Here is a 129,868-nt window from a genome sequence, read left to right as displayed (position 1 = left end):
GCGCGGAAGGGCCGGAAACGCCGCGGGGGCGCTCGCCGCCTTCCCCGCGCCCGCCCGGCTTTGTCGCTTTTGTCTCCCTCTCGGGATGTTCAGTGGAAACCGCCGTCGTGCCCAGAGGCGGCTTCGCACTCGAGGGCGGCGCGCCGCGGTGTCCGTGACTGGGCCGCTGTGCTGCTTTTTTGTTTTCCCTCAGAGTCCGCAGATGCGGCTGCTGACGCCTGTGCTTGAAGGGCTCCGCGGGCCATTGTTGAAACCGCATCTCATCCAGCATCCCCTCCGCTTCGGGAAGCTTTTAGGTGTGTAATGCTGAGAGAGGTGGCAGAGGCTGTGGCATTTGTGAAAAAGTTAGGGTCCCGTTGCTGCCTTGACAACGGCCTGAGAAACGAAGTCGGTTCAAGGACCTCGGTTAATCTCGTTGGGGTTCCTTGGTTGCCCTGAAATGAAGTTCACCTAACACGTGATTGTTCAAGGCCTGAGTAGGTCATTTATGTTTATTTTGAGACATCATTTTTTGGAAGCTTGTGGTGCAGAGTAATAACCAGGCTGCTTGAAAACGTGTCTTGTCTCGGTATTACCCGGCCGATGCCGGGAGTGCTCAGCGAGGGCCACACAGCGGCTCTCCGTGTCTTACATCCCACGGGCAGCTCCAAACCTCCTGTACATAATTCTCTGGGACACGGGCCTGCACTGTCTCGTGAGACCCTGAGCCGTCCTCCCACCTCTCTTGACCTCGCGTCAGAGGCCCTTGGCATGGCCACCAGGCATTTTGCTCTCGCTTCGCCCAGTGGGGACAGGAAGAGGTAGACCCTCCCACTCCTCATGGACTTGAAGCAGTTGGGCGGCCATATGTGATCCATGCCACACGCGGTCAGGAGGCCTGTAACGCCCAGGGGCACCCCTGCCATCTGTGTTCCCCTAGAGCCCACCGCACCCAAGCCACACACACCACAGGCCCATCAAGGTGGCTCCTGCCCCCGCACGTACAAGTGTGTGCAGGACGGGGACACGCTGGCTCTGAGCAGTGGTGCCATGCCCTGTGGGCCAGAGACGGCGCTGCCAGGCCCCGCTGATACAGAGCCCTCGGCTTCACGGAGCCTGCAGAGCACAGGGTTGTTCTCCAGCAGACTTGTGATCTTTCCCAGTTTGCACGCGTTCCCTCACATTCACCCCGTCACAGCGGCCAACGTGCGTGGAAGCAGTTCATGGCTCCACCATCAGCAAGTGCTGCCCTGGGGTGGGCAGCTCGGACCCCGAGTGCTGGGCAGGGCTCTCTGGGCAATTTCTGTCTTGGTCTGGTCGTGCAGGAGGTGCACCTGTCCTGACTGGCCCTGCAGTTGCCGAACCGAGTGCTCAGCACTGCCTGGCCCTTGCAGGTGCCACCTACTATTTCAAGACCTCAAGGATGCAGCAGAAGACAAAGGACGGCGACAAACCCAAGGGGAGGGCGCCTGAGGACGACGAAGGTGCGGCCGGGGTCCCTGGTGACGCTGCCCGCACGGCCTGCCGCATCCCTGTCCCAGCCGGTGTCTCGGGAGTGGGGTGTGCCTGGCAGCAGGCTTCTCCCAACTCTCACCCGCGCTGCTGTGGCGGGAGCCCTGCCCGCCACCCTTCAGAGGCCCCAGTCCTGTCCAAAGGCAGGAAGGAGGCGGGGCTGCCTGGCTCAGCCCCTCTACCAGCCGACTCCCTGCCCCACCGCTCTCTTGGCTGCCCTGGGCGGCTGAGGCGCCCCGGAGGTCAGCTCTCTTGCCTGCTCTGGAGATTGGGGTAATGGGGTGAAGGTGTGGGAAATAGGGTGTTTGCGGGCCTGCCACTCTGTGGTGCCGGCTGCCCGAGGCAGGGTGTGTCTGCTGGGGGAGGGCCGATCTCTGCCCTGGCAGCGCCTGCCCTGCCCAGTGGGCGGTCCCTGGTGGAGCCCGGGTGCTGACTGAGGTGCGAGGGCGCGGGAGCCCAGGTGGAGACCTGGGGAGGGTATTTTTGGGGGCCAGGCTCAGAAGGGCTGTGCCTCTCCAACCCAGATGTCACCCTGGGTCGATGGAGGCCCCTTTTTGGTGCAGCCCCTCAGCAGACAGCTCCCAGTCCCATCTTGGGGGGCCCAGATGGCTTCCTGGCCAGCTGCTCGCTGACTTTGGGCCCTCGCTCCTGTGCCGGGCATCTGCAGCTGGTCTGCGGGCCACACCTTCACCCCACACGTCCCACCAAGGCAGCCACTGAGCCCTGGGCCCGACTGCAGGCGCAGCGCCACCCCCGTCACACTCGGCACGGACTCGGGCAGTGCTCTGGCTCCGGAGTGCTGCGGTGGTGGCCGCGACGTCCCCCGTTGACAGGTCCCTGGTGTTAGGTGGGGGCTGTGCTGTTCTGGGGCTCCGTTCCCGTGGGTTCCGCCTGGGCGTGTGCGGCGTCTGGGCCAGGTGTCGCCTCGGGCGGTGCCGGAGCAGGTGCGTGCATCGCCGGAAAGTGTGCAGGATCTTGGGCGGCCCTGGGAGGCTGGGGTGGCCAACGACAGATCCATCCAGGTCGCCCTGGCACAGGGGAGGCGGCCTGACGCTCGTGTCAGACAGACACAGTGCGGAAGCACTAGGAGGAGGCTGGAAATGTCCCCGTCCTGACACGCGAACGGTCTCTGGGCGAAGACTAGGCCAGAAAGGACTCCCCGGGGCCCGGCCTGCGCAGCCTGGGGAGTTCATGGGGAGGCGGCTGCTCCCCGTTCTTTCTCTGAGCCTCTCTCCCGCCTGCTCCCAGCCCCCAGGGCAGACTTTCCCTGCAGGCTCTCTGGCACCTGCGAGGCCTTTCCCAGATGAGTGGCCCAGGCTGAGGGGGCGAGGGCGGGCGCTCCTGCCGTGGGCTGCCCGGGTGTGCACGCTGGCCGGGGGTGGGGGGGCACCTCTGGCCAAAGCAGCGGCTGCTGGGCCCCTGTCGTGAGGTGCCCCAGCTGTGGCAGCGCTTCCTGCTGGCCGTGCTGGGCCAGCGGTCAGAAGGTCTGTGTGGCCGTCTCCTGACGAGTGGCCAGCACTCTCCGTGCCTTGGGTGGACAGCCTGACCGCTATGCCTCCTCGCCTGCCCCCTCAGGGCTGCCGTGGGCCCAGCGCCCACATCTGGCTCTCCCAGAGGGTCTGGGGTGAAGCCCTGAGGCGCTCCTGGGGGCGTGGAGCCTGGGCAGGGGGCCTGGGAGACGGGGTTGGGACCGCTGGGGCAGGTTGCCCGGAGGCGGACCTGTGGGAATGGGACACCCTCAGGGCGGCTGCTGGGGCGTGGGCCCCCGTGGCGGCCCCATCTGACTGACCCCTGCACCTGCAGAGGGGAGGCGGCGCAAGGAGCGGGAGGACCAGATGTACCGCGAGCGGCTGCGCACCCTGCTGGTGGTCGCCGTGGTCATGAGCCTGCTCAATGCGCTCAGCTCCGGCGGCGGCAGCATCTCCTGGAACGACTTCGTGCACGAGATGCTGGCCAAGGGCGAGGTGCAGCGGGTGCAGGTGGTGCCCGAGAGCGACGTGGTGGAGGTCTACCTGCACCCCGGAGCCGTGGTGTTCGGGCGGCCCGTGAGTGGGCGTGGCGGGGGCCGGGGGCTCAGACTGCGTGTGTGGAGGGGAGGGGAGTGTTCGGCTCCCCACAGGGGATCCAGGGGGCCCAGGCTGTGTCTCCAGGAAGCCTGGAGGGAGCCCCCAGGAAACCTGGCGCTGACTCCTGCCTGGCCGTGTTGGCGTCTGGAGCTCAGGGCCAGGCTGTGGGGGAGGTGCCTCGGCTGCCATGCCTGCTTGGGGCGGCCCTCATGCCCCTCTCCTGGGGACGGCAGCGGGACGCCCAGACTCTGACCTGTTGGTCTCCCTTCCGGGCGGCCAGACCCCACCAGTGCTGTTCTCCGCGGGGGAGGATAGTCAAACACGCACCCCCGCCCCATGCCCTGCAGCGCACCTCCCGGTGGGACGCCTGTGCAGGGGGGGGGCACCTGTCCAGGCCCGTCCGCCCGCCCCCGACTTACAGTGCTCTCTGCCGCAGCGACTGGCTCTGATGTACCGGATGCAGGTCGCGAACATCGACAAATTTGAAGAAAAGCTGCGCGCAGCCGAGGACGAGCTGAACATCGAGGGCAGGGACCGGATCCCCGTGTCCTACAAGCGCACGGGCTTCTTTGGAAAGTACGTTGGCGCCTCCCGGGCGTGATGTGGGCTGCCCGCGGCCCGAGACAGGCGCAGCCGCTGGCCTGCAGCGGCAGGCGTGGGGATGAGGGCCGGGTGGGAGGCCGCGCTGGGCAGGCGGCACCAGTCCCTCGGCCACTCTGCTGTTGTCTGGCACGGCCGGGCCAGCCGCGGCGGAGGCGGCCACGGGCCTGGGTCCCAGCAGCCCCTTCCTGTCCTGGGGTGGTGAGCGCTGCTAGGCCTGTGGGAGCCCGCGGGGGGCAGGGTGCAGGTTCCAATGCGGTTCGAAGCGGCTCCTGGGTCTGGGCAGGGCCAGACCTCGGGGACTGTGGCCTCCCGTTTGCACACGCGGGTGGGGACAGGGAAGCCCATCTGGGGCGTGCTCATCACCACGGCTCCAGACATCTCCGGGCTCACCGGGCGCCTCCATGCTCTTGGCCTGGCACTGCAGCCCGCACAGGCGCACAGTGGGCACCCTTCTCGCTGCTGTGAGTGCCTGGGCAGCGCCTTCAGGCCCTGATTCTGCTCCTCTCCCGCCAGTGCTCTCTACGCCTTGGGGATGACGGCCGTGGGCCTGGCCGTGCTGTGGTATGTCTTCCGTCTGACAGGGATGACGGGACGGGAAGGAGCGTTTGGCGCTTTCGTAAGTTGTCCCGTCCCTGTCTTGCAGAACTGGGGATTAGGGCCTGTCTGGGGCTTCCCCTCACTGGCCCGGGGGGTGGTGACTGGCCTGGGGTTGACTCTGCCGCCGCAGCCCCTCTCTGCTGGCTGGCGTCAGCTTCCCCTGCTAGCTGAGACGCTGAGAAGTGTCAAAGGCCATCTTTAAAGAGCCACCTCCGTGCCCCTTGCAAACCCGCAGCCGCATGGTGGGAGCCATCCCCGCTGGTCGTGTGTGCCTGGGCCTCCGAGGCCCCCAGGACCGTGACCCCTTCAAACTGGGGCTGGAGACCCTCCTCGTGGGGCGGCCTGTCTCCACGCCACCTTGGCTGTTGGGGTCCTGCACCCCACTCCCACTGCGGGGTGCATGGCCTGCATCGAGGGCAGCCTGGCCCTGTGCCGGCACCACCTCGTCTCCCGGGCTGCCTGTGACTGTCCTGCCCCGACAGTCTGGAGCTGAGCGCCAGGCCTTGCTCGTTGCAATCGGGAAAGAAACTGGTGGGAGATGTCACGTAGGAAAAGGAGGCTGTTTGGGAGACTTAAACGGCCTCACTGGTTGAGGGAGCTTTTTGATTTTGTAAGGGAGGTTCCTAGACGCCAGGCAGCTTTCCAGCCGTAAGGTCTGGACTCAGCCTCCCCAGCGCGTCTGCATCCGCGCTGGGAGGGGGACCCTGCTCTACTCCGCCCTCTGACCCCTGCCCTTTCTGTTTTCTGCCCAGAACCAGCTTAAAATGGCTCGCTTCACAATTGTGGACGGCAGGACGGGGAAAGGAGTCAGCTTCAAGGATGTGGCGGGGATGCACGAGGCCAAACTCGAGGTCAAGGAGTTTGTGGATTACCTGAAGGTGAGCGCCGTCGGGCGGGTGGGGGCAGCCGCAGCACAGCCCTTAGCCTGGGAGGCCAGAGTCCCTGTCGGCCGCGCCTGGACCCACACGGGACCTACTCCCGGCCCAGCACCTCCTGTCCCCCACCCGCAGGGGCGGCTCCGCAGGCAGGAAGCAGCCTCACGGGAGCCCCTCCTTCCAGAGCCCAGAGCGCTTCCTCCAGCTGGGCGCCAAGGTCCCGAAGGGCGCGCTGCTGCTCGGCCCTCCTGGCTGCGGGAAGACGCTGCTGGCCAAGGCGGTGGCCACAGAGGCCCAGGTGCCCTTCCTGGCGATGGCCGGCCCGGAGTTCGTGGAGGTCATTGGAGGTGGGCGTCGCGGGCCTGTCACCGCCACGGGACAGAGGATGGGGCATCCAGAGCGGGGAAGTGGGGTGTTCAGTAGGGCCGGGGCGTCCTCTCAGGGCCTTCCAGGCGTGTCCCCAGGGCCCTCTGCCGGCGGCTGCAGCCACTGACCGACTGGCCGTCCTCCCGGTGCCCACAGGCCTCGGCGCCGCCCGTGTGCGGAGCCTCTTCAAGGAAGCCCGGGCGCGGGCTCCCTGCATCGTGTACATCGACGAGATCGACGCGGTGGGCAAGAAGCGCTCCACCACCATGTCTGGCTTCTCCAACACCGAGGAGGAGCAGACCCTGAACCAGCTGCTGGTGGAGATGGACGGTCAGTGCCCGGCGGCCTCCGTGGGGCGGGCTGGCAGGGCACAGCCACGGTCTCCTCCACCAGCAAGGGCTGTGCACACGGGGACCGCCCGGCCGCCCTGCCGGACGATCAGTTCCGGAGCGCTGCCCTCCCGCCCCCGAAGGACACGGCTTAGGTGTAAAGAGATTCAAGGCGAAAGTGAAGGGAGAGCCAGGACACGAGCAGCCAGGGAGGCCGTGGTGCTGGCCCCCAGCCCCGACCCGAAGCCTTGGGCTGGCCGTGGGGCCCCTGCCGCGAGGTGGGGCAGGACGCTGGGCTGTTGTCACATGGCCTCGTCTGCTGCCCTGGCCGGGGCTTCTGGCCGGCTCTTTGTAGCACTGGCGTCGCAGGCGGCGATGGGGGGGGCCCGGTGGTGGGCCCTGCTGAGCTCTGTGTCGTCTGGAGCCTCTGCCCACGGAAGCTCTGGCTTAGCAGAGGCTCCCAGCTGTCCCTGGGAGACGGCCGCCTGCGGGCGCTGGGCAGATGGGGAGCGCCGCCTGTGGGAGATTGCAGAGCTGGCAGCCCCACCTGTCGGACGCGGGGCCTCAGCTCCTGGAGAGGCCGGGGGTGGGGGGGCCGCGCCAGCCCTTTCTCTCCGCTGTGGCTCTGGTGCGTGCGCCGAGGCTGCTGTGGACGGGGGCCACGGAGGGCCCCCCGGAGCTGGCCCCAGTGTGAGCACGTCTTTTTGCTGGCCCTGCTCTCGCCCCGCAAGACAGCAGCTTCTGGAGGGGCCCTGGGGCACAGCGGTCAGCTAGCACTTTCCTGAGCCAGGGCTCCACGCAGCGGCACTTCCGCCCGGGACCCGGGACTCAGGTCTGCTTGTGGCGCTGGGCCCGCTGCAGACAAGGCCCTTTGTGCGAGGCCCGGCTGAGCTGTGCGCCCGCAGCTGCCTCTGAGGGCCTTTGTTCCCTGGGCGGGTGGAGCTGGCCGGCGTGGGAAAGCTTCTCCGGGAAGAGGAGCCCCGCCTCCCGGCCGCGGCGTCCTGCTGGCTGCCTGCACCCGGCACCCACTTGTGCCGGCTCAGCCCCATCCACCCGTGCAGGCGTCTCCGACCGGCTCGGGCGGCGAGGAGGTCATGGGCCGCCCCCGTCCGGGTTCTAGAAGGTCCTGAAGTGGGGTTCCGTGGCCCCTGCACTTCATTCTGCCACGCGGTTGGGATTAGTTTCTTGATGAGGTGTTGGCTTTTCCTGTTCATGCTCCTTGTGGGGTGCTGCGCCGTGAGGGAGGAGCTGGCGGGGCTTGGGGCTGGCCCCGCGCCCCGTGCGGCTCCCCCCTGGGCCGGGACTTGTCCTGGGGCAGGTGGGCACGGCCCAGCCTCGCTCTCCGGCCATGGTCGTCGCAGCTGTTCTGCTTCTTTGGTGTTTCCCATGACTCCGAATCAGGTGGTCCGGATGCGCCAGAGCTGCTGCTGCTCTGGGAGCGCACACTTGTGTGGGGCGCCCGGGCCGCCTCATCCTCCCAGGTATGGCCTGGGCAGCTGCTGTCAGGACAGTCGGGCAGTTCCTGAAAGACTAGACACACTCCGTGGCTTTGTGTCGCCCCTGGATGCGGCCCCAGAGCTCACGCCGCCTGCTGGGAAGGGCCGTCCATCTGAGGCTGGGTGCTGGCCCCGGGTGGCCATCCTGGACCGTCCTGTCGGCACGTCGCACTCCCTGCCTCCAGCGGCCGCTGCCTGGGCCCCAGGGAGCCCCGTGGGGAGAGGCTGGGCTCCGTGCTGGAGCATGGTGGGCGGCGGCGCCAGGAGAGGGAAGCCAGGACTTGGGCTGCTCTGAGACATCGTTCGGTGCCCTCTGCGCGCCGCGCCCGGGACTCGGCAGGGTGGCCTTCCCGCCGCCTCTTCCCAGTGCAGGGCAAGGACGAGGTGCCTGTCCCTGCTGCCCCTCTGGGGTCTGGGGCCGTTTCTGGGGACCGGGGGTCGTTTGGGCCGTTGCGGTGGCATCTGCCCCATGGCTCAGGAGGTCGGTCAGTCCCGGGGGACTGGGGGCAGCCCTTGGGGGTGGACAGTCCTGGCAAGTCCGGGGCGTGTCCTTCAGGAACACAGCCTGTGGATGCAGCGGGAGGCCGTCCCACCTGCTCCTCCCGCTGCGGGGACACCTCGCTGGGCCCCTGCCCGCAGCCCCCACCCGACCCCTGCTGTCCCGCAGGAATGGGCACCACCGACCACGTCATTGTCCTGGCGTCCACCAACCGCGCCGACATTTTGGACAACGCTCTGCTGAGGCCCGGCCGACTGGACCGGCACGTCTTCATCGACCTCCCGACGCTGCAGGTCAGTGTGCCTGGTCCGCCCTGTCCCCGCGGGCCCGGCCTCTGCGGGCTCCCCCGCCCCCCGCGCCTGCTCCGGCTCCTGTTGTTTTCCTCTCTGTCCGGAGCAGCGGGCTGCAGGGGCGGGTCTGGCCGAGTTTCGTAGCCAATTCTTTGACATCCAAGCCAGGGGACACCAGGCGTCCCTCTCTGCACCGGGCTCTGCTGGGGCCAGGCGCCCTCGTGTGAGCCGCGCCTCTGGTACCGCGGTGAGCCGGGGGACCCAGCGCGGGCAGGGGTCAGCGCGGGCCTGACGGCGCCCCGGTGTTCCTGGGTCAGCAGCGGGGCTGGGGTGCGCCGCCCTCCCCTGCAGGGCACGGGGCCGGGAGGGTCAGTCTCCACAGAAGACCCACCACGCACGTTGCCCCCTTTGCCTGCCTGAAAAGCTCCTCACGGGCCAGCGTGACCAACAAGCCGGTGACGCGCGGGGCTTTCCGGCGCGTCCGTCTGGTCACGCGCACGTGTCTGGCAGGAGCGGCGGGAAATCTTCGAGCAGCACCTGAAGAGCCTGAAGCTGACGCGGCCCAGCAGCTTCTACTCACAGCGCCTGGCGGAGCTGACCCCCGGCTTCAGCGGTACCAAGGCTGCAGCCCTCGCGCTGGTGGGCGGGGGCTGGCACAGCGGGCAGGGGCAGTGTGTCCATCCCTGCCCTGCGCAGTGCTGGGCGCCCGTCCTGGAACGGCCGGCTCGGCTCTTGACCCAGTCAGGGGACACTCTGGGCTGCCGCCCCGATGGCTCTTACTCTATTTATGTCTTCACTTTAAGGATTTTATTTATTAATTTCTGTAATAAGAGCTGGGGTGCAGGCCAGAGGTACGGGGGTGAAAGGCCCCCCCGGAGACAGAGTGGGGAGCAAAATAGGCAGATCCGCTGCAACACTGCCGAGGGGAGCAGCGGGGAGTCAGGAGAGGTCTGCTGTGCCCTGTGGGTCGCTCCCTGGCCGGGCTCGCACACAGGCCGCAGTGGCTGGTGATAGCGCTGAGACTCAACCCCTGAGCCCCCGGGGAGGGCCCCATGGCTCTTACTTTAAAGGGTGTAAACACGGCCCCTTCCCCCACCACGTTCCTTCCTTGCTGTTTTTTTGTAAACGTCCTGAAGAACCCACTGTCAGCTGTCAGAGAACCCCTAGTCCCTGCCTCCCGCTGTGCTTGCAAAGGGCCGCTTTGGCACACGAAGCCACACAGGCGGGTGGACAGAGGAGGCCGGTGCCTGGGCTGGCCAGGGGCGGTGGTGCCGCCCACACAGTCCCGGGCTCCTGGGTCTCCCTCAGCCTGAGGACGCGGAGCCCATGCCCTGTGCCCACAGGCGCCGACATTGCCAACATCTGCAACGAGGCAGCCTTGCACGCAGCCCGCGAGGGACACACGTCCGTGCACACATCCAGCTTCGAGCACGCGGTGGAGCGCGTCATCGCTGGTGTGTTGGGCTCGGCGGGGCGGGGGCAGAGCTGTGTGCAGCGTGGCTGGCTTCCCTTCGCCTAAAATATGGCGGCTTCGCCTAGAAGCAGCGTAGGCCAGAGTGTGCCAGGGCCTGTGGCCTGGGGTGAGCGTGCGGGCCCAGGAAGGGAGCTGCACCACCTCAGGGCCTCTGCTGTTCTCAGGCACTGCCAAGAAGAGCAAGATCCTCTCGAAGGAAGAGCAGAGGGTGGTGGCCTTCCATGAGTCGGGCCACGCCCTGGTGGGCTGGCTGCTGGAGCACACGGAGGCCGTGATGAAGGTGCGTCTGGGCCAGGCCTGCGCCCGCGTAGCCATGCTCCAGGTGCGCGGGAAGGGGGTGAGGCTTGACCGTAGCAGCTCAGAGGATCAGCGTGAATCACAGTGTGTACCTCTCACAATTTGGGGGTTCTCCTCCTTAGGATTTTCACGTTTCAAGGTCAATCCATTAAAGAAAGCAGGAGGCAAAGCCCCTCCCTTGGAGTCTGCTGCTCGCTGAGGCCTGGGGTGCCCGGGGCTCGTGCTGGGGGTGTCTCAGGCCTGCACCTGCAGTGAGCTCTGGGCTCCCCGGCCCCTCTGCTGCCCCCGCCTCAGGCTCCTGCGTGGGCCACTCCCAGCGCTGCTGTGGGCCCCACCTCCATCCTGAGCCCATCTATGGCTGTGGCCGTGGGCACAGGGTGCATGGCTGGCCTTGGGGGTGGTGGCTAGCACTCCAGGACGGCTCCCCTGGGCATCCTGCCCCTGTCGCGGGAGTGCAGGGCCCCCCGTGCACCCCCTTGGCCTGAGCCCTGTCCTGCTGACGGCTCTGCCCGCCTGCAGGTCTCCATCGCGCCGCGCACCAACGCCGCACTGGGCTTCGCGCAGATACTGCCGAGAGACCAGCGCCTCCTCAGCAGGGAACAGCTCTTCCAGCGCATGTGCATGGCCCTGGGTGGCCGTGCCGCTGAGGCCATCTCCTTCAATGAGGTCACCTCTGGTGAGCCTGGCCTGCGGGGCTCCTTAGCACAGGAGTGGATCGATCCCCAGGGCACCATGGCCAGCGGGCTCTCAGACGGGGGCCAGGCAACCCTGAACGTCCAGACACATGGTGGGCACGCCACATCCACGGCTGTCAGGCCCACGTGTGCCTGGGGGCCGAGAGGGTGTGAGCAGGCTCCGGCAGCACTGAAACCCTCCCTCTTGTGCCACATGCAGGGGCACAGGACGACCTGAGGAAGGTCACCCGCATCGCCTACTCCATGGTGAAGCAGCACGGCATGGCACCCCGCATCGGGCCTGTCTCCTTCCCTGATGCCCAGGAGGGCCTCCCAGGCATCGGACGGCGCCCCTTCAGCCAGGGCCTGCAGCAGATGATGGACCACGTGAGGGCCTCGGGCGTGCGTGGGGGGCTCTGAGCAGGCATCACGGGCAGCTGGGCCCTGCCTGTGGCCCAAGGCCCACAGCAGGTTCCCGGGCGGCTGTGCCAGGTGTAAGCGTGGCCTGTCCCGTCCGCACAGGAGGCGCGGCTGCTGGTGGCGAAGGCGTACAGGCACACGGAACAGGTGCTGCGGGACAACCTGGACAAGCTCCAGGCGGTGAGTGAGTCTCCTGGGCCTGCGGCCACCGGCCCATCCTAGCACTAGGACACACACAGCCGTGCACGGGGCCTCTGCCCCCCTCCCCCCACCCCCATCCACTTCTCTTAGCTCTGTTTCGGACACGTCAAGCCAGTTGCTTCCATCGGAGGAGCCTCCTGGCCTACCTTCAGCAAAATTACTGACGTTTTCTCTATTTGGTTTAATCCTTTCCCAACCTGGGTTTTTCTAAAAAATTTTTTCTTTTTCTGGAGTTTCAAGAATAAGGTTTAAGGTTTGCGACAGTTTTACATTTACAGAGAAGTGGCAGATCTCTGATGTGGGACACACTGGCCACTTCCTCCTATTCCACAGCGTGGGGCCGCTGCCCTGCCAGGAGGGAGGTGTGTGTGCCGGCCTGACCACCCCGACAGCCTCGGGGACTTTGCACAGGCAGCTTTGGTGCTCACATCCCACCGACGCTGCTGTGGGGACGGTGGCTCCCTGTACTGGCTGGGCTACGTATGCCTCCAGCTGACATGTGGCTGCTCCCAGCTGAGGGTCCAGGCAGGGCAGCCGTCAGGTGGGGTGTCACACGCAGACATGCTGGAGCAGCAGCCCTCATGGCCAGCACCCCCACAGTGACCACAGGTGCGGTGGCTCCCAGGACCCTCAGCTGTCCACAACCACTCTGAGGCCACTCCCTCCCCCACTACACGCAGGGCTAGTTTGTAGAAGAAGTTGAAATTGGCGAAACGAGCATTCTGGAGAGGGAGGCAGGAGATGCCAGCTGGTGGCTACGGTGGCACCGCCAGCTCAAGACGGGCTGTTTCTTTGCTGGTCCTCAGCCTGCGAGCTGGGCCTTCACCTGGGGGGTTGCTCTCCAGAGGCTGGTATGTGTCTCTGTGGGGTCACACTACCTGTCTGGCCCCCAGCTGGCACACGCCCTGCTGGAGAAAGAAGTGATAAACTACGAGGACATTGAGGCCCTCATTGGACCTCCACCGCACGGGCCCAAGAAGATGATCACGCCACAGAGGTGGAGTGATGCAGAGCCAGACGCTGGGGAGGAGGAGCCGGCGCCTCCGCAGCCACGCCTCAGAGAGGAGCCATCCTGACCGAGCAGCTGATCTCCTGGACTGCACCATGGGGACATGGTACCATCTGGCCCGGGGGCTGTTCTGGCGTCTTCATCGGAGATGGACGCCTCTGCGCAGTCCTCACCAGTCCTGCTGCAAGGCTTCCGGGAGCCTGTCCTCACTCCTGCCTCGGGACTCACAGTCTTTGGGAGTTGGGCTCCCAAAAGGTGCCCCACAGGAAGCTGCCAGGCTCGTCCCAGGTTCTCTGCTCCTGGTGTATGGGTGCCGGGGGGGCTTGTGCTGCAGCCTGAGTGGCCTGATAGCTTCAGGATGACGGGGCCCTTGGGCCACCAGCCCTGGCCTGCTGTTCACGAGGGGACAGCCCAGGGCTGGGGACCAGACCCAGCTGCCACTGGCCTGCTGAGCTGTTTGCACGCCTGGTTTTTTTTTTCCCTGCCAGAGATCTGTTTGCACTTTGTAATAAATGCTGTGACTGGAACATCTCCCTTTGTGCTGTGTGAACCCCTCCTCCCAGAGCAGGTTGACCCGAGGTGCCCCACCCTGGCATGACTCCACACGGGTGATACTCCCTGCCTTGTTACTTGCTGCTGCCCTCCCTCTGCAGTGGCATTTGGTTGACTGGGTTTGTCTCTTCCACACTCAGCCCGGAGGAACCGCCAGCACCCCTCACACCTGCAACAGGGTGGCTTTGAGAGGAGTGGGGGTTGGTGAGGACAGCTCCTCCTGCTTCATGGAAGTGAGACAGGGCAAGCTAGGGTTATTAGGCAGTTTTAGGGACAGTGCAGGAGGGGACCTCTGAAAAATTTAGGGAGGCTTCAGAGATAAGGACGAGCAAGGGAAAGTAACCCATTCCGTTAGGAAAAACAAACATGCCAGGACCAAGGACAGCATTGTTAACGCTGGTCCCGGTTTCCTTCGGGTGGGAAAGGGAGGCGGAGATTGGAGACATGGAGCGTGGTTTCATTTATGGTCCCATTAGAAGGGCAGCTGTTTAGCTTCAATGCAGGGAGGCCCATCCAGAGGACTGGGCCATAAATTTAAAGATGCAACAAATGGGGAAAGAGAAAGCTGTTAGATAAGGAACGTGAAGATCCCCACTCAGTAGCAAATTAAGTGAGACAGCCGAGAACTGGCCACTCACAGAGAGACGGGGGCAGCTTTAGAATAATGAGGGGAAAAGGTCCATGTTCCCTGAGACACGACTCCACTTTGGCTTCCTTGCCCCTCCCAGGCCTGGTTCCCTGGCCTGGGAGTCCCACTTTATTTCTGTTCTTTTTCTCTTCATTAAACTTTTTCTTTCTCTAAACAAACCTGCCTCTTCTCGCTTGCTGGCCTGAGCGTCTGCGAAGTTCCTGCTGCGGCTTCGTGAGACACCCGCCCGTGGGGGTCTAGCGGCTGGGGCTCAGCGCTGCCCTGCAGCCTGGAATCCGATCCCGGCTGGGAGACTAGGCCTGACCATTCCGGTATCAGAAGGAACAGTTCCAGCAACCTGCCCGGTCCCAAAGTGAGCTCGCGCCAAGGCCATGGCCGTTTCCTTAGCGACCTGTTGGGTGACCGACCTTTGTCTAAGTGGTGGGGATTCAAGCCTCACAGGTAGAGCGCTAGCAGGTTTGGGGAAGGGGCTTGGTCGGCCAGCAGCTGCGCAGCGACGGGGGCCTGGCCGCTACGTGAGCACAGGCCTGTTCAGAGCCGGGTGGGGCCTCCCCAGGCTCAGGGCGCTTCCCGAGGCCGTTCTCCGCCTTCTTCCAGGCTGCCTGCATGGTCGTGCCCTTGGGATTCCTCCGAGCCCCCCGGTTTCCTAAAGCTGCGTGTCTCGGCCCAGCGCTGTCACCGGCCGGGCGCTCGGCGCGGGACACGGGCCTCCCCAGTCTCGCTTTGTGGCGTGACGTCCTGCAGCGCGGGCGTCCCTGCAGGAAGCCGGGGCGGGGGGCGGGGGGCGCGAGCGGCCGCCGGGGACTGTCCCCGGGCCGGCGTCCCCGCGCGGAAGGCGGCTGGTGGCTGCGCGGCCCGGCTCACGGCCGCCACCGAGGCCGGGCGCGCACGTCCCCGCGGGGGAACAAAGCCCGCGAAGGGGGCGACGCCCCGGCGGCCCTGCCCGGACGCGCGCCCCCGCTGGGAACGGCACGGGCGCCGCCATGGGCGCCGCCATGTCTGCGCCGGGCCGCGAGGGCGGCCGGGAGTGTGCGCGTCACTTCCGCCCGGTCCGGCTGTGATTGGCCGGGACGCCCTGACGCTTGGGATTGGTCGGGCTCGCCACGACCCCAGCGTGCCTTGCGGCGCCAGTTCCTTTGCGCCGGCCGTTCTCCCCCGGAGAGGTGAGCCTGCTCGCGCCGGGCGCCATGGGCTCCATCCGCCGCCATCCGCCGCTTCGGCGCCGGCCCGCGCCCCCTGCGCGGCGCGGAGGCGTCCCGGGCCCGCGGCGCGGCCTCCTCTCGGCCGCGAGCGGCGCGCCCCGCCGGGCCCGGCCCTGACTGTCCGCCCCTCGCCCGCAGGCCCGTAGGCCGCAGCCATGGCGCCCAGCCGGAACGGCATGATCCTGAAGCCCCACTTCCACAAGGACTGGCAGCGCCGCGTGGCCACGTGGTTCAACCAGCCGGCGCGCAAGATCCGCAGGTGAGCGGCGGGCGCGGGCGGGCGCGGGCGGGCGGGCGGCGCGGCCCGCGGAGCTGACCCCCCTCCCCGCAGGCGCAAGGCCCGGCAGGCCAAGGCGCGCCGCATCGCCCCGCGCCCCGCGTCCGGCCCGATCCGGCCCATCGTGCGCTGCCCCACCGTGCGCTACCACACCAAGGTGCGCGCCGGCCGCGGCTTCAGCCTGGAGGAGCTGCGGGTGAGTGTCCCCCCCCGCCGCGCGCCCGCCCCCCCGCCGCGGCCGCGTGATGACCGTCTCCGGAATCGCTGCCCGCCGTGATGACAGCCTCGAACCCTCGGCTGACGGCCGCGCGCGCGCCCCGGGGCGCGGGCGCGGGCGCGCGCGCCGCCTGACCCGGCCCGTCCGCAGGTGGCCGGCATCCACAAGAAGGTGGCGCGGACCATCGGCATCTCCGTGGACCCCCGCCGGCGGAACAAGTCCACCGAGTCCCTGCAGGCCAACGTGCAGCGGCTCAAGGAGTACCGCTCCAAGCTGATCCTCTTCCCCCGGAAGCCCGCGGCGCCCAAGAAGGGGGACAGCTCTGTGCGTGCCGCGGCCGCCCGGGGGCGGGGTGACGGGGTTTCCTAGGGGGCGGCGGCTCTGCACACACCCGGTGGGCACGCAGGGCCGCCTGGGGCTTCGGGGTGAGCGGAGCCCCCTGACCCCTTCTCTTGGACACGCAGGCCGAAGAGCTGAAGTTGGCCACGCAGCTGACAGGACCCGTCATGCGCATCCGCAATGTAAGCCTGGGGGGAAGGGGTCTGCTGGGCCCCCTCCCCCCAAGGGACCTGTCTGTCCACCCCGCCGGCCCCCGTGCTGGGGCAGCTGGTCCTTGGCCTGGGGGCGGACAGGCATTGACCCCCGTGCCCCCCCCCCCCGCAGGTGTACAAGAAGGAGAAGGCCAGGCCCATCACAGACGAGGAGAAGAGCTTCAAGGCCTTCGCCAGCCTTCGCATGGCCCGCGCCAACGCGCGGCTCTTCGGCATCCGGGCGAAGAGGGCCAAGGAGGCTGCGGAGCAGGATGTAGAAAAGAAAAAATAAATTATAAAGTGTTGTCGGTTAACTGGAGCCGAGTGTGTCTGGAGCAGGGCTGTGGATGAGCACGTTGCTGGGGCGGGACTCGGTGCACTGGGGTGGGGGCTGCCGCTCTTCCATCACTGGCGGGCTGAGCCCCAGTCTTGGCCGTACCCCAACCAGGTCACTCAGGTCGTGTCCACCTCAGCTGACGGGAGGAAGGCGGTGTCCAGGCCAGGGGGGCGGGTGAGGAGTGGCTGGCCCGGCCCTGGCGTCACGCCGAGCTGCTGGGGGTGGTCAGAGTGCATGGCTGGTCTGGGTCCGGCCCCCACACGGCTCAGACCCAGGGTTTATTAGGGAACCTCAAATATTAGGAGTGGGGGAGGGAGTACAAGGTGGGCATGGCTGTGCCCCGGGCTTGGCCATGGGGCAGGAGGCTGCCGAGGGCAAGTCCTCGCCATGCCCCGCTGGCTCCAAGCACAGGTGTCTTCCCCGGCCTTGGGCAGCGCGGCCAGGCTGGTCCGGGGCTGTCAGCTGCTGAGCCTGGGTCCCGAGCGGGGCTGTGCAGGCCTGCCGGCAGGCGGCTCAACCCCTTGGGTGTGGATGCCCTCCCTGCTCTCAGGCCACCTGGGCCAGGCGGGTGGTGTCCGCCAGGCGGCAGCAGCGCCCCAGCCTCGTGGGTGGGGCCCTTGGGTTTCCTGTTCTTTATCCTTCCCAAGAGGTGGCGATGCTCAGCCAGGAGCTGGAAACAAACTTTCTCAATTGTTAACTTTGTTTAATTTTCTCAGGGTGTAGTTTTCCTGTTTTGATTGCTTTGGAATTACCAGTATTTTTCACTTGGGAGGGAAGATGGTCCTCGCGACTCTCGTGTCTCCACAAGTCTGACTGGAGTCGCTGTAACAGGAGTTAAAAGTCCTATTAAAGGTTTAGTTACGCACACAAGAGCTGGGGTGTAGGCCAGGTGTGGGAGGGCAGAGGATTCACTGGCGACCGTCGGGGACAGAGCAGGCGGATCTCCTGAAACTGCCGAGAGGACCGGTGGGGCGCCGTGTGGGTTGCTCCCTGGCCGGGGATCGAACTCGGTGCTGCGGAGGCTGCCGACAGCTTCGTGGGTTGCCTTAAGCCCTTGCGCCGCCAGGGAGGCCCTGCGCTTGTCCTTAGGTACAGAAGGAATGAAACCTTCCCGGAGAGGAGAGAAATGGAGGCCTTTGCCCGCCTCCTGCAGCTCTTTCACTTCAACCGGCTCCCGCTGGGCCCCTTCCGCAGGGGCGTCGCCCTGGTCACTTTTTAAGTCACTTTACTTTGGGGTTTGGGTTGGGGGGGTTGGCTTGATGTTGAGGAAGACCCCAAGCTTGGGCCTGCCGACTCGCGTCAGCCTCCACTGCTAGACTCGGGGTCATGGGTCAGTGGGCACCAGCTCCAAGCTCAGCCCCCCGCCCCCAGGTGCTGGGGGCTCCCTGCAGCCAGCGAGGAGGTGGGGCTGGCCCCATGGCCCAGGAGGCTTGTTTCTGTGAGGACCAGCACCAGCGTCTGGACACGTTTGTGCCAGGCACCCCGGCCCCCGGGAGGTGACCCCAGCAGCAGCCACAGCAGCTCCGCTTCGCAGCTGAGGCCTGTCCCCGAGGGGGTCTCCCTGCCTTCCAGGACCCTGCCCTGCCCGGCCCACAGCAGCCCTGCTCCCTGAGGGCTGGAGCAGGCCTCCGGGCGAGAGGGGGGAGCCCCCCCGTGGGGCCAGCCCAGCCTGCAGAAGGCCTTTCAGCGGGAAGAGTGCCCCGGCCGCCCCCAGGGGCTCAGCTCAGCCTCCGCTGCCCCTGCTTCCTCTGGAGGCCGAGGTCTGGGGCAGGAGGGGCGGCGGGAAGGTGTGAGGCCAGGCTCCCCGCACTGCAGTCCCAGGCCTCCCCGGGAAGCCTCTGCCCACACCTGGGGTGAACCCCAGAGGGGCTTCCGCGGGCGCCTGGGTCACCAGTGGGCGCCGATCCCTGCGGCGGTTCCCCGAGCCCCTTGGGTCCAGTTTCTCCGAGGCCCCCAGCCCGGCGCGGCACGTCACCCCCACTGGGGAGTTGGCCGACCAGCGCGCAGCATCCTCCGTGTCCGCGCGCCCAGAGCCGGCTGCCCCGCGCGTCCCCAGGCCCGGGGAGGGGGCCCCCCAAGGCCTGAGCCACGAGGGCCGTGCCCTGCGCCGAGGTGGGGGGCGAGGAGCGCCGTCCTCTGCTGGTGGGGCGGGGTGGCCGAGGGCCAGCAGCGGGGCCCTCCGAGCCCCGCGTTGTGCGGTGAAGGCCTCTCTGCGGGGGGCCGCGGGCCCGGGGCGGGCGGCGCCCCGTCACGAAGAGCAGCTCTGAGGGGGACGCTGTGTCCTGCCTCTGAATAGAACCAGCCAGCGAGGCCCGCCCCCCGAAACCCCACGCCCGCGCCTCTTCCCGAGCGGCCCCTCGAGCTGCCCTGAGGGGCCCAGCGCGGACACAGGCCCCTGGCACCCCAGCGGGGACTGAAGGGGTGTGGGCACCGGGAGGCGCTCGGCCGGGCAGGTGCTGGGCGGGGGCCGGGCCAGGGCGCGGGCTGCTGGGACCCCGCCCGGCCCGGCCTCAGCTGGGCTTCCGAGGTGCTCTGGCTGCTGGTGCCACCGCCGCCGTCCCGGGGCCGCCGGTGCAGGTGGGTGGGGGGCGAGGGGCGCCCGGGGTCTGGGCGGGCTCCGCAGGGGCAGGCGGCAGGGCGCGGGCCAAGGGCGGGGTCGGGGGCTGGACGGCCGCAGCGGCGGAGAGAGCGGGGGCCCCAGAGGCCGTGCGCCCCGCTGGGCTGGGGAGCCAGAGTGAAGCGCCTGAGCAGGTGGCCGGCGGGAGCGGGTGCTGCACCGCTGGGGCCTGGCCGGCCCCTCCGCCAGGGCCTCCTTCCCCGGGCAGAGGCGGGGTTGGGCATCGGGGTCTGGGCAGGGCTTAGAGGGAGGGCCGGGCTGGAGCACCCAGAGCCCAGGCGGGGCCTAGGTTTCCAGGAGCCCCCAGCGGAGGGGGCGCCGCTCCTTGGAGACCTTGGCGTGGGCTCTGAGCCCTGGCACCGGCCAATGCCCTGCTGCGGCTGGCTTGGCCCCGCTGCGCCCGGCGGTGCTCCCTGAAGACTGGCTCTGGCCAAGGGTCCGCTGCTCTGCCCCCGTCCTCACCCTGTGGCCATCACCCGGTCACGCCGCTCTTCCCCGCGGCCTCTGGGCGACAGGACAGCTGGTGCCCGGCACGACCGGCTGCACGTCGGGAGACAAAGGGCGGCCAGGTGGAGGCTGAAGCCGAGGTGGGCTTGGGGGTCCGTGGGAGCCTGTGCCCGCCTGCGCCCCACCCCCACCCGCGCCGCCCCTCCATGCCCTCCAGCCGGCCCCAGCCCTGCAGCCAGTGGGGCCCGGCGTGGGTGCCGTGAGATGTGGGGTTTCTGGGGCAGCTGCCAGTGACCTGGGTGGGGGTGCCTGCGCTGTGGGGCAGGGACAAGGCAGAGCCCCTGCCCCAGAGCCAGCTGCTGTCACCTGAGACCAGCTTCCTGGGGCTGAGAACCCAGCGGGGTCCATCTCAGGGTGAACAGCAGATTCGAGCACCGTTGTGGGGGGGCTGGGGGGACCCTGCTCCGAGCCCCATGAGGTCCAGAACGCATCCTGGGGCGATGTGGGAGTTAGCGCTCCCTCTGGGCGTGCTGGCGTCCCTGCCCCCCTTAACCACTGGCCGCTGGTAAGGACATGGGGGGCCTCCGCTCTGACCCCTCAGGCCGGCTCCCCGTGCCTCCACTGCCGCGAAGCCTGGGGGTGGGGAGGGGGCGCGGGCAGGTGGGCACAGGGCCTTGGAGCCGACCCTCCCTGACGCCTCCAGATCGTGGCCCAGAAGAAGACGACCCGCCCGCTGCTGCTCAAGCCCGGCCGGACAGCCGGCAAGTCCGCCATCGCGGTGAGGCCCGGCTCGCCCTTCCGGGGGCCGTCCTGGGGGCGAGGGGGGCGAGGGGGGCCGCGCGGAGCTGGGAGCCGCTTCCCTGCCAGGTGACAGCCGAGGATCTCTCTGGGAACGCCGGCTCCGTGGCGCTCTCCTTCCGGCCCGGCAGCTGGACGACAAGGTGGGGGTGCCGGGCCGGGGCTCCTGGGCCCCGGAGGAGGAGGGGGAGGAGCTGCTGGCTGGGCCGGCAGAGGCTCTGGGGTCCCCGCCCGCCTGGCCCAGCGCCCCTGCCCCCCCAGGACCTCTTCAGCAAGTCGGACCCTTTCCTGGAGCTGTTCCGGGTCAACCCCGACGGCAGCGAGCAGCCGGTGTCCAGGACGGAGGTGCGTCCGCGGGAGACCCCCGCCCGGGCCCAGGAGGAGCGGACCCCAGCATCGGAGCGGGCGGGGCTGCCGGGCCGCAGCCCCGGCCACCACCTCACTTTCCACCAGGGCGCGAGCAGGCCCGGCTGCAGTGGGATTCCGGCTTCCAGGGCCCAGGGCCCTCCGCCCTCAGGCCCCCACCTTCTCAGGGCCCCCTCTCGGCCCCTCCCTGGGGCCCCCCACGCTGTCCCTAGAATTCCAAGCTGTGGTTTCGGCTGCAGCAGCAGGGAGCTAACTTTTGGGGCAACTTGGCGTGAATGAGAAAGGATGGATCTAAGGGAACAGCCGTCCAGGCGCCCCACGGGCGGTGAAGAACAACCTCAACCTGGCGAGGGAGCCCTTCAGGGTGTCCCTGAGCAACCTGAGCATCTGCGAGGAGAGGCGCCTCCTGAAGGCGTGGCCCCCAGCAGGCCAGCGGGGGTGGGGGGGTCCCCTGGGCCCCAGGGGCAGGGCTCGGGGTTGTGCACCCCCAGGGCCTGGTCTGGGACCACGACTCCCGCGGGAAGCACGACCTCATCGGGGAGTTCTCCGCCACCCTCCAGGAGAGGCAGGAGGCCTCCGGGCCGCACCAGGTGAGCCCGGGCTGGCCGCCCGGCCCCGGGCAGTGTCCGCGGAGGGGGTGGAGCGGGGCGCGCCTCCAGGCCAGTGGCTGGGGGTCACACGCGGGGGCATCGGGCCGTCTCTCCTGGGGGCAGGGGGACGAGGCGTCTCTGCCCGTCCGCCCCTCGGGCCCTGTGGGACTGCGCCAGCGCCAGGTACGAGCAGAAGCAGCGCAATTACAAGAACTCCGGGGTGGTCACCCTGGCTGAGCTAAAGGTGAGACACGGGCACCCCAGCCCCCCCCGACCCCCCAATTACCCACCACACCCGCTCCTGCCCCATGATACCCCCAGACCAGAGCACCCCCCACGGGCGTGGATGGCCTCCCCGGGGGCCCCGCTGTTGTAGGGGCTGCCCAAGGGGAGGGGGAGGCAGAAGGGAGGGGTTCCTGGGGCCCTGCCTCAGTTTCCTGGGCGGGTCGTGCTGATGCCGCTGCCCGGAAGCGCCACAGCGTCTCCTCCTTCCTGGACGACATCATGGGCGGCCGCAGATCCACTGCACGGTGAGTGAGCCCTGCCCCCCACATCCACTGCAGGGTGAGCCCCCAGGGGGCCGAGGCAGGTGTGGGGCTCTGCAGGGCCTGGGGCTCCTGGGGCGGCGAGGCTGGTGGGTGCCTTGTGGGGGTGCTGCCCCCCAGGCCCAGGAGCTGCTGGTCACCCGGGCCGCGTGCGCCGGGTCAGTCCTCGGCAGACACGGTGACAGGAAAACCGTCCGGGCAGAGGCCAGTGGTGACCTTTGTGGAGACCCGCGGGGGCCGCAGGTCTGCAGCCATGGGGCCGGGCCGGGCCGCCTGCCGGCTTCCGCGGAGCTGCCACCTGCGCCGGGGTCACTGGGGGGCCAGAGCCGCTCTTCACCCACATCCGAGCAGAGGCAGGCCCCGGGGGCCTCACCAGGCTCCCTGCTCAGCGGCTCCCAGCCTCGGTTTCCCTCCCCTGTCCAGCGGGGCAGGCGCCCGGCAGCCCGGCGGAAGAGGGGCGGCTCGCGTGTGGCCTGCAGGTGGCCATCGACTTCACGGCTTCCAGCGGGGACCCCGGAACAGCTGCTCGCTGCACTCCAGCAACCCCTTCCGGCCCAACGAGCACCTGCGGGCGCTGGTGGCCGAGGGCGAGATCTGCCGGACTACGGGGTTGTGCACCCCAGGTCCTGCCCCAGGCGGCGGTGCCCTCAGGCCGTCTCCCAGGCACCCCCGTGGGTGGCAGGGCTGGGGCTTGGGGGCAAAGGTCAAGCTGGCCAGGGGTCCTCCCTCGGGCGGAGGGGGTGTGGAGCCTGGTGGTGACCCCAGGGGCGGGTCCCGGGAGCCCGCGCGTGATGGAGCGTCTCTTCCAGCGACAAGAGGTTCTCTGCCTTGGGGTTTGGAGCTCAAATTCCTCCCAAGTATGAGGTAGGAGGGCCTGGGGGCTGGACGCTGGGGCCAGGCCAGGCCCCCTGGCTGCCGCCTCTCCCTGGTGGGCACCCCGGGACGGATCTGTGACCCATTGGGGCCTGCTGAGCGCTGCAAGGACTGGAGGCCAGCTTCGGGGTGCTGCTGTTCCCTGCTCCACAGGAAAGGGGGTGTAGGAGGGGAGACGCATCAGCCCAGGAGGCCCAGCCCAGCGGTGGGCCCCTGACTTGGTGCCCCCCACTCCCTAAAGGTGAAGGGGCTGGGGGAGCCCCACGGACAGGTCCCTGTGCCCCCAGGTGTCCCACGACTTCGCCATCAATTTCAACCCTGAGGACGATGAGTGTGAGGGTGGGGACAGGCGCGGGCTGGGGCAGGGGCGCCCGGGCCGGGCTCACCCGCTGCCCCCACAGGGATCCGGGGAGCGGTGGAGGCCCACCAGGCCCGCCTGCCCCCGTCCAGCTCTACGGCCCCAGCAGCGTGGCCCCGTCATCTCCAAGGTGGCCTGCACGGCAGGGCTGAGGAGCACCGGGGAGGCCTCTGTAGGTGCCTGGGGCAGGGCTGCCGGGAGGTAGGGGTGCGGGTGGGGCCTGGGGGAAGGAGGGGCGCTGCCCGGCTCCCCCCGTGGCCGGTTCCGTCCTGACGCCTGTGCCCCCAGGGCCGCACCTGCTTCGTGTTCCCGCCTCGCTCTGAGAGGCGCTGGCAGAGGACTCCACCTGGGAACAGCGGCGCCCACCCCACGCCGGGGCCGGGCGGCTCCCCACCCGCGCCCCAGCCTCTCCCGGCCGGCTCTGGGTGGGGCTGGGCCGCCGCGCTGTGCAGCCGGGTGTGGGGCTGGGTCTGCCCGCCCGGGACCCGCGTGGGCCCGGGTGTGCCGAGGCTGCTGCTGCGGGCCGCTGCCGGCTGGGGGTCGGACAGGCAGGGGGGGCGGCTGGCATGGCCCCCGGGGCGCCGCCTCGGCCCGCGCCTGGGGGCAGGGAGCCCCGCGGGGCGCGCTGGTGCCTGGAGGGGCGCGGCCGGGTGTCCTGCTCCCCGGACGAGGGTCCTTCCCGCCGCCGGCCGCGGGGTTAGAGCAGGCGAGGCTGCGCGGCGCCCGCGGGGCCGGGGTGGACGCCTGGGCCGGGACCTGCCCGCCGCGCCGCCCCCGGCCGGCCGTCCTGCCACTGTCCGAGCCGGGGGCGCGGGGGCGCGGGGGCGCGGGGGCGCGGGGGCGCTCTCGGGCGGGGCGAGCGGGCGCTCCGGGACGGGCCGTCTCTCGCCGCAGCCGCGGGCGCCAGCGCGGCCCCCGCCGCGGCTCCCCGGCCCGCCGACCCCCGGCGCCCCGCGTGCCCCTCCGCGGGCCCCGAGGCCAGACCGCCGCGCGGGGCGGCGCGGGGCGGCGCGGGGCGGGGCGGCGCGGGGCGGCGCGGGGCGGCGCGGGGCGGGGCGGCGCGGGGCGGGGCGGGGGTCCGAGGCCGGGTCTCCGCAGCGGCGCCGCGCCCGGCTGGTCCTCCGGGCCGCGTGGCCGCCGCCATGGCCGGCGCGCGGGGGCCGTCGTGGCGCGCCCCGCCTGCCCTTGCCCGTCACCATCGTGGGGGCGGGCGGCGCCGGCTTCACCGACGTGCAGGTCCTGGACGGCGACGCCGGGGTCCTGCGCGCCCCCCGGGGCGCTGCGCGACATCGTGGGGTTCGAGCCCTTGCGCGAGCTCCAGCAGGTGCGCGGCCGGCGGGGCGGGGCGGGGCCGGCGGGGCGGGGCCGGCGGGAGGGCGGGGCCGGCGGGGCGGGGCGTCCCTCGGCGGGGGCGGGGCTGGCAGGAGGGGCGGGGCCGGGTGGGGGGGCGGAGCGTCCCTCGGCCGGGGCGGGGCTGGCGGGGCGGGGCGTCCCTCGGAGGGGCGGGGCCGGTGGAAGGGGAGGGGCGGGGCTAGCGGGGCGTCCCTCGGCGGGGGCGGGGCCGGCGGGAGGGGCGGGGCCGACGGGAGGGGCGGGGCGTCCCTCGGCGGGGGCGGACCTGGCGGGGCGGGGCGGGGCGTCCCTTGGCGGGGGCGGGGCCGGAGGCAGGGGCGGGGTGGGCGGGGGCGGAGCGTCCCTCGGCGGGGGCGGGGCTAGCGGGCGGGGCGGGGCGGGGCTCGGGGCCTGGGCCTCCCCTGGGCCCCGTCCGCCCCTTGGCGGTGGCCTCTGCGCCGCTGAGCCGGGCGGGGCCGCGGGGGGGCGGGTTGTGCTGGGGCGGCGGCAGGAGTGACCCCCGGTGCCCGCAGGCGTCCCCGCCGCGCTGGCCGAGGGGTGCTGGCCGCGGTGCCCGCAGTGGTGGGGTTCTGCAGCCGCCAGGGGTGCCCCCGCCGAGCTGGGCGCCCCGGCCCGGAGGCCCGCCCAGCCTCCGCCCGAGAGCCGGCGGGCCGGGCCAGCCTTCCGTCCCGCTCCGCGCCTGGGCGGCCCCCAAGCCCCGGCCCAGGCGCGCTCGCCCCCACCCGGCTGCTGGAGCCAGCGCCGAGGGCTGGACGGGAGCTGACCGCGGGGTGCCCGGCCCCTGCCAGGCTGTGCGGAGAAGGGTCCCGAGTCAGCAGGCGGCCGCAGCTCAGCTGAGTGGACCCCGCCTAGGTGGAGGGGTGCCTCTGTCCTTCGTGGGAGGGGTCCCAGCTGCTGCCAGCACCCCGGCGCCCAGATCCCCACCCCTGCAGCCTGACCCCTCCGTGTGCTCGCTGGCCACGCGCGTCCTCCCGCTGCAGGCCACGTGTGCTCGTGCTGGGGCGTGTGGGTAATAAAGCTTCTTGCCGCCCGTCTGTGCCTTCACTGCGCTTCCAGCCCGGGCGCGGGACTGCACCCACCTCCGGTCTGCAGGGGACAGGGCGTCCTCCAGACAGATGCTCCCAGGGCCCCCCACGCTGAAGAGCCACCTGCGCGGGGAGTGCCTGTCCCTGGGCACCACCAGGCTGCGACGGCCCCCTGCCTGCCATGCCTCCCCCCCCTCCTGCCGTCCCAAACAGAATCTGCACCATCAGCTCCAGGGGGAGGGGCAGCCAGGTGGGGCGGGTGTCACCTTTGTGAGGGTCTGCAGGAGCTGCCCGTGAGGCAGGGCGCCAGCGTCCCCCAGGCTGAGGCTGTGCTTCCTACTGAGACTCCTCCTGAGCTGTCTTGTCCGGGATGAACAAAGCCTCTCACCGTTGTCCAGCCCATTCACCCCTGGCCTGTCTCCATCCATCACCCACCACCGTCCACCATCCTTCCATGCACCACCCACCCTCCACGCACCGTCCATCCATCCACCACCGTCCATCCATCCACCACCGTCCATCCATCCACCACCATCCATCCATCCATCCGTCCACATGTGTGCTTTTGTGAAGCACCATCCATCCATCCATCCGCTCTGGGGCCTATTTTTAGCTCGATTCATCTCCTGTTAGGCAGGGATGACAGGCATTTGCCATGGTAACCTGGCTACAGCTGAATCCTGGAAGGGCCAGTGCTGTCTTATTGGAGAAGGACAGTATCAGAGACGCAGTCCTGTGCACACCTGAGAGGTGGCAGGGTCACAGATGGGGGGTTGTCCCAAGGCGGGAGGACAGGACTGTGGCCTTGGAGTCAGTAGCCTGGGTCTGAGAAGCCAAGCTGTTGGTCAGCAGAGCCCCACGGGGCCACCCAGCAGAATGCCAGGAGGGCCTGTGTGCCGGGTGCAGGCGTGGCCCGTGAAGGTGTCCCTCCCCTTCCTGGAGCTGTTGTGTCCATGTGTGTGGCTGCGCGTGCACACATGTGTCCCTGCACACCCATGTCTGTGTGCCTCTGTACGTGTGAATGTGTGCATCTCGGTGTTGGCGCACATGTGCCTGTGTGTGGGGTTTGGGGTGCCTTCAGCAGCAGGAGACGCTGGCCCCCATCTTGGGGGGGGGCGGTTCCTCCGGTCAACTGCCCGTTTCTGACATAGCAACTGGCTGATGCCAGGAGCTTTAGTCCCTGGAGCCACCAGTTTCTGCTCGAGTCCAGTTTGATTTTCTTTTTTTTTAAATTTATTTATTTTTATACAAGAGCTGGGGTACAGGTCAGAGGCACGGGAGGGTGAGAGGATTCACCAGAGACAGAGTGGGGAGCAGAACAGGCAGACTGACGAAACACACTGCTGAGGGGAGCAGCAGGCGAGACAGGAGAGGTCTGCCACGCCTTGTGGGAATCTCCCTGGCCGGCCGGGAATCAAACCCACACTGCAGAGGCTGCAGACAGCTCCACAGCGCTGTGCTCAACTCACTGTGCCACCAGGGAGGCCCCAGTTTGATTTTCTTTCTCGGCCGAGTCCCGGCGCCCACCCTGTGTCAGGAGGACACGGACTCTCCCCAGCGCAGCCCAGGGGCACCCGAGAGAGGGACAAGCGCACCCGTGTCCACTCCACCCTGTCTTCCTCTGGCCCCATCCTTCGTGACCCAGAGGCACGGGGCTCCGTCCCGAGCCAGGTGGACGCAGGACACGGTCGTCAATCAGAGGCCTCGCCGGGCCCTGGCTGCTGCGGTTGGCTCAGGCCCGGAGCAGGGGGACCGCAGGACCGCCCAGGCGGAGCCCGCCCCGTGGTCCGGGAGCTGATGGCCCCAACCGCCTCTCTACCAGGCGTCTTCCCTCAAGGACGTTGGCTCTGGGGTCCCGACAGGCTCCGGGGCCACCCTGGCGGGTGCGGTGCTGGGCCCCAGGCCGAGGAGCGAAGACAGCCCAGGACCCGGCGCGATGCCGGCCGCCTCCCTGCTCACACCGCCCAGCGGGGAGCTGCCCAGCCCGCTGGCCTGCAGCGCCCCGAGCAGGGCCCGGCAGTGGGGGAGCGGGTCTGCGGGCAGCGCTGTGGAGCGCCGGCGCCCCCCACTGCAGTTCAGTCGCTGCAGCCCCGACGAGGCCTCTGCCCGCCCCAGCCTTCCCGGCGGTGGGCGCTCCCGCTCCTGGGCCCGCGGGGCCCGCCTGGTGCCTCCAAAGCTGGTTCATGAAATGGCTGCACGGCTGCTGGCTCCGGGGCCGCCGCCTGGGGCCCACCGGTCGCTGCAGCCTGGTGGTGGGGACCCCAGCCCCTGCGCGGACGCGCGCCCGGGCAGAGCGATGGGCTCGGGTGACCGAGGCCAGGTGGGCGAGGGGGCGCAGCTCTGCCAGCCCGCCTGGCTTTGCGCTCCCGCGCCTGTTGCGAACGCGCGACCGTCCGGTGCCCATGGCCGCCCCAGCGCCAGGCAGGGCTCAGAAGCCGGGGCCACGGCCGGCCCTGGGCGCACAGCGTGGCCAGGCCTCCCCTCGCCTGCAGGGGTGGGCGGCGGTGACTGAGTGCGGCTGATTGGTGCAGAGGCTGTGGCGGGGCTGCCAGCGGTGGGGGGGGGGGTGTGGGGGTGGGGGCGGCTGCAGGCCCTGCCCGTGCAGTGGCCGTCCCATCCTGCGCGGAGGGCGTTCACGGCCTGCGCCCAGCGTGGCCCCCACAGCCCTGGACCCAGTAGTGAGGGCGCCCCCAGGGGGGGTCCTGCTGAGAAGGACAGGCAGGGCAGGAGGCACCCCAAGGGGCTGGGAGGGCGCCCCCCGCCCCCGGCCGTGCACATGCGTGTGCCTGCGGCGCCCGACCCCATGGGAGCAGCCGGCGCGTGCACCCTCTGCTGCGCTCCGTGCTCCGTTCTCCCCGGCGCGGGCGCACGGTCTCCCCTGGGGTGAGCCACAGGTAGGACCCAGCGCCTGGGTGAGCCAGGGCGTCACTCCCCTTGCAGGGGTGGAGTGGGCACCTCTGGGCGGGTGCGGGGGAGCCCTCCCGGCTGTCTCCTAGCAGGCCCCCCTCTCCTGGAGGACCGGGCGGGCCCGGGAGGGGAGGGGAGGCCGGCAGCGCTGGGGGCTGGGGCGGCCAGGTGGGTATGTCCTGGCCTGACCCGTGGCGGTGAGCGCCTGCCCCAGAGGCCTGAGGCTGCTCTCCAGGGCAGGGGCTCGCTTGGGGACCCCCAAGCAGGTCAGGCGTGCCCTGGGGCCAGATGCAGAGGCAGCTCCTCCCAACCTGGTCTGGACAGGAGCTCACCTGTCTGGCCACCGGGGCTACGGCAGGTTCCCCACGAGGGTCCCTTCTCAGGGGCGAGGAGACCAGGCAGGAGCTGCTGCCGGCCAGACGGGCTCGGGCTCTGGGGGCGGGGCAGGGTCCTGCTGAGATGCAGGTGGGTGTCTGCTGAAGGGCCAACACCGTCCCGTGACCCCCTGCTGGACCCAGGTGTCCAGGGCAGGTGGGCCAGGGGCGGTGGCACAGCCCCAGGCATGGAGGGGGCTTTCCTGTCCTCTCCTGGCTCCTGTCCCAGCCGACCAGCAGTGGCCATGTGGCCGCGGGAGGCCGTGCCACCGTGTCCCGGGCTCACCCTGCGTGCTGGCATTTCCGACGGCACTTTCCAGCTTCCTTCCCGCAGGCTCCCAGCGGCGTCCGTCGCAGCTGTGGGTGTGTCTGGGCCGGGCTCCTCAAGGAGTAGCCCCAGGCCCGTCTCCACTGGCAGCACAGGGAGACCTGGGGGCCGGGGTGCCCGCCTAGGGTTCCCCAGCGAGGGGGCCAGGCCCAGCAGATGCCCCCGACACTCAGGGGATTAAGGGAGGACACTGCACTGGAGAACGTGGGAAGCAAGGAAGACTTCCTGGAGGTGGTGGCATGTACTTGGGGCTGGAGGATGACGCGTTACCCTGACGGGCAGGGAGGCCTCCCCTTGGCTGGATTGGGGTGCTCGTGGGGACTGCCTGGGTCACTGTGGCAGGCTCCCTCCTAGTGAAGGCGTCAGCCTCCTGCAGGCCCCGTGGGCAGCATCCAGGCCCCCCAGCCTGGACTCCCGCACCCTCAGAGCGGGCTGCCCTGCCTTAGGACATCTCTGGCCAGCCTGCCCGACCTTGGCACTGCCGGAGGCCGCAGGAAGCTCCTGTCGCCCCCGTGCCTGCAGACAGAAGCCTGAGTCCGGGGCCTGTCCCCGTCTCCCCGCGTCCTTCCTGGGCCTGGGCCACGCTCAGCCGAAGCTGATGTCCTACGGCGCTCTCGCCTTCACCCGCTGTCTGCCAGCAGCTGCTTCCTGCTTTTGTCAATCCCCACTTCCTGCTGGGCGCATGCCCCCCCGGCCCTCACCCTCCCTAAACACCAGCCCTGCAGCCTGGCAGAGCTCCCTCTGCGCGTCCCCTCCTGGCCACAGCGATGGCCGCCATCTGCCTGGCAGCTCCCGGGCCCTTCTCAGGGGGTCTCGGCAGCTGGGGGGACACACCGTCTGCTCCTGGACTGGCCCTGCACCGGCGTTGCCCCAGGTGCCCTTAGAGGCCGGCCCTCTGCGGGGTCCTGCGGGGCGGGGTGGAGGGCAGCAGGGAAGGGGCCGCAACCCCGCACAGGGTGTTGGGGCAACAGGAAGAGCTTTTGGAGAGAAAAGACCGACCCTGGAGTCTGACCGCCCTGTCCTGGGACTGGGGAACACGATACCAGAGCAGAGGGGGTGCACCTGGCCCGGCTCCGGGGAGATGCTGGGCCCCGCTCTGGGCTCCTGGAAAGGCGCCCTCGCCCCTAAGACTAGATGACTTGGACGTCAACACCTGCTTTAGAACGAAAAGAATTTTCTTCCAGATGGCTGTGCCCTTGCTTTAGTCGATCGATACTCTGGGCCCTGGCTGCTCGGGCTCAGACTTTGGAGTAAATAAGGCGCTGCCTCCTCTGGGAGTGCTGCCTGCTCCCCTGACGAATCCTGCCCGAGCAAACTGACACTGGACTTCCCGGCCGGGATGGTTGCACAACACCCAGCCTGTACCCCACCCAGCCCCGCCCCAGTACAGGCCAGAGGCGCGGGGGTGAGAGGACTCCCCAGAGACCGAGCGGGGAGCAGAACAGGCGGATCCACTGGGATCCACTGCTGAGGGGAGCAGTGGGGAGACAGGAGGGGTCTGCTGCCCCGTGTGGGCAGCTCCCTGGCCGGGGATGGAACTCGTCTTAACCGCTCGCGCCACCAGGGAGGCCCTGAGGGAGGGATCTTAAGAAAAAAATTGTATGTGCTTGGATGACTCACTACAGACCGTGAAAGGACAAGCCGTCCTCGCAGCTCATCTCAGGAGCTCCAGAGGTCGGGCAGGGCCTGAAGGCCTCCACGGCAGGGAGGAGAGGGTCAGACTGAGGGAAAAGCGGGGAAGGACCAGAGAAGGGCCCCGTGCAGCCGTTGCTGGCACCGGCCCGAGGCCTGTGCTCCCAGGCAGGCGGGACCTCGCCCCGTTCTTGGGCTGCCGGCAGCCAGGACACCCCACCAGGGGCCTCTGAAGCAGCCACCCCAGGGCCACGCCCTCGGTGCCAGCGCAGGGCACTGGAAGAGGCACGTCCCACTCCCCGAGAGAGGGTCAGCCCCAGCCACAGGCCAGGGCGGGAGGACAGCTTGGCCGTCGTCAGGGCCTGGGGCTGTGAAGAACCCAGCGCAGGAGACATTTTCTGAAGATGCCAGAGCGAGACAGCCCCGGCGGCCCTCGGAGTGGCCGGCAAAAAATCACCTTCTTGGGCCTCCCCTGGGGGCGCAGCGGTTGAGCGCTGCGGCGCCGGTTCACTCCCCGGCCACCGGCGAGGGTCCCCCAGGGCGCCAGCCCTCTCCTGCGGGGACAGCTGATGAGCGCCCTCAAGGGCACAGCGCCCAGATCACGCACTCCCTGCCCACCGTGGCCCTCGCTTTAGTCAGGAACGCGCTGCGACCTGGCTGCGGGCTCAGGCTTCGAGCGAGCCCTCCTGGGGCCACCAGGGTAAATAAAGAGCTTCCCTCCGCTTCTGAGTGCTGCCGGCTTCCCGGGCGGATCCCGCTGTGACAAGTTCTCACAGACGAAAATAGAATTTGGAGCCTTCGTTGGGTTTGTTTTTTTTTTTTTTTAAAGATTTTTATTTTTATTTATTTATACAAGCCCTGGGCACAGTCAGAAGCACGGGAGGGTGAGAGAATTCACCAGAGCCAGAGCGGGGAGCAGAGCAGGCAGAAGGACCGAAGGACACTGCTGAGGGGAGCAGCGGGCGGCAGGAGAGGTCTGCGCGCCATGTGGGACCCTCCTCGGGTGGCCGGGGAGCAGCCGGGGATCGAACCGGCGCTGCAGAGGCCGCGGGCAGCTTCACAACCCAGCGCTCCACCGCTGCGCCCCCGGGGAGGCCCCCTTCGTTGGGTTTTTCAGGCCCTTAATGCGGAGACAGGGACGGTGCAGATGCCCCCAGAGAGCCTGAGAGGCAGGAGGGCCCGGCCAGGGGGCCCCCACGTTGTCGCGCCCCCGCGGCCCCTGCTGTCTGCTGTGTGTCAGAAAGGGGGAAACTGACATCTCCAGGTTAAGGCTGTTGTTGTTCGGAAGGCAAGGAGTAGCCCGAAGAACTCATTTTCCTGACACTGGGCCACACCCGGCTTCCAGATGCTCCAGCGAGGGGCCCTCCCCCGGGCGGGGGCACTGGGTTGTGGCACCATATAGGATTCCTGGAAACACAGTCACGCCTCTTCATACCCACCACCAAAATGCACACCCCCCAGCACAGCCGGCAGCGCCCCACCCTCTCGCCTGGCTCTGCATCTGCTTTCTAGGGTTTGTTCCAGTTTGGTTTCGTCACTTCCTCCGTTTCCCTACATTCCACACCGAGTGGGGTCGTCCGGCGTTTCTTTCTCCTCCTGACTTGCTGCCTGGCGTCCACCCCCCAAGCCCACCCAAGCCGTCAGCAGCGCCTCGTCCCTTTTGACAGGTGAGTAATATTCCAGCGTGCGTGGACCCCACGCCTTCGCCCTGGTCTGGACACCAGCTGCTCCCCGGGGGCACAGTCAGCGCGGCCAGAGGGCTCCGCTTGCCTCCCGGCAGGGCTTGGGGCTCCTGGAGAGGCCCGGGGGCCACACACCGCGGCCCTCTGGCGGGCGCAGGAGCTGTTCGCGTCACTCTGGTCGGAGACATGTAATCAAAACCTGAGTAGTGCCCCCTGCCCCTGCTCTGGAGCACCCAGAAACGCCCAGGGCTGGGGGCGGAGCTGGGACCCGCTGCGGGGAGTGGCCTGGAGCTCCTCAGACTGTTAAAAAGCCAGGCTGGTGCTGGGCAGACTCGTGGGTGGGAACACCCCATCACAGCGCTGCCCTCCGCGCCCCGAGTCCCAGCAGTGTGGGCGTCCATGCTCCCCCACACCGGCGACTCTCGGGCCTGCAGGCGGCACCAGGCCCCCAGACTCCATCTGAGGCCGCTGCAGCCCGGCACGCACTCCTGACCAACCCTCTCAGGGCACAGACGGGCCGGGACAGCCCAGAAGCTGGTTTTCTTGCTAACCCCGAGGCTACCGCGCCGACAGGGACGGGGGGGGGGGGGGGGTGCATGCTGACAGCAGAAGAGGGACATGAGGTCCCCAACCAAGGGGCTCTGTCCCCTCGGAGCTTGGGGTCCTGCAGGGTGGCGGTAGGAGTGCTCTGGCCCAACCGTCTCAGAAGATCCTCCTTTGGGGATTTCAGGGGGTTTCACTGCTGACCTCACGGGTTATCTCATGAGGCATTGAGCCCCAACTCTCCCCTCCCCCTCCTGGGCTTCAGGGCGACTTCCGTAGGCCCCTGGCGCAGGGAGGCCTGGATCTGGGAGCCGCCCCAGGATGGTGGCCGAGGACCCATATATGGGGGCGCACTCTGCTCCTCTCGGGGACAGTGTACACATGTCTCGTCAACCACAGCGCGTGATTAGTCATCTATGGCGAATCCACAGTCAGGGGACAGATTTCAAGGACAACCAGGCAAAATGGGCCTGTGTGTCCCCGGGGGGGAGGGGCCTGGCAGAGAGGGGAGGCGGAAGGGGCTCCTATGGTGGGGACCGTGGGCTCCTGTAGGGGTGCAGGGGAGTCTCCAGGCTCCTCTGCGTTCTCCAAGGCTGGCAGATCGGCAGGAAGCAGCGCACAGCTTGGTGGAGAACAGGCCCTGCCTCCTGCCTGTGGGCAGCCGGCGCGGGCTCCCTGGAGGTGGTGTCTGGGGGCTGGGGTCTCTGGCGTCGGGCTGGGGCCCTGGACGGTGCTGCAGGGACGGCTCTTCGGCTGCCTGGCCAGGCGCGGGGGCTGAGCTCCCTCTCCCGGGCAGATGCTTGGAATTGGCCCACCCAGTGGCATGTGGTGAGCTGGTGCTGCCCTGAGAGGTGATGTGGAGCGCCCCCCCACCCCCACCCCTCCTACACCCCCATCTGGGGGAAGGTGCTGGGAGCACATTGGGGTGGCCCTGCCTCAGGGCGGAGGGCCCCATGAGGGTGCTGAGCCCATGCGGGGCTCCACCTCCTGACCCCATCACCCCCAGACACCATTGCCCCGGAGGGCCTCAGCCGGGCTGTAGGAAAACACTCCTCCGTGGGGGCCCCTCACGCAGCCCAGCAGCGGGTCCCAGGTCCCCCAGTCCTCGGAAGGTGGGCCCAGTGTGGGGTGCAGGTGGGGTGAGGTCTGCGTGGGGGGCCTGACGCCCTCAGGCTGTGTGTGCCTGGAGAGGAGACTGGCGGCAGGCGTCCCCCCTCGTGGCGGAGCTGACCCGCTCACAGGAGGCCCCCGCGGCCCCTCTGGCGCCCCACTGAGACCTGGTCCCCGGGCCCTCAGCACGCGAGGGAGCGCCCGGGCAGCGCCCCAGCCCGCGGTCCCCCAGGGGCCAGGGGCTGCTGGACGGGCGCCAGGCCGCAGACTCACAAGCAGCGGACCACCCGCAGAGCCTCCCCCACAGCAGGCTGCGGCGCGGGGGTGCGGGGGGCTGGCCACCCCGCTCCGCCTGGGCCGCCTGCGCCCCGGTGCCATCGCCGCGGTGTTGTGGGCTCGCGGGGGACCCGAGCGCGGGGGCACAGGCCAGGCGGGGGCCCCTCACGTCTCGCAGCTGGCCCAGCCCGCCAGGAGCGCCGCCGGGAAAGTGTCCGCCGGGAGGGAGCCGCGGGCAGGATGCGGAGGGGCGCCCCCGCCCCACCCCGCCCCTCCTTGAGGACGCCCGGAAACGGGGCATTATCACCTTCCTGGGGAAGGCCCGGCGGGAGGCAGGTGGCGGGTGGGGCCAGCGCGTCCTGAGGGCCGAGGGGGCTGCCAGGTAGAGCCGCCGCCGACCAGCCTGCGCCTCGCTGGGTAAGTAGGGAGCCCCAGGGCCGCGGTGGGGTGCTGTCCCCAGGGGAGGGGCCCCCTGGCGCAGCGCGGAGCCTGGACGTGCTGCCGCCCGGCGTGGGCTGCCTCAGCGACGGCCGCTCTGGCTCGGCCGGATCGCGCCTTGTCCTTCCAGACGGGCCCTGCCCCAGCCCAGGGTCGGGGCTCTACCCCGGTCCGCCCGGGCAGCGGTGGTTGTGGGCGCCCGAGGGCCACCTCCAGCGCCCAGGGCCGGGCTGCTGGGGTCTGTGTCCCTGAGCACGCGGTGCCACGGCCCTCACGGGCAGAGCCAGGTACCCCTGCCCGGCGCGTCTGTGTGCCGCAAGTGATACCGGAATGGTCAGGCCTAGTCTCCCAGCCGGGACCGGATCCCAGGCTGCAGGGCAGCGCTGAGCCCCAGCCGCTAGACCCCCAGGGTTGGTGTCTCAGAAGCCGCAGCAGGAACTTCGCAGACGCTCAGGCCAGCAAGCGAGAAGAGGCAGTTTGTTTAGAGAAAGAAAAAGTTTATTGAAGAGAAAAAGAGCAGAAATAAAGTGGGACTCCCGGGCCAGGGAACCAGGGAACCAGGCCTGGGAGGGGCAAGGAAGCCAAAGTGGAGTCGTGTCTCAGGGAACATGGACCTTTTCCCCTCATTATTCTAAAGCTGCCCCGTCTCTCTGTGAGTGGCCAGTTCTCGGCTGTCTCACTGAATTTGCTGCTGAGCGGGATCTTCACGTTCCTCATCTAACAGGTCTGTCTCTCCCCATTTGTTATATTTTTATTTTTATGGTCCAGCCCTCCCAGTGAGCATTTTCACACTTTATTTTATCATCCGAAGAAAACCAGGACCATCCTTAACAAGATTATCTGTGGTGCTGGGATGTTTGTTTTCCCAGTGGAATTGGTTTCATTTTCTTGCTTGTCCTTATCTCTGAAGCCTTCCTGAATTCTTCAGAGGTCCCCTCCTGCACTGTCCTAAAACTGCCTAATAACCCTAGCTTGCCCTGTCTCACAAGCACCCGCCCTCAACCGCGCCCTCACCTCACTGTTGCGGGGACCGGAGTGGGGTGTCCGGGCCGGGGGGTGCCCGGCCCCCCACGTGCCAGTGCCCTCCTGGCTGGACTCCAGGCCTCAGCCTCCTGCCTGTGAAAGGGCAGATTTACTGTCCAGTCCTATCAAAGCCCAGGGCCGAGGACGGAGGGACATCTGTCCAGTGTGACGTGGGCACTTCTGCTGTGGCGCTGCCTGGCTGGTGGGGCGCAAGGGGGGGGACAGGGTGGGGGGAGGTCTGGGGGGGCTCCGCTCCCACTGCCCCGGGAGATTCAGACTGGGCAGTAAGAGTGGCCGGAGGACACCTCTGAGCCGCCGGCACCACGTCCTGGCTCAGCCCGGTCTGCTGCTCACTGGGCGCCCTGAGTCCGTTCGCAGAGCCAGGAAGGGGTGGGGGGGCAGCCCTCAAACCGCAGGCGTTCTCTGGCCGCTGGGGGCAGCAGCAGGGCGCAGCCTGCAGTGGGGGAGGCTCTGCGGGTGGTCCGCCGGGCTGTGAGTCTGCGGCCTGGCGTCCAGGAGGGGCTGACCGGCTCCCCGTCCAGCAGCCCCTGGCCCATCTCAAAGGACAGCGAGGCCCACAGGGCGTGTCCACCCATGCCCTTCCCGGGAGTGTCTGTTGCCGGGCGCCACGCTCCACACCTGCTGGTAAAAGTGGTTTCGAGGGTCATGACCGCGGGTTCCCTGTCCCGCCCTGGACAGGGCTGTAAAGGGCAGCGCCCCGGGCGGCAGCCCCGATCTGGAGCGGGATCGCTGACCGAGCAGGTGGCGATGTCCCCAGAGATAAAGGCGGCCCCGCCCTGCGTCCTTGCCCGGGCCGCCTGCTTCTGGCTGGGCTCAAAGTCGCCCAGGAGCCCACTAGGGGGTGGCCGGTGGCTTGGAGAACACGTGGACATGCTGACCTGCTCCTGCAGCTGGGAGAACCCCGCCAACCCCACGGGGGCCTCTGGGGAGCAAAACACAAAGCACGGAGAGCCCCAGCTACGGAGGGCTGTGTGCTGGTGGGGAGACCTGTGCCTCCCCGGCAAGTGCAAAGGGGTTGGATGGGGCCAGCATGCTGGATGGGGCTGGGCAGGAGAGGGGGCAGGGTCCTGGTGTTACCGAACGCCGGCCTCAGTTTCCCTCAGCCAATAAAAGGAAACTAAGTTTGAGGAAAAGGAAAGCGGTTTTATTTGTCGACAAATGAGGAAGGAGGCAGACTCATGTCCGAAAAACCACCGTCCTGCTCTTTGGCAGTGGGCAGGGGTATTTATACAGGGGGAGATGGGTAGGCATCCGCGAAGGGGAGGGGGAAGGGGTCCGCACAGAGACAAGTGGGCGCCAGCTCAACAGGGAGATGGATGGGTGTCAGCTCATTCATCTTAAGGGAAGGGGAAGGTGTCAAGGCACAGAGACGGTGATCGCCAACTTGTTTTCCTTAGGGCGAGGGGGAAGGGTCTACAGGGAAACTGGTGGGCGCAGTTTTTTTTTTCCCAAGGGAGGGGAAGCTGCAACAAATGGGAAAGACAAGTCATCAATCCTGTTAATGCTAGATAAGGGGAATTGCAAAAAAATGGGGGAAAGACAAACTTGTTAACTGTATCACTGGGGCTCTGAGCTGAGCAGCTGCCCTTGTGGAAGGTGGTAGGGGCTGGTGGCAGCAGGAGGAGGAGGGGCTGCCTGGAGGAGCGCTAAACGACTAGTGTTGGGGTCTCCTGGGAAACAGAACCCCCGACTGACCATGTGCGAGGCTGGCGGCAGAGCTGCACAGGCAGACACAGTGGCCGCTCCCTGGGGTCAGCTCCAGCGCTGGAGGCGCGGCCGCAGGGGAGGCCTCTGCAGGGGACTGGCCCCCCCACCCCCACTCAGGGGCGCCTGTGTGGCGAGGGGGAGGGTGACAGGTGGGTGGAGGAGCAGGCTGGGGACGATTTTCGATCTTGGGGTTTGGATGTGTTATAGGGCAGGGAGAGGGGCAGCCCAAACCCCGCAAACCTGCCTATTCTACATGGGTTCTGCCATCCGCCGCATCCACACAAAACATAGGAGACTTTAATGAAAAGGAACTTTAATAAAACTAGGAAACAATACAGGGAAGGCCAAGAGTCTAGTTTCTAAATGAAGCTTCATTTAAAGTGACCCGTCCCCTCGTGGGTAAAAGTCCATCCAAATGGGATTGGCCCAGAGCAAGGCCCCAAAGCCTGCCCCAAGTCTAAAGCATCTTCCAGTGGGGACCCACAGCAAAGGGTCACAAACAACCGGACAAGCCCGGAAGGAAAAGAGCAAAATCAACATCAAGATAAAAGCTGCCATGGTCACCTCCCCACGGGTCTCCCCCACATCTGTGTCACCCCGTCCACGACCAAAAGACAAGCGCAGTTTCTTCACGTGTCTCTAGGCTCCATGCGCCTCCTCCAGGTCTCCTGGCTCCATCCTGTTCCTTCCTCAGTCTCTTCTGCAGCTTCTCCTCTTCCTGCTCAGCTCCACCCTCCCTTGGGTGGGGCAGGGAACCTCCCCCTTTCCTGGGGACCCCCCTGTTACAGATGGAGTTCAAATGCTCGCCAGCCCAGTGGGCAGCAGGCTACGGGGGACCCTAGGAAGGCCCTGGGTGTGGGATGGACCCGCCGAGGGTCAGCGTGGACTCAGCAGGACTGGGCAGGAGAGGTAGGGCCGGCTGGCTGGAGACGTGACCATCTCACCAGGCACCCAGCCCGGCCTTTCTCCATGGAGGCCTTCCGAGGGGTGGCTGTGTGAGTGGTGCTCCCGCACCGCCTGCACCCCCGGTCTCCCCAGGAATCATGACCTGAGTTGGCCGCAGGTCAGGCCCGGGCAGGGTGTGGGGGCGGCCCGGGGGCGGCGGCGTCCTGCGGGGTGGCTCCAGGTCTGTGTTTAGCTCTGTGCTCCTGTTAGGTGGACGCTGGCCTTGCAGGCGCTGCTGCTGCTCCCTTCTGCAAGCTCAAAGCGGCACCGCTGTTTTCAAGGCAAAGGATTACGCGAGCCCTGAGAGCAGAGCCGGATGCAAGGATCTGGGCCGTGACTGCAGGGCCTGGGGGGCAGGGAGGCCTGGGACAGGCGTCCCCAGCGCGGTCCCCGTGTCCTCCTCGGGCCTCGGCTGCGGTGGAGGGTGGCTTGGCGGGTGTGGCCGGCAGTGCTGTCGTCCGCAGGAGGCTGGGGGCGGGCAGCCGCTCTCATTGCACAGCGAAGAACAGCAAAGCCGCCCGGTGGCCATCGTCCCCTCTCCGTGTGTGGACGGATGGCCCCGGCCTGGCACATACTCCCGGCAGGCTGGGGTTCAGGCCCCGGGGGCCTGCCCGTCTCTGCCTCGGGGATCCCGGGACCCTGGAGGGCAGCAGCCACGCTGGGCCCTTGGGGAGGGCAGCGCAGGGGCCCGCAGCCATCACAGCAGCCAGAAGAGCGCCGCTTGCCTGACACACCTGCTTGGTGCCAGAGACGCCCCCGAGCAGTGCGCGCCTGGGCCCCCAGCCCTGCTCCCGAGGGGGAGCCTCAACGAGGTGCCGGGAGACAGAGGGCTCTTTGGACACGGAGCCGGGAGCCAGATCAGACTGGACGGGACGCGCGGGGCCGGCGGGTGCAGGGGCGGGTGTGGCCTGGGGTGGCCGCTGTGTGCCCAGGCCCGGGGTCGCCGGGTCAGCCCTCGTGCCTGGCCTGGCCCCACTGCTGGTCCGCTGGCAGGGAGCCTCCCACGCGGGGCTGGGCCAGGCCCTGGAAACCATATGGCTAAGGCCTGGGCGCTGGGCAGGTCCCTGGGCAGGGGTGAGGGCCCAGGGAAGGAGAAGCAGGAGGCCCAGGGACCCCCACGCGCACCCCGGGGTAGGGAGACCGCCGTCCTCTGGGTGTGGAGGGAAGAGAAGGCGGGAGGCCCTGGCCTGCCTGGACACACAGCCACTGACCAAGGGGGCCGGGAAGGAGGTGGCATCGCCCCGGGGTGGTGGGCGTGAGGGCTTTTCCCCCAGACCCAGCAGGCCTTTGGAGCCCAGGCTGGGCTGGGGTCCTCCAGAGGCCCCCGGGTCTCCCCACCTCGCCCACAGCCCTACTCTCTGTCACCAGCCTCTGGGCTGCCCTCGGGCACCTCTGGTCTCAGCAATGCCTGTCAGGCTGGGAAGGGCCCCCGGGGCAGAGGCTCGGGCTCCTGCCAGCCCCAGCCCTGGCCCACCTGCCTGGCCTGAGGCTGCAGCCGAGGGCGGCTTAAGGGCTGGGTGTCACCCCAGGGGGCTCGCCCTCTGCCACTGTGGCTGGCAAGAGACCGGATGCATTGGGAGGACGCGGCCTGAGGGCGTGGGTGGGCAGCTGTGAGGCTGGGGCGGCCTCTAGGGGCCCCTTGTCCTCTCCCTGCCATGTCCCCGCCCTGGGGGTGAGGTCTCTGAGGCGTTGCGGGGGGGGGGGGGGGGGGGCTGGTTACTGATTGAACAGGGAGTGGCCAGGAGCCCGCTGGGGTCACCCGTTCTCAGGCCTCTCCCTGCGCAGAGTGCCCGTCCCCACCGAGCCCAGCCGAGTGCAGACGCCTCGCGGACCCGCCATGTGGAGCGGCTGGTGGCTCTGGCCCCTGGTGGCCGTCTGCGCCGCGGACCAGTTTCTGGAGCAGGCCCGGAGCATCATGCGGCACACGCCGGCCGTGGATGGGTAAGCCGGGCGCGACGCAGGCAGGGCAGGCGAGAGCGGGACTCGGTTTCTCCAGTGGAACCTCGGCCCCTCCCCGGAGCCGGCCAGGCTTCCGCAGGCGAGATCCTCGGGGAGTGGAGCGGGGAGAGGGCTGGGAGGCCCCGTCTCACCCTGCTGTGGGGGCCGGGAGGGCTGGGTCCTGCCGCGGGCAGCAGCGGATGGCCTGAGGGACCTGTCCTTCCATGGGACCCCAGGTCCCACCAGGCTGCCTCTGGGCTCCCTCCGGCCTCCCTGGGGAGTGACCCCGTCAGGTGCGCCCTGGACACTCCAGCTGTGAGCCTAGGTGTCCTGTCACCCTCCTGCTCCCTCAGTTTCCTGTGCACCAAGGGTGCTAGACCCCGCCCTATGGGTCATGCAGTGCTACTTCCCCCACCGGCCCAGCCTGGCCCTGCCACAGAGGGCCAGGCTCTCCCGAGTCCCCGAGCATGCTCTTCTGGCCCCCCGGAGCGGGGAGTCCAGCCTGTGTCCTCCCAGCGCCCGAGGCCAGCAGAGGCCACAGGGTTCTGCAGGGCCTCGGGGACTGCGGCCAGACAGAGGGCCCTAGATGGTGTGTCCCCCACCCCAGCATCCCCCCAGAGTCCTCCCGGGCCCCACAGGGCTGACCGCGCACCTGCCGAGTGCAGGAGTGGACGGGTCTGCTGCATGGGCTCCTGCCGGGAGGCCCTGCTGTCTGGCAGGGACATCTGCACCCAGGGGTAGGGTGGTCTGGGCCGCAGGACACAAAAAACACCCTGTGGGTGGGCCTCCCCGGTGGCGCAGCGGTTGAGCGCTGGGTTGCGAAGCTGCGCGCGGCCTCTGCGGTGCCGGTTCGATCCCCGGCTGCTCCCCGGCCACCAGAGGAGGGTCCCACATGGCGCGCAGACCTCTCCTGCCGCCCGCTGCTCCCCTCAGCAGTGTCCTTCGGTCCTTCTGCCTGCTCTGCTCCCCGCTCTGGCTCTGGTGAATTCTCTCGCCCTCCCGCGCTTCTGACTGTACCCAGTGCATGTATAAACAAAAACAAACAAACAAACCAGCAAACAAATAAATAAAGCATGCCTCTATAAAAAAAAAAAAAAAAAAACACCCTGTGGGAGCCAGGGGCTGTCCCTCCATCCTGGGGGGTTCAGCTGGGGGTTTCCAGGGACTCCCCCATGTGATGGGTGAGGGGGCTCGCAGGGATGGGCCTGGGAGCTGGGATTACCTAGTGGGCAAGAAATCAACTGTCAGGCCTGTCCGGCAGCACGGAAGACACTGGGGAGCGCTAGCTCCAGGGGCACAGTGCCCCAACTCAGGGTGCCTGGTCCCTGTGGCCCGCGGTGTAAAGTGGCTGCGCCGGCTCTGAGCATGACACCCCAGCTGCAGAGGAGGGGCAGGTGTCCAGGATGAGGGCGGGCCGGGAAGCGGCCAGGGCAGGGCCAGCTGTCATGCCCAGTCATGGGGGGAGGCCGATTGCTGCAGCCCTGAGCATGGCTGTCTCCCTGCACTTGCCAGCTCCGCCCTTCGCGGCAGGTCCTGGTTGTGCGGATCAGCCCCTGGGGTGACTCTGCCTCGCCCCGACCTGTCCGGGGTTTGCTCTGGGGAAGGGGAGAGCAGGCAGGGCTGGGGCCTCCCTCCAGGCTGGAGAGCAGGAGGGCGGGGCCGGTTCCCTGCACTGTGGGCGTATCCTCAGGAGGGAGTAAAGTCCCCACCAGGGCCCTTGCCAGCCTGCCCTGGCTTGTACCTGTCTCCTGGGAGTTGTCTCCAGCCTGCAGGCTGCAAGCCCAGGACAGGGCGCCTCTGGAGGGGGCCATGGCCCTAGGGACGACCAGGCGATGCTCCCCACCCCGCGGCCAGCGGGGCTTGTCCAGCTCCTCCCACCTGTGCCCACACAGCACATACCTGACAGATCACCACAGCACACACACCAGCCGCCTGCGCACGCTCATCCCCAGAGACCGGCCCTGGGAGGTTGTCCATTCAGACTGCCAGGTCCCTTACCTGGCTTACCTGTCCAGGGTGGACAAAGCAAGGGCTCACCTGTGCTCTGAGCAGCCTGTTTCCTCCCTGCCTGCCCCTGACCCCCTCTGGCCACTCCTTGACCGACGTCTGGCTGCCTGCTGACCCCCTCTGGTTGCCCACTGACCCCCTCTGGCTGCCCCACTGACACCCTCTGGCCGCCCAGGCACAACGACCTTCCGTGGCAGCTGCTGAAGAGGTTCAACAACCAGTTGCAGGTCCCAGGCGCCAACCTCAACAGCCTGGTGGACACCCACACCAATATCCCCAAGCTGAGGGCCGGCTTGGTGGGTGGCCAGGTACAGCCAGGCCCGGCCAGGCGTGCGCCCCCCTTGGGGCCTCCCAGGTCCTGCTGGGGTGCTGTGCCCCTGGGTGGGGGTCAGAGAAGGGAGGAGGGGCAGGGCCTGGGGTCCCATGTGCCAGCTGCTCTCCCCTCCCCTGTGGCCCCCAGTTCTGGTCTGCATATACCCCCTGCGACACCCAGAACAAGGACAGCGTGAAGAGGACGCTGGAGCAGATCGATGTCATCCACCGCATGTGCCAGATGTACCCTGACACCTTCGCCTGTGCCACCAGCAGCATAGGTGGGCCTCCCCGCCCTGCCCGCCCCCCACTTGCCCTTCGGCCCTGGCCGCTCACCACGCGGCTCTCTTCCCAGGCCTCCGGCATGCCATGCTAAGCGGCAAGGTGGCCAGCCTGGTGGGCGTGGAGGGTGGCCACTCCATCGACAGCAGCCTGGGCGTCCTGCGGGCCCTCTACCACCTGGGCATGCGGTACCTGACGCTCACCCACAGCTGCAACACCCCCTGGTGAGTGGCGGCGACCGGGCACCCACCTCCTGCCGGCCTGGACGGGCAGGTGGGGTATCGGTGCCCTCTGCCTTTCCAGGGCCGACAACTGGCTGGTGGACACCGGAGAGGACCAGGCTCGGAGCCAGGGCCTGTCGCCCTTCGGGAAGGTGAGCGGGCAGCGGGGCCTCCCGCGGCTGGAGTTCTGGGGTGGGGTGTGGCCGGCCGCGGTCCTGAGAGCAGCGCCCACACCGCCGTCCCGGGCTCGGGGTGCCCGTCTCCCGCAGCGGGTGCTGAAGGAGCTGAACCGGCTGGGGGTCATGGTGGACCTGGCGCACGTGTCCCGGGCCACCATGCTGGCCGTGCTGCAGCTGTCCAGCGCGCCCGTCATCTTCAGCCACTCCTCGGCCTTCGCGCTCTGCCCGCACAGGCGCAACGTGCCCGACGACGTGCTGCAGCTGGTGGTGGGTCCGGCCGGCCCCGCCCGCCCGCCCGCCCCGCGGCCCCATCGCCCCGGGGGGCGCGGACCCCGCCTGGCCTCCCCGCACGGCCCCGCCCCCGCCCCGCCCCGCCCGCCCTGACCCCTGTCCCCGCACAGAAGCAGAAGCGCGGGCTGGTGATGGTCAATTTCTACAACGACTACGTCTCCTGCGGGAAGGAGGCCAACCTGTCCCGCGTGGCAGGTGGGCGGGGCGGGGCGGGAGGCGGGGCCTGCGCCAGGGGCGGGGCGGGAGGCGGGCCAGGGGCGGGGCCTGTGCCAGGGGCGGGGCGGGGGCGGGGCGGGAGGCGGGGCCGGCGCCAGGGGCGGGGGCGGGGCCGGCACCAGGGGCGGGGCGGGGCGGGGCGGGGCGGGGCCGGCACCAGGGGCGGGGCGGGGCGTCCGAGACCCACGGGCCGCTCCCCGCAGACCACCTGGACCACATTAAGAAGGTGGCGGGCGCCGGAGCCGTGGGCTTCGGGGGGGACTTCGACGGCGTTTCAAGGTAAGGGTCTGGGCGGGGGCTGCGAGCCCGGGCGTCCTGGGCGTGAGGGCTGGGCCCGCCCCTGGACGCGGAGCCGCCTCTGCCCGGCGCAGGCTCCCCGCGGGGCTGGAGGACGTGTCCAAGTACCCGGCCCTGGTCGCCGAGCTGCTCCGGAGACAGTGGACCGAGGAGGAGGTCAAGGGCGCCCTGGCCGGCAACCTGCTCAGGGTCTTCGAGGAGGTGGAGAAGGTGAGGGGCGGCGCGACGACCCTCCCCTCCCCCTCGGGCCCTCCCCCGCGGCAGCGCCTGAGGTGGCCCTGGCGTCCCTGCCCGTGTCCAGGCGAGCAACCACACGCAGGCGCCGGAGGAGGAGCCCATTGCCCTGGACCAGCTGGAGGCCTCGTGCAGGACCCTCTACGGCTACTCGGGGGCCTCGGGGGCGCCCCCCTCCGCGGCTGGCCCTGGGCCCTGCTGGCCGCCGGCGCCCCCCTCCTGCTCGGCCTGCGTCTTCTCTGACAGCCAGGGAGGCCCGGCCCCCCAGAGCAGAGCGGCGCGCAATAATGGGGACCCTGCTGCGACCTGACACTGGCGCCCAAGCCTGCAGGCTCCCGAGCCTCCAAGCAGCCCGTGTCTGGCCACAGGCCGGGGCAGCGCTGGGCCTGGACGCTGCTCCCCGTCCATCCCCACGTTCTCACACAAGCCCGAGCGCTCTCGCAGGCCCCTGCACTCGTCTGCACCCCCCACGCCCCCCACCCATCCACGCCGTCCCCCAGCCGCCAAGCCTGTCGCACAGCCGCCCCCAGCCAGCGGCCTGGGGAGAAGCATGGGCCCTGCCCCAAACTCCCACTGGGTCTGAGGGCTCGAGGCCCTCGGGCACAGCGGGGCCCGTGGGGCGGGGGCTCGGTCTGCGCCCCCTCCCAGGACAGGTCACAGGGCTGCCTGGGGCCTGCGGCCCACCTAAGCTCAACGCCGTGTTGATCCTACTGCCTTCCACAGGCGGCTGCCGGCCCCGCAGGCTGGGCCTCAGGGCGCCGTTTTCTGGTGACCCCCATTAAAGCCGCCCTTGTTCACCCAAGAGCCCTGGCTCCGGAACTCACTCATCCGCACCCGGCCTGGGAGGCAGCGGCAGGCCCGCGGGCAGGCGTGCCCTGGGAGCTGGCAGCGGTCAGTCCCCCACCGTGGCACCAGGGGCACGCACTCGGGAGCCCTGCACACGGACCTCCACTCGGGGAGGGTCGCAGGCAGGGCAGGACACCCACAAAGCGCCCTGTTCCAGGGGGACCCTGGTGGGCGTGGCAACCAGTCCTTCCCGGAAGTGGTTGGGGAAGGGGCACACTGAACCGGCCATGGCTGCATGGGTGGGGTTCCCGGCCTGGCCGAGGGCGGGCACGCGGCAGCACGGGGCCCACTCCCAGGGACAGGGTCTGGGGGCAGCAGGTCCAGGCCGGGCTCTGGCTGGGGCCTGCTGGGACAGTGCGGGGTGATGCTGCACACCTGGGGGCCCGAGGGCCTTGCTGCCTTGGGGTGCTCGGCACCCCCATGACCTCGCATCTCCACAGCGGCTTGTGGGGACTGAGCGAGAGGCTGTGCCAGGCTGCACCCGGCAAGTGGCGGTGCTGGGTCTGGCTCAGGTGGCTGCTGGCAGGGACTGAGCTGCCCACGCAGGAGTGCAGGACATGTGACTTCGCATGTAGCTGCTTTATGAGTTTTAATCATTCAGGGTGGACACTAGAGAGACGTGCACTGGGCACTGGCTCCGTGGGGTGGAGGCCCATTTCTTGGGTGCCCCAGCAGGGGCTGCAGAACTGCCCGCGGGCCACGCCTCAGCAGAGCAGGGCAGAGCCCTGGGCATCAGCCTGTTCACACTCAACAGTACTTCAGGGCAGACGGGTAGGCGAGGCCGCACCACTGGCAGAAGACCCAGCCGCACCCAGGCTGTGGGCTCAAGTGTGAGGCCCCAGGCCTCTGGCCACCTGGCAGCTGTGCTGGGAAGGGCTCGGCCCGGTACCACCGCTGGCCGCCAGCTTTGCCCATCTTGGCAATAACAAAACAAACAGAAATCTCTGAAGCTTCAAGAAAAGAAGTGGGTGCCGGGAACTAGGGAGAAGCGCCTGCCCCTCTGGGGGACCGGCTTGGGGACCGGCCGGGCGAGGCAAATGGGTGTCCCCTCTGGCTGGAGGCAGGAGAGGCAGGTCCAGAGTGGGTGGCGGCTGCAGCGCCCGACCAACATGATGGCCTGGCAGGCGGGCGGGTCCCACCGGCCGGGACTCAGTGCTTCCCCACCCCGGGGCAGCTGCAGGCGGGAGGCATAGTGGGTGGCCGCAGAGACATCTGGCGCCGCACTGCTGTGCGTGTCCACCCTCCAGGCATGGCCTGAACACAGGTGGCTTCGAGCCTGGAGCCGCGCCCCTCAGCATTCTGCAGCCCAGGGACCATGGGCACCCCAGCTCCTCAGCAGGTGGAGGGGAGGGCGCCTGCCCACTCCCCAGCTGGCCAGCCCCCATCAGAAATCACCCACCAAAGTCAGAAGTTTGTGCAAAGTCACCGGCCCTCCCTTGAGCCCAGCAGGGCACCCGGCTGCGGGGCGGTGCTACGCTCAGGAAAGGGCCAGCGGCGGGCATCAGGCATGGGCAGGTGTCAGTATCCTCCTAGCTTCTGTGCCTGGGCCACAGGCGGAGCCCAGCTAGTTCCTCAGTGCGGCCAGCCTGCAAGGCAACAGTGCAGCTGTGGGTGGGCAGGGCCAGACCAAGCCCACCCCGCGCTACCCGCAAGCCAGTGCCCTCACACCCAGTAGCCAGCGGTTGGGGTACCAGGCCCACGTGGGCTGCGGGACTGGTGGGGTAGGGCCGTGGGGGGGTGCCAGGCCACATGGGCTGGGAGACGGGCAGGGCCACGGGCGGGGCTGGGAGCCCACCTCCGGGAGAGCTGGTCCTCCTGGCTGCGTACAGAACTCTCGCCCACAGCAGAGGCGCCCTCAGGCAGCTGGCTGAGCTGGTCCAGCACCTCCAGGCCATTCTCCTCGGCGATCTGCACAATGAGGCTGTCCACCTGCTCCTGAGGTGTGGTCAGCGTGGTGGCCGAGCTCATGGAGTCCTCCATCACCTGGGGGTCAGGCCCAGTTCTGCTCATTTGGTGCCCAAGTCCCCGCTGGCTCCCTGGCCTGCCCACCCCATTGCTGGCTCGCACCCGCCTGCCTGCCCGGCCTCCGGCCACCTTGAATGTTCACAGGTGTGGGGGCCCCACGAGGGACACTGGAGCCGGGACCAGGCCACCGGCCACGTACCGACGTGTGCACGTCCAGGTTCTGCACCTGCTGCTCAAACCGGTCCATCACCGCGGAGACCTTCTGCAGATCCATGGCGCTGAGCGCCCTGTCCAGCGCCTTGGTCACCTGGGCCATGTTCTTGGTCACCTATTGCAGGCGCAAAGGGCTCAGGACAGAGCAGAGCAAAGCCCCCACCAGCTGACCCGCAGTCCTCGATGTGAGGAAGGCCGGGGCAGGCCAAGGCCAGCGTAGCCCTCCCTCGGCCCCTGCCAGCACTGCGGCGAACACTCACCCCCTTCATGGTGACAGCCGTCTGCACTTTGGAGGCCACCGCGTCCACGCGGGAGGCCATGCGCAGCCAGTTCACGCCTTCATTCTTCTTGCGGATGGCATTCTCGGCATACACGCGGGCACACTCCACATTCTTCTGCTGGAGGGCCTGCGGAAGGGGACACCAGCTAGAGATCATACACTCCCTGCCTGCCCGGGCAACGCCTGCCAGCGGGCAGTCCCCACCTGGCGCGAGCTGCCCCTCCAGAAGTGCCTGAGCCTCCTGATTTGGGCACCTCAGTCCCAACCTGCTCAGGAGCCTGCACCACAGTGGACTCGCCGACGCCTGCGGAGCGCACTCAGGATGGAGGAGCAGGACGCACCTCCGAGTGCCACCCAAGGGAGCTGCTCACCCACCGGACAGTGGTCAGCGCTACGGGGGCTGTCCCACATCCTCCAAGAGCAGCTGGGGCCACTCAGCCGGCCCTCCTAGAGCCCAGCAACCTCCCGCCCTATCTGTCCCAGGCCTCTGAGGCAGAGACGAGGGGGCCCATGAGATGGGGCTGGCTGCAGACAGCCAGTGCCACCCCATGGGGAAGGCGGGTGCAGAACATGGCCGCCCCACCCTCTCCCGTAGCCTATCAGGATGGGGACCTTGTGACCTTGACCCCACCCTGAGGAAAAAGCCGCACCCAGGAGAGCAGCTCACCTTCTTCACTTTGGCCTGCTCCGCCTTGGAGTCCTTCTCCGCCTTCTTGGCCAGCTTCTCCAGCTGCTTGGCCGTGAACTGGGCAGAGACAGCACCAGGTCGGACGCGCGCAGAGCCCTAGCCCCGTCTGGGGACAAGGCGGCCCCCGCCCTGAGGCTCCGGGAAGGGAGATGGTGCAGGGTCTTCGAGCACAGCTGTCCTCCCCCAGGACAGAACCCAAACCCACCTAGGCGCAAAGCTAAGGCTGCGGCGCCCAAGGCCCTAAGCGCACACGTGGGTTTCCAAGGTGCAGAAACCCGGACAGCATCTGTGCAGGCTGAGTACCCACGCAGGTGACAGCTCCTCCAGGCGCCACCCCAGGACGTGGTGCTCTGAGGGGCGACACCAGCAGAGATGTCTGGGCCCGGTGGCAGCCCTGCTGGCTGCTGCCCCTCCGGGAGGGCCCCGTCCCCACCCAACACAGGACGCCAGCAGGGAGTACGCGGACCTGCAGCCCCACCGCCTAGGGGTCCCACTGGGGACTCTCTTGTGATCCATAAGGGGGAAGGTCTGGAGCCTGATCTGGAGCCTGGCCCTGCTGCCCACACACTGGACACCTCCCAAGGTGTGCTAGGGCCCCCTGGCCCTCTGCTGGCTGAAAGCTACCCCAGAACAAGCAGCTGCCCAAGAGCGTTCAGGGGAGAGGACACGGGCCTGGCCTCGGGGGAAGCCCAGCGGCCTGAGCGCTCTCCACAGCGGGGTTGGCAAGGGCTTGAGGCTGCTCTTCGGCGCCGGTGACCATGCAGGTGGCTGGATGCGCGCTCCCACAGACAGCGCCTCGCTCTTCCTGGACGAGCCCACCCGCTGCCTGGTGCCCCTCTGCCACCAGCCTGACAGCAGCGGGCAGCAGCCATGAGTGGGACGTGCTCACCATCAGGGTGGGCGGAGGGGGTGGGTGGCACCCCGCACATACCTTCAGCTGGAACAGGGTGTCTGCAAGAGAAGAAGGGTTCGGTGTTGAGGGGGGCGTGACAAGGCCTAGCAGACCCTCCTAGGCCGGGGCAGCGCAGAGCACGGGCGTGGTGCCGGCCCAGGCTGGCCAGCGGGAGCTGGACACGCAGCCTGGGCTCGGCCCGCAGGGCCCCTGCACTCCCGACGCCCCAGGCAGCAGCAGGGCGAGACTGAGCTCCGGGGCGAAGCCGTGGGCAGTGAACTCGGGAGGGTGTCTGGGGCCGGCGGTCCCTGGGGCGGCCCCGGGCCCTTCCCCACAGTGACAGGCCGGGGTGTCCGCACTCCGAGGAGGAGGCCGTCTCGCGGGAGGGGCTGTCCTGGCGTCCCAGGGCCGGCTGGAGGCCACTGTCCAGAGCCGCGCGCTCAGCGCCGGCCCCAGCGGACACCGGGGACGTGCCCGCGGCAGCGCCCGACCCGCCGGCGGGGCTCTCCGAAGGCGCTGGCCCGGGGCGCGCGGGGGTACGCCAGCAGCCGGTGCCCGGGGTGCCCGGGGCGCGGGGCCCGAGCGCGCCGGCCTGGCAGGTGCCCGCGCCCCGCGCCCCCGCCCCCGCCGAGGAGCAGGCGCTCGCCACGGAGCCGGCTGGACGGGAGCGGCGCCCCCCCCCCCCCCCGGGCCGAGCTGGCCGCGGCGCCCTTCCGGGGCGGGGGCACCCCCCGCGGGCCGGCGGCGGCCGGGGGCCTCGGGGCGCCCCTCGCAGGCGCGGGCGGGGCCGGGGGGCGGGGCGGGCGGACACCGGGGCGCGCGGGCCTCTCACCGTCCATGGCGCGGGCGGCGGCGGCGGGACGGAGGGCGGGGCCGGGCGGCGGCTGCGCAGAGCGGCACTTCCGGGCCGCCGCGCCCCCGGCGGCCGCTCTCGCGAGAGCCGCGTCGCCATGGAGACGCTTGTGAGGCGGCGGCGGCGGCGGCGCGCATGGGGCTGTCCAAGAGCAAAGCCAGCCCCGGCCGAGGCGGGCGAGGTAGGCGGCGGCGGCGGCCGGCGAGGGCGGCGGGCGGCGGCGGGTCTGACCGCGGCGTCTGTTGCAGGGGCCGAGCGCAAGCGGGGCCGGCGCTTCTCGGGGCCGCCGCCGCACGCGCCTCCGGACCGGCCAGCCCAGGGCTCCGAGGCGGCCGCGCCGGGCGCCGCGCCCCGCAGGGAAGGTAGGAGCGGGCGGCGGCCGGGCGGGCGGGCGGCGGGAGCTGGAGGGCGGGACGCCGGCCCCGGGCGCTCGCGGGGCCTCTGCCGGGCTCGCCCGCCGGGGCCGCCGAGACGGCCGCCCTGACGCGGGCCTTGTCCCTCGCCGGGGGGCGCCTCCCCGGCCTCCGGGCCTGCGCCCCCAGCGGGGCCTCCCGCCGCCGCCCACTCCTGCTGCCAAGGCCCAGGGCCCTGTCCCACCCCTCTCAGGAGGGGAGCGGCGGGGGTGTCCAGGCGACAGTGTCCAGCTGCTCGGGGGCCCCAGGGCCAGGAGCCCGGCGGAGGCCCGTCTGTGTGATGTGTCCACAAGGGGCCAGGTGGCCCGGGCTGCAGAGCCGCAGGACGCCCATCTCCCCGAGTGGGCACAGAGTGCTTTTAGGGAAAGTTCCCAGAACGGGGTTACCGGCTGCCAACTCCGAAACTGTTGGACTATGTGCTTTAAACGACACCACAATAAAGCCGTTAAAAAACGGAGGAAAACAGGGCCTCCCCGGTGGTGCAGCGGTTGAGCGCTGGGCTGCGAAGCTGCCCGCAGCCTCTGCAGCACCGGTTCGATCCCCGGCCACCGGCGAGGGTCCCACATGGCGCGCAGACCTCTCCTGCCGCACCCGCTGCTCCCCTCAGCAGTGTCCTTCGGTCCTTCTGCCTGCTCTGCTCCCCGCTCTGGCTCTGGTGAATTCTCTCGCCCTCCCGCGCTGCTGACTGTACCCAGTGCTTGTGTAAATAAATAAATAAACCTTTTTAAAAAAAAAAAAGGAGGCAAAGAGTGTCTGGTTCTTTGAAGAGATGGAGAGCCTGGGGAGGACCGAGGCCGGTGACAGCCCTGGTGGCTCTGCAGTGGTGTGGAGACTGACCAGTGAGACACGGAAGGGCGCCGGCCAGGGGGACCGTCCAGTGTGGGCCCGGGCGTCCTCTCTGCTTTCCCTGATAGATTTAGAGAAGTCACACTTCACCCTGACCGGGAAAACCTTAGCAAAGTGGAGCCTGCTGGCAGGTCAGAGCAGACATGTGCTGTGGGGCAGCTGGCAGGGACAGGCCCCAGGGGACTAGGCGGGTGCGGAGTCCCATCTGTGGTCAGCCAGGCATAAAAACGGCGTTTTGTCGTGGGTGCGTTACCTTCAGAGACGGGAAACAGGAGCTGCCTCTTAGACCTGCATCCACAACACTTGACACGGATGAGTGGGGCAGCCCATGTGGGGTTGCAGCAGTGAGGGGCACCGCTGGCCTCCTCCCAGCTCCCCGCCTGTGACCTGACTTGACCTCCCGCCAGGCAGTGTCCCCTCCCTTTCCTGTTCAGGATTGGCCTCCTCCCTTGAGGGTGTTGGCTGTGTCCTGAGGCTGTGCAATCCCCAGCCGCCCTGCTGTGAGGAGGCTCTGCCACCTGGAGGCCTTGGGGCTCCCTGTCTTCAATCCCTCCAGCCCAGAGGCTGCATGGTGGCAGCTGTTTTTCCCCCAGGTTGTCAGATGGCCACAGTCCCTGCCATGTGTGCCGTTCGCCGCCAGGTGGCCACACTGCTACCTGCCCAGCGGAGCTGTCCCAAATTCCCATCCCATAAAACCAAGGAACCCAGCTGTGCTTGGCTGTCAGTTTTGGGGTCCCTTGTCACGTGTGCTGAGAACAGGGGCAAGGTGCTGAGGGGATCCAGTCTGGCTGGATTGTTAGTGTGGCTGCTTTGTGCTGCTGCCATCTCTTTGCTCTGTCTGCTTGCAACCTTGCAGCACAAAACCCACAAACACCATGCTTCACAGAACCCAAGACACCCCACTTGCTATCAGCCAATTCCAAAACACTGGAAATTCTACTTGAAAGAAACAACCCAAGGGCCTCCCTGGTGGCGCAGGGGTTAAGTCTCAGCTTGATCAAGCTATCAGCAGCCACTGCGGCCTGAGTTTGATCCCCGGCCAGGGAGCTGACCCACATGGCGCGGCAGACCTCTCCTGTCTCCCCTCTGCTCCCCTCAGCAGTGGATTTCAGTAGATCCGCCTGTTCTGCTCCCCCACTCTGTCTCTGGTGAATCCTCTCACCCGTGCACCTCTGGCCTGCACCCCAGTTCTTGTATGCGTAAATAAAAACAAATCTAAAACAAAAAAAGACCCAAACCTGTCTGGGAGATGAGCGGGATGAAAGAGCTGGGTGTGGGTCTGCTCGGGCGGCTGGGGCTGAAGTCACAATTTGCTGCTTGTTCTTCTGGGGGCCCCGTGACCTGGGCTGCGGTGGATTCCTGCGAACCCCTTTTCTGATCCGGTGTGTCCTCATGTGGCGGGGAGATGTTCTAGTCTCCTCTTTCTCTCAAAAGAGCACTCAGGACACCCTTGGGGCTCTCACAACCTCTAAATGCAGTCACCCCAAAGCCCTCGCCTCCAGACACCATCACTGCACGTCGCTGATGTCTGAACGAACCAGTAAGCAGCCCGTGCGGCTGTGGGCACCGGCCTCACCGCAGACCGCCTTGCCTGCGGGGTGTGGATCCCCGCCAGCTGGCCCCTGGTGGGGACGCAGCCACAACAGCCAGTTCAGCCTCCACTCGTGGCTGGAAAGCGAGGCCACGCACGTGGTGCTTTCCCTCGGCCCCACACTTGTCACCTGCCGTGCGGCTGTCGGAAGCAGAGGCGGGAGCGTCGAGGCCCCGGAAAGTGTTCATATTTCTAAATGAAGAGGCTTTAAGACTCAGGAAGAGAAAAGAAAGCCTGCTGGGTGGGGCCTCAGCGGCCTCAACACGGCTGTTCTTGGTCTGCGGCCAGAGCCACCCCCGTCAGAGCACCAAGGGTCGCTCAGGAGGCCGCCCAAGGGAGTGGGCATGTCGGAAGCGGCAGCTGGAGGCGGCGTTGTCCACAGGCTCCTGTCAGGTGTGTGTGTGGGGAGATATTCGCTCCCGGGTGTTGGCGCAGCTGACCAGACAGTCGACACAACTAAGATTCGCGTTTTACTTCAGTCCTTCAAGGTCCTGCGTGCATCAGAGTCAGCATAGGAGAGCGGGCCGCAGAGGTCGAGGCGGAATCGGGTGTTCTGAGAGGCCTTGGGTTTGAGAAGCGACAGGCCTCCAGAGACGGCCAGTGTGAGCACAGCAGGGCCAGCCGAGCAGCGGGTGCTGGGCCCAGGCTGCACGCAGGGTGATGTCCTAATGACACAGGAAGTGCGGGCGGGAACATGACCTTTATGGGAGGAGATGCCTGCTGGCCCGGGGTCTGGCTCTGGACATGGAGTTGGAGGGCTGGGGTGAGGCTGAGCTCACACCCACCTCAGGATGCGGGAAAAGGCCCAGGAAGTAGACAAGGCCTAGGAGGCTGCGGAGAAGTGTCTGTGTCCAGCCCCTGTGTGGACACGCAGGCCGAAGCGACCTCCCCGGAGAACAGCTTGACAGTCCCTGTGGTGTCCCTTCTCGCCACCATGAAGAGGCCTCTCATGCGCATGGAGCCCAGTGTCCATGGCAGCGCTGTTCACTGTTTGAAAAAGACAAAAACTGGAAATAAACTGAGTCACATTCACGATAAGAGCGGCCGAGGCCCCTTGCAGGGCATCCAGGCTGTGGGAGGCTGTGACTGGCCGGGGTGCTCGCGGGCTGACCTGTGAGCCTGAAGGTGGGGGCAGCTGGGCGTGGGGAGGGCAGCTGCCGCCCTCCCCCACGGGTTGTCTTGTTATTTGCAGGGTTCCAAGTTGCCTTGTGTGGAGCTACATACGTGAAAGAATGAACTTGAAATGCAAAACACGATGAGATGCAACTTTTGGCTTAATGATAAATAAGAAGACTCGGTGCCCAGTGAAGGGTCAGGCTTTGGTCACCTGGTGGTGGGCAAAGCGGTGGGGGCTCTGGACCCAGGGCCCCAGGTGGGGGGGGGGGCTGCACCCTCTGCCACCAGCTGAGCAGGCGGCCTACTCTCGGCACCTGCTCTTGGCACCTGTGTCTGCGGGAGCAGGGTGGGCGCACCCCCTCGGGGCTGCCCCGAGAGCAGCACCCCAGCGCCTGGCGTCCAGAGGCCATGTGGGGCTGGGCGGGTGCTGGCTATAGGCAGCGAGAGCTCCCTGGCGTGCTGGGGGATCTTGGGACCGACTTTAAGCAAAACAGCGTGTGAACGCAGGCCCTTGAGCAAGCAGGCCCTCGAGTAGACCCTGTGCACAGAGGTGGCGCGCTGGGGTTTCCCCGAGGCCGGAAGGACGCCCAGCTGGGCCACACGTGCGCGCGGGCGCCCCTGTCTGTGCTGTGTGCCCAGCCCAGCGCTGGTGAGATCAGCCGTGGCCAGCTTCTCTGGTGTCCTGATGAAGCCTGTACAGAGACGCTGGGGCTCACCCCCGAGTATGCCCGCACATCCCCAGGTCCTCCCTGTGAGCAACCCCTGGCCCTGCTCTCCAAGGTGCAGGCTGGAAGTTGCTCCTGTTCCTTCTCCAGAGAGGGCACCTAGCACTGGCCACAGTGAAGCTCTGGAATGTTCCAACACGGAACCGACCGCTTTGGGCGTCTCCTGACCACACGGCCGGTGCCTGCTTTACGGGGCTGCTTCCCACAGGCCTGGTAGTCAACACCTGGTGTTTTCTTCCTTCCAGAGAAACCTGACGGGAAGGTGAAGGTGAGCAAGAAGAAGCTCATCATCCCCCAGATCGTGGTCACCAGGGCCTCACAAGAGACCCTGCTCAGCTACAACTCCGCCACCACCGATGAGCAGAGAACCATCAAGGAGGAGGGCAGCTGGGGCCCCTACTACCGGCACCGGAACCCCAGCACCGTGGCCGCCTACAACGCGCACGCCGAATAAAGGCATGCCCAGCAAGCGCGTGTGCCTCTCTGGCGGGGCAGCCATGCCCCTGGCTGCCTGTCTCGACTTCCCCAGAGCTGCCGGTAGCTCAGCAGACGGGAGTGACCCTGGCTCGGCGCAGGCTTGTCCAAGCTGGCCCCGCTGGCGCTGGACAGACACCGATGAGCCGGTGGGGCTGGTCTGACCCTTGTCCTGCTCGCTTCTGAAGGAGCTGGGGTCGGTTCTGGCAGTTCACGTGAAGACAGGTCTCCACCTTGGAGAAAAGGTCCCGCAGAGCCCTGGAAGGTCCCCAGGGCTCCGAGCTCGACTGGGACCTGATCCAGGATAGTAGAGGATCTGGAAGGAGGGGCGGGGGGCCTTGCAGAGCTGTCCCGGGAGGAGTCAAACTGAAAGAACTCCCTCTTTCTGCCTGTGAGGGGGGCTCCGGTGGTGAGGCCATTCTGGGGGCCTGAGCCTTGGTGCTGTCAGCTGCCCCCCTCCCCTGTTGGCCCCTGACCCCTGGGCTAGTGTGGTGGGAGAGCATGTCTGGCCTCGCTGGAGTCGCCGTGTGGCTGCCTTAGTGCCCAGCGTGGCCACAGGTGGTTGCTGTGGGGGTGGGTTAGGGCGCAACCAGCTTGTGTGGCCCGCCACAGCCGGGGCAGCCCGGCCCCTCTCCATGAGCCCCGCAGGGCACTGCCCTCCGCCCACTGCCCCAGCGCCGCCTCCACAGCGTGAATTCCAAAATTAAAACAACGGAACATAAATGTTCGAGTTAAACACTCTGGCTCGCTGAGATTTACCAAAAGGCCTTCGAGGGTCACGTGACTCCCCAGCACCCACAGCGCTGCCCCTGGCCCAGGAGGCGACCCTGGCACCCTCCGAGCCGTCGGCCTTGCGGCTCGCCCGCCCCGCTGGGAGGGACGGCTCGGCGGGCTCAAGCGGCACCCCCAGGTCCGCGCCGATAACCCTGCGGGACCCCCCCAGTGCCTCCAGGGCGAGCAGTGGACAGAGGCCGGACAGAGGCCCGCGCCGGCAGGGCCCCGCCCCCGCCCGCCGGCCCCGCCCCCGCCCGCCGGCCCCGCCCCCCCCCCGCCGGCCCCGCCCGCCCCTCCACCCGCCCCGCCCCGCCGCCCCGCGGGCGTCAGCGCCCCGCGGGCGTCAGGCCCGAAGGGCCTGGCCCGCCGGGCTTCTCCGCGCATCTGGGGCGCCGGCGTCCGCGATTGAAACTAGGCGGGCCCGTGGCCGCGTGGGCGCTGGGGTCCTCTGGGGACGTCGGGGTCCCCTTGGCAACCCGGGCCCACGGGGGACGCCCCGGAAGTAGGCTGCGCGCGTGCGCGGAGGGGGCCGCTCTGCGCCTGCGCGCGGGCGGGGCGGGCGGCCTCGGCATGGGGGAGCCCGAGCCGGAGCCGGAGCAGATCCGCCTCAAGTGTATCCGGCAGGACGGCTTCTTCACGGTGCCTGCGGAGCACAGGGTGCGCCGGGGCGCCGCGCCAGCTCCGTCCTCGCGGCGGCGGGGCGGGACCGGGCCGCGCGGGGCCCCGGGTGTCGCGCGGAAGCACGTTTCGCGGCCCGGGCGCCGTCGGGGGCGGGGCGGGGGCGGCAGCCGGGCGCGGCCTGGGCGGGGCCGGGGCGTAGCGGCCCGGGGGCGGGGCGGGGGGACGGGGCGGGCCGGCCCGGGGGCGGGGCGAGGCTGGCTGGGGGCGGGGCGGCTCGGGGGGCGGGGCGAGGCTGGCTGGGGGCGGGCCGGCTCGGGAGGGGCGGGGCAGGATGGGGGCGGGGCGACTCGGGAGGGGCGGGGCAGGCCGGCCGGGGGCGGGGCGAGGCTGGCTGGGGGCGGGCCGGCTCGGGAGGGGCGGGGCAGGATGGGGGCGGGGCGACTCGTTAGGGGCGGGGCAGGTCGGCCCGGGGGCGGGGCGAGGCTGGCTGGGGGCGGGCCGGCTCGGGAGGGGCGGGGCAGGCCGGCTCGGGGGGCGGGGCGAGGCTGGCTGGGGGCGGGCCGGCTCGGGGGCGGGGCGGGGGTGGACGGGGCGGGCCGGCCCGGGGGCGGGGCGAGGCTGGGGGCGGGCCGGCTCGGGAGGGGCGGGGCAGGATGGGGGCGGGGCGACTCGGGAGGGGTGGGGCAGGCCGGCCCGGGGCGGGGCGAGGCTGGCCGGGGGCGGGCCGGCCCCGGGAGGGGCGGGGCTGGCGGGAGCGGGGCGCAGGTCCTCTGGCCTCCCCCGGACCCAGGACTGGTGGTTTCGCTCGTGCCGGACGCCGCGGGCCTCTGCGGCCCTGTCCTCCGCCCGGCCACGCGGCCTCCGCGCTGCCCGCCCCTGGCGCAGCGTGGCCGTCCTCGGACGCAGCTCACGCAGCTTCGACGGGCGACCGACAGGCCCGGCCCCGCCGCGGCAAGGCTGCTGGCCTCTGGGGGTCGCCGAAGCACTGTGCTGCCCGCTGCCGGTCCCCCGTGGGCAGCAGGTGCTCGCTGGGCCTGAGCATGGCAGCCCTGCTGCGGGGCGCGCGGGCACCCAGGACGGCGGCCTCCTGGGGCGCGGTCAGGGCGCTCAGGGGAAGCCGGCGCCAGCCTGGCAGGGGAGGCGCGAGGAGGGCGCGTGCTTGGCGGCTGAGCGTGTGACTGGGGTTTGGTCCTGCAGCCCGGAGGTCGGCAGGGCAGGCCGGAGAGTGCAGGGGGGCGTGGGGACACGGCGCTCACCTGGACGGGGGAGGCGTCGGGCGGTCACGTTAAGGCTCTGTCTACACCAGGGGACTAGGCTCCCGGCGTTTGGAAGGGCTTGGCTGGAGAGAGGGAGGCAGGGGCCGCGCGGGGCTGTTAGAACTCGGGGCTTGCCCCTGGTGTCTTGGATCCGCGAAGTGGGCGTTCAGCCACCTGCGTGCCCGGGCTGTGAAGGCGTGTTGGGTACCGGCCTCTCGGGACAGTCTCTGGATTCAGTCCTGGCACTGGTTCTCTCCCCTCACATCCTGGCGAGCAGTGTTGCGGGGGCCAGCCCCCTGGCCGCTGCCCTGCTGCTCCACCCGCCCCCAGGTCCCAGGCAGCCCCAGGTCCTGGGGCAGAGGGGCGGCGGCGGCTGTCCCCGCTCACAACTTAGTGGCTGGAATGTGGCACGTGTTGTCCACGTCTGTGAGGGAGGCAGGGAATACAGCCCCAGCTGGGTGGCCATGGCCTCCGGCAGTTTCCCAAGAGAAAAAAGGAGATGGCATTGGAGACGGCCGTGTCTGCACTGGTGCTCCGGGGCGAGGGGTCAGCCTGTGCTGCAGCGCATGTCCTGGACTGCCCAGTGGCCACCGGCAGTTGCTCGGCAGCACTCTGGGTGTGCTGCTCCTGGCTGTCGCTTTGCTTTGCGCCACACGTGGCTGGCAGCTGCCTGCCGGGCTGGCCCGTGTTCAGGTGACAGCCACGGTGAGGCCACCCCCGGCATCTCTGGCCACCCCTGGCTCCCCTAGACCCCTGCAAGGCCCCACGTGTGGCTGCCTTCTAGGGGGATGAGCGGGGTGTGAAGGGCCGCCCTTGACAGGCCCCGCAGCCTCACGTGGCGTGTCTTCCAGCTGGGGCGGTGCCGGAGTGTGAAGGAGTTTGAGAAGCTGAACCGCATCGGTGAGGGCACCTATGGCATCGTGTGTGAGTGACGGAGGGACCGACTGGAGCGACACTCCTGCCTGCGCAGCCGGGCAGGGACTCGTGCCGGGGGCTGTCTGCACAGGCATCGGGCTGTGGCGTGACCAGGGCAGGGGCCCACAGCGTGCCAGGAGGGCAGCTGAGCTGCCTGAGTGCCCAGGCGCTTAGGAGTGCCACACAGAGTCCTTCTCACTGGCCGCGGCGCCTCATGCGCTATTCGGGCAGCAGCGGGGGCAGTCGATGGGGAAGGAAGACTCAGCCGCGCCCCCCAACCTTTTCCCCCTCCCCCCGCCAGGGGCATGTCTAGTGGGTGGGGTGTCCCCACAGAGAGGACCAGGTGTCACCGGCAGGGTGCCCCAGGGTGCAGGACGGGGCTTGAGGGTGTGGGGGCTGGTGGCACTGCACTGGGTGTGTGTCCTTTCCAGATCGGGCCCGGGACACGCAGACGGACGAGATTGTCGCCCTGAAGAAAGTGCGCATGGACACGGAGAAGGATGGTGAGCCTCAGTGGGCGGCATGTGGTGGCCGAGGGGGCTGTCTGCCTGTCGCCAGCTGCATCCCCCCACCCCCGGGCTCCGGGCCCCACTGGCCCGTGGGGTCCTGGGCCGGCTCCCCGCAGGGCCCCCCCAACCCTGGCAGTGCTGGCGCCCCCCTCCCCCCAACTTGGCACCTGCCTGCAGCCCCGCCTGAGGCGGGCCGGCCCGGCCCACGCGTGGCCTGGTGTGGTGTGGGGCGAGTGCTGGGTGTTGGGTTGCAGGGGTGCCCATCAGCAGCCTGCGTGAGATCACGCTGCTCCTGCGCCTGCGCCACCCCAACATCGTGGAGCTGAAGGACGTGGTCGTGGGGAACCATCTGGAAAGGTGAGGCCAAAGAGGGGAGGCTGGGCGCCCCCTCGGCCAGGCGGCGGAGCCTGGGGGTAGCCAGCCTCTCCCTGGTGCGCAGCATCTTCCTGGTGATGGGTTACTGTGAGCAGGACCTGGCCAGCCTTCTGGAGAACATGCCAACGCCCTTCTCGGAGGCCCAGGTGTGGCCTGGGGTCGGCCTGAACGCCTTGTCCCGTGGGTGCCCAGGGGCCCTCCCGGCCCTGCTCACCTCCGACAACGCTCCCCCCAGGTGAAGTGCATCGTGCTACAGGTGCTGCGGGGCCTCCAGTACCTGCACCGGAACTTCATCATCCACAGGTGGGACTGCTGGCGCGGGCTGGCTCACAGCCCGCTTCCCCTGCGGGCGGGGGCCCAGGCCGGGCTGCGGGGCCTCCGACCCTGGGGGTCTGGCCCAGGTGGGGTGTCCCCGCAGCACAGCATGCTGCCTGCGGGCTGGTCCAGGGGAGTGAGGGGGCTGCGCCCAGGACCTCCGCGCTCTTCTCGCAGGGACCTGAAGGTCTCCAACTTGCTCCTGACCGACAAGGGCTGTGTGAAGACAGGTGGATGAGGAGCTGCCGTGGGGTGTGGTTGGTCCCTCCATGCGCCCTGGAGGCCGAGTGCAGCCCCTCTGGGCGAGGCTCACGCTCCCTGCCGTTCTGCCTCCTCACAGCGGATTTTGGCCTGGCCCGGGCATATGGCGTCCCTTTGAAGCCCATGACCCCCAAGGTGGTCACTCTCTGGTGAGGGCCTTGGGCAGGTGTGTCTGGTGCAGGGAAGCAGGGGTCTCGGGGTCAGCTTGCCCAGGGGGAGCAGGGAGGGACAGAGGTCTCCCCGGGAGGAAGACCCCCACCCACTGGGGGCTCAGATGGTGTGGAGTCATTTCTCCCATTGCTAAGAGGCAGAGGTTCTGGCTTGGGGGCTTTGTGCAGTGAACGCTGCAGGTGTGCACCTGCAAGCCCCTGCGCCTGGCGCTCGCGCACCTGGAGCTGCAGCCAAGCTGGGGCAGCAGCCAGCGGCGGCTGTTGGCCTCAGGAAGGGGGCTGCAGGGCTGTGGGTGGGGCTGGAGCAGGCCCCGACTGCCCGTCTCTGCAGGTACCGGGCTCCCGAGCTGCTGCTGGGCACCACCACGCAGACTACCAGCATCGATATGTGGTAAGACGCTGTGGGGCCTGGGGCAGGGTTGCTGCAGGAACAGAGTAGGGGGCTGCTCTCCCTGGGGCGCCTGCTGGGGGCCCTGAGACAGCCTCCGCTTGCTGCAGGGCCCTGGGCTGCATCCTGGCCGAGCTGCTGGCCCATAAGCCCCTCCTGCCCGGCACGTCCGAGATCCACCAGGTGGACCTAATTGTGCAGCTGCTGGGGACGCCCAGTGAGAACATCTGGCCGGTGAGAGCCCAGCCCAGCCCGCTCCGCTCAGCGCTGACCTCTCCTGCCCTCCCCACACAGCCCCGCCCCACACCCGGCCCTCCGGGCGCAGCCCCGCCCTCCCCGCGCCCATCCGGCCTCAGCGCAGCTCCCACAGGGCTTCTCTGCGCTGCCGCTGGCGGGCCAGTACAGCCTGAGGAAGCAGCCCTACAACAACCTGAAGCACAAGTTCCCGTGGCTCTCGGAGGCCGGCCTGCGCCTGCTGAACTTCCTCTTCATGTACGACCCCAAGAAGAGGTGCGCACCACGGGGTGGGTGTGTGGGCGGGCCGGACTGGGACCCCCTCCAGACCCCGCTCTGGGCAGGGCAGCTGCGAGGGCAGTGCCCCTGATGTGGCTCTCACGCAGGGCGACGGCTGGGGATGGCCTGGAGAGCTCCTACTTCAAGGAGAAGCCCCTGCGTGAGTCCCGGGCCCTTCCTGGCACGGGTAGTGGGCGGCGGTGACTTGTGGGGTGTGGCCTGGCCTGGGGCTGGTGCCAAGGGGCTGGGCCTGGGCTGAAGAGAGGGTGGCACACCAAGGCCACGGGAACCACCCGCAAAGTCGAGGGGTGGGGGGGTTCAGGCTCTGCCCAGGCCCCAGCACAGGTGCAGGGTGGGGTTCAGACCTGCACCCCCCCGGGTGCTCCTCCCACCCCTAAACAACCCCCTCCCCACAGCTTGCGAGCCAGAGCTCATGCCCACCTTCCCCCACCACCGGAACAAGCGGGCGGCCCCCGCCTTGGCCTCCGGCGGCGGCGAAACCCAGGCCAAGCGCAGCAAGCCCTGAGCCCAGTGTGGCTCCCAAAGATGGACACCAGTGGCGGAGCTCCGCCCTCCTCTAGGAAGGACCCATGACCTCAGGACACAGGGTGTGACCACAGGGCTGTTCCTAGCGGGGCCAGGGCCCCCCACTGCCCCACCCTGGGTGGCCACGTGGGTCCATCCCCGTGGGCGTTGCTGACTTGGGCCTAGCAGACTCTGCATGGCCACTTGCATGCCGATGTGGGCCCTGGGTCCACCCAGGTTAGGGCTGGCGGGACTCCAGAGCGAGTGACCTGGGCTGGAGGGGGAGCCGTGGGTCTGCCCCAGGGGCCCGGGGGAGGGGAGCACCGTGGAGATAAAGACGTTGCTGACACGTGCGAGTCCAGTGTCCTTTAATAGGTGCTCACGTGTAAGTGGTATAAGTGGGCTTTTCGAGGGGTGGGCAGATGGCCCCCAGGGAGGGGCACGCTCTGGTCAGGGAAGGCGGGCCTGGACCTCCTGGGCAGACAGCCCCCTGCCGTCCTGTGGGCCGGTGGACTCGCTGGGAACGGCTGTGCCTGCCTGCCGCCCCCAGCCTCAGGCTCAGCCCCACAGCTGCTCAGAGCCCAGCACCCTTCAGTACTGGCCCGAGGCACGGGGAGTGGCGCCGGGCAGAGCCAATGCAGGGGCTCCCGCAAGCCGTGGCTGAGGAGACCGTGTCCCCAGGTGGGCAGCTGCTCTCCAGATCCCGAGGGCTGCCGTCCTGCTCCCGGGAGGTGAGCCTGTGCCATCCCAGCCCCGTCCAGCTGTGAGGCAGGTGCTGGCCGTCTGTGGCCAACCTGCTGCGTGCGCCAGGGCAGGTCTACACCGGCCTGGCCGCCTCTGGCTGGGCTCCCGTCCACGCAGTCGGCAGGAGGCAGCTTGTCCCAACGCATAGCTGCAAGTTAGGACGGGGTCCCCGCTTGGCCTCCAAGGGTCCTCACGGGGACAGGCTTGGAAGCCAGGACATCTGGGCCCAGGCCTGGGTGCTGGGGATGGGGTGAGCCTGAGGCTGCTAGAGGGTAAGCCCCCACTCCCACTCGGGGCCTGGGCGCCCTCTGCCCTGTGCCCAGGGCTCCTCGGGCGGGTCTGCCGGGGGCCAGGCCTGGGTGGGGCGAGGCCCGAGCAGCACCATGGAAAGCCCGAGCCCGACCTGCGGGCTAAGGCTGGGCCCCGGGCCCGTCGTACAGCGGGGCGTCAGGCTGCGTCCACCGCCGCTGCTGGGTGCGGCCGAGCAGAGCCCGCAGTGCGTGGCCGGGCCGGCAGGCGGCCAGGGCGGCACAGTGGGCAGCGTGTAGCTGGCGGCATGTGTCGCAGCAGAGGGTGGGCAGGGTGCCCGGGGCCAGGCAGCTGTGGGCCTGGTAGCCGGGGGGCTCGTGGGCGCCCTGCGGGCTGGCCCGCTCAGGGCTCCCGGGCGGCTGGGGGGTGGCCAGCTCTCTGCGCAGCGAGAGGAAGGAGAACACTTCGGGCTCGGGCTCCAGCTCGTCCTCCAGTGCCCCATAGGGCGGGCTGCTGGCCCTGGGTGACCCCCCGGCCTCAGCCCCCGGGTCCCAGGCCCCAGCGCTGGCACCCCACAACTTGGCGCTCTGCCCCCACGGCTGAGGCTGGTAGGCCAGCGCTGAGGAGGGCGAGTCTGGGCCTGGGGAGGACCTGCCGTACAGGCTGGCCGCCTCCAGGCCCTCGTCCTCCTGCAGGTCTTGGTACAGGTCCAGCGGGGCCCGGTACACGGCCAGGGGGTCCCGCGGCGGCAGGGGTGGCGGCTCCTTGTCCCCAGCCAGCCGCCGCCGCAGCCAGGCCACGCAGGAGGCCACGTCAGCACTGGCCCGGCGGGCCTGCAGCAGCTCCTCGGCCGGCAGCAGGCTGGTGCCTAGCTGCGCCAGCACCTCCCCCAGGATGTCGCACTCCAGCCGCAGGGCAAAGCAGCCCAGGGCCACCTGCACCAGCTGGCCGGCGGGGGGTGGGGTGGCCATCATGAGGTGGTGGTCGTCCTGGCGCACGTAGCCCATCTTCTCGAAGCTCTGGACGAGCAGGTCCTCGGAGAGCACCCCCTTCAGCACGTGCACGTAGCCGCCTGAGAAGGTCTGCGGGGACACCGGGTCAGCAGCGCGCCCAGGCCGCCCCGGCCCCGCCCGGGAGGCGGAGCAGCCCCCGGTGGCGCGCGGCTCCCCGAGACGGACCCCGCTGGCCGGGGCAGCCCGGCACCGGCACCGCGGCCGGAGAGAAATGCTCGCAGCGGGGTCACGAGGCAGGAGAGAGGCCGCGTCAGGCCTCGCTGGACGGCCCGGGGCCGCCCCGCGCCCGAGCGCGCCCTGCGGGGCGCCGAGCCGCGAGCCCGGCGGCCTGGAGCTCCGCGGGGGGGGGGGGCCCTGGCCGCGGGGCCCGCGTGGGCACGGCGGCCGTCGCGGCCTCCCCGGCCGGCCCGGTGGCGCGGGCCCCGCAGGCCGGGCCAGGCCGTGGCCGCCTCGGGGGCCGCAGACCCCGGGGCTCGGGCCGGCGGGGGTCCCGCTGGGGCGGCAGCGGCCCGGGCCGGGCTGGCTCCGGAGCGGCTGCCATGGCAACCCGGGAGGCCCGCGCCCACGCGCTGTGACGTCACCGCCTTCCCACCCTCCCGAAGGAGCCCGGGGCGCCGGGGTGCGCCAGCCAGCGGCCCCCGCCCGCCTCGGGGACCCCCGGGTCTTCCGTGGAGGGCGACGGCCCGCGGCGGGAGGAGTCGTGGCCCCGGCCTGGGCGCGCCCCCGCGGCTCCGGGGAGGGCTTCGCCCCGGCAGGGGGCCGCGCCCAGCCCGCGAGCGGCCCCCGCGCCCCGCCCGCGCCCCGCCCGCGCCCCGCGGCGCGCACCTTGATGGTGGCGAACTCCTTGCGCCAGGGCAGCAGGTACAGGTGCACGGCCGCCAGCTCCAGCAGCTCGAAGGCGCGGGCCAGGCCGCGCAGCGCGGGCGCCAGGTCGGCGCGGCCCCAGAGCCCGTCGGAGAGCAGCGCCAGCGCGTCGTCCTGCAGCGCGCCGTGCAGGTCGAAGTCCTCCACCAGGATCTGCCAGAGCACGGCGCGCAGCGACGGGTCCCCGCACACGCCCGCGCGCCCGCGCCGCAGCTCGCGCTCCAGGCACAGGCGGTAGTCCTCGGCCAGCGGGCGGCTGCCCATCCTGCGGCCCGGCCCGGCCCGGCCCGGCCCGGCCCGGCCCCGCCGCCCGCCGCCCGGGCCTCCCGCCGCCCGGGCCTCCCGGCCGCGCGCTGCGCCCGCACCCGCGCCCCCGCCGGCGCGCGGCGCGCGGGGCGGGGCTTCTCGGGGCGAAGTGGGGGCCCCGCCGGCGCGCGGGGCGGGGCTTCTCGGGGCGAAGTGGGGGCCCCGCCGGCGCGCGGGGCGGGGCTTCTCGGGGCGAAGGCGGGGGCCGGCCGGCCTAGCTGGCCCCGCCCGCCCCGCCGCGCACCTGCCCGGCCCCGCGCGCGCCCGGCGGCCGCCAAGTCCTCCGCAGGGCCCGGGCGCGCACGCCGATCCCTGGCGCCCGGGGACGCGGGGCCCGAGCCGGGCCCGCCGAGGCGTCCCTCGGGGCGCCTCGCCGCGGTGCGGGGGGCGGGCCCGGCCGCGGCCGGCCCCCCGGGCGGGCACCGCCCCACGGTGGAGACACGAGGGTCGCAGCGGCGTTCCCACGGCGGCCGCCCCGCCGCTCCTGTCCGCGGCCCTCGCCCCCGGCCCCGGAGAACGCGCGGCCGGCCGGGGACGCCGCTGGGTCCGCCCGCGCGCCTCCAGGCGCCGCGAGGCCGGGCAGGGCTGGGGTCGCCGGCACCAGGCCGGGCCGGTGTCCGGGACACCTGCTGATCCAAGCGCCGGTTTCCGCGGCGCCGCCCGCGCCAAGGCCCGCTGGCCCGGACCCCCGGCCCGGCCCGGCCCGGCCCGCACAGGGCGCGGCTCTCCCGCGGGCGCCCGTCCCCGGCGGGGCTGCGCGTTCCCCGGCGCTGCGGACGGTTCTGCGCCGGGTCGCGCGCCGCTGGGCAGGCGCCGCTGGCGCGGGGCTCGAGGGCACGCGGGGAGCCGTCGCCGCCACGCGAGGGCGCGAGGCCCTTCTCGGTGGACGCGGGCCCTGGGCAGGACCTCGCCCGCCTCCACCCCCAGAACAGACGCGGGCCGCAGCCCCCAGCGCCGGCCCCGCCGCCCGGCCCGGAGCCCCGCGGGAGAGCGCGCTGGCCGGCCCCGCGGACGCGGACGCGGGCTGCACGCGGCTCCGCCTGCGGCCTGGGGAGCCGCGCCGGCCGGGCGAGGGCGGGCGCCGGCCGGGGGCGGCGTCGCGGGCCGAGGCGCGCGCGGGGCGCGGCGGGCGCTCCCGTCCCCACGCGTTCGCGCGCGGCCCCAGCGGCCCAGGGCAGAGCCCGCTGCCCGGCGCCCACGGAGGCCGGTGGCCAGTGTCGGCGGCTTCGCCCTGGAAGCCGACCGCCCGGCTGGGCCCCACGCGCGGCTCCAGCTCCCGCAGGGCGCCTGCAGGGCCTCCGCGGGCCGTGGCCGCCCGGACCCTGCACCCCGGCGGGGGCGGAGCTGCGGGCGGGAGGGCAGTGCCGCGCCTGGCGCCGCTGCGGCGCGTCTCACCCCCACCCCGGGCGCGCCCGCCAGCTCGCCACCCCCAGCCCCCGCCGCGCCGTCCGGTCCGGGGCTCCCCTGTCCGCGCTCTGCTGGCGCCCTCTCTCCAGGCGCGCGGCCTGCGAGCTTCCTCGGCGCCTCACGGGATGCTTCCTGGCAAGTGCCGCTCCTGTTCCCAGGAGCCCCGGACCATGCGCAGCCGGGACTCAGCCAGCGGCGGGCAGCAGCAGCCCGCGACGAGAGCTGCGGAGGGGGGCGCTGGTCGTCCCGCCAGGCGCGGGCAGGCTGGGAGCCCCGTTGGGGACAGGGCACAGGCGGGGCGGGGGCTCCTGGGCAGAGGGGGTGCCCAGGGCCGGAGGCTGCAGACAGGCACGGTGGAAGGCGTTGCTGTCTGCTCCTGGGATGGCCCGGCCCTGGGGCTCCTGCGGGGCAGCTGGCAGAGGGACCCTGCCGGGGCAGGGCTGGACTCACGCTGTGCCGTGGCCGCAGGGCAGGGCTGGTCCCGGGCCCCTCAGGATGCTGCAGAGGGCGGGAGGGCCGCCTGGCCCACTGCGCGCGCACAGGTCTTCCTGGGTGCCGGCCCTCAGTGGGCCCCCCCCCCCCACTGCCGGCGCCAGGCCACCCGCGTCCTCTGCCCTGCAGGGAGGGCTCTTCCAGCTCCAGCCAGGGATGGCTCGAGACGTGGCGCTCCCAGCCCACCAGGCCCTGCAGACTGCCCTTCCCGGGGCAGGGGTGGGGTGAGCAGCCTCAGGGGGTCCTGTGCAGCGCAGGTTGGGGCAGGCTTGGTTTGGAGGTGCATGTGACCCCTGGAACGGTCAACCCCAGCACCATCCTCACTGTCACCAGTGGTCTCTGGGACCCTCTGGCTCTTGCCGGCCAGCAGAGGCGGGGTCTGTGTGGCCAGGCCCACCCCGCCGGAGCGCAGGACGTGAGGAGCTGCTGGCAGACACTGTGACTTCTTTATTTGCAGCGTGCTCAGTGGCGCCTGTCGGCGCGTGACGGAGCGGGCAGGGGACCGCTCGCCACGCCACATGCTGAGCTCAGGCCACACCAACCTGGACAGGGTTGTGGGAATTGTCAAGGAGGGGAGGGCAGACTGGCCCCCAGGGGAGGGTGGTCAGCGCCCAATAAATAAGAGCAGTTTTGAGCCACCTGGCCGTGGTCTCTGGGGACAGAGTAGTGGGTTCGCCTCTTGACTCCAGCAAGAAACGGGCTCAGACGCTGAGGACTGTCACGGGACGGGACAGAGGCGGACCAGACTGGCCCACCCGCGGCCACCGGGTCGAGTGGAGCGAGGTGGCCTGGGCGGGATTCCCTCTGGCTTTCCTGCACGGGCCTTTCAGAGGCCGGATGGGGGAGAGTCCTGGGTGTGGGGTCAGCTCAGCCCCTTCCCACAGCAGCAGAGGTGGGGTGAGGGCAGGGGTGCAGAGCCCCGCCCCCCGGCGCTGGGGGCTCGGTCACCGGCGGGTCACGTCCTCGCCCATTGCTTGCCCAGGGCCCTGTGGGGAGCAGCTCCACGCAGCTCAAGGCGCTCTGCAGCGAGGTCAGGCAGTAGCCTTCCTCTCCGACCAGGAACCTGCGTGGGCAGCGCGAGCGGCCGGTCACACCAGGGGCGCCAGGAGACGCGGCCCAGGGAGGTGAGGCTGGCGGGAGGCAGGGGGTGCGGGCTGTGGACTTCCAGCTTGGAGGCTCCCAACCCAGGTGTCCCGCCCCGCCCCCGGCCGCACCCCTCGTGGATGAACTCCTCCAGGGCCGCGCACTCCGACACCAGCTGGGGAAGGCCGCTTCTCAGCACCACGAAGGACAGGATGGGCAGCAGGTCGTCTGCACCGCTGTGGGCACAGGACAGGGCCTGCTGGGGGCTGCTTAGCCCAGAGCCCTGTTCAGCCCCACAGCAGCCTCGTGCTGGCAGGCTGCTTGCCCCGTGCCGGAGCCCGCCTGGGAGAGGCTGGAGAGGGAGCTCCAGCTGGCAGCTGGGCCCAGGGGCAGCTGAGGGTCAGGGGCTGCCAGGTAGAGTGACCCCAATTTCACCAGTGAGCCAGGTGGTCCCTGACCCTAAGGCCCCCCGCCCCAGGGTCCGAGAGGGCTCCAGGAGGACTGGCCAGAGGGTCGGGCCCTCCTGTGCAGGACTCACATGGCAGCAGCGCTGGGCTGGGGGCCCGGCTCTGGGGCGGCACCCTGGGCCCGGTAGTACTCCTCCGCGCAGGCGCAGATGACGCGCAGGGCCCGCACTGAGGGCAGAGCGGCTGGGGTGAGGGCCAGACCACCGGCCAGGATACCCCTGGCTCCCGCGCTGCCCCTTCAAGCCTGGGCTGGTCAGGGCTGGCCGGGCCTCTGCTGGCAGGGCTCTCATGCCCGTGTCCCCACGTCCCCACGGGCAGGAGGGGTGCGCCTCCGATGCCCACAGCACCGAGTGGCCAGGGGCCCTGTCTGATCCAGCCAGGGTCTCCCTCCCTCCCTCGGCACCAGCCGCCTCCCCTGCGCGCCCCACCGCACCCCTCACCGATGCACCCCAGCTTCTTCTGGGGGCAGCTCTCCAGAACCAGCAGCCCCAGCTCCTGCACGGCGGCATGGTAGGGGCAGGCGCCCGCTGCAGCACTGCGGGGTCCCGGGGCAGGAGCTTGGTGCTGATGCCCAGGGCGGCGGGGGTGCGTTCCGGCAGAGCTCCATGCTCCTGCTGAGGGCGGCCTCCCGCCCGCGGTGCACGCTCCTGCGCAGACAGAAGCTGGGCTCGCGAGGGCCTGCCCAGGACAGAGGCCCAGCCCAGAGGCAGGAACCAGAGCAGGACAGTGAAGCAAGGGGGTGGAGGCCCAGGCCACCCAGGAAGATGCGGGGGTGTCGCTCTGGGTGCGCGTGGGAGGAGGTGAGGAAACAGGGTTCAGGAGACAAGGGCTGCGCAAGAATCAGGAAGGAGGGGCGGGGCTGGCCGTGAGGGGACTGTGGGCCCCAACCTGTAGAGGGCCAGCAGCAGCGGCCACAGCGGGGAGAAGAAGGGCTCCTCGATGCCGGCTAGGCAGCGGTCCTTGGAGGCGGCCGTGTTCAGGCCGTCGAAGGCCAGGAGTGTCAGCGAGAGCAGCCTGTCTGCCGGGGCACAGCCGCGTCCAGTGGTGCCGGGGGACAGTGACTTTGGCCCCGCGGGCAGGCCCCAAGTCACCCCCTGCAGCCTGGGCTGCCACCCCCTTGAGGCCTCCCAGGCGGGGGCACAACCACAGGGAGCATACCCCGCCCGTGCCCTCCTTCCGCTCCCTGGGCCTGGGTCAGAGCAGAGAGTTGGGCCCGGCTGCCTCCCCATGGGCACAGGCCCACGCCACGGGTCCCCAGTGATAAGGAGGCAGGTGTGGAGGGGAGAGTGGGGAGGTCTTTGTGCCCTGAACTGCAGGAACCTGGGAGCTTTAGACTCATATTTGAAGGCAGGAAAACTGAGGCCCGAGATGGTGCCGCTGCCTGAGGCTCCTTGGAGTGTGGGGCACCACATGAGAAAGCCATGGAAGCCCCCCTCCTCCTTGGAGACCTGGCAGCTACCTGCCACTCTGAACCCCAACTTTTAGGTGGCCCAGCCACTTTTTTCAGAATGGAAACACAAAGGGGATGAACCCAACAGCAGCACACAGATGCACGCCAACCACACAGAACACCGTGATGGGGACCCTGCCCCCCAAAAAGTTGGGGTGCAATAGCTATCTCCCAGAATTTAGGTGACTGTGAATCCCCCCACCAGCTGCTGCCTGAAGCCGGGAGCAGACCACCGCACCGTAAGGGTGCTGGGTGCGGGGGCGCTGCAGGCCAGCACCAGTCTATTGTCGGCTGGGGAGCCCCCAGCTGGGGGTGCTTCCCGCCGCCTCTGGCTCAGGCCTCACCGATGGCATTGTGGATGTCCCTCACGGTGCTCTTCAGCTGCTCCAGCAGCGGCTCCTTCTTTGCTCCTGAAATCTGGGGCTCAGGGTGCCCCTCAGGACCCCGGCCCCACAAGTCGGAAGCCGCCAAGAACTGTTCCAGGTCCTCAAAGGAGCTGTCTTTGGCCGGCGGCCTAGGCGAGGAGTCAGCGGGGCCGGGCTGGAACGGGCTGGCTGGGGGACTGGCTGGGAGTTCCGTGGGGGGCTGTGGGCCCGGGCTGGGCTCAGGAGGGGCAAGCATACAGTAGAGGCTCTGGGAGGGCCGGAGTCTTCGGCTCCCAGGAGCCAGCAGCCCGTCGGTGTCCGGGGGCAGGGAGCAGCTGCCTGGGGCCGAGGCAGGCGGGGAGCTGCTGCTCACCAGGGGGTACAGCGCCCGGTACACGGCGCACTGCAGCCGCCGCAAGAGCTGAGCGATCGGGTGGTCGGGCACACTGCGGGCACAGGCATAGCTGGCGGGCAGGGCCGGCTGGAGGCACTGCACCCCCCGTGGGCCTCGGCCGCCCACCCGCCTGGCGGGGTCTGAGCAGCATCAGTCCTTCCCAGAGTCTGGCAATGTCCCACCCGCCCTGGTGCCAGAGGGTCAAGGCCCCTCTGTGCCCGCCCCAGGTCTTCTTCCCTTCCTGCCCGCCCTGCCCCCTCGCAGCAAGCTGGGCACCTGAGCAGGTGGGAGACCAGGCTGGTCACCAGTGACAGGTCCCCTGGGCTCCTCTTGAGTTTTGCCTTCCAGGTCTTCGGCCAGTCCTGCTGGACACGAGTCTTTGCGGGAGGGCACCACAGCCGACCCCCGCGACAGGAGCGCCCCCAAGGAGGCCAGCGCCTCACTGCACTGCCCTTCCTGGGCCTTAACAGAGACCCAGCAGGGAGCAGCAGGCCCCGCCCCGGCAAGTGACCCGGCGCCGTGGACTCACGTGGTCCTGCTCGTACTCGAGGATGGCCGCGTACAGCGCGCGCTGCTCCCGCTCCTCCGGGGTCAGGGCCACCTGGCTGCAGAACCTCCTGGGGCGCGGGACGGGCCGGCGCTCAGGGTAGGTCGGACACCCCCCAGCAGCCCAGCACCCCCGACAGACGGGACGAGCAGGGGCGCACCTGTTGGCGGCCTCCTGGAGCCGCAGCCGGCGCTCCTCCATCTTCCGCTGCAGCTGGGGCGGCAGAGTCAAGGCGGGCGCGATGGCCCCACTGCCCTGGTCAGGCCCCAGGGGGTGGGGCGGGTCCCACCTGAAGGCTGGAGGGGGGGGCCCACAGACGGGGTGGGGGCCGCCGTGCATAGGCCGTAAGGGAGGCGGGCCTCCGGGTGGACCCACAGCAAGGGCCGAAGGAAGGATACTGTCTCCTCCCGGGCTTTAGCGATCACCAGGTTCTCCATCATCTGCCGCTGCAGGGACAGGGTCTAGGGAGGGCGGGGAGGAGGGACTAATAAGACCCACCCCTCGCCCACTGAGCCCAAGCCCTCCCCCGGCCCAGCTGACCAGGGACGTCTTCTGCATGGCCTGGCTGGGATCCAGACGTGCCACCCGGGCCTCATAGGCAGCCTTCAGCTTCTGATTCTGAACGGAGGCCTCCTCCAGGGGTGTCAATTCCCTGGAAAAGGGGGACAAGCTGCTGTCCAGGGCCCCGGAAGCCCAGGACTGCTCAGTGACCTGAGGGCCTCTCTGACCCCTGGAGACCAAAGGTGAGGTGATGAGGCTGGGGGCAGGACCGTAAAGGAGGGGCGGTCTGGGTGCAGTGAGCTGGACATTGTTGCCTGGCTGAAGCCTGGGCCTGCTATGGCTGGACTTCTGGCCTTTATGCAAAATGGGTTATACCTGTTTGGCAACAATGTGGAACTTTTTTTTTTTTTTTTAAGATTTATTTATTTAAACAAGAACTGGGGTACAGGCCAGAGACGCAGGGGGGCGAGAGAATTCACCAGAGATAGCAGGGAGCAGAACAGGTAGACAACGGAAAACACTGCTGAGGGGAGCAGCAGGCGAGGCAGGAGAGGTCTGCTGTGCCATGTGGGATTCTCCCTGGCCGGCCAGGAATCGAACCCACGCTGCAGAGACTGTGGACAGCTTCACAGCGCTGCGTTCAACCCGCTGCACCACCAGGGAGGCCCAAACATGGAAGTTTTTAAGGGCAGCATTGCACTAAACAGCTTCCTTCCAACCCCGAAATAGTGGACCTTACACCATGACAGTCCCACAGCTGTCTGCCATGGAGCTTCCTGTCCAACAGGCCTTATGGCCTTAAGGGGTGGGAGAGGCGACCTCCTCGCACAGGACTGAGCAGGGGAGTTTGTCCTGGATGGAAGCCCTGCCCTACTGCCCAACAGCTACACTGAGGCGGGAGCAGAATCCCTGGTGGCAGTGGTCCACACCTGGCAGCAGCCCCTCCAGAGTCCTTCCTCCCACTCATGGCTCGGTGGGCTCTAGCTTCTGTCTAGGTGGCTTCATCAGCTCTAGAAAATGGTCTATGGCCATCTCTTCTAACGGTGCCTCTGTCTACCATGGCTGTTTCCTCTGCAGAACTTTAACAACCTCATTGAACCTTATTTTTCCTTTTTAAAGATTTATTTATTTTTGTATAGAACTGGGGTGCAGGCCAAAGGTGTGGGGGTGAGAGGACCGGCCAGAGACAGAGTGGGGAGCAGGACAGGCGGATCCACTGACACACACTGCTGAGGGGAGCGGCGGGGAGATAGGAGAGGTCTGCTGGGCCCTGTGGGTCAGCTCACTGGGCAGGGATCTAACTCAGGCTGCGGTGGTGATAGCCTGATAGCACTGAGATTTAATCCCTAGCCCCCCCCATTAAACTTTCTATCTTGTTCCAAGTTCATTTTTCCCCATCCTATAAGCATTCTGTGTGTTCTTTAAACTGCTGTCTAGTTGACTAATATTCTCTTCAGCTGTGTCTACTGTTATGAGCACGTCTACTCATTTTTATGTGCATTGTGAATTTCTACTGCAAAATGTTATTGTTTTAAATTCATTTAAAAATACTTTTATTATTTTCAATTTATTTCTATTTGGTGGCTAGGTTGTATAGTTTACATTTACCTGCACGTATTCTGAAATTTGCTTACACTTTTTCTAAATATGGAAAACGTGATTATTTTAAAATGTGTCTGACAACTGTTTCAACTACCGTTCCCTCATAGTCGTTTTTTTTTTCCTCCTCTCTTTTCGCTACGTTGAACTTTGTGCCACTCATTTTATGAAAGGTGAAGGCACTCTTTTCCAAAGAGGACTTGTATTTCTTTCTGTCAGGCACTAAGACATTTACATTCTGAGACCTGTTTTAACTAAATTTACTGTGGTTACTTCACTTGATTCTGAACCCAGGTATCATGTCTTATCTTACTTCTTAGAGCTTTGTGACTCCACCACCTGAAGCTTCTGGAAGATTTCGGGCGGCAGAAAAGGAGAGAGCTTCCCCCCTTCATCTGAATACACCCTGCGGTGTCGGCTGGTAGTTGTGGGGACAGGCGTTGCCACGGGCATGGCTGACTTCAGGTGTGTTTTCCCTGCAAGACATGCATGCTGAGTCAGCACAGGCCCACGATACACCTAGTAAATGCAGACTCTTGTGGGGTGGTGCCCTGGTGGCTTTCTGCTGGGGAACTAGGGAGTTCATGTGCCACAGATGAGACCTACCGAGCTTGGCAGCTGTTGACTGGGCCCTCTCCAGGCACTGCTCCGCCAGCTTCAGCATCTTCCAGGTGTCGGGGGGCACAGCCTCCCCAGGTTCTGGGGAGCAAGGGACGAGAAGGCTGGTCACCATCACCGCTATCACTAACTAGACTCTTGCCAAGATAAATGCAAGGAAGTGAAGACGTTAGTGAGCCCGCCCCTTCTCCGGCCATCTGCCTGGTTTACCTGCTGGCCCTGTGTGGTCCCTGGCATTGGCCAGCCCAGCATCTGTCTTGTCACCTCATCTTGACCACCAGAGCCCGCTCTCCCTCACTGAGGGCTCAGTCTCACCTACAGACCCTCATTGAGGTGGGCAGGGCAGCTGACTGCACAGACAGAGCTCCAGGCCCTCCCCATACCCTCTGACCCCCCGCCTCCCAGGCTTTCTGTTCTGTCTTCACTGTCAGCAGGCGCATGCTGGAGGAGCTGCCTCCCCGCTCCCTTCCTGCCCTGTGTTGTCAGTGACAGTCGTGCCTGGGGACACCCTCGGCTTGGGACCCACAAAGGGCTTTGCTCTGCACACTCTGCCCAGCAATGGCGGGTGGCTGCGGCTGCAGCGATGCTGAGAGCTGTACCTTTGGTGTTTCCACTTCTTCCAGTAGCACCTGGGAGATGTAGTGGATGCTCCTCAGGTATTCAGTATATGCTTCCTGTGCCCAGGGGAGAGAGATGGCAGAGGCCAGTCAGTGGAGGCAGACGCCCCCCCCGCCCACGGGAGACAGGGAGGGTGGGCTCTCCAGCCTGCACGGTGGGCCGGTCAGCGAGTCACCGGTCCAGGTCTGATCAGGGACGTGGGGCCTGGGCCCTTGGGCCTGCAGGAGAAGAGCCCCCCTCACTGCCTTGCTCATTCAGTGGGCCTGGGGAGGCAGCCCTGGCACTTGCTCTGGTTTACCCCACGTTTCCTTCCTGTGCAGCTCAAGGGCGATTTATTCACTGCAGTTAAGAAAACGTTTCCTCGGCGGTCACCGCGGGCCTGACGCCCAGAGCGCGGGGCCGTCGCGGGACCCGGGGCGCGCCGGGCTCGGGCATGGGCGCCGCCCGGAGCCTGCCCGCAGGGACTGGCCCGCCTCCGCCCGGGGCCCCTGCCAGACGACCCTCCGGGCGCGGGCGCGGGCGCGGGGTCCCGGCGCGGGGCAGCCGGGCGCGCACGGAGAGGGCGGCGGGCGGGCGGCGGGCGGGCGCTGTCCGCGGTGGCGGCGGGGCCCTGCGCCGGGCGCGCGCCTCACCCGGGCCGGCTGCCGGCGTCCAGCTCGATGGCCCCGTTGGCCAGCTTCATGGCGCCCTGCAGCGGCCTCGCGGCGCCGTCCCCGGCCGCAGCGGCCATGGCGCCGGCGGGGAGGCGGCGGCGGCCCAGGGCGGGGCGCGCGGCCCGGGCGGAACGCGGGGTGCGGGCGCGGGGGGCGCCCGGGCCGCGGACCGCCGGAAGCCGCGGACCCGAGCGAGACGCACTTCCGGCGGCCCCGCCTCGCCGCGCGGAGCTCGGCGCCGGACGGCGGGCAGAGTGGGGCGGCGCGCCCGGCGCGTCCCTCGTCACGCACGTGCCGCGAGCGCGTAAGTGCGGCGACCGGGCCCTCGCTCGGCGGCGGGGCCCCCGCCCCTCCCCCCCCTCGGCCCCGGCCCCTCCCTCTCCCTCCCGGGCCCTCTTCCTCATCCCGCCCCTTGCCGCCCGCCCCCCCTCGCCGCCCCGCCCTCGCCGCCCCCGCCCCTTGCCCACGTCACGTCACGCCGCCCGCCCATTTTGCTCCGTCCGGAGCGGAGCCGAGCGGCGGGAGAGAGGGGGGACCGCCGAGCCCGGGGCTCCGGGCCCAGCGAGCCGAGAGGGACCGAGTTAAGCCGAGTCAAGAAGGCCGAGCGGGGCCGAGCCGAGCCGGGCCGAGCCGAGTAGGGCGGGGCCGAGCTGAGCTGAGCCGGGCCGAGCTAAGTGGGGCGGGGCCGAGCAGGGCCGAGCCGAGCGGGGCGGGGCGGAGCTGAGTGGGGCGGGGCCGAGCCGAGCCGAGCGGGGCCCGAGCCGAGCCGAGCGGGCCCGAGCCGAGCCGAGCCGAGCCGAGCCGAGCCGAGCGGGCCCGAGCCGAGCCGAGCCGAGCGGGCCCGAGCCGAGCCGAGCGAGCGGGCCCGAGCCGAGCGGCCCGAGCCGAGCCGAGCGGAGCGGGCCGAGCCGAGCCGAGCCGAGCCGAGCGGGCCCGGGCTGTCGCGTCGCCATGAAGCGGGACCGGCTCGGTCGCTTCCTGTCGCCCGGGCGGCGGGGCGGCCGCGGGGGCGCGGGCGGCGGCCGACCCGGGGCCGCCCGGGGCGCGGCGTGGGGCCGAGCGAGCCGAGGCGGCGGCCCTGGTGGCGCGGGCGCGGCTGGGCTGGGGCGCGGCGCGGGCCCGGGGGCCGCGGGCGAGGCCGGCGGGACGGGCCAGGTGGGTCGGCGCCGGGGCCTGGGCGGCGGGGCGGCGGGGGCGGGGCCGGTGACGGCCCCGCGAGGCCGGGGCGAGCGCCCGTGCGCGGCGTCGGGGCGCCGCCCCCCGCGGAGGTCGGGGGAGGCCGAGCCCGGCGGCCGCGCGCCCGGGTGGGTCCCCGCCGCCGGAGAGGCCCTCGGCCGGGCGCGCGGCCGGCGCTCCCGCCCCCTGGAGGCCCCGCGCCTGGGGGGCTCCCCGGGGCGCGGGCGGCCCCCGCCGGGCGGGCGCGGGTGCGGGCGCGCCTCGCGCCTCGGAGTTGCCGAGCGTCGGCCGCGCCCGGCGGGGGAGGTGCGCGCAGGCCCGCGCCCCCCTCCGCGTGGCCCTCCGTCCGGGGCCGCAGACCCTGCGCCGGGGCGCGGGCGGGGACGGCCGCGGTGGGCGTCCTCCCGGCGCGCGGCCGCACAGCGGAGAATCTGCTCGCGGTGCATCACCGTGAGGGAGACCGTGACGCGGGGCGGCCGCCCTGGGGGCGCAGGGGTCAGCCCCTGCGGCCTGGGCGCCTCCCGGCCCGGAGGCGACCCCCAGGGCGGCGGATCCCCTGCTGTGCTCGCCACTCTGGCTCTGGGGTGTCCTCTCACCCCGCGCCTCTGGCCCGCACCCCAGCTCTTGCAGGCATAAGTAAGTAAATCTTAAAAAAAAAAGCTGACTTACGGCTCGGGAGTTCCGCCAGGCAGGACAGCGCTCCCTCATTCGAGACGAGTTCCATCTGCCTGGCTTTAGAGGCGACGCCAAGGGAAATGTGAAGGCGAAGTGCACTATAAAAGGCCCTGGCTTTCCTCCCTGACGGTGTCTGTAACGCGCGCGCGTTTCCTGCCAGCACCCTTCAGACCTCCACGACCCTCCACGACCCTCCGTCCTCCTCACAGTAGTGTCCGCTGGTTTGGGGTTTGGTTTTATCACACTGTCTGAGATAGGAATTTCCAAGTTTGCTTTTGTCATTCTGGCTTGGTTGACTGCATGTTTTTCCTTGAACGCCTTCCACTTGAGTGTAAGCGCAGCATTTCGTCTTTACCAGCGAACAGCGCCCCGTCTTTGGGGGACCCCCGCTGCTCCGCCCAGCCCTCCGACCTGGGCCCGGGGAATAGCTGCAGTTGAGAGCTGAGTTCTTTTTTTTTGAGCAGGGGCCGAGGGTCCCTCTGAGACAATTCAGCAGACATTCCCACTGGTCAGCACAGGGTTAGCCATTGAGGACGAGCGCGAAGGAACGAGACGCCTGCGTGGACACATGGGCAGTCGGAGGCTGGAGCAGTGGCCCCAGCAGTCCCTGCGAAGGTCACCCAATCTGGGCTGCTGCATGTTCCCCCCCTTTTTTTTTTTAAAGATTATTTATGCATACAAGAACTGAGGTGCAGGCCAGAAGTGCAGGAGTGAGAGGATTCACCAAAGTGGGGGAGCACTCTCAGAAACCCACTGCTGAGGGGAGCAGCAGGAAGGCAGGAGAGGTCTGCTGCGCCATGTGGGTAGCTTCCTGGCCGGGATCGCAATCGTGCTGCAGTGCCTGGGGCAGCTTCACAGCGCCGAGACTCACCCCTGTGCCACCAGGGAGCCCCCTGTTTGCCTTTTTTTTTTTTGTGGGACCCTGGCCGGCGGCAGGGGAACGAACCAGTGCTGCAGCCAGTGCTCAACCGCTGCGCCACCAGGGAAGGCCCCTGTTTGCCTTTTTAAGATGAGTCCAGTTTGCTTTTCAGAATGGCTCCACCAGTGCACACCCCACCAACAGTTCCACAGTCTCTCGCGAACCTTTTGCAGCATTCGCCGGGACCTCTGTGTGTCCCTCTTTGCCAGCGTGAACCCCCCTCTCCTCATGATGGAACTGTGTCCCCTGTCCTGAGAGTGACGCCCAGCAGTTTGCTTCTGTTCGTTTATTTACTCTTCTGTTTCTTCCACTTGTTTTGGGTCTTGCTTTTCAGTTTCCTGTAAGTGTGATGCTGCAGTGTTTGGGGTTCTTCTTGCTCATTAACGTGGGCCTGGACTGCAGTTATTTCCCTCTAAGTCTGTGCTTGCTGTGTCCAGTAGATTCTGGTAGCTTCTATCCTCATTTTTGTGCATCTTGAGCTTTTTTTGACTTCTGGTTTAATTTTTCTCTAATCCAGTAGCTTTTTTTTTTTTTAATGATTTATTTTATTTATTTATACAGCACTGGGTACAGTCAGAAGTACGGGAGGGTGAGAGAATTCAGAGCCAGAGCGGGGAGCAGAACAGGCAGACTGACGAAGTACACTGCTGAGGGGAGCAGTGGGCGCGACAGGAGAGGTCTGCGTGCCATGTGGGACCCTTGCCCGGCGGCCGGGGATTGAAGTGGCGCTGCAGAGGCTGCGGGCAGCTTCACAACCCAGCGCTCAAGTGCTGCGCCACCAGGGGAGGCCCTAATCCAGTAGCTATTAAGTTGTGTGTTGCTTAATCTCCATGTATTTAAGACTTTTCCTTTTTTTTTTTTTTAATAGAGGCATGTTTTATTTATTTATTTGTTTGCTTGTTTTGTTTATACAAGCACTGGGTATAGTCAGAAGCGCAGGAGGGTGAGAGAATTCACCAGAGCCAGAGCGGGGAGCAGAGCAGGCAGAAGGACCGAGGACACTGCTGAGGGGAGCAGCGGGCGGCAGGAGGGGTCCGCGCGCCATGCGGGACCCTCCTCCGGTGGCCGGGGAGCAGCCGGGGATCGAACTGGCACTGCAGAGGCCGCAGGCAGCTTCGCAACCCAGCGCTTAACCGCTGCGCCACCGGGGAGGCCCAAGACTTTTCCTTTTTTTTTTTTAAGATACGTAATTTCTAGGTAATGGCATTACGGTCAGAGAGTAGAGTATTTGGTATGATCTCAGTCTTCGTAGTTTTGTTGACAATTGACTTCTGTCCCAACAGATGATTTATTCTTAGACTTTCCATGTGGACTTAAAAGCAACCACTTGTTCCAGCTTCTAAGTTTCTCCTTGCCCGTGATAGCAAAAATGGGTTTCTTGTAAACAGTGGAAGGTGGGACTTTGTTTTGAAATACATTCTGCTCCTCTAGGCCTTTCCCTTGACAGAATCAAGCTGTTTACTGTTAAGGTGACTCTGCCTCCTGGCTGTTTAGCTTTGCTTCCTCTTTGACATCTTTCATGTTTGTTTTTGGGGGTCTGTTTCTGTCCTATGTGTTACTTCTGCTGGTTTTTGCTTGAACATCTCACTTGACAGTCTGCCCGTGGCCTGTTCCATGGTCTGACCTCAGACTCTGCACCGCGTGTCCACCGCCCTGCGTGTTGTGGGGCATGAGCGTGTGGTGCTCGGGGTGCGTCCTGTCCCTGCCTCACGTGGCCCTTGGGTGCTGCTGTCCTGGGAGGCGGTGCTGCGAGGGCGCCATGTCCTCTCTCTGCTCCTTGCCCTATCTGGGTGACGTGCTGCAGGACAGCATGCCCGCATGGAGGCTGTCCTCTGAGCCCACGCCGCTCCTTGCTTTCCCGCGAGGTCCTGCTGCCAGGCCCTGGGCAGTCTAGTAGGTGACCCCTTACAGGTCACTGTTCTCTCTCGACACCAGTGTTCCTGTCACTGGCTGTCAGCAGCAGTACGCATCTTTGAGCGTGTGGGTCTCTTACCTCGTTAGAAACTCTTGGGGCCTCTTGGGTCAGGCCCTTTGGTTCATTTCCTGGATTGAGGTGATTTTTTTGCAATTGTCTAATAAACTTTCTGTGCTTCTCCCGTCTCCTGGCGCCCTGTGCTGCAGATCTCTCTCTTCACATGGTGTTGAGCTGAGTGTTTACATCCTCGCTGGCGTCTCAGAGTCCAGCCCCACCCCAGGTAGTCGCCGCAGCACCCCACCGCTGGAGCACCCCTGCGCTTCTCTCCCTGCTCCCCCCCCCCCACCCTGCCCCTCTGAAGGCTGGAGATCTGTGATCAGTTTCCCTGGTTGGTATTAAAGTTTGTCTGGCCCTTCCGTTTTCTGCATCTCCCCAGAAAGCGGCACGTTATCCAGCCTTTATCTCTTTCTGGTTAGTCTCACTTAACGTAATCCCTGCCTGCTCTGACCATCTTTGCTTCAAAAGGCATGAGATTATCTTTTTTTTTTTTTTTTTTAAAGATTTTTGTATTTGTCTGTTTGTTTGTTTATACATGCAAGCACTGGGCACAGTCAGAAGCGCCGGAGGGTGAGAGAATTCACCAGAGCCAGAGCGGAGAGCAGAGCAGGCAGAAGGACCGAAGGACACTGCTGAGGGGAGCAGCGGGCGGCAGGAGAGGTCTGCGCACCATGTGGGACCCTCCTCCGGTGGCCGGGGAGCAGCCGGGGATCGAACCGGCAGCGCAGAGGCTGCGGGCACCTTCGCAACCCAGTGCTCAATCACTGCGCCACCGGGGAGGCCCTAGATTATCTTTTTTGATTGCTGAGTAGTATTCCATTATGTCACTGTACCACATTTTCTTTTGTTTTTTCTCGTGAAACTTTTTTTTTTCATGTAGAAGAGCTGGGGTGCAGGCCAGACAGAGTGGGGAGTAGAACAGGCGGGTCCACTGAGACACTGCTGAGGGGAGCAGCAGGGAGACAGGAGAGGTCTGCTGCGCCCTGTGGGTCACTCCCTGGCCGGGGATGGAGCTCGTGCTGCAGTGGCTAAGGACAGCTTCACAGGTTGCCTCTTAATCCCTTGCGCCACCAGGGAGGCCCCCATCTAATTTTTAAAACTTTCTGCAGGGCCTTCCCTGGTGGGAGCAGTGGTTGACGCTGGGCTGCGAGGCTGCCCGCAGCCTCTGCAGTGGCGGTTCGATCCCCGGCCGTCGGCGAGGGTCACACACACACACACACACACAAACACACACACACACACACACAGAAAAACAAAAAACTTGATGCAAATCTCAAAAACGAACCCCCAACGTGTTTATTGGAAAAGCCCTGCTCACAGGCAGACTGCGTGGCCACGCCTGTGTTGTTCAGTCAGGTGTGCGCCCCATGCCCCCACGCCCCGCTGCGGCTCAGCCGGACGCTGCCCCCCGTGACCCCGCGCCCCGGCTCCGTTTGTCTTTGCGAGTTCGCGTCTCATCTCCTTTGGATAAAGGCCTGGAAGTGGAGCTGCTGGATTCGCTGGCGGTTCTGTCTTCGGTTTGGGAGGACTCCGCGTCCTCCACAGCGGCTGCTCCACTCCGCCTGCCCGCCCGGCCTCGCTGCCTCTCTGCTCCTTCGCCGTGGCTGGACCTGCAGTTCCCTGGGCCAGATTTGTGGCGTGGTCTTGTCCTGTCTCTGCCCCCGGGGTGTTTGGCGTTAGGGTGTCCGCCCCATCAGACGTGGCTCACAGGTGCTTCTCGTGCAGCCAGCTGTTGTCCGTCCTGCTGGCTGTCCCCATGCTGTGCAGAACCTCCTGCTTGGTTGTCGTCCCGCTCATTTGTTTTTGTTTTTGTGTCTTTGGTGTCAAATCCAAAAACTCGTCTCCAGACTGAAGTCAAGGAGTTTGCTTCCTGCAGGAGCTTCGTGGGCTCAGGGCTCGCATTCAAGTCTTTAATCCCGTCTCACTTGGTCTGGTGTGATGGCGTCTCCCGGCCCGCCCTCTGGCCCGCCACAGCGCTCCCCCGTGTGTCCTGGGCTCTGGCCGTGGACTGACCGGCCGTGTGGGGGTTATTTCCGACTTGCCTGTCCTTCTGCATTGGTTTCCATCTCTGTTTTCATGCCAGCGCCGCGCTGTTGTGGGCACAGCAGGTCTGTACCGTGCGTGGTCTGAGATCCGGAACATGGCCGCTCCAGCTTGGCACGTTCTCGCGGCTGCCTTGGCTGGGCAGGGTCTGTGCGGGTCTGTGCGCGTTCCTTAGTTTTTTCAGTGTTTGTGAAAAGCGACCGTGGGCTTTTGCACGGTGTTGAGCAGAGCAGCAAGAGCGGGCACCTTGTCCTGCTGCTGACCTTAGAGGAAATGCTCTCGGCAGTCACCACAACCATGGTGCTGGCTCTGAGGCCGGGCCTGTGGGCATCATGGTGGTGACACTGTCTTGGGGCCGTGGGGCGGGCAGGTCCCGGCTCTCCGTGGTGTGGTGGGCCCGAGTGCCTCGTGCTGGGGTGAGCCTCTTGCCGCGCACTGAGCTGGGCTCCCGGCCCCTGTGCGGGTCCCAGCCCATGTCCCTCAGGTGCTAGTCTGGGTTGTACCGGCCCTGCTGGGTTCTGAGGAAGGTTTTTCTGGACCAGAAGCACCTTCACAGGCTGCAGCCCCCGGGAGCAGCGGTTCGCCTGGAGCCTAGCGCCTGCCTCGGTCCGGTGCAGCCGCTGGAGGGTGGGGCCTGGGGAGGCCTGCAGGCTTGTCTCCCCGCAGACCGCCCGTCTCTGTGCTTGCTCAGGGCCCGGCCGACCTCTGGCCATGGGGCACTGCCGCCTGTGCCACGGCAAGTTCTCCGCGCGGAGCCTGCGGGACATCTCCGGGGGGCGCCTGGGGACAGTGCGGAGAGGCCCTCCTCCGGGAGCCGGGTCTTCGTCAGGGACTTCCAGTGTCTGCTGGGGGTGGCCGTCCGCCAGGACCCTGCGCTGTCCCCGTTCGTCTGCAAGAACTGCCATGCCCAGTTCTACCAGTGCCACGGCCTCCTCACGTCCTTCCTGCAGAGGGTCAACACCTCACCATCGCGCCCCCGGAAGCCGTGCGCACAGTAGGTCACCTGCCTGCGGCTGGGCGCTTCTGGGTGGGCACACCTAGTGAGCATCCGGTGGGGGGCTGCGGCGCCCTGTGGGGATGGCTCCCGGGAGGCACGTCCAGGAAGGGCCTCCTAAGTGGACTGAACACCTGCTCGCAGCCGGAGGGCCTGGGCCTCTCGCCTGCCCCCTAGCCCTGCCCCTGCCTTCTCTGCAGGGTCGGCGCCCACCCCCTGGCAGGCTCGGAGGAGGGAGCGCGTCGGGTGAGTGTGCCCCTGGCTGCGGGGGTGGGGGCGGCAATGCGGCGGGGGTGCTGACCGGCCCGGCCGGCTCTCTGTGCCTCTCCCCAGTGGACCTGACTAGCCCGAGCACCCAGGGCCTGCACGGCTTGGTGGGGTGGGTGCACGGACATGCGGCCAGCTGCGGGGCCCTGCCCAGCCTCCAGCGCACGCTATCCTCCGAGTACTGCGGCATCGTCCGGGCTGTGTGGGGCTGTGACCGGGGCCACGACTACACCATGGATGCTGAGGCCAGCTGTGGGGGCCGCTGGCGGGGCAGCCACCCGGCCGTCCAGTGGGCGTGGGATAAGGAGGCCCAGCATCGGGATCCGCCCCTGCGGGGGCCACCCCACAGGTCGGCCAGGGCAGAGCAGCCGGGGCCGGGCCCGAGGCCCAGACAGAGATGCTGCCCGGCTCGGACCTGGCGCAGCCGCCTTCGGATGGCAACCCCGTGGGGCCTGGGCCTGGCCCCCCGCCTCAGCCCAGCCACCCCCCAAGGGGGACCCCAGGTAGGAGGCTACTCTGGCCTCGCAGAGCAGGACCCCATCCTGAGCCAGGCAAGACCCCAGGGGGAGCTGCTGGGTTCTGGGGAGCGGTCCATGAGGGCTGGCGACTGAGGCCCGTGTCGGCGAGGGCGTGGGGTGGGCCTCATCGTGGGGCTTGGGGAGGAGGCGGCCTCGTCTCAGATGCTCTGAGCCAGCCAAAGGTCGCATCCTAGTGACCCCCGGGAGACCAGTGTGGGCAGACCCTTGCTTGTTGGCCAGGGAGACACAGGGCCTGAGGCCAGGGCCTGACCCTTGTTGGGCTGGCGCAGCTATGGGCGAGGCGGCCTCACGCACCTTCCGGTGCTCGGTGCTCGGGCCATACATGGCCTGGAGCTCGGAAGGGCTGGGCCTGCGGTGCTGCAGGTGCTGGGGTTTTCAGCCAGCCGTGCGGGGGTGGGGGTGGGGGGGCAGGGTGCAGGTTTCCCTGGAGGGCGGGCTCTGCTGGGCGTGGCTGCCTTGGTAACCAGCCTCCTCTTTGCTCCTCAGGGCGATTGGTGGAGAAGCAGGTCCCGTCTCCAACTGCGGATGATCGGGTAAAAGACGAGTTCAGTGACCTTTCTGAGGGGTGAGAGAAGAGTGGGTCTCAACAGCCTAAACTTCCTCCTTGGAGCAAACCCCGTGTCCTGGGGCTTGCGCCTGTCCTGGCCGGACACCCCTCGGCTGGCAGGAGAGCGGTGGGAGGCTCCTCCTTGCTGACTGAGGGATTCCCGGCTCAGTCGCACCCCTGGCTGCCCCAGCGCCAGAGGCGGGCGCAGGGTGGGCGAGGCAGTCCGTCCTGCTGCCTGCTCGGTCGCAGATGTCTCCGTGGGGTGCCCAACCGGCCCTTCCTCCCAGCAGGCGGCGGCAGGTGGGGCCCCAGCAGGAGGGAACGCAGGGCTGTGGGCTCCTTGGCCCCCAGCCACGTGCCCTGGGACGGCGGCCGCGCCCGGCCTGGCCCCACCGCGCCTGGAGCTCAGGGCAGCGTGGGCTGGACAAGGGCGGATGCTGAACCGTGATTCCTGCTGTGGGCACGGGTCACAGACACTGCCCTTCAGCGGGCTGATCGTTGCCCGGTCGGCCCTTGGTCCCCACCGTTGGGTGAGCTCGTTCACGAAGGTGGCAGCGGGCGCCCTCTCTGCCCCGGGCTTGTAGGTCAGGGCTCTCGGGAGCGCGAGGGCCAGCGCCTGCGGAGGCTTCTGCCCTGGCTGCCGTCCTGCTGGTGCGGCGTCACAGGCAGCTTAGGTTCCTTCAAGCCTTCTCAGAAGAAGCCAGTGCTGGAGGCCGCGCGTCTGCAGCGAGGACGGCTGGACCTGCCCAGCCGGGGCTGCGCTGACGCTTCTCTCCTCTGCCCCAGGGACTTGCTGAGCGAGGACGAAAACGACAAGCGGCAGAACCCCCCGTCCTCCGACGAGTCCTTCGAGCCTTACCCAGAAAAGAAGTAAGGGGCGGCCACGCACACACCGGGGTGGTCGGTCACCAAGGGACAGGTGGGGGGCAAGACAGAGAGCCCCCACCCGCCCCGTCTGGCTCTGGCGCCCCTGCGGGCTGAGCGGCGGCCTCGGCAGCGCTGGGCTCCATCAGCCCCTCTGCCCCAGCAGGCGTGGTCCTGGCAGGGCGGTGGGGCTGCACTGCCCACGTGCACTGGATGCCACAGGTGGTCAGCGTCCACCTTGGGTACTGTCCCTGAGCGTTCACAGGGGTCAGGCCACAGCCGGGTCATTTGGCAGACAGGGCAGGTGGCAGGTGGGGAGCAGGTGTTGGGGCTGTGGCGGCTGCCCTCCGAGCCCCGCCCCTACTTGCGCTCCAGGCTGCGTCTGAGTCTGGGGCTGGCCCAGAGGTCCGCTGCCCAGCAGGCCTGGCCCACAGCGGGGCTCAGGGTGGGGTGTCCCTGCGGCTCTGAGAGATGTCCCTGGAGACCCTGGGGGAGAACGTGGAGGGGCCTGTGTCCAGACCCGCCTGCGGGAGGGGATGAGCTCTGGGGACACCCTTGAGGAGCACGGGCTCTGCAGTGAGTCCTGGTGAGGATCCACATGGACCTCAGAGCCACCCTGGCCCGTCTGACTGTCCCCACGGCCAGTGGGCAGCGAGAGTGGGAGGAGGTGTGCAGAGCGGGGGGCCCCGCCCCACCCTGGGGACTCATTCTAAAACCCCGGCCTTGAAAATCGCAGTTGGATGGACCCCACAGGGCAGCCTGGTGGGGCCGTGGGGTGGGGTGGGACGGGGCAGCAGCCTCAGTACAGTGGCGCTGTGGCCTGGCCACACAAGAGGTGAGGCGGACTTGTCACTTGCCTCTTTGCCAGGGGCATCACCTGCCTGTGGACCGTGCTGTGGCATCGTCAGGGCCCGAGCGGCCTGCGTGGTGTGGCCACTGCTGTCCCCGGGCTTCGTTGTCCAGACAGGCCGCCCTCTTGGGCCCAGTCGGCTGGGGGACTCGCGGCTTGTCTGGGGTGGCGCCTGGCGACGCTGTAGGACTGCCCGGAATGTGCCTCACAGCCCTGCAGTCCTGGGCGTTTCCTCCTCCCGCGGGCTGCCCTGAGCACTGCTGTGCATGCGTCCGTGGGCTTCCTGGGGGCCTCTGGTGGGACAGGCTGGGCAGGCACCTGGCTTCTGGGGACTGCGCGGCCCGGGCAGCTGTGGCCCGGGCCACGTCTCGGCTGCTGGGTCGCAGGCACAGCCGTCGTCCTCTAGGCACGGCTCGCAGACACCCTCCCGACCTCAAGTTCCCTTCTCCGTTGTGGTAGCAGGACTTAGGGGCCCACGGTTTTGGGTTTTTTTTTGGCTCACAGCACTTGAAATTCTAAGGACTTTTCTCTGCAGAAAACAGGAGGAATGTTTTTGGGGCTGACCTGTTGCTGCTGTGGGGGATGGCAGGGACGCACCCCCGGCTGCAGGCCCTCGGGTCTCAGGCTGGTAGTCCTTACGGCCGCCTGCGCCCTCCGGGGGGGTGCCCTGGGCCTCAGTGCCTGCCGCCATGGGAGCCCACGCTGCCCCTGCGCTGTGGGGGTGTGTGTGTGGCCGGGCTGGCTCCACCTAGCATGCGGTGAACCCGTCGTTCCCTCCTGTCCAGCTGGGCTGCTGCTATTCCTGGCAGCCGCAGGCCCTCTGGAGTAGCTGTGGGGACGCCGGACCGTGGGGCCCCGGACCCCGGGGGTGAGCTCAGGCCCCCGCCCTTGAGGGTGTCCTCTGGCCGGAGGCCCTGACAGGTGCCCGGGGTGTCTGCGCCCAGGGCGCACACTCGCAGCTCCCCAAAGGCGCGGCGGCACGGCCCGAGTGCCAGCCCAGGTCAGTTCTGGTTCTTCCTCACTTGTTTTTCATTTTGGTGGAGAGTCGGTGCCTGACGCATCTCTGGACCACTGCATGTGCGGGTGGGGGTGCCCAGGGCGCACCCCGGGACATGGAAGGCACACTAGTTCGGAAACGTTTTCTCTTTTCAGGGTCTCTGGTAAGAGGAGTGAAAGCAAAGACGCCAAGAAGCCTGAAGAACCAAAAATTCGAAAGAAACCTGGGCCCAAGCCCGGCTGGAAGAGCAAGCTGCGCGGAGAGAGGTGGGGGCAGGGCCTGGCCTGCTGGGGTTGGGGGGCGGCCCAGGGCCAGGGCCTGTGCGCCTCCATCTGCATGGCCTCCACAGGGAGGAGCTGCCCACCATCTACAAGTGCCCTTACCAGGGATGCACCGCTGTGTATCGAGGGGCCGACGGTATGAAGGTGAGGGGGCGCCCGTGCAGCCTGCACCGTGGCTCCTGGGGTCTGCGTTGTGGCCCGCGGCCAGGCCCTCAGGTCCCTGCCCTCCCCAGAAGCACATAAAGGAGCACCACGAGGAGGTACGGGAGAGGCCCTGCCCCCACCCAGGCTGCAACAAGGTGTTCATGATCGACCGCTACCTGCAGCGGCACGTGAAGCTCATCCACACAGGTGTGTGCCGGCCCCCAGGCTGTGCCCCAGCAGCAGACCCCTGGGGGCGAGGCCCCGGCCTTGGGCTTTGTGGTCATTGTTTCTTTAAATACAACTGTGCCTACGTACTTGTGGAAGTCAAGTGGAGAGCACCCGGGTCGGTGCCCCCATGCTGGATGCACCCCAGCTGCGCTCGGACGCCCTCCCCGGGTCTCCGCCGCCCTAAGGACTCCTGGCTGGTGGGCTGAGGGGCGGGGCGTGCTATGGGGGCCGTGCCCCTGCTGGGGCTGGGGTGTGGCTCCTGACATGCTCCCAGAAGTGGGGTCCCCAGCTGTCTGCAGCTGTCAGTGCTCGGGGTGGGGAGAGCGGCTGCAGCCCAGCAGGCATGCAGGGCATCCCTCAGGCCTCCTGGAGGCCCCGCCCTTCACCCCATCTGCCCGCAGAGGTGCGGAACTATATCTGCGACGAGTGCGGACAGACCTTCAAGCAGCGCAAGCATCTCCTGGTCCACCAGATGCGCCACTCGGGAGCCAAACCTCTGCAGTAAGTGTGGGCATGGGGCGCGGGGCACGGGGCCTCTCCTGCGGGGCCTGGCTCACCCCCCTCCCCCAGGTGCGAGGTCTGCGGGTTCCAGTGCCGCCAGCGGGCGTCCCTCAAGTACCACATGACCAAGCACAAGGCCGAGACGGAGCTGGCCTTCGCCTGTGACCAGTGCGGCCGGAGGTTCGAGAAGGCCCACAACCTCAATGTGCACATGTCCATGGTGCACCCACTGACACAGGCCCAGGACAAGACGCTGCCCCCTGGGGCGCGGCCAGGCCAGGCCGTGAAGCCCGAGCCCACCTGAGGCCCAGCCCAGGTGGTGGCGGATGATGGTGTGTCCTGACCCCCGTGCTGGCCCAGTGCGAAGTGGCCAGGGGCTCGGCCCGCGCCTCAGGGCCCTTCCGGGCTCCGTGCTGGCCGGCAGTTTCCACAAACACTGACCCCTCCCCCTACCGAAGCAGTCAGGAGATTGTGACCCACTTTTTAGCACAAGGAGAGCTCGGCGTCGTGCTTGTAATAAATTATTTACAATGCGAGGGGTGCGTCAGACAGTTGGGCTCCGGGGCGGGGTGGCCTGCTGCCGGCTCGGGAGGGCGGCGCTCAGCTCGGGGTCGCAGTGTCCGCAGGTGGCCAGCAGCTGGAGGAGACCAGAGTGAGTGGGGAAGCAGGGCCTGGCAGCCCCCTCAGCAGGGCACGGGTGTGCTCACCTCTGCCGCCTGTGTGCGGCTCCATCTCGGGCACCTGGGTGCCATCTGCAGCAGAAAGAGCCGCGCTTGCATCAGCAGGCCCACGGGGCTGTCCTGCAGGGCAGCAGCAGAGCCCAGGTCAGCAGCCTGCCGGGTCTCAGCCTGCAGCCCTGGGGACATCTCGCTGGCTGGCTGGGACCTGCCTCGTCCTGGAGATCCTGCCTCCCACCATCCGCAGCGGGTGCCGCGCCGGTCTCCCCGGACACAAACAGGCAGGTCAGCTTCAGGTACATGTCCACTGCCACGGGCAGGAAGGTGTCTTCACCCTCGAGGGAGTCTTGGTCGAAGTAGGGGAGCAGGCTGCGGCAGAGCGGGTGAGGTGAGGTCCAGAGGCGGGCCCAGGCGGAGCCCCGCCCTGCACCTGCCCCACTGACCTGTAGAAGGCGAGAGGCAGCAGCCGGAGGAGCTGGTCTGGGGCCAGTCGTGGCAGGACCCAGGCCAGGTTGCTGCTGTCTGCGGGGACCATGGGGTGTCAGTGCCACGCTGCCCTCCTCCAGCGCTGGGGGCTTGGCTGCACCTGTCCTGATGCCCCCGGGCTTGGTGTCCTCTGGGGACCCCAGCTGGTGCCCAGCACCTCCTTACCCATCTCTGTCACCCGGAAGAGCCCCAGCCAGGGGAGCCGCCGCTTCTGCACACACCTTAGGGTCTCGGCGCAAACGCCCAGGGCCTGCTGGGCACTGAGTGTAGCCTGTGCGCAGAGGAGGCCTCAGCCTGAGCCTCGCACCCACTACCCGCCGCGCACCCTGCGTGGCGACCCTCAGACCCACTCGTCTGGCATGACTCACTTGCGGGTCGAGGCGCGAGGCCAGCAGGCTGGTCACGCAGAAGAAGAACAGGAAGAGCAGCAGCTGGAAGGAAGGGGCACTCAGGGCCGGCTGGGGGGGCCACCCACAGGCCGCCCCCAGATCACTCCACCTGTGCAGAGGAGCTGCCCCTCCTCGAGGGCTTTAGACTCCCAGAACCTGCGGGCAGTGACCCCACACCCGGCCTGCCTGGCCCGAGAGGCAGTGGATACGAAGCCCCGCCTGGTGCTGTAGTTAGCAGGGAACCCACCCCCACGGCAAGCAGGACCGTGCGGCCCTGGGGACACTCGGACACGGTGCCCACCCTGCCTCACCTCCTCTCCCAGGGCGTCCAGCTGAGGCAGCGTGCTCCCGGGCCCGGCTCGCTGGATGGACAGGTGCAGTGCCGCCGCGGACACCCAGGCAGGGCCGGCGGGGGCGGGCGTTGTGTCTGAGAGGAGGGCGCTGTGGGGACGGGGACTCAGCACACGGAGGGCTGAGCGGGGTCTGGCCAGGGCACCTGCTGCCTGCTGCCGGGTGTCTCCACCCTGTCAGTGCTCGGCTAAGGTGGCAGAAAACCACCGGCCCCGGGCCCAGCTGAAGCCGACGGCCCTCGGCAGCTGGACTCCGGGGTTGTGGCTGTGGGAGCTGCTGCCTGGCTTCCTGGTGGGTCGGGGCAGGCCTGCTCCCCAGGGGCCCGGAACCCACACAGGTCTCAGGTAGAGGAACCAGTGTGGCCAGCGCCCTCCGGGAGGCTCCGGCAGCCCCTGACACAGGCTGGCTACGCAGTGCCCCCGGCCCGGCCCGGCCCATGCTCACCTCCTGCCAAAAAGCTGGGCCTCCCGCAGCCGCTGCAGCTCCGGAGGCAGCGGGCCTGATGCGCACCGTGCCCACCGACAGCGCAGCTCAGGCTCCAGCCGCGGCCACCATGCCTGAGGAGGATGACACGGTCAGCACATCTCACAGGGACGAGCGTGGGGCTGGGGCTCCCTGAGGCCTCAGGCTGGGAGGAGGTGGCCATGTCTGACCGAGTGGCCTGTCCACCACGGGCCATAGGTGAGGCAAGGGTACCCCTCGGGGAGGGACCTGGCCCAAGGCCCCCTGCCACTGTTAGGGTGCGTGGGTACCAGAGGCCCAGAGATTCGGGGGGAAGGCCCTGTCCCCCACTCCGGCAGCACCCCCCCGCGCCCTCTGCTGGGTTCCACCCGGCGCTTTCTGATGAAGCTGGGGGTGGCCTGGGCCTACCACAGCAGAGGTCAGCAGCAGCGGGCACTCAGTCTGGCATGCCCTCAGGGTCAGGTCGGCGGTCAGGGCAGGGTCTCCGCTCTGGGCGCAGGCATGGAGGAGGCCCTGGGGAGAAGGCACCGCCTCAGCAGCTGGCTGGTGACCCGGGCTGGAGCGGCAGCAGGCCCACGGAGCTGGGAGAGGCCAGGGATGGAATTACCCGGAAGAAGTGGACGGTGAGGTCGTAGGTCAGGGCCACTCCATGGGAGCAGAAGTTCCTCTGTAGGGAGGGTGGAAGCCGCCAGTGAAAAAGGGGCAGGGACAGGCGTGGGGCCGCCTCCAGCCCGCCGCTGGCTCTGCGTCCACCACCACCATGCCATTCTGGAACCTTCTCAGCATGTGGTCACCACACCTGCCCTGTGCAGCTGGGGCCCCAGCCCACAATGCAGGTGGAGTGCGGCAGCCCCGCTCCTTCCCAGGCACTTCCCGGCTGCTGCTAGAGGCCCCAGGGCCATGGCGAATGCATGTCCATCTAGACGCCAGCCGAGCGCCCAGGAGCACGGGTGGTCACAGACTGGCCTGGCCAGCCAGGGGTTGCAGGAGGGCGAGGCAGCCTGAGCTGCACCTGCCTGGATCCCAGAGCCCGCACTGGCCCCCTGGACCACTGTGGGGAGCCCCCCCCGCGAGCCCGGGCCCAGGTCAGCGCCCCTACCAGCTCAGAGTTGACCAAGTGGAAGAAGTCAGCACAGTTGGGAGCCGCCGGCCATCCAGGCCCGGGGCTGCTGAGGAGGAGGGCGGGGGGCAGGGCCAGCAGGATCCTGGGGAGGAGGCAGTAGGGAGAGGAGCAAGGGCTGGACACGACGCGGACTCTAGGAGCCAGCCCAGGCCAGCACCCCGCTCCCTGGACAGCCATGTGTGCCGGGCGAGGCTGACCCAGGCCTGCGCAGCCTCCCCACGGGGCTCCAGGAAGCAGCTGGGGCGGGTAGGGGTGGGGAGCTGGGCGCTAGGTCTCACCTCTTGTAGGTAAGCAGCTCCTGCTGTCTCCCCAGGTGGGCGGCCGCCTCCCACCGGCCCGGGGGAGGCTCTGTGGCCTGGAGCCTTCTGCGGAGCGCTGGGAGGAGGAAGTGCCCCCCAGAGGGAGTGCGGCCCGGGGCCAGGTCTGCAGCCATCTCCTGGAAGCCAAGGCCTTAGGGCTGCAGCCTTGCTCACTGGGGGCCTGGCGGCTCCCAAGGGGGCTCCACGGAGGCCTTCTGATTTGGACGTTATTGCAAAGTGAGGGACTTTGTGGCTTAGTGGTGGTTCTGAGAGCCCTGGTGGGCAAAGCGTGTGCGCCGGACGGCTGCGGGGGGTGGGGAGGCGGGCAGCGATGCCTCGAGAGCCCCGGGCCCAGGCCGCCTACGGCTGCAGTGTGCCAGGCGCAGCTGCCCGTGGCTAATCGATGTGCATACCGGGAAGTGTGACGTCCACAGGGCTTGGAGCCGCCAGCCGGGCAGGCCAGCTGTCACGCCCCGCGGCACACCGTGCTCCCTGCTCCGTCCCCGGGCAAGCATGGAGCACGTGGCTCTGGGCTGGCCCTGGACGCCCCGGCCTCTCACTAGGCTACCCGAGGGCCCTTGTCGCTAACAAGACGTCTAAAGGCCGAGCGCCGAGAGCATGCGGGAGCCCGGCTCACCTGCAGCCTGGAGAGCAGCTCCTGGTTCCCACTGCAGCCGCCGGGGGCCGAGGCCCACCCATCCTCGCAGACGTGGTTCCCTGCACTGAAGTGGATGCAGCAAGGATGCCCGAGTTCTCCTGCGCACCTGAGCGTCTCCTGCCCCTCCGTGGCCGCCCTGGCCCTGCCAGGCCACACCCTCCCGTGGGGGCCGCACTCCCCACCGCCTGAGTGGAGCCCAGCGCCACCCTGTGGGTGAGTCCATGCAGCGTGTCCTCAGCTGCCCGGGTGTGAGGCCTGCTCGTGGCCACTGGGACTCCGCCCCTCAGGGCCTGGCCTGTCCACAGGGACGTTCAGCACTAGCTGCCCCCATGGGTGGCCCCTGAGTCCCTGAGCTCGTGGGACAATACAAGCCCTGGGCAGCAGGACCCACGAGCCGGGCATGGCGGAGGACAGACTGTCCCGGCCTCACCGCTGGCTGGGGGGGCGGCACAAGCCAGCACCCCCAGACTGGGGCCGCCGCGGCGCCCGCGTCTGCGTGGGGAGCCCTGCCGGCGGCACACGCTCGGCCGTCGGGGCGGGCCCCACGGCCCGAGAACCGCCTGCCCAGACGCGCCCGCCGGTGCCCGACCTGGGGGGGCGTCCAGCGGCGCGTCCAGCGGCGCGTCCAGCAGCGCGTCGAGCAGCGCGGCGCAGGCGGCCTCCAGGTCTCCGTCGCAGCCGCCGGCCGCCGCGGGCGCGGGGAGGAAGTGCTCGTGGATCGCCCAGCACTGGAAGTCGCGCCTGGAGGGTCCCGCGTGAGCGCCCGGCCCGGCCCGGCCCGCCCGCCCCGGCCCGGCCCGCCCGGCGCCCTCGCTCACCGCGCGGCGGCCGAGAGACAGTCGCCCGCGGCGGGCGCCTCCGCCTCCATCCGGAGCCAGTCCCGGTAGGTCAGCTGCGGCGCGGGGGGCGGGTCAGCGGGGCGGGTCAGCGCGCCCGGGGGGGGGGCCCCCGCCCCCCGCCCCCCGCCCCCCGCCGGGACCTGCCTGCAGGCGCGGCTCCCGCAGCAGCTCGCGCAGCGCGTCCCGCCCCCACAGCCCCAGCGCCGCGCGCCGCCAGTCGGCCGGGGTGCGCGCCAGGAGCGCCAGGCGGGCCCGGGCGAGGCCTCCCGGCCCAGGGGGCCCCGGGCCTCGGGCAGCAGCCGCAGCACCAGGAACTGGAACTGAAGAGGCGCCGGTGAGCGCGGGCGGGGCCGCGGGAGGGGCCGCGCCGTCACCCTCCGGCCGGCCCGGGCACCGGGCCGCGTCCCGCCACGGGCTGTTCCGAGAGCGGGAGCCGCCCCACGGCCCTGGGGCCCGGGAGCCCACGGGAGGCCGCGCCCACCTTCTTGATGAGGCCTGGAGACAAGCAGGCGCGCAGGGCGTCGGGGGACTGGGCGAACTTGCTCAGGGAGTAAGAAATCGCCGCCGTGCAAAATCTGGGAGAGAAAGCGGGAGCCACCCCTGCGAGGCGCGGCGCAGGCGGCGGCGGAGGACCTGGCAGGGCCGGGCCACCCTCCTAGGCCACAGCCGGTCATGGAGGCGGGGGTCCGCACCCGGGGAAGGCCTTGACGCCCCACCGGGGAGGCAGGCGCGCAGCGGAGGGCAGGCCAGACAGGGCGGTGGAGCGGCGCCCCCGCGCGCCGGCGAGGATGCTGCAGGGGACGCTGGAGGGGCTGAGCCGAGGGCGCGGGGCGGGGCGGGGCCGCGCTCCAGCTCTGGGGTCTGAACCCAGCGGCACCGACGGGACGAGCCCGGGCCCCCAGCACAGGGTGGAGGGACCCGCCCAGCAGAAGGAGCCCGGCCACACAGAGTGGGAGGCAGCGTGCGGTCGCCCTGACGCAGAGAGGACCGCAGCCAGTGTCCCTGTGCGGCCATAGCGCCGGCTGCAGAGGAGGCTGCGGGGCAGTGCCCGAGCGTGGCGGGGACCCTCCAGGCCTGGGTGGGGTGCAGGTGGGGCGGAGCCGGGCTTACTTGAGGCAGAAGGGCCAGCACGCCGCTGTCCTGCAGGCCAGGAGCTGTACGAAGAGCTCGCACACAGGGAGGCTCCTGGCGGGGCAGTCCAGGCACACCTCCGGGAGGGCGGGCCTGTGTGCGCCCAGGTGCACGGCCAGGGCGGCCAGCCCCAGTATCTGCGAGGCGCTCAGGCTCGGGCCCTGCAGGTGTGTGGGGGGGCGGTGTGTGTGAGTGGGGCGTGGGGGGCTCTGCGGGGAGGGGCTCACGGGGCCCAGCCTACCTGATGCCAGAGCAGCTGGCAGAGCCGGGTGAGCACGGCAGGGAGGAGCCGCCCACACAGGGTAGTCACGAAGCTGGAGGCCCAGATGCCCTGCCTGCAAAGACAGCCAGAGACTGTGGCTGCCTAGCATGGCTGGCTCAGCCCCTGATCTGGTGAGTGGCGTGCAGGCCACTGCCCAAAGAGCAGGGCTTCCCCAGGGGCCCCGGCTCCGGCGAGCGCCCACATGGTTCGAGCCGACGCACAGGTGTGAGGAGCAGCCCGGAGGCCTGTTGGGAGGGGCACCGCGCGGGGAGTGTACACCCACCCTCTCCCCTCCCTACCTGTCTGGGGGGGCGAAGCGAGAGGCCACCATCAGGCTCTGACAGAAGGCCGTCAGCAGGAGGTCCACCACCTGTGGGGGGTGGGCCTGTTGGGGGTGCAGGCGGCTGGGGGCCCGCAGATGGTGCCGGCCCCAGCCCACACCAGGCGGGGACTGCATGGCCTCGCCCCGGAGCCTTGTCCCCCCAGGGCCGGTGCGTTGGGAGGCCGGAGAGCCTGTTGGGCTGCGGCCACAGGCCCTGCTGCACCAAGAGGGACGGGGCTCCGGGGCAGTGGGGGTCCCCAGCACCTGGGGCTCGCGGCAGCCAGCAGCCACACTAGCAGGGGACAGGGCTGGCCCTTGAGGGGCTCCTGCTCACCGCCTGCTCCTGCAGCTCCAGCTCCGGGGTGAGGACGCTCAGCTGGATCCTGGACACCTCTGTGCTGTCGCCCTCTTTGCCGGGGCCCAAGGCGGAGCTGAGCCTTTCGGAGACCAGGGCCATCTGGGCAGACATGGCTACAGAGGGGCGAGGGCTGGTGAGTGTCCCTGGCCCACCCCTGCCAGCCACCCCCTCCCACCAGCTCCTGCCTCACCTCCCTGCTGCCCGGGTTCTGCCATTGTCGCCCTCAGTCTGTCCAGTGCAGCGGCCAGCTGGCCCAGGGGCCCCTCGGTCCTTGTCCCCGCTCCAGGCCCCGTGGCTGCACCTGAGACACGTAATCAGGCAGTCGGGCAGCAGGACACGCCCAGGCCCCCCGTGGCCGCAGGGACACCGCCCGCACTAGCACTGGGCACCCCTTGAGCCCAGCCCTTGACCAGGAGGGGCGTGCCCTGTGGCCGGGAGGCTGGCCCTGGTGGCTCCTTAAACCATCTCTGATAATGGCCAGTGTGCGGGGCCCTCCGGCAGGGGACCAGTGCCTGGACTGAGCTCCCGGGCTGCTCAGAGCCACGTTCATCGCAAGGGAGGCAGCCTCAAACCCCAGGCACGCGCTCACTGTGGTGTGGCAAGAGGCCCACAGGCGTACGCCTCACGGTGCGATGGGCCTGGCCGGGGAGCACCAGCTGGGGGACGAGCCAGGGCCGGCCCAGGGCCACACTAGGGGTGCTAGCCAGGGAGGCAAGCAGCACAGACACAGCCCCAGCCCCATCCTGCTGCCCAGGCTCTCGGGCAAGGCGCTCCCACCATCTCATTTTCGCTGCTCTGGGAGCAGGGAGACCCCAGCGCCAGAAGAGCTGGGCACGCAGACAGCAGCCTCACCCCTGGGGTGCAGGTCCCTCAGGCCCAGCCCGCCGGTCGGGACCAGCCATCAGGACCCTTTGGGCAGAGCCCAGGAGCACTCTGACCACAGGCCCGAAGGGGGCTGGGCCTCCAGGCGCAGGGCTGGCATGTGGGCCTCGGCCCGCCCAGACCAACCATCCTGCCCCGGCCTGGAGGGCAGCGTCTCCCATCACTCACCGTCCGGCGCCCCGTCCTTAGCAGCAGTGCAGGCCTGGCGATAGGCGGAATACAGAGAAGGGGGGATTTTGTCTGCTCTGAATAGAGGAGACACTAAAGTCAGCTGGGACTCCTTGGGACTCTCCAGCCTGCAGCTCTAAGACGTCCGTGGAACAGGCCCGCAGGACCGGGCGCGGGACCTCACAGGAGGTTGTTCCTGGCGGCCATGCTGGTCCCGCTGCCCGTCGCCACAGACACTGGCCAGCAGGGGCACTGCTGCCTGGCGAGCCCATAGGGGCCAAGGAGGGTGGGGCGCATGGCTGAGCCTGGGGGCTGCGGGAGAACTGGCTCCGACTGCCTGGGGGTGGGGAGGCTCCCTCTTAAAAAGTAGGGGCCCCGGCCAGTGAGAGAAGGCCCATGGGGTGCGAGGGGACAAGCTCACAGGAGAAAACGTGGACATCGCAGGACATGCGCCGCCCTGCCCCGCCCCCCCACCCCCTGCCCCGCACCCCGCACCTCCTCAGGGCCTCGATGAGGGCCTCACGGGCGTCCGGCGCAGGTGGGAGCTGCAGGGAAGGGCCAGTGAGAAGCGTGGCCTCCGTGCCCGGGGCCCAGGGGCAGCCACACTCACCACTCGGGGCGAGAGCAGCACCGGCAGGAAGTGGGACGCGAAGTAGGGCCTCCGGAATATGCTGTGGGGACAGTGGGGCTGGCTGTGGGCAGAGGCCGCCGGAGGGGAGGGGACCGCGGGGGACGCCGCGGAGGGGGGGCAACGCTCTAAGGTGTTTCCAGATCTCTCTCCGGACACATCCTGCACAGGCCAGGGCAGCGCTGCAGCCTGCACAGGGGCTCTGGGGCCACATCCAGTTCAGCAGCTGGCTGCGCCCTGCCCTGTGTGGCGGAGCCACGAAGGGCCCTCGCGGACGCCCAGCGAGGGCTCTGGGCTTGGGCTGCGCCCCCCCCCCCCCCGCCACGCCTTCCCTCCAGCACCCCGGGGCCCCGCCCGCCCAACCTGTGGGGCCGGGACCCGGCGAGCACGGCCCACCTGGCCTCCATGACGGTGACCGGGACCCTGCCTGTCTGTGCGAACACGGCCACGGCCTTCTCCACGTCCTGGCGTGCGCGGCTGTGGGGCTGCGGTGCGGGGCCGGGGCAGGTTCAGGAGAAGTAGCCGCAGCCAGAGCTGGGGTCGGGCGCCCCCAGGCACCAGTTGCCCGCAGGGGCTGCCCAGGGCCCATCCAGTCTGCCTGCCCAGGGCCTGGTCTGCCCCTCCCCGCCCACCTGCCCTGGGTAGCGAAGGTGCCGGAAGACAGCCCAGACATGAAGAAAGAGACTTGCACCGGCGGCGTCTGCTGCGACTCAGCTGAACGTGCATCAGACGCTTTCACCTCTTCCCTGACGCTGAGCAGCGCCGGAGGCGGTGGGGGCTCAGGGGCCCCAGACTGAAGGGAGGGCCTCAGGGGCCCCCGAGCCCCACGGCGCCAGCCCCACCGAGACCTGCCCGGGACAGACCAGTGGCCGCGGGTGGGGCCTGGGACTCCTGGTCTGAGAGGAAACCAGGCAGAGAGTGCCCTCACCTCCGGGATCTCCCCAGCTGGAGACGCGTCTTCGTACAGCCCCATGGATTCCAGGGGAACCTGCCGCGGAGCCCGGGGTGAGCACCTCCCAACCACACGTCCTCTGTGGGGGGCGGGGCTGGGAGGGGCGGGGGGCCAGGGACGTGCCTTGAGGTCAGCAAGCCGCGTCCTGGCCAGCGAGACGTAGTCAGTCAGCAGGGCGCGGTACTTGTCGGGGACCAGCGGTGGGCGCAGGATGTGCACCTGGGCAGCCAGAGGGGGCGTCAGCCTGAGCGTCCCTGACTCTCTGGGGTGCCTGGCACGTGGCTTAGGGAGGCCTGGGTCGCTGGCGAGCTGCCCGTCAGGCCCCCAGAACAGAGGGCTGCCGGGCCTGGCGGGGCACACCTGAGCATCCTCGGGACCCTGGCCCCGGTGGAACCCAAGCGGGTGTGGGGCGCCTGGAGGCACATGCCTGGGCCGTCCGGCATCCCTGTTACTTGGAACACATGGTGGATTCCTTATGAGTCGACAGTGGCCTCGGGGGGACTGGGCCGCAGCTCAGGCTGCCCGGCTGAGAGGCCACAAGGGTCCCCTCAGGTGCTGGGGGCAGTGAGGGAGGGAGGGAGGGAGCACACAGTGGGGAGTTTTCCTCATCCTGAGCTTCATCCAGATTCTCCACCCAGCGCACACCCCCCAGGCCCTCTCCATCAGTGTAAACAGCACACGCGGAGACCCAGCAAGACGCAGGGGGAGACCTGGAACCCACCTGCAGATACCGGGGGCCCTCGTAGGGCACAAGGTCGGCCAGGAACTTGAAGAGGAAGACCAGCGCCTTCTTGCTGCCGCCGTGGTGGCCACGGGAGCTCCCGAAGGTGGTCTAGGGTGGGGGGAGGCCGGTGGCCAGCTCCTGAGTCCAGGGGCGCCGCCCCAGGAGCTGGCACCCGAGCACCCATCCCCCCCACCCCAGGGAGAGGCGGTGTCCGCCGCCTGGACAGGCCAGCAGGGCTGGCCATGGGCAGGGTGAGGAGGGTCTCCAGGGCAGCATCTGCAGACAGCAGGGGCAGCCTGGCTCTTAGGTGGCTTGCATGTCCTCTGGGGGGAGCAGGCCAGCCAGGGCCGCTCACCTGGAACCAGTCTGCGTAGGACGGGGCCACGGAGGGGCCCTCCAGCGCGGCCTGCCGCGCCACCAGGAAGGCGGTGACCATGCAGTCCCAGTCCCAGCTCTGGAATGCACTGGCCAGCAAATGGTCCACCCAGTCTGCAGGAAACCAGACAGGCTGTGGACAGGGCTCCAGGAGTATCCCCGAGGAGCCAGCCAGTGTCCGGAGGCTAACGATGGCAAGCGCCTGCGGGGTGGGGTGGGGCTGCGCCCATCAGGAAAGCTAGGAAGGGGTCCTGGCCCCAGGACACGGCAGCCCACCCACAGATGCAGGGGTCTTCGCCACGGGACGGCCCCACCCGCTTGGGGCACCCAGGCGCACCCTGGATGAGCGGCCGGGCCTCAGGCACGCAGGTCAGCAGCACAGACACACAGGACAGCACGTGCGCCCAGTTCACCTCCTGGGCGGCCACGACGTCCCGCAGGCGGCCCACCAGCTCCTCTGCGCTCAGCATCGCGGCGAGCTGGGACAGAGACCACAGCTGCCCATGCAGGCCCTGCCCCGCTCTCCACAGTGCGGCACTGGCCGCGGGGAGACAGGTGGGGGGCCGGGCAGGATGGAGGCTGGGGCAGGCAGGGCCTGAGTGCGGGGCCGGGGCGGGGTGACAAAGGGAAGCTGGGCTGAGCCCCCCACTCACCTCGCGGAACAGGCCGGTGAGCAGGGGGTGGGCCCTGGCGAAGGTCCAGTCTTGCTGCTTCTGGACCGCATGGGACACTAGGTTCACGAGGGAGACAGAGCCCCGCTTTCAAGTTTCAGCGTCAAAGGCCAACCTGCTGCAGCCCTGCTGGGGACACAGCCCTGGCGGCCGGGGCCCTCTCTCGGGCTGGTGTCCTGGGCGAGGGGCCCCGCCCGCCTGCATGTGCCAGGGCAGCGGGTCCTGCATCTGGGCCGGGGATAGCCTGTCCAGGGCAGAGTCCCAGGGCTGGACGTGAAGGCGCCATGTCATGGTGAGCGGTTGCAGGTACCCTCACGAGCCCCCACCCTCATGGCCTGAGGAGCAGCGGGTCGGCACCCGGGGAGCCCCTGGGAGGCCAGGACCCACCTTGGAGCACAGGCCTGTGGGTCAGGACCTGCGTCAGAGTGTGGCTGAAAAACCTCTTTGGACACCCTGTCCACACGATGTCCTGGTGAGTGCGTTCACTGAACACGCCCAGCCTGGGGGAGGGGGTTGGGGGCTGGTCACAGGGGTCCCCAGGGATGGGGCGGTCACAGGGGCCCCCGGAACAGGGGCAGGGTGGCCGTGTGCCCCTGGAAGCCTGGAGGGAAGCACCATGAAGGTAGCCTGGGGCACTCCGGGTGGGAAGAGGGTGCCCAGGGTTAGGGTTCAGGGACGAGAGGCCCCCCTCCTCCCTCAGTCACCAGGGGGGCCCCTCAGGGTGGGGTACGGGGCTGCCCCAACATACCAGCCACGCACTACCCTGTAGGAGGGGGCGGACTCCTCCGGGCTGGCAGCCAGTGCTTCAAGGGCGACTGGGGGCAGACGGGACAGGCACTCAGCACGTGCGGCGGGCACGGCCCCTGTGAGCCAGCTGCCCCCCGAGCGGGCGCGGGTGTAGGCCAACATGCAGCCGGAGCCCGCCCACCCGCTGGAGGCCCGCCCGCGCCACTCACAGGCCAGCATCCTCTGCAGCACAGCCGCGGCCACCTGCCGGAGAGTCGGGGCCTGAGCTGCGGCCGGAGCCCCAGCCCCAGTGTCCTCGAGGGCACCGCAGAGCTCCAGGGCACCGGCCGGCCACCCCGTCCCCTCCTACCTGGGGTGCCCGCTCGGGCTCCACATCCCGCCTCGGGTCCGAGTCCTGAAATCCGCTTGAAACCAGCACGCGCACGACATCTAGAGCCACGGGTGACAGCCGCACGTGCCTGGCGGCCACAGCCGCATTCGCTGCCACCCCCACCCCCCCCACCCCCGTTGCAGGGCCAGGCTCGGGACAGGCTTGGCATGTGCTCCACCCGCCAGCTAGGCTCACGGGCACGGCAAGCCCTGACCCCCACCGCCCTGACCGCCACGGCTCTGTCACCACCCTGACCATATCACCAGCTAAGTTTTGGGCACAGGAAGAGGCCGTGGCCCCCGGGACCCCGCCTTGCAGCTGCTTTCACGGGCAGGCGCCCCAACCCTGGCCGAGGCACACGCAGACCCACGGCACGGCTGGCTGGAGGACTGCCGGCGGGGCCCGTGCGCCCAGGGGTCAGAGCAGAGGGCACCGCTGCCCGAGCGAGCATTGCCCCAGCACTCACCGGAAAGCAGGGCGCCGGCTGCGGCGGGCTGACAGCATGTGGCCGCCTGCGCACACAGGCGGAGGAGGCGCTCCAGGAGCCAGGCCACAGCGGCAGGCGCAGCGGGGTGGCTGGGGGAGGTGAGGGCTCATCACATGGGGCCGGGGCCGGCGGACACCAGAGGTGACGGAGGTGACTGCACCAGCCCTGCCATTCCCACAGGGTGCAGCAGCGCCCTCCTGTCCCCCCGCCGCCCCCAGCACTGACTCGCCCGCTCCACTCCGCTCCCGGCTGTCTCACCCCCACCTCTGGCCTGCACCCCGGCTCTTCTACGCAAAAAGCAAAAGGACACTGTTCCCTGAGCTGCCCGTGTCGCTCACCCCGCTGCACCCCAGCTCCTCTGGGATGGCCCCCGACCCCCACCGCTATGGTCCGGGCCGCCGGACTGGAACGTAGGTCGGCCATGCCAGGTTCCAGAGCGCCACGGCCGTGGCCAGACACGAACCTCTCCAGCAGCTCCGGGAGGCCCACGACATCCTGCGCGTGGAGACACCACAGGGCTTCGAGCAGCAGGGAGTCCTGAAGACGGCACCGCACCGTGAGCCCCTCCTGCCGCAGCCTGTGCTCCCGGGCTCCGGAGTGACGTGCCGAGCCAGGGGTCTCTCCTGGCCACCAGCTCCTCAGTCCCCTCTGCCGTTCCCTCTTCCCTCCCGCTCTGTGCGTCCAGCTGGCCTGGGGCCCCCCCGACTGGGGCTGGGCCACAGATCACAGGCCTCACAGGACACGCGGCCAAGGGGCAGAGACCTGCCGTCCCCCGCGCTGCCCACCTCCTCCAGGTGCCCGCAGTGTGGGCTCTCAGCTGTCTGAGAACCTGCAGCAGAACAACACTCTCCCCAGCAGAGCAGGAGGCTCTTCAACCACACTCTCCCAGCTGACCCTCCCCCCCCGCCCACTCCGGTGACTGGCCCCACCGGCCCCGTCGTCCCTGTCTTGCTGAGGCCCAGGTTGGGTGGCCCGGCCTACCTGCGCCCGCCACAGCGCCCGGCAGAGAGCGGGCCGGGAGAGGGAGCCGCGTGCCAGCAGGTCCTGCGCCGCCGCCAGCAGGGATGCCAGCCGCTCCTGAAGGACAGAGCCCATCGAGACGCCAGCCGACGTCTGCACCGACAGGACAGCCCGCGCTCTGGGCACCCCACTTCTACGGGAGCGCCCCTTACCCTGCTCCCAGGGCTGAGCAGCACCCCGGGGGGTGGCTCAGCCCCCTCCACGCAGAGCTGGGCCACGCTGGCGGCGACTACATGGCTGGCCAGGTCCGGTACTGCAAGACCCAGCCGGCAGGCCCGATCCCGTAGAGCAGAGCCTGGGAGACAACACGCGAGAGAGCCGGATCACACGTGAGCCGGGCCCAGACCCGAGAGCCTGCCGCTCGGCTGCAGGCCACAGGAAGCTGCCTTGGGGGGCCAGGGGCCTGCAGGGGTTGGGGGAAGCTCTGGCATCCCCGCGTCTCTCCAGCCCACAGTAGCTGGCCATGGCACAGTCGCTGAGCCCCATGTGACGCGAATCGGGCAGGTGGTGGGTGGGCATGTGCTGGCCGAGGACTCTGTCCACCTTGTCCAGCGCGGGGTCCTGCAGCAGCCCTGTCTCCTAACTGCTCGGGGTCCAAGACAGACCTGCTCCCACACGCCTAGCCCTGCTGGTTGATGGACAGTGGGCCCTGCTGCCCAGAGCCCAGCAATGCCCAGCAGGAGTCATCTTCTCTTATGGCCCCCAAATTCAATCTTTTTACGAAGGAGACCACAGCACACAGGTCACCTCGAGGCCCTGGGAGACCAGTGGCAAGGCCGGGGGGTACAGAGGTGTTGGGGGACACAGAGAGGGGGCTGCAGTGGGAGGGGCACAGGCAGGCACCACTGTGCTCCTGGAGCTGTTCTGGGCAGTGCCACTCCCGGCTACGTGTCCCCTCTGCGTCCCTGGGGAAGCAGGTTTTTATTTACGGACTTTTTCTCTCTCCTGGGTAAGTACATGTGGTCCTCGCTATCTCAACAAGAAAAACAACTAAATATTCATGAGCACAGGGTCGATTGTGCTGCTGTGGTCAAGGCTAAGAGCTGCTTGGGTCCATTTTTAGGCCTCGACCCAGAGTCCAGAGGACGTAGCTCACGCTGGACAGGGAGGTGCAGACTTGGTTGGTCACAGCCACGGCCGCGGACCTCGCAGTGACCTTGGCAACCGCTGCAGAGACACCTGTCCCTTGGGGCCAGGTGGACATGACTCTGAGAAAAGGGAATGAGCTGACCACTTTGGCCGCACCATCCCAGGGGGCTCCTCGCCTCCTGCTCTCAGGCCGGCGGGCCCACGCGTGCCCTCCCCACCCCCACCCCCATCGCAGCTGCAGCTGCTGCCCAGGGCTTTCTGGAAGCCTGCTGGGCCCCGTGTCATCACACAGCAGCCTCAGCACTGGCCCGAAAGGCCATGGAGCATGACCACGGGCCCCCAGATGGTCGTGGGGGCCACCAGTCGGTGGGGTTCACACTTCCAGCTGCTGTGAGCAAGTGGGGATCACCTCGCCCAAGAGTTGGCCCCACAGCCCCTTCCTCAGAAGGCGTGAGGGAGCCATTACCTAGGAGTGAGGCGGAGAGGTCAGCGGTGGTCTCAGGGCTGCCGGCCAGCTGGCTGAGGCCGGACTCCCCACGGGGCAGCTCCACCTGGAAACGCAAGAGCGGAGCCCTCGACCTGGCCCTGCCTGCGGGCGCCCGGAGAGCGCAGCTGCCCACGCTGCTCCCTCCGGATCCCTTTCTGCTTCCCTTCGCCCGGAGAGAGGCGCTGCTGGAGGGTCTCCGCCGGGCGTCCCCTACCACTGCAGGGCCCACCTCGAGCAGGAGGCTGTGCAGGTCCAGGTGGTGGGTCAGCAGCTGCACCCCCGCGGCCGCCAGCTTCTGTCCCCTCTCCGCGCGCGGCTTCTGCCTCTTGGCCCGGCCAGCTAAGGGGGGACCGGGTTCAGCAGCCTCTGCGGCTCACAGGGCCCGCGCGCCGCGCGCCACCCCAGGACGCCGGGCCGGGCCGGTTTCCCGGGCCTCCACCGCAGGGCGGCCGCCTCCTGGGGCGAAAATGCCGGCGCCCCGCGGGGCCCCGCGGCCCGGCGCCCCGACTGGCGAGCGGGCGAGGCTCCGGGGGCCGAGGGCCAGGCGGGCAGCCCGGGGTCCCCGCACAGAGGGCGGAAGGGGCGTCGGGGCGCGGAGGCCGAGGCGGCCGCGCCAGTCACCGGCCGGGTCCTCTTCCCGGGGCTCAGGGGCCGGCGCGCCCGCCGATCCCGAGGGGACAGAGGCCCGCGGGGGGGGTCGGACCGGGCGCGGGCGGGGCGGGGGGCCGGGGGGCGGGCGGGCGGGGGCGGGGCGCGCGGCCGGGGAGGGGGCGATCGGGCGGGCGGGGCGCGGCGGGCAGAGGCGGGGCCCCGCCTACCCAGCAGCTCGGCCCACGTCCTGCCGCGGCGCGCGGGGCCGGGGCGCGCGGGGCCGGGGGGCGCGCGCGGCGCCGGCGGGTCCGCCATGGCGGGCAGGCAGGCAGCGAGGGGCCCGCGCTGGCCTCTCATTGGCTGCGGCTCGCGCGGCCCCCGATTGGCCGGCGGCGCCCGGCCCCGCCCCGGGGCTCGGCGTGCGCGCGCGCCCATTGGCCGGCGGTGGCGGCCACGCCCTGGGGGCGGAGCCGGAGCTGCGTGTCGTCGCCCGCTCCGCGCGCCGGGACTTCCAGGGCCGGGCCCCGCCGCTGCGCCCCGCGCCCGCTGGGGTCCCCCGCCCGGGCCAGCGGGGCGGGGGGGCGGGCGCTTGTGTGACGTCATGGCTGCGCTTCCGGGATTTCAGCGTCTCGAGGCGCCTCCGCCGGGGTCCCCCGGGGCGGCCACAGGAGCCCCCTCCCGTCTCGCCCCCGCCCCCCGTCTCCCCCGCACCCCGGGCGCCACAGCCGCCTCCCGCGGCGCCTCCCCAGGCCTGCGCCGCCCCGGCCCGGCCCCCGCCCGGCGGGACAGGCCTGAAGCTGGGCGGCCGCCGCTCGGTCTCCGCACAGGCCGTGGCGCTGGCGGACACGTGGGGGCCGAGCTGGTTTCCGGAGGGGTCCCCGCGCCTGGTCGAGCCTCAGGCACCCCGGGCGCGCCCTGGACGCGGGGTCCCCAGTTCCACCCGGAGGCCGCGCTGTCTCCAGCCCAACCCGGCCCGAGGTGCTGAGCTCCGCGCCAGTGCGGGGGCTCAGGGAGGATGGGGGCGCGTGGCCCCGCCCAGGCGAGGCTGTGTCTCCACCCGCTCCTTGGGGTCGGCAAGATGCTCCTGACCTGGGGGTGATGGGAACAGAAACTTGGACTGAGCGTGTGTTCCAGGGCTTGGGGCGCCAAGACCCCCAAGGCCACACCTGAGCCAGTGCCTGAGGACAGGCCCCCTGCTGAGGTTGCCCCAGCTGGGCTGAGCTCTGACTGGCCCAGGCCTGGGGGCCCCTCCCTCTCCCCCTCCTCTCCCTCCCTGGCTGCTCCCATCTGGCCTCACCCCCCAGCCTAGAAGCCGGAGCAACCCCCTCCTAGGCCTTCCCTACTGCTGCCCTGGGTTGCCTTTCGGGATCAAGCACAGCCTGGCTTTCAAGACCCTTGGGACTCACGCCCTTTATCGTTATCCCAAAATAAACCTGAAGGCACAAAGCCGAGGACTCAGGTTGCAGCTTTTCCTCCCAGCCTGGGAGCTGCGGGCTGCAGAGGGACAAAGCCAGCGTTCAGCGCCTCAGGCTGGGGGCGGCCAGGCCGGGCTGGCATGGTGATCGGTGCGGCCTCCTGGGAGACCTTTTCGTCTGCAGCACCATGAATGAGGTGGGCCTGGCCTGCCCTCCAAGGGGGAGGCTCCGCCTGGGTGCCAGGGAGCCCAGGGGCCTCGAGCTCCAACTGTCTGTGGTCACACCTGGAGCTCAATCCTGACACACCGGGTGCTTTGCCCCACTTGCTCAGAGTGTTTTCCTGGCATCACCCTGGACCCGAGCACCGCCCCTCCCGGGGTCACACAGCCCTATCCACAGTGCTCTGGGGTTCATCCCAATTTAGTTTTTGGCGTCCAGGAGTCAAAAACCCTAGGATCCTTCTTCTAGCTTCTGTTTTTGCAAAAACACAAGGGGCCCCTCCTGGGTTAGGTATAGCCAAGCCACAGCCCCCCAGCTGCACTGCAGGGCCACCCCCACAGACATTGTTATAGGACAGGGAGAGGGGCAGCCCAAACCCCGCAAACCTGCCTATTCTAAATGGGTTCTGCCATCCGCCGCATCAGCACAAAACATAGGAGACTTTAATGGGAAGGAACTTTAATAAAAGCTAGGAAACAATACAGGTAAGGCAAAGAGTCTAGTTTCTAAATCAAGCACCCAGAGTTCCCCGTCCCCTCGTGGGTAAAACTCCATCCAAATGGGATCGGCCCAGAGCAAGGCCCCAAAGCCTGCCACAAGTCTAAAGCATCTTCCAGTGGGGACCCACAGAAAAGGGTCACAAACAACCGGACAAGCCCGGAAGGAAAAGAGCAAAATCAACATCAAGATAAAAGCTGCCATGGTCACCTCCCCACGGGTCTCCCCCACATCTGTGTCACCCCGTCCACGACCAAAAGACAAGCGCAGTTTCTTCACGTGTCTCTAGGCTCCACGCGCCTCCTCCAGGTCTCCCGGCTCCATCCTGCTTCCTTCCTCAGTCTCTTCTGCAGCTTCTCCTCTTCCTGCTCAGCTCCACCCTCCCTTGGGTGGGGCAGGGAACCTCCCCCTTTCCTGGGGACCACCCTGTAACACTAGGATGTTTGTTTTTCCCAGTGGAATTGGTTTCATTCCCTTGCTTGTCCTTATATCTGAAGCCTCCCTAAATTCTTCAGAGGTCCCCTCCTGCACTGTCCCTAAAACTGCCTAATAACCCTAGCTTGCCCTGTCTCATTGCCCCCTTTTATGAGTGGAGCCCTAACTGCAGTTAGGGAAAAGGGACATAGGTCTGATCAATGACTGCTTCCTGCTGAGAGTGGGCGACTTGGGGAGACAGTTAGGGTTCCACAGTAGGATGATGATCTAAGGGACCCCGGAAGATGGACTGTGGAGACGTCATTTTGGGTTTCATTTGAAGGACCATTTGGAGCTTGATGGCCTCCAGGCGAGCGGAGATGATTCCAAGGAGAATATTAAGGATGCAAGGCCCAAACAAAAGAACAATAAAGAGAATTAGTAAGGGAACGAGAAAAGGCAGTAGCCAGGACAGAAGTTGTCCTTTTATAGAATCAAAGATAGACTGTCTGTGTCCAGCTAAGCCCTTGCCCTGCCTGTCTTTTGAGATCATTCACAATTTGTATATTTTTCTTCAGTATTTTTAAATTTTCTTCTACCTCATGAGAAGTATTTATTTAAAAGCAACATGTTTCATTTAAGAGGGCACAAACTCCTTTAACTTTTGCCATCGGCAGGTCTAGGGTTCTGCGATTTTATATTACCACTAAGACTAGGGATTTTAAGGAGTAATGTTGGGCTAGTGCCCCAAATATCTGGAGGTGTTGTAGCCAAAATGACAGAATTAGTGAGACCTAGGACTTCAGTACCATTTTATATTTAGTAGCAGCAGCTAGGAGAGCCAATAGTGGCTGTGGAGGCTGCTAGTTTGGATTTTAGTTACAATTTTCTCCATCTTAATAGTTAGGAAAACAAAATTAAAAATGTATAAACAAGTAGCCTTGTAGCCAGCAAGGTAGCAGTGTTGTAAAGTATCCTGGCTCAGGCTGGCCATTTGTACTAGTGAGGGGACAATTGACCAGTAGGTCAGTCCAAAGAATTGGAGTAAGGCAGAGTAAGTGGCCCCTTATTTACAAAAAAGGTGATTTTTATGTCTGCCATTTTTAGGGTCACCCGAGGCTTGTCCATATAAACAGTAAACAGGGGAGTTTCTCTCACCTCTGGGCTTCTTCAGAGAAGATCTTCTCCTGCACTAGGTTCTTCATAGTCAGAGGCAGCTGACGGTCAAGTCTGTCCTCCCATCTGGGTGAGACCCGTGGGGAGGTGACCATGGCAGCTTTTATCTTGATGTTGATTTTGCTCTTTTCCTTCCGGGCTTGTCCGGTTGTTTGTGACCCTTTTCTGTGGGTCCCCACTGGAAGATGCTTTAGACTTGTGGCAGGCTTTGGGGCCTTGTTCTGGGCCAATCCCATATGGATGGACTTTTACCCACGAGGGGACGGGGAACTCTGGATGCTTCATTTAGAAACTAGACTCTTGGCCTTCCCTGTATTGTTTCCTAGTTTTATTAAAGTTCCTTCCCGTTAAAGTCTCCTATGTTTTGTGTGGATGCGGCGGATGGCAGAACCCATGTAGAATAGGCAGGTTTGCGGGGTTTGGGCTGCCCCTCTCCCTGCCCTATAACAACATCACCCCAGGATCAGACACGCGGTGCAGGCTCCCTCGGCCAGCTGCCCATCTCACCTGTGCCCGTCTCACCTGTGCCCGCCTCGCCTGCACATAGGAGAGCACCAGGTCTGGCCCCAGCACGAGTCCCAACATAGCACTCAGCGGCTGCGGACTAGCAGCGCCCACCATGAGGCCCGAACTTGGGGGCGTCTGTGCTGCTGTGATTCTCCAGTTTCAGGTGATGTGTCATCACACTGGCTGCTCCTATCCTGTCCCCAAACAGCGGGGAGGCCCCGCCTGGCGGCCCCCAGCAACATGTGGCCAGCCCTGCTCCCACCCTTCCCGTGGCTCCACGGGCGTGAACACAGAAGACATGCCTCAGGAGCAAGTGGCAGGAGTGGCCTGGCCCCGAGCTCGAGGTGGGCTTGGCCACAGGCCTCCCCAGCCCCACCTGACTCCAGGTGGGGGCCCCTGTCTTAGTTCTAAACTCCAAGAGGCAAGATTAGATCAAGGAAGGACGAACGTGCTGTGCTCCGCGCACGGCAGCGCAACGCGACCTTTGTGCAGTTGGCTGGGCACCTGCTCCCGCCCTGGCCTCTGTTTGCCCTGCTTGGGCAGGACCAGTGGCGTTTGCCCCGCCTGGAGCGTGGCCTCCGTCTGACCTGGGATTGGCAGAGGTGCCAGCTGCACCACCCTGGGAAGGAGCAACTGAGACAGGGCAAGCTAGGGTTATTAGGCAGTTTTAGGGATAGTGCAGGAGGGGACCTCTGAAGAAATCAGGAAGGCTTCAGAGATAAGGATAACCAAGGAAATGCAACCAATTCCACTGGGAAAAACAAACACCATTGTTAAACACTAGGGGAAAACAAACATCCTAGCACCACAGGTAACCTTGTTAAGGATGGTCCTGGTTTTCTTCAGATGGTAAGATGAAGTGTAAAGATGCTCACCGGGAGGGCTGGACCATAAAGGTAAAGCGATAAGCATAACAGATGGGGAAAGAAAATACTGTTAAGGAATGTGAAAGTCCTTGCTTAGTACCCTCTGGGAGTTAGCCAATCAGGGAGAGAAAGAGTAAAAATTAAACATAATGAGGGAGAGAAAGTATATATTGCCAACCTAATATCCCATACCGGCTCATCTTGGCCCCTCCCAGGTACTTTATACCTGGGAGTCTTTCTTCTTTGTCTCTTTTCTTCCTAAATAAACTTTTCTTTCAGAGACAAGATTTGTCTCTCTCTGCTTACTTACTCCAAAAGTCTGTGAATTCCTTTCTACGGTTTCGCGAGACAAGAACTCGTGGTAAAGCGGCAGCAGTTGTTACACACACCGGCATCACAACCGTCTTAGCTTTGACCTCAGGGAGGACTGCGGGGCCTGATACTGGACCCTGACCCCTGTTAGTTGTGGGAACCACAGTCACTGGCCAGCTTCTCCCCTGGACAGGCGGGGACTCACTTCCCAGACCTGCTCTGGCCTGGCTGCCCTTGCCTGGCCCTGTGGCCCACGCGTAGGTGTCACCTAGCATCTCTGGGGCACAGCTGGAGGAGAAAAGATACGGTTTCTAGGAGCATCCATAGAGCTTTCGGAGCCTCTGACCCCTTCCCCGCCACCTACCCCCACCCCCTCCGGCCAGGGTCCCCCTGCAGACTCCAGGCGGGAAGCAAGGAGAGGCTCTCCATGTCCCCAGTGACACCCCAGCGTTGGGCCCTTGCTGGCCACGGGCGTATGACCAAACGGGGGTCCCTGGGCACTGGTTAGTGCTGGACCCAGGAGGGCCTGTGCTCTTACAGGGTGCCCTCACGGCCACAGGCCAGCTGGGCTGAGCCCTGACCAAGCCCTAGCCATCGAGGAGAGCCTTTTTCCAGGGCACCACCAGAAGCGGGGTCGGCAGGGAGAGCCGCTGAGTCCCTGGTCCCTGAGCCCCGTCCAGGCTCTGTTTGCTCGGGAGTCAACACCTGCCTTGGTTTTCCTCCCGGGAGGCACCAACACTCATGTTGCTTTACCCTCGGCCCTGCACACTTGGGGACCTGCCGTGCACACTTGGGGACCTGCCCAGTCTCAAATGTAAAACTTGTGGAGCAATTCATTTGTATCAAACTCCTTTCTTTCATTTTAAAGATTTATTTTCCTTTATTTATGCATACGAGAAGTGGGGTGCAGGCCAGAGGTCTGTCCTGGGGTCGAACTGGCTACGGCTTGATAGCCTGAGACTAAACCCTGGGCCCCCAGGGAGGCCCCTCAGGCTCCTTTCTGTTTGAAGATTAAAGATCCTCAAGGGATTACCTGACAGTTGGTCCCAAGTGACCAACTCCTTGGGGGGGCGGGGACCTGGCCTCTCCATACTCAGCTGTTCAGAACCACCAGGACTCCAGGCCTGAGCCCCTCACGCCGTCCGGCGCCCCAGTCCTGAGCCCACTACCTGCATGGGGTGCACCCCAGGCCCGGCCAGCACCCGGAGCCGCAGCCGCTCCAGCCGCATCTGATCTCCGCAGCTACAGCTAGGGCCGAAGACTCCCTGGCCAGGCGACGAGGTGACCTGTGGGCCGACGGCCCCTCCTGGACTCAGGGGGAATGCGGGCACCCTGGCGAGCTGCAGGATTTCAGGGGACACTGGCGCCCCGATGCAGCCTGGGCGCTCTGGTGGAGAAGGTGATCTGTGAGTCCCCCACCCCCGGAGAGAAGCCAGTTCCCGCCGGCGGTTCACAGGCCCCTCCCTCTCGGCCTGCTGGCCACGGGCACCGAGTCCCGCGGCGCCGCCTGGGCTGGAGGGCGGCCTGGTGCTTGGTTGCCCGGAGGAGGCCGGGGCGGCCCCCCCTCCCGCGCGCCGCCGTGGGCAGCGCCCCTCGTGGGCTCCGCACCCGCCCGCCTCACCCCCCTCCAGCCCCGGCCCGCGCCCCCTGCCCTGCCCCGCCCCCGCCCCCCGCAGGGCCCGCGCCCCCAGACCCGCCCCGCTCCCACCCCCACCCGGCCCTACGCCCGCTGGGCCCGCCCCCGCGCCCCCGCCCCGCCCCCGGCCCCGCCCCGCCCACTCCGAGGCCCGCCCCGCGCCACTCGCCCCGCCCACTCCGCGCCCCCGCCCCGCCCGCCCTCACCTGCGCCCGGGGCGGGCCGGATGACACAGCGGCGGCCGCCGGCCCCGCCCGCGCTCGGCGCCCGCCCTGGAGACCGGCCGCGCGGCGGGGATGGGCGCCATGGCCCGGGCGGCGGCGGCGCGGCGGGCGCGGCGGGCGCGGGGCGCGCGGGCCGGCCCGAGCCGGGGGAGCTGTCCCTGCAGGCGGTGCTGGCGGCCTACGAGCAGCCGCTCAACGAGGAGCAGGCCTGGGCCGTGTGCTTCCAGGGCTGCCGCGGGCTGCGGGGCGCGCCGGCCGGCGGGCGGCGCATCCGGGACCCGGCGGACCTGCTGCTGCGCAGGGACGGCTCGGTCGGCGCGCGCCCCGCGCCCGGCGCCCAGGGTGAGCGCGCGGGGCGAGCGGGGCGGGGGGAGCGCGCGGGGGGAGCGCGCGGGGGGAGCGCGGGGCGGGGGGCGCGCGGGGGGGCGCGCGGGGGAGCGCGCGGGGGGGGAGCGCGGGGAGCGCGGGGGGGGCGGGGCGGGGGGCGCGGGGGGGGCGGGCGCGCGAGCCCCGGCGCGCCCCGACCTGGACCCCGCCCCTCCCGGCCCGGCGGCCTGGGGGCCGCGCCTCCCGCCCCGAGCCGGAGCTCCTCCCGCGCCGGCCCCCGCGCCGGGCTCCCCTCTGGGGCGAGGGCGCGGGGCGCCGGCGCCGGGCTCCCCTCTGCGGTCCCCGCCTGCCCTGCCTCCTTCGGCGGCGCCCGGCCCTCGGCACCAGCCCAGCCCTGCGGGCCAGGCCCCTGGGGGCGCAGGCCGCGTCCTCGGCGGGAAGGACGCGCCCCTCGGGGCCGCGGGGCGGGAGAGGCCGGTGCCCCGAGCGCTGCGCCGCGAGTCCCGGGTGTGACCGAGAAAGGGACTCGGTGACATTCCCGGCCTCCGGGTGGCTCTGCTCAGAGTCTCGAGAACCGGTGCTCAGCCATTGAAAGGCACCTGGAATCTGTTCTAGTTGGCCGGTTTTAGGAGACGATTTAGTCTTTCTTTGGAAAAAAAAAAACCCTCATTTTCTTCCCTGGAGCGCTGGGATGGAGCCCTTCGTGCCCCCCGCCCCAGCTGCTGTTCTGCTAGGAAGCACCAGGGCCAGCTGAGTGTGCGGAGGAGGGCTGGGCGCTGGGCACCGTCCAGCCTGAGAGCTCGGACTTGCAGAGATGCCCATGGGCAGGCCGCACGGGGGCTGGGGGGCGGGCAGGCGACACCAGCCAGGGCCTCCTTGGTGACAGGGAGGGTTCTGGGCCCTGCCAGGGACTGCCCTCCACGTGCCCGATCCTGTCCCATGGCCAGCCCCCCTCCAGCCACACCTCCCCTGAGCCTGTGAGTCGCTATTTCGCACAGAAAGCACAGGCAGTTTGGCAGGCGGACACAGTAGGAGCTGATCACTGACTGTGGTGCCGAGTGGGCTGAGGCCCTGGTGTGCCACAGCCACGGCCAGTGGCCGGTCTGGGTCCGCACTCGCGGCTCTGGGTGTCTCACAGTGTCAGGTGCGGGGGGCTCGGCGAGGGCCCTCGGGATGCACAGTCACATGGGGCCTTCTCCTGAGGTGGTATTTTCCTCCTCAAAAGACCACCCAGGTGCCCCCTCCACCCCTGGGGGTCATCCTTGTAACCCCAAGCCCCGCAAGGGGATGGCACTGTAAGGCATCCACCTGGCTGACCCTCTGACTTGAAGATGGGGACAGCGGCATGGGCCAGCCAAGGCCGAGCGGTGCTCAGGGCTGCCTGCTCTCTGCAGGGGCAGGGGGAAGAGGCGGCAGTGGATTTCTTTATTGGGGCTCTCAAAGCACACCGGGAGGCCATCCTGGGGTCGTCCTGCCTCCTCCACCTGTCCATTCCCTGGCGAGGGCTCCTTCTCCTGGCCCCTGCAGACCCAGCGGCACCTCTGGCTTCGCTGCTCACAGCTGCCCGGGAATCTGGCCGGGCACGCGCCAAGCTCAGCCACAGCCTTCCTGCCCTGTCCCCTTCCCAGGGGGCAGCGCCCGGGACCTCAGCGCCGTTTCGTTTTCAACTTGGGGTGATCTTGTCTCTTCTTCATAAATGCGTCTTATAGAGATGGGTGAGGGCTGCGGCCTCTTTAAAGATTAAGAAAAGTAGCTGCCCTGAGCTGTCTCGTCTGTCCTTGTTCAACTTCCATGAGTCGGCTGCGGAAGACAGCTCCGGTGCCTCCGGGCTGCTGGCCAGCCGTGCTCCGGGCTGCAGGGACGGCAGGGGGCTCATGGCTCCCTGCAGGGACTCACCGGCGCTGCTCAGCCTCAGGACTAAGGAATTTAATTCCTGGATGTTTAAAATAACTTTAAAAATCAACCAACAAAACTGTACTAGGGGGCTGACCTTGGCACACAGGTGGCTAGTCTCGGGTCCGAGCTGGGTGGGGGCTGCCCGCATGAGCTCTGAGCCCGCAGGGAGGCCTTCTCCTAGGAGCTCGGAGACCCCCGCTCTGTTGTGTGTGTGGTTTTTTTTTAGATTTATTTATGCATGCAAGAGCTGGGGTACAGGCCAGAGGCGCGGGGGTGAGAGGGTTCACCAGAGACAGAGCGGGGAGCAGAACAGGCAGACTGACTGAAAGGCACTGCTGAGGGGAGCAGCAGGTAGATGGGGAGGTCTGCTGTGCCATGTGGGTTGCTCCCTGGCTGGGGATCAAACTCGTGCTGCAGAGGCTGCGGACAGCTTCACAGTGCTGGGCTTAACCCCTGCGTGGCCAGGGAGGCCCCGCCCCCCACCCTGCCACTCTGTTTTGTTCTGTTTTGCTTCCGTGGACGTGACCCCTGTGTCTGCCCAGGGGACACCAGCCGGAGGTAAATGCCGCGCGAGGGTGACTTCCCACGCAGTTGTTGCGATGGCAGCTTGGCTTCCCGTGGAAGCCCCTTTTCAAAAGCGGGAAGCCGTGTTAACGCGGGAGGTTATTTTTAAGCAGCTGTGAGGCGGGCTAGGGCCGTCATTAGCGCCTCGGATGGGGAAAGGGTCTTTTTAATTGATCAGGAGACCCAGTGGCCTCGGGCTGACCCCACGAGGCGGTCAGCCTTCAGGTGGCCTTGGAATGTCTGCAGGCCCTCCAGAGAGTGCCCGGTGGGGCAGTGCTGGGCTCCAGCTCCAGGACACCCGCCTGGGCCCCAGGCCCCCGGGGCATGGCCAGGCCCCGCCTCCGCTCCGCCCTCCATCTGCCCTGCCAGCTCACTCCGCCTGCCTCACTGCTTGCTTTTCTTGTCACTTTGTTGTGAAACCTTCTACAGGCCCCAGTCTTCACACCTGGATGCCTCACTTGGCAGGGGGGCTGCTGCCAGTCACACCTGCCCTCTGGGCCAGCTGTCCCAGACACCCTGGCCTGTGAGTGGCCTGTCCCTCTGGGCCTGGTGCCGCCTGGAGCAACTTCCTCTGCTTTGCTCATGTGGCTGTTGAGGGGCAGCCCCGTCCCCACCTGCCCCAGGCCCGCAGGGCCGCAGCGAGGCGCATCCCCCGTCTGTGTGAGCGGGGCGTGGCCGCCAGGGCTGCAGTGGGCTCTGGGGCTCGGGGGCTGTCCTTCCCAGGTCCAGCATGAGGGGGGCTCTGGGCCTTGCTGGCGGCCCCCTCCTGTGGGCAGCGTCTCCTGGGCTGGTCTTAAGTTTCTCCGGGGCTTCTGCCATGGGCAGCCTTGGCTGCTGTGTGGGGGTGGCCTGCTCGGGGCAGCGACACCTGTTCCCTGAAGCCCCCGGAAGCCGGGACCCTCCTGGCTGCAGCAGTCCTCCATGTCGCTCGCCACAGGCCGCCTGGATGCTGCCCATGGCAGCTTGGGGTGTCAGTGCTGCCTGTGGAAGCCAGTCGGCCCAGCGGGAGGGTCTCCCTGAGGGGCTGGGGGGGGGCTCCTGTCCCTCTGCCCCCGGGCCCTGGTCCTCCTGGGGCTCGTTCTGGGTTGTCTGTGCCGAGACAGAACCGCTCACTTTCCCGTCCTGCCCCAGGGGGCTGAGCTGTGGGTGCCGTGGGCATGGCCGGTGGCTGGTCCCGGGCTGTAGCCGCCCGAGCAGGGGTGCAGGGGGACGCTGGCCCTGCGGGGTTCCTCCGTGGAAGCGTGGCCTCAGGGACGGCCGGGTTAGGGGCCCTGGGGGTGACTTCTGGTGGCTAGGAGTCGCGCTGCGGGTGGGGAGGGGCCTGTGCCGGGCAGCCCCCTGCCCCGTGCAGTGTCGGGATCCCATGCCAGGGCTCTGCCTCGCAGCAGCTCCCCAAGGCTGGACGGTGCGTGTTTGCGGGGGGGTGGGAGCTCACCAGTGCCCCATCGGTCTGGCTGCACCACACGGACTCAGCCCCTTCTAGACACCGCGTCCGGCTGCGGGGCAGGCAGCCTGCAGGGCTGGGGTGTTGGCACAGGCTGGGGTCCCCGCCTGCCCAGGGGCCAGGGGAGCCGTGCCTGCCGCCAGGGCCCCATTTCTTTGCTTTGCGCTCATACCCAGCCCCGCGGCGGCGCGAGACGTGCGCAGGCAGCACGGGCCCAGAGACTGGTCCAGCCCGGGCTCGGGCGGGCCCAGGAACCTGCATTTCCAGCCAGGCCTCTTGGCAGTGCACCAGCCCTGAGGGCGCTCCAGGGCCAATAAGTACCCCGGGCAGTCAGAAGGGACAGGTCCAGGGTGGGCCCTGCACCCACCATGGAGCTCAGCCTCAGCGCAGTGACTGGCAGCTGCGCCGCGTCCTGGTGCCAGCAAGGCTTGGGCGAGACGGCGCCTGGGGCAGACACCGGGCAGCTGGGCTGTGCCACCCAGGACCCCGAGGGCCTGGCTGGCCCCACCCACTGCTGCCAGGCAGGACTCTGTGGGCCGGGGTGGCCTGACCGTGGCACCCGATGCCCGCAGAGGTCGCTCTGGGGAGCGGCACTGGCGGAGAAGCCACCCTCACCCGCTGGCCACTGGTTGCCGGGCCGCACTGCAGGGAGGGGTGGATGTCTTTGACCCTGTGCTGTTTGCAGACACACCCAAGTGCCTGCCCCGGCCCCACACCCTGCTCTGCGGCTGGCCGGAGACAGGCCGAGCTGGGGCTTATTTTTGATGCCGGAACAAGCCTTGACGGGCGCATTTCCAGGTGGGCCCCAGCCTCCTCATGGGGCAGCACCTGCGCTGGGCTCCACGCGGGGCCATGGGGGCAGAATGGGAGCCAGAGGGGCCCGGAGGGGCCGGCTGTCTGATTCCAGAGTCTTCTCCTGTCCTGAGCTCCCTGTATGTGGGGGCGTCCCCCACAGGCCAGCGCAGAGCCCCAGGCCTCCCCACGCTGCTGCCCACAGGACCCTGCGCCCCTGCAGCCCCGCCCTGCCGGTGTGCAGGAGGGGCCATGGGAGCCACTGCGCAGAGGACAGGTGTGACGGGAGAAGCCCGCGCACCCTCAGCCCTCAGCATGGGCGGGGCCTGGCGGGTCGGCTACATGGCCAGGTAGCTTCCTCTCCTGTGGAGGGTGCCCCGGCTGGCTCCATGTGGTGGCCTGGGGTCTTTGCCCCAATAGTCTCCTTGGGGTCCCCAGGGATCCCCTGGGAGCCCTGCAGCAGAAGCCCTGCAGCCCTGCACCTGGACACTGACCACGTATTGCTGGGGTGCCTGTATGGGGGGGGGGCTGCGGGTATGGCCAGCTGGCGGCTCCGCCCCTCACTTGGGGCTGCCCCACGCAGAGCGCGGTCCTGCCTTCTCACTCCCGCTGCCCCATCCAGCGCAGGACACACTGTCACCAACTGACCAGCGCTGTCGCGGTGGTGCTGACAAGCCCAGGTGGACCATCCCCCCTTATTTTAATGGGCCAGCCCAATGCAAACCCCTGATCCTTGGCGATCTTCCTGCTCCTGATGGCATCTTGAAAACATTTGCAGAGTTAGCAGGTTTGCTTAACAGACAATTTCATGGTTTATGTTTTTTTTTTTAACCCCATCTCATTCCAGAAAAGCTTTAAGGCAGCTGAAGGTCAGCTCTCGGCCTGCTGCTGGCCTGCGGGCTGTGCTGGGCATGGCAATCGGATCCTCTGGATCTGAGCAGGGTGTGGGGCACACCACGCACCCTCACACCTCCCTGTCCTCAGCTGTGAAGTGGGGACCGGCCACCTGCCCCGGCTGGGTGGCCATGTGTGACAGCACAGACAGCTGGAGCTCGGCTTAGCTCCTGCCTTTAGTCGGGGATTGATTCTCCGACAGATGGATAGTTGGGGGGCCCCCAAGTCCAGAGGGGGCAGCCAAGGGCTGGGCCCCCAGAACAAAGCCTGCCGCTTCCTTTGAGACCTGCCTTTCGCAGGTCTCTTCGGTGACTCCCGGGTCCTGCTTCCCCTTACCCCCGGTCCTGCGCCTCTTGTCTCCAACCACAGGGGCGGGGCCTCCAGGGGCTGGTTGGTGTCTCTGTTGGCTGCCCCCCAACCTTCCCCTGGGGTGGTGAGCGCAATGTAGGGCAGTGCGGCCATCAGACGGCACCTGGGGTCTGGCTCGCCAGCGCGTGCGGGTGTCCAAGCAAGTGCCCGGTGGCTCCAACTGCTGTGTCTCTCGGGGTTCAGATGGAAACCCTGGGGGTGCCCAGTGCTTTTGAGGGGAGGCAGGTGCCGGACATGCCTAACTGCTCTCCTCTCCTGTTGCAGAGCCCACAACAATGGTGGTGTCGCCAGCCAGCTCAGAAGCCCAGGTACAGCTGCAGCGAGCCTGGTGTCGCTTGGCCCAGTGTCGCTGTGTCTTTTGTTTTTTTTAAGATTTATTTACTTATGCATGCAAGAGCTGGGGTGCAGGCCAGAGATCTAACTCATGGGGGGGCCCGGCCAGAGGGGCTGTGGGTCTCCTGGAGGACGCAGCAGGAACAGCACCCCAAAGCTCTCCTGCCTTTGCTTAGGGCCACACGCAGGGGGCTGTCAGCAGGGAGTGATGGGCCCGGCCTCCCCTGCCCTGCTGCTCCCTGCCCCACTCTGCTGCTGCGGGTCTGTGCGGCCCCGGGCCGAGTCCCGATGGACGGGAACCAGGGTGTGTCCCTGAGAGCTGCCTGTGCTGTCTGCGTGCTGTCAGCGCCCTCACCCTCTGACCTTCCGGTGCGCCTGCATCTGAGGCTCCACCCCAGGCAGCCCTCCAGGGCGTCTGCCCAGTGTCCTGCTGGACAGCTCTGCCCCCACCACCCCAAGGGAACCCACTGGAATATTTGCAAGGCTGTGGCCGGGTGGGCTGCCCGAGGCCCCGCCAGGGGCTGTGTCCTCCCCGAGATGGGGCCGGCCCTGGCTGGCCAGCGCTGCAGGCAGGTTGCTGTGGGCAGGCAGGACTGGCGTTCATGAGACTGGTCAGCTGCCCGGATTTTTACCCCCGGAAAGCAAGAGCTGTTTGCCTTCCAGGGAGCATGTCCGGGGTCTGGGCAGAGCACAGAGAAGCTCTGGGCACCAGCGGTCAGATGAGAGGCTGGCGCTGGAGTCAGCCCTTCCCATAATGGGCTGCTTGCTCAGGCCAGGGTGGGGGAGCCATGTGGTGGGGTCTGCCCTTTCCTGGGGACACGGGGGCCTCTGCTGGCGACGGCTCAGAACCAGAAGGGCAGCCCCCAGCTTTGGGCTGGGATAAAGTTGAATTTGTGTGGACTGTGGCCAGCCCCACCACCGAACCCCACCACAGGGCTGCACCCGCCTCGCCAGCGCACCCAGTCCCTGTTGGGCGCCAGCGGCCTTAGGCCTCAGCCTCACCTGGAGTCACGACGTTGACTGTGACTGGGTCACCTCCCTGCCGGGAGGCCGACCCCTCCGGGTGGCCAGGGACTCCTGGCTCAGGCGGGATCTGGTTCCCATGCCCCCCCCCCCACCTCCCAGTGCAGGCTGACCCACAGCCCTGATGCTTCCCAAGGCCTACTCGCCTTCAGCCCTGCTCAGGCCAGCCCCCTGGGCTCCCTGTGCTGGGAAATGAGAGGCCCAGGGCCCTGGAGGCCTGTCGGCCGGGATGGGCGGTGCCTGGGGAGGGTGTGGTTCCTGGACCAGAAGCGGGGTCACTCCTGCTAGCTGGGAGCTATGGCTTCCAACAGTGAGTCCCAAGTCCAGCTGGGCAGGCCACCAGCCGCAGTGGACTCTATGTCCCCCCAGCAGCGAGGGCTCATCTGGGGACTGTGGGGGGCATGGCGAAGGCACGGCAGGCCAGGCGTCTGTCTGCCCGCCCGCCGCCCGCACAGAGCAGGGCCTGTGGCAAAGCCCGTGCACAAGGCCGGCCGCAAGTGAACCCCGCGGTCTCCCCAGTAACGGGGTCTCTGCACGAGGCGCGAGTGCCAGTGCGCGGGGCTCTGTGGGTCGGGGGGCTCTGAGCGTATTTAATACTCCAGCGGGGGCGCAGCCTGGCTCGGTTTTAGGGTTTCCCCCAGCCAAACGGACACACAGCGAGGTTCACGCGCAGCTTAAAATGTTTCCTACAAGGTCAGCTACGGGGCTTGTCGCCTGCCCCTGGGCGTCCTCCTGGCGTTTACTGAGGGCGCCGGGCCCTCTGCTTCGGAACAGCCCGGACGCCGCGCCGGCTCCGCGGCGAGCCCCAGGCCCCTCGCCGGCCTGACCGACGGCAGCGCCAGGGGCGCGGCTCCCCCGCCCCGCCCCGCGCCCCCCGCGCCCCCCGCCCCCGCCCCCGCGTCCCCGGGCTCCCGGCCGGGCTGCTGGCCGGGCTCCGTCGGGGCGGCCCTCACGCGCTCGCCCGCAGGTGGTGCAGTCGCTGGGCTTCGCCGTGTACCGCGCGCTGGACTGGGGGCTGGCGGAGAGCGAGGAGCGCGAGCTCAGCCCGCAGCTGGAGCGGCTCATCGACCTCATGGCCAACAACGACGCGGCCGGCGAGGAGGGCGGCGCGGCCGACGAGGGCTACGGCGGCCCCGAGGAGGAGGAGGAGGCCGAGGGCGCGCGCGCCGTGCGCACCTTCGCGCGGGCCATGCGCCTCTGCGCCGCGCGCCTGCCCGACCCCGGGGGCGCCGCCGCGCACTACCAGGCCGTGTGCCGCGCGCTCTTCGTGGAGACGCTGGAGCTGCAGGCCTTCCTCGCCCGCGTGCGCGAGGCCAAGCAGGTGAGCGGGGGCGCCCGGACCGCGGGGGGGGCCGGCCCAGACGCACCCCTGCCTGCCCGCCCCCCTGGGCGCCCGCCCCGCCTGGAGTCCGTCTCCCCCCCTCCTCCCTGCCCGGGGCGCTGCTCCCGGGGTGCTTCCCTCTGGGCGCAGGCGCCGAGGTCGGGACCCACACGGGAGCCTCGCGGGGGAGGGCGTGGGCGCGGAGCACCTGCCCCCCAGCCCCGCCCGAGGGTGCCCCGCCCCGCAGGGTGCGCAGAGCCGGTGGTCTAGAGGCTCCCCCAGGCCGCAGAGCCGCGCAGCAGCCCCCGCCCCCCATCCTCCCGCAGAGTCCCCGGCCGTCCCCGCCCCGCCCCCTGCGCCCGCGCCCCGGGCGGCTCCGCTCCGGCCTGAGACGCGCCTCGCCCAGCGCAGACGTTTCCTCCGCGGAAACCTGAAGTCCCAGCCGCGGGCGGGCGCGGGCGTCGGGGCCCCTGGCGGGCGGGCGTCGGGCCGCAGACCGGCCGCTGCTGGCGTCCCGGCTGGGCGAGGGAGGGCGCGGCCCGGCGCGGCTCGAGGGGTCGCCGGCCCCACCGGACGCCCCTCCCGGAGCGGAGCCGCCCCGCCCCGCGAGCGCGCGCGGTGGCCGCCCCAGGACGTCCCGAGTACCGGCCCCAGCCCCCCAGCCCCCCAGCCCCGCACCCCATCATTGTCCGTCAGCCAGCGGGGTCCCGTCCGTCCGCGCGCGCCCCCCCCCCCAGCCGGGCTCCAGAGCGAGGCACCCCGCGCCGGCCGCTCCGGTGCGGCCCCAGCAGCCGCGCGCGGGCGCAGACGCGAGGGGGAGGCGTGGCCGCTCGAGAGGGGGTGCTTGTGGCCGGCGCGGAGCCGGGAGGCTGGGGTGGGGGCGGCCGCGCGGGAGGGAGGCGCGGCCCGGCCTCGAGGGGTGCGGTGGGCGGGCGCCGCTCCCCTCCCCCGGCGAGGCTGGTGACTTGGTCCAAAGCAGGTCAGATCCTCCTGGTCGGCACCCGCGCGGGCACCGCGTTTCAAGGGCAAGGGTTCCCTGTCCGCTGCGCGGCTCCGGCTCCGCCGATGAACCCCGAGGCCGATGGCCGCGGCTCGGGCGGGAGGGGTCTTGGCCCCAGGAGGGGAGGCGAGACGGCCCGCCCGTGGCTGGGCTGGGCCGTGGCCCCCGATGACGCTCCGGTGCCCCAGCGGCCTGCGGGAGGCCCGGGCTGGGCCCCCAGGCCAGCGGGCCCCTCCCACCCCTGCCCCTGCCTGGCCCGCAGATGCTACTGAAGCTGCGGGAAGAGGAGCCTCCGGGGGAGGAGCCGCTGGCCGAGCTGAACCACCTGGGGCACACGGACTGGGTAAGCCGACTGGGTAAGCCCGCCCTCCCCGGCGCGGGGAGCCCGCGGCGGCCTCTGGAGCCGCTGAGGGCCGCTCCCGCCCTCTCCCGCCCAGACCCGACTCTGGGTGCAGCTGATGCGCGAGCTGCGGCACGGGGTGAAGCTCAAGAAGGTGCAGGAGCAGGAGTTCAACCCCCTGCCCACCGAGTTCCAGCTCACGCCCTTCGAGATGCTCATGCAGGACATCCGCGCCCGCAACTACAAGCTGCGCAAGGTCATGGTGAGCAGACCGTGGGGCCGGGGGCTGCGGGGTCCCCATGGTCGGGGATGCTTGTCACAGAGGCGCCCCCGCCCCCGGCCTGGAGTCCCCGCTGTGTGTGCGGGCGCCTGCCGGGGCACAGTCACAGGCCCAGGGTGCGCTGGAGAGGCAGACCCGAGCTGCGCCTGGACGCTCAGGCCCTGCCCGGGAGCACAGCTCTCACCTGTCCGGTCCACGGGAAGCCTCGAGGCCACAGCCGTGAGGACAGGCCTGCTCGGGCCTGCCCCGCCCAGACCACGGGCAGCCCTGAGGCTCAGCTGCCTCCCGCAGGTGGACGGGGACATCCCTCCCAGGGTGAAGAGAGACGCGCACGAGCTCATCCTGGACTTCATCCGCTCCCGGCCTCCGCTGAAGCAGGTGCCAGGCCCCCCGGGCAGGTGGGGTCGCTCCCCAGGGAGGCCCCTCCCCTGCCCGCGCCCTCCCCCACCCGCGCCCTGCCCACCCAGCGGCCGCCTCACAGGTCTCCGAGAGGACGCTGCGCCCCTTGCCCCAGAAGCAGCGCAGCCTGCATGAGAAGATCCTGGAAGAGATCAAGCAGGAGCGGAGGCTGCGGCCAGTGGGGGCCGAGCGCTGGGGTGGCCGGGGTGAGTGAGCAGCCCCTCCCCAGCCCCCAAGCCCCCCTCCCCAGCCCCTCATCCCTTCCCCAGGCCTTTCCCTGACCCCTCCACATCCTCCCTCCACCCTCACACCCAGGGTTTGGCTCCCTGCCCTGCATCCTCGACGCCTGCTCTGGGGACCTCAAGTCCACCTCCTGCATCAACCTGGCCGTGGCGGATGCCAGGGGCAGCGCCCAGCGGCCTCGGCCCCGGGTCCTCCTCAAGGCGCCCACCCTGGCGGAGATGGAGGAGATGAGCGCCTCTGAGGTCGGCCCAGCGTCCTGCGGGTGGGGGCGGGGCTGACCGCAGCGGGCGGCATGGCTAGTGGGGCCGGAGGCTGGGCACGGGCCTGAGCTGGGGGCTGGTGCCTCTGGGGCAGGGACACTGGGTGGGGTCCACCTTGCTGGCCTCAGGCCCAGGGAAGCTGGCAGGGCTCTCCGCAGGCTCCCTGTCCTCACACTGGCCTTCTCCTGAGGCCTCAATTTTGTGCAGAGGACGGGCAGTCAGGGCAGGGCTGGGTCTGTTGTGTCCGCAGGAGGAGGAGTCCCCGTGCGGGGAGGTGGCCCTGAAACGTGACCGCTCCTTCTCGGAGCACGACCTGGCCCAGCTCCGGAGCGAAATGGCCGCTGGCCTCCAGCCAGCCCCTGAGCCCCCAGCAGGAGCAGAGCCGGCCCGGCCCCGCGTGGGCAGTGCACTTGCCTGGAGACCCGGTGCCCAAGAGCAGGGCAAGTCTGTCCCCTCCCGCCTGGGCTGGTGCCACCAGCAGGCAGCCCGCAAGGGATCTGAAATTCAGGCCCGACTCCCCTCACGCCAACGTCCCCCGCTTTTTTTAGCCTGAGAATTTTAGTGTTAGGACTCCGCGGTCATTGTAAAACTTAGGCTTTTAACTCCCCACAACTCCGAGCACGCAGCGATTATTGCTGAGGCGTTGGCCTAGGGGAGGCGGCTGGCGGGCGGGTGATGGCCGATGACCAAGGTTGGAGTGCCCAGGCCCCGCCCCGCCCTTGAGGCACCTCCTCACCGCCCTGGCATGGTCACGCTGGGTATTCACAACCCACTCAGGGGGGCCCCCAAGCTGCCCCCTGAGACTTAAGGACCCCATGGCAGCAGCACTGGCCCGCAGAACATGACCCCTGCCAGGACCCCTCATGCCCTGTGTCCTCCTCCAGGCTTCCCCGCCGTGGACATCCAGGACTCCCCTGACCCTCGCTCCCCACCCCGCAGCCACCGCAGTGCCGGGGAGGCCAGGACAGAGGACTCGACAGCCCCTGACAGTCACCCCTGGCTGGTGAGTGATGGGCACTACCCTGGGGGCCACGAGGGGGCCAAGCCGCAGCCTGCGTTTCTGGGGTGGATCTGTGGGTGACTTGTTGGGGCCGAGACTGTCAGACCTGGCCTGCTGTCTGCCGCCCCCTGCTGGGACTTCTGGGCAGTGCGGCCTGCGTGGTGGGTGAGGCTGGGAGACGCCCGCAGCGGGGCACCCTTGGGTGAGCAGGCACAGCAGCCCCCGCCCCACCAGGAGTTCAGCCACCCGGCGGAGAGCCTGGCACTGACGGTGGAGGAGGTGATGGATGTGCGCCGAGTGCTGGTGAAGGCGGAGATGGAGAAGTTCCTGCAGCACAAGGAGCTCCTCAGCAGCCTGAAGAAGGGGAAGGTGAGGGCGGGCGGCGGGTGGGGAGGCCCCTGCGACGTCCTGCATAGCGGTGGCTCAGACGGCCCTTTCCCCAGATTTGCTGCTGCTGCCGGGCCAGGTTCCCGCTCTTCTCCTGGCCGTCCAGCTGTCTCTTCTGCAAGAGGTGAGCCTGCGGCCGAGGGCCGGGGGGAGCAGTGCTGCCCAGGCTCCTGTGCGGGACGCCATGCAGATGGCGAGGGGCGGCAGCCCGAGTTCCGGGCGTCAGTCGAGACTAACTGTAACCCTGAAGGACGGCGGCTCTCAGCCTGGGTGGGACCCCAGACCCCTTCCACCGGGAAGAAGCAAACGAAAAGCCAGAACCCCGCAGAGCAGGCAGCGGCGGCCTCCGGAGCCTGGCAGTCAGGGAGCCCCATGCACTCGCCCCACGGGGCACTGAGGCCCGGAGACCAGACCGGGTGGCTGGACCAGGGGGTGGAGGGATGCTGTGGGGGCCTCACGACCTGCAGCAGCCCCCAGTGCTCGGCACCTGCCGCCTGCAGGAAGGGCTGGAGGCGGGAGGGAGTGTCCTGGCCGTGCCCCGCCTCCACTCGCTGCTCACTTTCCACACCCAGGGTGTTTACATTCAATTTTTAAAAAAGATTTATTTATTTATGCTACAAGAACTGGGGTGCAGGCCAGAGATGTGTGTGTGTGTGAGAGGATTCACCAGAGACAGAGTGGGGGGCAGCAGGGAGGCAGGAGAGGTCTGCTGCGACCTGCGGGTCACCTCCCTGGTTGGGGGTCACACTGCCGATAGCTTGATGGCGCTGAGACTCGACCTCTGTGCCGCCAGGGAGGTCCACGTCGCTCCTCTTTATCTGGAATGCGTGCTTGTGGGGGGCTGCGAGCTGGAGGTGGAAACCCGGGCTGGCAGGGCGGCTCAGGGAGACCGGCCATCCCATCCTGCCATCCAGGTCTGCAACAGCGAAGTGTGTGTTTCCAACGTCAGGGCGGGGATTTAGAGACTTAACTGTGGTTTCAAACTGAGCGCCTGGCCTTGGGCTCCCAGGGCACCACGTGGAGGAGACAGCTGCGTGGTCGCTGGAGGTGCATGTCTCTGGCGGGGAGGACAGCAGGAGCAGCAGCCGCGGGCAGGGCGCTTCCTGGAGGCCACTCCCGGCTGACTCCCCCCCTTTCCCCTTCAGGGCCGTGTGCAGCTCCTGCAGCGTGAAGGTGAGGGCCGCCTGGGGCCGGAGATGCGAGCGGCCTGTGCGGGCCTGCCCAGGAGGTGGGCGGGTGGACGGGGCCCCTGACCCCTGCACACAACACCAGCTGGCCAGTCCATGCTGCCGTTTCTCCTGCGGGCAGAGCCCTTCCTGCACATTCTGAGGCCCGTGTGGGGGCCTGCTCACTCTCTCGCTGCCGTGATAGTGGGCTGGTGCCTGATGCCCTCGCCCTGCTGCGAGCCCCGCCTGTCCACAGGATGGCCTCTGGGCACAGGGGCTGGGTGCTGCAGCTGCACCTACAGCTGCCCCGGCGCAGGGCAGGACACTGAGTGGGCATCACTCAGGACCCTGGCCCGGAAGCCACAATCTGCCCAGGCAGGAACTTGACCAAGTTTCAAACCCTTACTTGAGGGTTAGTGCTGGGGCCCAGGGCGCCTGTGGGTGCTGCCCTAAAGCTTTTGGCCACAGGGCCAGGGGCGGCCGGTGCCAGAGGTGAGGAGCTGCAGGCCTGGCTGGCGCGGGCGAGGCGGTGGCAGAGACTCCCCGGCTGCCCTGGGCGCTGAGGTCGGCCTGAGGAGTCTCTGCGGCCCCGCCCGCTGCTGTGTTGCAGATGAAGATGCCCTCTAAGAAGCTGGCGCACATCCCCGTCTACGCGCTGGGCTTCGAGAGCCCCCCCAGGGCGCCGCCCCCAGCCAAGGCCACGCCCGCGCAGAGGAGGGACGCCTCCCAGTAGGTGCCGGGCGCTGACGCATCTGCGGGGTCAGGCCTGTGGGGCGGTCAGCTAGCTGGGGTGCCTGAAGGAGGCGCAAATGCGTGGCAGCTGTGAGACCAAGAGCTGGGGAGCAGGGGCAAGTGGGTGCTGGGGGGCTGCGGTGCGGTGGAGTCTTGCCTGGGGGCGCGTCGTTGGCCTTCAGGCCCAGACTCAGCGGGGGGCGCGGGGGGCACCCTGACGGCCTCTCCCGCAGGTCCTCGCCTGCGCCTCGAGTGGAGGAGGAGTTCCCGCACATGTATGCGCACGGCTGCGTCCTCAAGGACGTGTGCGCCGACTGCACCCGCTTCGTGGCCGACGTGGTGCGCTCCAGCCGCCAGAGCGTGCACGCCCTCAACGCCTCGCCGCGCCGCGCGCGCCAGACCCAGTCGCTCTATGTCCCGCACACCTGGACGCTGGACTTGCAGTGACCCGGCCGGGGCCTGCACGGTGGCCGGGCCTCCGAGCGGAGCCGGGCTGGTCCTGGGCCAGGGAGACCCCAGCGTGCATGTACATATATACAGATCGATGCATTTATGCCCGTGTGGAGCCTGTGCGTTTGTCACGCGTCTCCTGCCACCCCCACGGGGTGCAGTTGGAGTCGCTTGCTAGGCCCCCCCAGGAGGAGGTTCTTCTCCGCTTGCCTTGTGTCGGGCAGGGGTGGAGTGGGAAGGAGGACAGAGGATTCTAGGCAGTGGAGCCCTTCTGGAGAAACCCCTGCTTGTGTTGACACTCGTCTCCACCTGGGATGAGAACCTGGCCGCTCCCCGCGCCCAGGAGGACATCCAGGCAGGACGGGCTGCCTCAGACCCCGGGGGGTGGAGCACCCGCTCAGCCCACAGGCGCTCAGTGGCCTCATGGCTTTAGAGGCAGCCGGCAGCACCCCAGGCCTCCCACCAGCACACAGAGGCTTTGAGGCCAAGCTTGCTGGGACCCCCGGCTGCCAGCTGTGCCACTGGTACTGCTGTCCTCACATTCTTAAAGGCAGGAGCCCTGGCAGGCGGGGGGCCCTGGCAGGTGGGGGGTTCTGTGTGTCTGTACATGGCCGCCCTCAGCCTAATAAAGGTGGCTACAGGCTTCCATCTGCGTGGTGGGTGGAAGGCCATCCAGCCACGTGGTGGGTGAGCACCAGCGCCAGGCCCTGAAGGGTCCACGGTCAGGATACCCCCACCAGACCCGCCCCTGTCCTCTAAACCCACTGGTCCCGCGGCCAGCAGGGCTGTGTGTGGGTCCGTGTGCTGGGCAGCGTGGGGGCAGTCCAGTCCCCACTGGCCTGGAAGACCCCTGGCCGCATCCCTCATCCCTATTCCTCTTCTCCAGATGGGTGGTCCCCTCAGGGTTTGCAGGGTAGGGACAGCCCCACCTGCTCTTCAGAATGGCCAGAGGACCACCTGCACCCAGGCGGTGAAGTCACCTGTGGGGAAAAGGTGCACAGAGCAGAAGGGGTTTGGCCAACGATACAGAGCTGGCCAGGACCCCTCGGCCGGGGCCTGGGGAGGCCTGCATGTGGGCGCGGCAGGAGGAGGCCGGAGTCCAGGACTCACACAACAAAGCAGCCGGCTTGGCACATCTGTTTTGAGGGTCCCTGGGCATGCAGGGCAACTACCGTCTGGGGGCCCCACGATAGGGGTCTGAAGCTGCTCTTCTGGGTGCCCTACGGCTGCTGCCCGGCCCAGACCTGAGAGCCAGCCTGAGCCTCCCGGTTGCCCACACAGACCAGCACAGGCCTGAAGCGGAGTGAACTGCTGGCGCCTGGCCAGGGTGGCCGGAGTGCCTGACGGCCCAGGAGCAGCCTGAGCCCTGCCTGGGCCAGCCGGCCCTTTAGCAGCGGGCATGGGGGTACCTCAGGGGTGGGCGGCTGGGGCGAGTGGATGGGTGGGGGCCTGCGGCAGCAGCAGCGCGCCAGCCGGCGTCCAGTACTCCAAGTCCAGGGGCTGGCGCCCTGCTCGCTCTCCAGACCGCGCCCACCCTGGCGGGGGGCGCCCGGTCGAGAGGGGGCGGGAGGGCGCGGGGCTGAGTCCCGGAGGCCACGGCCACCTGCCCCTCCTGCCCGGGGCCCTGGACGGCGGCCCGCGACCCTGGCCTCGGCGCGGGGCAGGGCGGCCGGCGCTCCCCTCCTGTCTGCACGTCTCGGCTGCCCGGAGAGCTGTCCCACGCGCCCTCGGCCACTTCCCTCGCTGCCAGGCGCTCCCCAGCCGCGCGGCCCCCGCGCTGGGCGCCCGGCCCCCGCCACGCCCGCCCCCCGCCCGGCCCCCGCACCCCCTCTCCCTCGCCCGCCCCCGCCAAGCCCCCCCCCCCCGCCATGCCCGGCCCCCGCCCGCCCCCCGCCCGCCCCTCGCCCGGCCCCCGCCACGCCTGCCCCTCGCCCGCCCCCCGCCAAGCCCCCCCCCCCCCCCCCCGCCATGCCCGCCCCGCCCGCCCCTCGCCCGCCCCCGCCCCCCTGACCCTCGCCCGCCCCCGCCCGGCCCCCGCCCCGCCCGCCCCTCGCCCGCCCCCCCGCCAAGCCCGGCCCGCCCGCCCCTCGCCCGGCCCCCGCCCGGCCCCCGCCCAGCCCCCGCCATGCCCGGCCCCGCCCGCCCCTCGCCCGGCCCCCGCCACGCCCGCCCCCCCCCCGCCCCGCCCCCGCCCGGCCCCGCCCCCTCGCCCCCCTGACCCTCGCCCGGCCCCCGCCCGCCCCCCCCCCCCCCGCCGGCCCCCGCCACGCCCGCCCCTCGCCCGGCCCCCGCCACGCCTGCCCCCCCCCCCCCGTCCCCCCCGCCCGGCCCCCGCCCCTCGCCCCCCTGACCCTCGCCCGGCCCCCGCCCGCCCCCCCCCCCCCCGCCCGGCCCCCGCCACGCCCGCCCCTCGCCCGGCCCCCGCCACGCCTGCCCCCCCCCGCCCCGCCCCCGCCCGGCCCCCGCCCCCTCGCCCCCCTGACCCTCGCCCGGCCCCCGCCCGCCCCCCCCCGCCCGGCCCCCGCCCCGCCCGCCCCTCGCCCGCCCCCCCCCCCG

At 68.5% G+C, this 129,868-nt stretch overlaps 12 protein-coding genes across 15 annotated transcripts in view; 8 read left to right on the top strand and 4 right to left on the bottom strand.

The window, feature by feature from the left end:
- Window positions 1–13,950, top strand: part of SPG7 (SPG7 matrix AAA peptidase subunit, paraplegin) — a 14,562-nt gene extending 612 nt beyond the window's left edge. Inside the window, exons 2-17 of the mRNA XM_037515735.2 lie at window positions 194–296; window positions 1,374–1,463; window positions 3,295–3,536; window positions 3,994–4,133; window positions 4,674–4,776; window positions 5,510–5,635; window positions 5,817–5,979; window positions 6,155–6,328; window positions 8,491–8,615; window positions 9,123–9,225; window positions 9,956–10,066; window positions 10,251–10,366; window positions 10,903–11,059; window positions 11,278–11,444; window positions 11,580–11,657; window positions 12,572–13,950. Of these exons, the coding sequence (XP_037371632.1) occupies window positions 194–296; window positions 1,374–1,463; window positions 3,295–3,536; window positions 3,994–4,133; window positions 4,674–4,776; window positions 5,510–5,635; window positions 5,817–5,979; window positions 6,155–6,328; window positions 8,491–8,615; window positions 9,123–9,225; window positions 9,956–10,066; window positions 10,251–10,366; window positions 10,903–11,059; window positions 11,278–11,444; window positions 11,580–11,657; window positions 12,572–12,754 (2,181 nt within the window). The 3' untranslated portion in view covers window positions 12,755–13,950. The remainder of the gene's footprint in view (window positions 1–193; window positions 297–1,373; window positions 1,464–3,294; window positions 3,537–3,993; window positions 4,134–4,673; window positions 4,777–5,509; window positions 5,636–5,816; window positions 5,980–6,154; window positions 6,329–8,490; window positions 8,616–9,122; window positions 9,226–9,955; window positions 10,067–10,250; window positions 10,367–10,902; window positions 11,060–11,277; window positions 11,445–11,579; window positions 11,658–12,571) is intronic.
- Window positions 13,951–14,996: 1,046 nt separating this feature from the next.
- Window positions 14,997–16,448, top strand: RPL13 (ribosomal protein L13). The gene is made up of 6 exons (XM_037518082.2): window positions 14,997–15,051; window positions 15,229–15,349; window positions 15,422–15,563; window positions 15,735–15,908; window positions 16,049–16,105; window positions 16,248–16,448. Exons 2-6 carry the CDS (start codon window positions 15,246–15,248, stop codon window positions 16,404–16,406), a joined length of 636 nt encoding a protein of 211 aa, XP_037373979.1. The 5' UTR covers window positions 14,997–15,051; window positions 15,229–15,245; the 3' UTR covers window positions 16,407–16,448.
- A 1,419-nt stretch (window positions 16,449–17,867) lies between these two features.
- Window positions 17,868–25,161, top strand: CPNE7 (copine 7). The gene is given in 22 exon segments (XM_037518043.1): window positions 17,868–17,947; window positions 18,316–18,563; window positions 19,504–19,655; window positions 20,219–20,293; window positions 20,383–20,434; window positions 20,437–20,456; window positions 20,575–20,662; window positions 20,991–21,091; window positions 21,171–21,268; window positions 21,426–21,513; window positions 21,741–21,780; window positions 21,783–21,799; window positions 22,294–22,327; window positions 22,330–22,426; window positions 22,624–22,678; window positions 22,975–23,026; window positions 23,089–23,127; window positions 23,130–23,162; window positions 23,165–23,217; window positions 23,334–23,501; window positions 24,144–24,369; window positions 24,911–25,161. Coding segments are annotated over 22 exon segments (2,067 nt in total).
- A 9,470-nt stretch (window positions 25,162–34,631) lies between these two features.
- On the top strand, window positions 34,632–45,183 carry DPEP1 (dipeptidase 1). 3 transcript variants are annotated; one of them, XM_054696853.1, is made up of 12 exons: window positions 34,632–34,692; window positions 35,351–35,437; window positions 40,195–40,350; window positions 42,530–42,662; window positions 42,815–42,947; window positions 43,022–43,172; window positions 43,252–43,321; window positions 43,439–43,615; window positions 43,750–43,834; window positions 44,059–44,134; window positions 44,227–44,362; window positions 44,454–45,183. In XM_054696853.1, the coding sequence occupies exons 3-12, from the start codon at window positions 40,247–40,249 to the stop codon at window positions 44,694–44,696; spliced, it is 1,308 nt and encodes a 435-aa protein (XP_054552828.1). In that variant the 5' UTR covers window positions 34,632–34,692; window positions 35,351–35,437; window positions 40,195–40,246; the 3' UTR covers window positions 44,697–45,183. The 3 variants fall into 3 exon arrangements, with proteins under 3 accessions (XP_054552828.1, XP_054552827.1, XP_037371630.2); XM_054696852.1 differs by having other exon boundaries at window positions 40,179–40,350; XM_037515733.2 differs by lacking the exon at window positions 34,632–34,692 and having other exon boundaries at window positions 35,140–35,437; window positions 40,179–40,350.
- A 482-nt stretch (window positions 45,184–45,665) lies between these two features.
- CHMP1A (charged multivesicular body protein 1A) lies at window positions 45,666–50,135 on the bottom strand. Its single transcript, XM_037515734.2, has 7 exons — window positions 50,103–50,135; window positions 49,310–49,329; window positions 48,358–48,435; window positions 47,671–47,817; window positions 47,397–47,525; window positions 47,028–47,215; window positions 45,666–46,818 (listed from the first exon to the last, which is right to left on the bottom strand). The coding sequence occupies exons 1-7, from the start codon at window positions 50,107–50,109 to the stop codon at window positions 46,797–46,799; spliced, it is 591 nt and encodes a 196-aa protein (XP_037371631.1). The 5' UTR covers window positions 50,110–50,135; the 3' UTR covers window positions 45,666–46,796.
- Window positions 50,136–50,227: 92 nt separating this feature from the next.
- SPATA33 (spermatogenesis associated 33) lies at window positions 50,228–56,000 on the top strand. Its single transcript, XM_037515732.2, has 2 exons — window positions 50,228–50,304; window positions 55,060–56,000. Exons 1-2 carry the CDS (start codon window positions 50,259–50,261, stop codon window positions 55,266–55,268), a joined length of 255 nt encoding a protein of 84 aa, XP_037371629.1. The 5' UTR covers window positions 50,228–50,258; the 3' UTR covers window positions 55,269–56,000.
- Window positions 56,001–56,601: 601 nt separating this feature from the next.
- CDK10 (cyclin dependent kinase 10) lies at window positions 56,602–62,308 on the top strand. Of its 2 annotated transcripts, none has more exons than XM_037515729.2 (13): window positions 56,602–56,719; window positions 58,791–58,863; window positions 59,286–59,357; window positions 59,618–59,720; window positions 59,803–59,884; window positions 59,974–60,041; window positions 60,231–60,283; window positions 60,394–60,463; window positions 60,816–60,875; window positions 60,983–61,106; window positions 61,243–61,382; window positions 61,493–61,545; window positions 61,802–62,306. In XM_037515729.2, the coding sequence occupies exons 1-13, from the start codon at window positions 56,633–56,635 to the stop codon at window positions 61,909–61,911; spliced, it is 1,095 nt and encodes a 364-aa protein (XP_037371626.1). In that variant the 5' UTR covers window positions 56,602–56,632; the 3' UTR covers window positions 61,912–62,306. The 2 variants fall into 2 exon arrangements, with proteins under 2 accessions (XP_037371626.1, XP_037371627.1); XM_037515730.2 differs by having other exon boundaries at window positions 56,622–56,719; window positions 58,791–58,839; window positions 61,802–62,308.
- Window positions 62,264–65,044, bottom strand: SPATA2L (spermatogenesis associated 2 like). Its single transcript, XM_054696850.1, has 2 exons — window positions 64,742–65,044; window positions 62,264–63,985 (listed from the first exon to the last, which is right to left on the bottom strand). Exons 1-2 carry the CDS (start codon window positions 65,042–65,044, stop codon window positions 63,065–63,067), a joined length of 1,224 nt encoding a protein of 407 aa, XP_054552825.1. The 3' UTR covers window positions 62,264–63,064.
- A 2,131-nt stretch (window positions 65,045–67,175) lies between these two features.
- VPS9D1 (VPS9 domain containing 1) lies at window positions 67,176–75,357 on the bottom strand. Its single transcript, XM_037515726.2, is given in 18 exon segments — window positions 67,176–68,048; window positions 68,200–68,304; window positions 68,607–68,703; window positions 68,976–69,074; window positions 69,077–69,115; window positions 69,118–69,182; window positions 69,424–69,553; window positions 70,330–70,796; window positions 71,021–71,106; window positions 71,274–71,361; window positions 71,452–71,504; window positions 71,690–71,752; window positions 71,832–71,943; window positions 73,705–73,867; window positions 73,998–74,090; window position 74,518; window positions 74,609–74,679; window positions 75,255–75,357. Coding segments are annotated over 18 exon segments (2,031 nt in total). The 3' UTR covers window positions 67,176–67,852.
- Window positions 75,358–82,605: 7,248 nt separating this feature from the next.
- Window positions 82,606–88,841, top strand: ZNF276 (zinc finger protein 276). Its single transcript, XM_037515727.1, is given in 12 exon segments — window positions 82,606–82,834; window positions 82,837–83,059; window positions 83,260–83,300; window positions 83,393–83,662; window positions 83,665–83,829; window positions 84,352–84,430; window positions 85,199–85,282; window positions 87,279–87,389; window positions 87,473–87,548; window positions 87,638–87,755; window positions 88,178–88,277; window positions 88,347–88,841. Coding segments are annotated over 12 exon segments (1,560 nt in total). The 5' UTR covers window positions 82,606–82,776; the 3' UTR covers window positions 88,582–88,841.
- Window positions 88,822–111,461, bottom strand: FANCA (FA complementation group A). The gene is made up of 44 exons (XM_054697613.1): window positions 111,402–111,461; window positions 105,176–105,684; window positions 105,053–105,090; window positions 104,214–104,573; window positions 102,624–102,953; window positions 102,424–102,467; window positions 102,102–102,349; window positions 101,618–101,727; window positions 101,131–101,210; window positions 100,991–101,024; window positions 100,783–100,849; window positions 100,422–100,534; window positions 100,017–100,093; window positions 99,701–99,842; window positions 99,344–99,477; window positions 98,986–99,096; window positions 98,388–98,483; window positions 98,241–98,300; window positions 97,709–97,797; window positions 97,295–97,355; window positions 97,180–97,229; window positions 96,685–96,761; window positions 95,825–95,935; window positions 95,611–95,747; window positions 95,254–95,324; window positions 94,934–95,027; window positions 94,672–94,853; window positions 94,043–94,136; window positions 93,702–93,881; window positions 93,541–93,614; window positions 93,312–93,463; window positions 92,702–92,955; window positions 92,044–92,201; window positions 91,742–91,847; window positions 91,250–91,309; window positions 91,051–91,155; window positions 90,625–90,737; window positions 90,141–90,270; window positions 89,809–89,871; window positions 89,606–89,711; window positions 89,398–89,476; window positions 89,167–89,323; window positions 88,985–89,077; window positions 88,822–88,914 (listed from the first exon to the last, which is right to left on the bottom strand). The coding sequence occupies exons 1-44, from the start codon at window positions 111,459–111,461 to the stop codon at window positions 88,822–88,824; spliced, it is 5,502 nt and encodes a 1,833-aa protein (XP_054553588.1).
- A 633-nt stretch (window positions 111,462–112,094) lies between these two features.
- On the top strand, window positions 112,095–127,413 carry SPIRE2 (spire type actin nucleation factor 2). The gene is made up of 15 exons (XM_037515725.2): window positions 112,095–112,434; window positions 118,643–118,686; window positions 120,702–121,055; window positions 122,318–122,398; window positions 122,493–122,657; window positions 122,967–123,053; window positions 123,157–123,280; window positions 123,390–123,559; window positions 123,828–124,017; window positions 124,462–124,580; window positions 124,812–124,946; window positions 125,021–125,088; window positions 126,110–126,137; window positions 126,741–126,859; window positions 127,096–127,413. The coding sequence occupies exons 1-15, from the start codon at window positions 112,095–112,097 to the stop codon at window positions 127,307–127,309; spliced, it is 2,238 nt and encodes a 745-aa protein (XP_037371622.2). The 3' UTR covers window positions 127,310–127,413.
- Window positions 127,414–129,868: the final 2,455 nt, after the last annotated feature.

The sequence above is a fragment of the Talpa occidentalis genome, unplaced genomic scaffold (assembly GCF_014898055.3).
Source record: "Talpa occidentalis isolate TD23 unplaced genomic scaffold, MPIMG_talOcc4v2.1 talOcc4.17, whole genome shotgun sequence".
NCBI lineage: Eukaryota > Metazoa > Chordata > Mammalia > Eulipotyphla > Talpidae > Talpa > Talpa occidentalis.
The sequence above is the reverse complement of the archived record's forward strand: the minus strand, read 5'-3'. Positions and strand labels throughout refer to the sequence as shown.

Coding starts and splice junctions, on each gene's coding strand:
- RPL13 (XM_037518082.2), top strand. CDS start 15,246: ATGGCGCCCAGCCGGAACGGCATGATCCTGAAGCCCCACTTCCACAAG. Junction 15,909..16,048: donor CCAAGAAGGGGGACAGCTCT/GTGCGTGCCGCG, acceptor TTGGACACGCAG/GCCGAAGAGCTGAAGTTGGC. Junction 16,106..16,247: donor CCGTCATGCGCATCCGCAAT/GTAAGCCTGGGG, acceptor CCCCCCCCGCAG/GTGTACAAGAAGGAGAAGGC.
- DPEP1 (XM_054696853.1), top strand. CDS start 40,247: ATGTGGAGCGGCTGGTGGCTCTGGCCCCTGGTGGCCGTCTGCGCCGCG. Junction 42,663..42,814: donor CCGGCTTGGTGGGTGGCCAG/GTACAGCCAGGC, acceptor TGTGGCCCCCAG/TTCTGGTCTGCATATACCCC. Junction 43,322..43,438: donor GCCTGTCGCCCTTCGGGAAG/GTGAGCGGGCAG, acceptor CGTCTCCCGCAG/CGGGTGCTGAAGGAGCTGAA.
- CHMP1A (XM_037515734.2), bottom strand. Junction 47,526..47,670: donor CGGCTGTCACCATGAAGGGG/GTGAGTGTTCGC, acceptor CGCCTGCAATAG/GTGACCAAGAACATGGCCCA. Junction 46,819..47,027: donor GAGGACCAGCTCTCCCGGAG/GTGGGCTCCCAG, acceptor GTTGCCTTGCAG/GCTGGCCGCACTGAGGAACT.
- SPATA33 (XM_037515732.2), top strand. CDS start 50,259: ATGGGGCTGTCCAAGAGCAAAGCCAGCCCCGGCCGAGGCGGGCGAG. Junction 50,305..55,059: donor CCCCGGCCGAGGCGGGCGAG/GTAGGCGGCGGC, acceptor TCTTCCTTCCAG/AGAAACCTGACGGGAAGGTG.
- CDK10 (XM_037515729.2), top strand. CDS start 56,633: ATGGGGGAGCCCGAGCCGGAGCCGGAGCAGATCCGCCTCAAGTGTATC. Junction 60,284..60,393: donor CAAGGGCTGTGTGAAGACAG/GTGGATGAGGAG, acceptor GCCTCCTCACAG/CGGATTTTGGCCTGGCCCGG. Junction 60,876..60,982: donor ACTACCAGCATCGATATGTG/GTAAGACGCTGT, acceptor CGCTTGCTGCAG/GGCCCTGGGCTGCATCCTGG.
- SPATA2L (XM_054696850.1), bottom strand. CDS start 65,044: ATGGGCAGCCGCCCGCTGGCCGAGGACTACCGCCTGTGCCTGGAGCGC. Junction 63,986..64,741: donor AGGAGTTCGCCACCATCAAG/GTGCGCGCCGCG, acceptor GTGTCCCCGCAG/ACCTTCTCAGGCGGCTACGT.
- FANCA (XM_054697613.1), bottom strand. CDS start 111,461: ATGCGGCTGGAGCGGCTGCGGCTCCGGGTGCTGGCCGGGCCTGGGGTG. Junction 97,230..97,294: donor TGCTGCTCTCGCCCCGAGTG/GTGAGTGTGGCT, acceptor CCTTCCCTGCAG/CTCCCACCTGCGCCGGACGC. Junction 90,271..90,624: donor GCCCAGCTTTTTGGCAGGAG/GTGAGCATGGGC, acceptor CCGTCCCCACAG/CGCCCTCCTCTCAGACACAA.
- SPIRE2 (XM_037515725.2), top strand. CDS start 112,095: ATGACACAGCGGCGGCCGCCGGCCCCGCCCGCGCTCGGCGCCCGCCCT. Junction 112,435..118,642: donor CCCCGCGCCCGGCGCCCAGG/GTGAGCGCGCGG, acceptor CTCCTGTTGCAG/AGCCCACAACAATGGTGGTG. Junction 123,054..123,156: donor CCCGGCCTCCGCTGAAGCAG/GTGCCAGGCCCC, acceptor GCCGCCTCACAG/GTCTCCGAGAGGACGCTGCG.